This window comes from Castanea sativa, chromosome 7 (genome assembly GCF_040712315.1).
Source record: "Castanea sativa cultivar Marrone di Chiusa Pesio chromosome 7, ASM4071231v1".
Lineage (NCBI taxonomy): Eukaryota > Viridiplantae > Streptophyta > Magnoliopsida > Fagales > Fagaceae > Castanea > Castanea sativa.
This window is the reverse complement of record NC_134019.1, coordinates 7,139,693-7,263,768: the sequence shown is the minus strand read 5'-3', so window position 1 is coordinate 7,263,768 and position 124,076 is coordinate 7,139,693. Positions and strand designations below refer to the sequence as shown.

The 124,076-nt window shown below is 34.6% G+C and overlaps 4 protein-coding genes, 1 long non-coding RNA gene and 1 pseudogene across 7 annotated transcripts; all 6 read right to left on the bottom strand.

Annotated features, from left to right (window-relative positions):
- Positions 1-35,339: 35,339 nt before the first annotated feature.
- LOC142643529 (YTH domain-containing protein ECT4-like) lies at positions 35,340-43,764 on the bottom strand. 2 transcript variants are annotated; one of them, XM_075818194.1, is made up of 8 exons: positions 43,527-43,764; positions 41,652-41,689; positions 41,353-41,530; positions 40,467-40,543; positions 39,963-40,373; positions 38,406-38,942; positions 37,115-37,327; positions 35,340-36,278 (listed from the first exon to the last, which is right to left on the bottom strand). In XM_075818194.1, exons 1-8 carry the CDS (start codon positions 43,567-43,569, stop codon positions 35,862-35,864), a joined length of 1,914 nt encoding a protein of 637 aa, XP_075674309.1. In that variant the 5' UTR covers positions 43,570-43,764; the 3' UTR covers positions 35,340-35,861. The 2 variants fall into 2 exon arrangements, with proteins under 2 accessions (XP_075674309.1, XP_075674310.1); XM_075818195.1 differs by lacking the exon at positions 41,652-41,689 and having other exon boundaries at positions 41,353-41,475; positions 43,527-43,709.
- Positions 43,765-56,189: 12,425 nt separating this feature from the next.
- Positions 56,190-64,497, bottom strand: LOC142643200 (squamosa promoter-binding-like protein 2; annotated as a pseudogene).
- Positions 64,498-86,804: 22,307 nt separating this feature from the next.
- On the bottom strand, positions 86,805-98,851 carry LOC142643839 (protein DAY-LENGTH-DEPENDENT DELAYED-GREENING 1, chloroplastic). 2 transcript variants are annotated; one of them, XM_075818559.1, is made up of 8 exons: positions 98,633-98,851; positions 97,771-98,552; positions 95,390-95,475; positions 94,851-95,024; positions 93,758-93,872; positions 92,356-92,453; positions 91,779-91,914; positions 86,805-87,270 (listed from the first exon to the last, which is right to left on the bottom strand). In XM_075818559.1, exons 2-8 carry the CDS (start codon positions 98,368-98,370, stop codon positions 87,202-87,204), a joined length of 1,278 nt encoding a protein of 425 aa, XP_075674674.1. In that variant the 5' UTR covers positions 98,371-98,552; positions 98,633-98,851; the 3' UTR covers positions 86,805-87,201. The 2 variants fall into 2 exon arrangements, with proteins under 2 accessions (XP_075674674.1, XP_075674673.1); XM_075818558.1 differs by having other exon boundaries at positions 97,771-98,463; positions 98,633-98,816.
- Positions 98,852-101,579: 2,728 nt separating this feature from the next.
- On the bottom strand, positions 101,580-106,207 carry LOC142642398 (uncharacterized). The gene is made up of 3 exons (XM_075816746.1): positions 105,946-106,207; positions 105,714-105,849; positions 101,580-101,817 (listed from the first exon to the last, which is right to left on the bottom strand). The coding sequence occupies exons 1-2, from the start codon at positions 106,105-106,107 to the stop codon at positions 105,715-105,717; spliced, it is 297 nt and encodes a 98-aa protein (XP_075672861.1). The 5' UTR covers positions 106,108-106,207; the 3' UTR covers positions 101,580-101,817; position 105,714.
- Positions 106,208-108,955: 2,748 nt separating this feature from the next.
- On the bottom strand, positions 108,956-111,474 carry LOC142643777 (pentatricopeptide repeat-containing protein At4g31070, mitochondrial). The gene has a single exon (XM_075818493.1). It carries the CDS (start codon positions 111,465-111,467, stop codon positions 109,572-109,574), a length of 1,896 nt encoding a protein of 631 aa, XP_075674608.1. The 5' UTR covers positions 111,468-111,474; the 3' UTR covers positions 108,956-109,571.
- Positions 111,475-116,192: 4,718 nt separating this feature from the next.
- LOC142642264 (uncharacterized) lies at positions 116,193-117,620 on the bottom strand. Its single transcript, XR_012845624.1, has 2 exons — positions 117,371-117,620; positions 116,193-116,452 (listed from the first exon to the last, which is right to left on the bottom strand). It is a non-coding gene; the product is annotated as an uncharacterized LOC142642264 (long non-coding RNA).
- Between the last annotated feature and the right edge of the window lie 6,456 nt (positions 117,621-124,076).

The following is a 124,076-nucleotide window of genomic DNA, read 5'->3' as shown; positions in this document are numbered from 1 at the left end:
ACACTCCCAGAACCGTAAGCAATCTAGCACAAATTGGCCACTCCCAAGAAACCAAAACCACGTGTAACATCCCACCTTGTAGCACAATGAAAGAGTCATCACTTCTATTTCTATTTCTATTAACTGTATAAAAAGCGGCTATGCCGCTACAGTGTTTAGATACTGTTTATTCAACTTATTTCACTGTACAATACTGTAGCTGCAACATAATTTTGGTTTAGTGACTTTTTTTTTTGTTGCATTCAACGGACACTGTAGAGTTTTTTTTTTTTTTTTTCTGCAGGAATCAGTTTATGTTTTTTTTTCTTTTAAATATTGATGTAAGCTGACATTTATATTGTTATACTGCCATAACAAATTTCTATTAACTATATAAAAAGCGGCTATGCCGCTACAGTATTTTGACACTGTTCATTTAACTTATTTCACTGTGCAGCACTGTAGCTGCAACAGTGTTTTGGTTTAGTGAGTTTTTTTTTTTTTTTTTGCATTCAACTGGCACTGTAGAGTTTTTTTTTTTTTTGTTCAGTAATCAGATTATGTTTTTTTTTTCTTTTAAATATTGATGTAAGCTGACATTTATATTGTTATACTGACATAACAAATTTCTATTAACTATATAAAAAGCGGCTATGCCGCTACAGTATTTTGACACTGTTCATTCAACTTATTTCACTGTGCAGCACTGTAGCTGCAACAGTGTTTTGGTTTAGTAAGTTTTTTTTTTTTTTTTTTGCATTCAACTGGCACTGTAGAGTTTTTTTTTTTTTGTTCAGTAATCAGATTATGTTTTTTTTTTCTTTTAAATATTGATGTAAGCTGACATTTATATTGTTATACTGACATAACAAATTTCACAATATTTTCATAATTATTGACGTGTCAATTTTTTAGTCAAAATAAAATAATAAAATAAAATATGAGATTGGTTTTTTTTTTTTTGCAGTAATCAGTTTGTGTTTTTTTTTCTTTTAAATATTGATGTAAGCTGACATTTTATATTGTTATATTAACACAACAAATTTCACAATTATTGACGTGTCAATTTCTTACAAGTTGAAATAAATTAATAAAATATGAGACTGTAGCCAACTACAACTGAAAATAAATGTTTTAAAAAAATGTTACAACACTTATTGTTATCACAATACACTGTAGAACTGTAGCTACAACAGTACTTTGGTTTAGTTTTCACAATTATTAACGTGTCAATTTTTTACAAGTCGAAATAAAATAATAAAATAAAATATGAGTTTTTTTTTTTTTTTCAGTAATCGGTTTGTGTTTTTTTTTTTTTAAATAGTGATATAAGCTAACATTTATATTGTTATACTAACACAAGATATTTCACAATATTTTCATATTATTGACATGTCAATTTCTTACAAGTCGAAATAAAATAATAAAATATGAGACTGTAGCCAACCAAAACTGAAAATAAATGTTTTAAAAAAAATGTTACAACACTTATTATTATCACAATACATTGTAGCACTGTAGCTAGAACAGTGCTTTGGTTTAGTTAGTCTTTTTTTTTTCCAGTAATCGGTTTGTGTTTTTTTTTTCTTTTAAATATTGATGTAAGGTGACATTTATATTGTTATACTGACACAACAAATTTCACAATTATTGACGTGTCAATTTATTACAAGTCAATATAAAATAATAAAATATGAGACTGTAGTCAACTACAACTGAAAACAAATGTTTTAAAAACATGTTACAACACTTATTGTTATCTCAATACACTGTAGCACTGTAGCTACAACAATGCTTTGGTTTAGTTTTCACAATTATTGACGTGTCAATTTCTTACAAGTTGAAATGAAATAATAAAATAAAATATGAGATTGGTTTTTTTTTTTTCAGTAATTGGTTTGTGTTTTTTTTTTTTCCTTTTAAATATTGATGTAAGCTAACATTTATATTGTTATACTGACACAACAAATTTCACAATATTTTCACAATTATTGATGTGTCAATTTCTTACCAGTCGAAATAAAATAATAAAATATGAGACTATAGCCAACCAAAACTGAAAATAAATGTTTTAACACTTATTATTATCACACTATACTGTAGCACTGTAGCTACAACAGTGTTTTGGTTTAGTTAGTCTTTTTTTTTTTTCCAGTATTCGGTTTGTGTTTTTTTCTTCTTTTAAATATTGATGTAAGCTGACATTTATATTGTTATATTGACACAAAAAATTTCACAATATTTTCACAATTATTGACATGTCAATTTCTTACCAGTCGAAATAAAATAATAAAATATGAGACTGTAGCCAACCACAACTAAAAATAAATGTTTTAAAAACATGTTACAACACTTATTGTTATCTCAATACACTGTAGCACTGTAGCTACAACAGTGCTTTGGTTTAGTTTTCACAATTATTGACGTGTCAATTTCTTACAAGTCGAAATAAAATAATAAAATAAAATATGAGATTGGTTTTTTTTTTTTCAGTAATTGGTTTGTGTTTTTTTCTTCTTTTAAATATCGATGTAAGCTGACATTTATATTGTTATATTGACCCAAAAAATTTCACAATATTTTCACAATTATTGACATGTCAATTTCTTACCAGTCGAAATAAAATAATAAAATATGAGACTATAGTCAACCACAACTAAAAATAAATGTTTTAAAAAAATGTTACAATACTTATTGTTATCACAATATTTTCACAATTATTGAGATCTCAATTTCTTATAAATCAAATAAAAAAAATACTAAGTCCACAACATTTTTACATTAATTTCTACAATGCCTAAAGTTTTTTTTTCCCAGTAATCGGTTTGTGTTTTTTTTTTACTTTTAAATATTTATATAAACTGGCATATATATTGTTATACTGACATAACAAATTTCACAATATTTTCACAATTATTGAGGTATCAATTTCTTACAAATTGAAATAAAAAAATAAAATATGAGACTATGACCACAATTGAAAATAAATGTTTTGAGAAAATGTTACAACACTTACTGTTATCACAATATTTTCACAATGGTTGAGATCTCAGTTTCTTATATATCAAATAAAAAATGCAAAATCCACAACATTTTAACATTAATTTCATAACAAATCATAGGTAAGCTATTCTTGATGGATAGAATTGGAGCTACAATGCTTTTGGTTTATTCAACTGGCACTGTATCTATAGTGCTTAAAGTTTTTTTTTTTGTTTTTTGTTTTTTTTTTCAGTATTCGGTTTGTGTGTTTTTTTTCTTTGAAATATTTACGTAAGCTAGCATATATATTGTTATACTGACATAACAAATTTCATAATATTTTCACAATTATTGACGTGTCAATTTCTTACAAGTCAAAATAAAATAATAAAATATGAGACTGTGACTAACCATAACTGAAAATAAATATTTTGAGAAAATGTTACAACACTTATTATTATCATAATATTTTCACAATTGTTGAGATCTCAGTTTCTTATAGATCAAATAAAAAATGCTAAATCCACAACATTTTAACATTAATTTCTACTGTGCCTAAAGTTTTTTTTTCCGCAGTAATTGGTTTGTGTTTTTTTTTTCTTTTAAATATTTATGTAAGCTGGCATATATATTGTTATACCGATACAACAAATTTCACAATATTTTTACAAATATTAAAGTATTAATTTCTTACAAATCGAAATAAAATAATAAAATATGAGACAGTGACCAACTACAACTAAAAATAAATGTTTTGAGAATAACAATAACAATGTTATCAGTTTAAAACCAATAATAACTTGTCATTTAGAATTTGTTCTAAAAATGTTATGAATGTAGCATTTCTCTCAAATAAAATAAAATATATATATTCGAATCCTAAAAATGAAGATATTGTGAAAATATTGTTGTGAGGGGTAAAAGTTATTGAATAAACGTTTGGGCTTTGGGCCTGGTCGATTGGTACCAATCTGTTTTGATCAGGGCATCTAGGCCCACAAATCAATCTGCATTGTAGTAGTCCGAGGAGTTGTCCGAGGAGGAGTGTCTCCTCAGACATGTCCAGCAATGACCCTGGGACTTGCTAAGTGGGTTAGAGGCAGAACTTTGGAAGAACTGATGGGTAAGAGGGTGATCCAAGCACCCTTTAGAAGCAGAGACATGTGAGAAATATCTAAGGAAAAAGATGCTACCACCACATTAAAGGCCCTGCATCTACCTCCCTGACCGCATTAATGGGGAAATGATCTCTAAACAGTAGGATTCAGCCTCCCTGCTATTATTTGAAGACTTCAAGAAGGTGGTAGATGGGACAAGTATCCAAGGGAAAGATTTGTATAACACGTGGATGAACTAGTGAAGAAGAAGTATATAAGGAAACGAGAGAGGAAAGAGAAGGGGCATTTGCACTTTCTGCTGAGAGAAAACAGGAACTAAGAATTGTAAACTTTGGCATAGAAAGAGAATATATATACAAATCGTCCTCGGCTTACGTCCGAGGAGGTCACTTTGTCATATTCGTTTACCATTTACATAGATTGTGGCACTCTAGTCTGTTAGTCAAACTTCTAACTTCCCAAACCTAGATTTCAAATCCATACTCTACAAATTTTATTGTATAAGGCTTATTGGGCCCGAGCCCAACACTTGTTTTTGGGTCCGGATACAATTGTGCATTTACGATTGGCGCCGTCTGAGGGAAATCTAGCATTGAAGGAATTGGAACATCATGGCAGGCTTGGGTTCGCCTCATGTAGAATCTCAGGGATCACAGCCCGAAGAACTTTTTGAGCGTCTTGAGCACCGGAGGGATCGAGAGGGAAGTGTTCATACCGTATATCCTAGCACGAGTCATACGTGCGGCGGAGGCAGTGCCACCCATGAGGATGATGCTAAGGCCATGCAGAGGGAGATTGACCACCTCAAGAAAAAGCTGCACCGTGTCAGACGAAGGCGGGCTTCACCCCCATCCAATCCTTCTTTAGGGGAATCTCGGGGAAGCAATTACAGTGCAAGGTCCAAGACTCCCCCTAGTGAAACCTTCTCTCGCGAAGAGGATGACCTACCAGGTCGTAAGCATAGGAAGCTTCCCTCCAGGGGCTTGGGGAATGATGCTATGAGCCAAGCGTTACACCAACTCTCCAAATCGCCCTTCTCGCGCAGGATTGCGAATGGAAGGCTACCTAGGCGGTTCACCCAGCCCACCTTCACCATTTATAATGGCCGGACAGACCCTGTGGAACATGTGAGCCACTTTAATCAAAGGATGGCGGTGCATTCTCATAACGAGACCTTGATGTGCAAAGTCTTTACTTCTAGCCTGGGACCTGTTGCTATGAGATGGTTCAATGGGCTGAAGTCGGGGTCTGTCGATTCGTTCAGGGAACTTACTAGGGCATTTGCGTCTCGGTTCATTACATGCAGCAGAGTGCCTCAACCGTTGGACTTGCTATTATCTATGGCCATAAGGGAGGGTGAGACATTGAAAGCATACTCCGACAGGTATTGGGAGATGTTAAATAAGATAGATGGAGATTTTGACGAGGTGGCGATTAATACTATTAAAGTGGGCCTTCCCACTGATCATGATTTAAGGAAATCCTTGACCAAAAAGCCCGTATGGAGTGTACGTCGCCTCATGGACCGTATTGACGAGTACAAAAGGGTTGAGGAGGACCAACAACAAGGCAAGGGTAAGGCGAAGGTTATCCCGCCAAAGAGAAGGGATTTCAGGTCGGACAGGTACCACAACAATAAGCTGAGGAGAGATTACACTGGACAATCTGGTCCAGCCACTCCTCAAGTAGTTAATACTGTATTCCGAGAACCAGTACACCAACTGCTGGAAAAGGTCCGTAAGGAACCCTACTTCAAATGGCCCAGTAAGATGGCGGGGGACCCTACGAAGCGGAATCAAAACCTTTTTTGCCAGTACCATCAGGATGTGGGTCATACTACCGAGAATTGTCAGACCCTCTAGAACCATCTAGAGCAGCTTGTTAGCGAGGGGAAGTTGAAGCAGCACCTGTACCAACCTAACGGGCAAGGCAGTCAGTTAGGTTCAAATAATCAGAAGAACAACTCATCTCGGCCGCCCTTGGGAACGATTAACGTCATCTTCGCTGCACCTGGCAGGACCTGTTCCTGTCCAACCAGGGTGATGGCAGTGTCACACTCCTAGGCCGAGGAGTCAGGCTCGAAGCTGAAGAGGGTCAGAGGGAGTGTGCCTATCTTGGGATTCTCTGATGAGGATAAGGTTGGGACTATTCAACCCCATGATGACGCCCTGGTGGTCACGTTGAGGATAGGGAATTATGACGTCAGAAGGGTGATGATCGATTAGGGCAGCGATGCGGATATTATGTACCCCGTCTTATTCAAGGGGCTTAAGTCGAAGCTGGAGGATCTCACTCCTTATGACTCGCCATTAATAAGTTTTGAAGGGAAGGCTGTTATACCAAAGGGACAAATTTGATTGCCTGTACAATTTGGCTCGGAAACGGTCGAAGTAGATTTTATTATGGTTGACGCATATTCCCCATACATGGCCATCCTTGTCAGACCTTGGCTGCACGCTTTGGGTGCTGTCTCTTTGACTTTGCATGTTAAAGTAAAATTTCGCTCGGGGGGATTCATCGAAGAAATTCTTGGCAGCCAGCCAGTGGTTAGGCAATGCATATCGGCTGCAGTACTGCATCAAGCCAAATCAGAGTCCTCGGCCTCGGCTGGGAAGGACTTATAGCAATTAACAACTCTAGCTGCGCCCGATGCGATGACAGCGGAAGAGGCCATGTGTGAAGATCTGGAGAGGTTTCTCATAGCCGATGACCCCGAAAGGTTCTTTCAAGTTGGTATACGGTTACCACACCAGGAGAAGATAGAATTGGTGAAGTTTTTGAAAGACAATATCGATGTCTTTGCTTGGGATCCCTATGAGGCTCCGGGGGTTGACCCAAGCTTCATTTTCCATCATTTGAACGTCAACCCTGCTGTTGTTCCTAGGAGGCAGCCACCTCGGCGTTCCTCCAAAGAGCATTCCGAGGCTGTCAAAGAAGAAATGCTCAAGCTCAAAAGGGCTGGGGCTATTAAAGAAGTCTTCTACCCGGAGTGGTTGGCGCATACAGTTGTGGTGAAAAAGAAGAATGGAAAATGGAGAGTATGTGTGGACTTCACAGACCTGAACAAAGCCTGTCCAAAGGACTCGTTCCCGATGCCACACATCGATTAGCTTGTGGATGCTACGGTTGGGCATCCTCGGATGAGTTTTTTAGATGCTTTCCAAGGTTATCACCAAATACCATTGGCGTTTGGTGATCAGGAGAAGACTGCTTTCATCACTCCAACAGGGAACTATCACTATAAAGTGATGCCGTTCGGATTGAAAAATGCCGGGGCTACTTACCAAAGGATGATGACCAGAATGTTTGAATCGCAACTTGGAAAGACCATTGAGGTATATGTGGATGATATGGTAGTGAAGAGTAAGATAGTACCTACGCATGTGAAAGATCTGGATGACACCTTTCAAATACTTAGAAAGTATAAGTTGCACCTTAACGCCTCAAAGTATTCTTTTGGGGTGGGTTCCGAAAAGTTCCTAGGCTACATGGTGACTCATAAAGGAATAGAGGTGAATCTGGCACAAGTCAGAGCCATTCAGAGCTTGTAACCACCTCGGAATCCGAAGGAAGTTCAGAAGTTGACCAAGATGATCACTACTCTCAGTAGATTTATCTCTCGGTCAGCTGACAGGTGCAGGCCTTTTTTTCAACTGTTAAATAAATGGAAAGGATTCCAATGGTCCGAGGAATGTGCTTTAGCTTTCTAGCGACTTAAGGAATATCTTTCCCGGCCACCCATTATGTCTCGGCCGGAGGTTGATGAAATCTTGTTTGCATACCTAGCTGTGGCCGTCCATGCAGTCAGCCTAGTCCTTATAAGGGACGACGGCGGGGTGCAAAGACCGGTCTATTATGTCAGCAAATCCTTGAATGAAGCTGAGGTGCGTTACCTGCCTTTAGAGAAGGCACTTCTGGCTGTAGTTCATGCCACGTGGAAGCTTCCTCACTATTTCTAGTCCCACACCGTTTGATTTTGACCCAACTGCCTCTCAAGTCAGTGTTATGCAATGCTGACTACTCGGGAAGGGTAGCTAAGTGGAGAACTATTTTGGGAGCTTTTGATATCAAATACATGCCACGCACCTCTGTGAAGAGCCATGTTCTCGCGGATTTGGTGGCAAAGTTCGCTGAACCATTGTTGGAAGAAACTGCGAAGGAATCACACATGGATGAAAAATCAGTTGGCATGATTATGGACAAAGGACCTCCGATGTGGAAAGTGTCCGTTGATGGGGCAGCCAACCAGAAGGGGTCTGGTGTTGGACTTGTTTTGGTATCCCCTGAAGGAATCGTCTTCGAAAATCATTGAGATTAGCGTTCTCGGCAACTAATAACGAGGCCGAGTACGAAGCGGTCTTGGTTGGTATGAACATGGTACGTAGAATGGGGGGAAAGGAAGTTCATATGTTCTCAAATTCTCAGTTAGTTGTGGGCCAAGTCACGGGGACCATGGAGGTTAGGGATCCAAGAATGCAAGAGTACCTAACCCAAGTCAAATGTTTACAATCCAAGTTTGATTCTTTTATACCTTCTCACGTTTCTAGAAGTGGAAACACACATGCAGACTCATTGGCTACTTTGGCGACATCCTCAGCTCAGTGTTTGCCTAGGATTATCCTCATTGAAGACTTTCTAAAACCAACTCTGACCACTGAAAGTGTCGTCTGTATCCATCTGATAAGGCCTGGACCTAGTTGGATTGACCCTGTGATATCTTTTCTATAAAGCGATATTCTTCCTGAGGACAAGTCTAAAGCAGATAAGATTCGTCGAAAGGCGCCTCGTTTCTGGTTGTCCGAGGATCAGAAATTGTATAAACGCTCCTTCTCTGGACCATATTTGCTATGTGTACATCCTGAGGCAACAGAGGCACTTTTGAAAGAATTGCATGAGGGAATTTACGGAAGTCATACTGGGGGAAGGTCCTTAGCCCATAGAGCTCTGACTTAGGGATATTAGTGGCCCAATATGTAGAAGGAAGCTTAAGATTACACGAGAAAGTGTGACTAATGCCAAAGGTTCACTCCCAACATTCATCAACCTGTGGGGGTCCTTAATCTTTTGTCCAGTCATTGGCCATTTGCTCAATGGAGACTAGATATAGTTGGGCCTTTTCCGAGGGCTGTGGAAAACAAAAGGTGGCTACTCGTGAGAACCGACTACTTCACCAAATGGGTCGAAGCTGAGCCCTTAGCAAATATTAGGGATATCGACTCCAAGAAGTTTATCTTAAAGAATATTATCACTAGATTTGGGGTACCTCACACACTTATTTCAGATAATGGCATCCAATTTGATAGTAGAGCTTTCAGGAAATATTGTAGTGACATGGGCATCACAAACAAATACTCCACCCCAGCTTATCCTCAGGGAAACGGGCAGGCTGAGGCCGTTAACAAAGTCATAGTCAATGGACTTAAGAAGAGGCTCGATGATGCGAAGGGTAGATGGGTAGAGGAGTTACCACATGTTTTATAGACGTATCGGACTATGCCACGCAGATCCACTGGAGAAACACCCTTCTCCATGACCTATGGGGCCGAGGTGGTGATACCTTTAGAATCTGGTTTCCCCACGCTAAGGACAAGTTCTTTTAGCCCGGAAAATAAAGATGGCCTCCTTGAAAAAAGCCTGGATCTGGTTGAGGAGCGGCGAGAGGCCGCCATGGTCCAAATGACTTATTATCAGCAGAAGCTAAAACGAGGATATGATGCTCATGTGAGGCTAAGGCCACTAGCGCCTGGGGATTTGGTGTTAAGGAAAGTCGTGGGTACGGCCAAAAACCCAACATGGGAAAAGTTAGCACCAAATTGGGAAGGACCTTATCGGATCATCTCTGTAGCGGGCATAGGATCGTATTGATTAGCTGATCTAGATGAAAAAGTTGTACAACGTCCTTGGAATGTAAACAACCTACGAAGGTATTATTATTAATAAAGAGTAATTTTATCGTTCGTTGTTTGAATTATCAATATGTACTTGGGTTTATCTCTCGCAAATCTCTAAGTGTCAAACAGAAACTTGGTCATGTATGATCATCGGACCACATACCTTGTAGAAATTGATATCTTATCAAGTGTCAAACAGAAACTTGGTCATGTATGGTCCTCGGACCACATACCTTGTGAAAATTGATATCTTATCAAGTGTCAAACAGAAACTTGGTCATGTATGGTCCTCGGACCACATACCTTGTGGAAATTGATATCTTATCAAGTGTTAAACAGAAACTTGGTCATGCATGGTCCTTGGACCACATACCTTGTGGAAATTGATATCTTATCATTTGTTAAACAGAACCTTAGTTATGTCGGGTCTACAGACCTTCTACTTTGGGAAAATTAACATTTCAAGTTACTATCTCTAAGTGACAAACAGAAACTTGGTCATGTATGGTCCTCAGACCACATACCTTGTGAAAATTGATATCTTATCAAGTGTCAAACAGAAACTTGGTCATGTATGTCCCTCGGACCACATACCTTGTGGAAATTGATATCTTATCAAGTATCAAACAGAAACTTGGTCATGCATGGTCCTCGGACCACATACCTTGTGGAAATTAATATCTTATCATTTGTTAAACAGAACCTTAGTTATGTTGGGTCCACAGACCTTCTACTTTGGGGAAATTAACATTTCAAGTTACTATTTCTAAGTGTCAAACAGAAACTTGGTCATGCATGGTCCTCGGACTACATACCTTGTGAAAATTGATATCTTATCATTTGTTAAACAAAACCTTAGTTATGTCGGGTCCATAGACCTTTTACTTTGGGGAAATTAACATTTCAAGTTACTATCTCTAAGTGTCAAATAGAAACTTGGTCATTTATGGTCCTCGGACCACATACCTTGTGGAAATTGATATCTTATCAAGTGTCAAACAGAAACTTGGTCATGTATGGTCCTCGAACCACATACCTTGTGAAAATTGATATCTTATCAAGTGTCAAACAGAAACTTGGTCATGTATGGTCCTCGAACCACATACCTTGTGGAAATTGATATATTATCAAGTGTCAAAAAGAAACTTGGTCATGCATGGTCCTCGGACCACATACCTTGTGGAAATTGATATCTTATCATTTGTTAAACAGAACCTTAGTTATGTCAGGTCCACAGACCTTCTACTTTGGGGAAATTAACATTTCAAGTTACTATTTCTAATTGTCAAACAGAAATTTGGTCATACATGGTCCTCAGATCACATACCTTGTGAAAATTGATATCTTATTATTTGTTAAATAGAACCTTAGTTATGTCGGGTCCACAGACCTTCTACTTTGGGGAATTAATATTTCAAGTTACTGTTTCTAAGTGTTAACTAGAAACTTGGACATGTATAGTTCTCGGACCACATGCCTTGTAAAAAATTGACATCCTACTTGTTGTTGAAAGGAAGTTTGATTATGCTGGGTCCTTGAACCCTCTACTTTAAGAACATTGGCAAAAAACCATATCACATTAGTATTGAGGTGTTGATGAAACACTTGGATTGCTTTATGCCCCAAATTAAATTGTAAGTTAAGTTTTTGATTGTATATTGCTGTGTCACATATGTTATGCTCTTGAGGCATGATTTGCAAAGTATAAACTAAGTATGTGTACTTCTATTTAAAGTCATAACAAATTGAAATATTGCAAGTGGAGTTAGTTGCTCCATTCATTCATTTTTGGGCTGAGGGGTATTTTTATACTAAAAATTTCAAGTTAAATGAAAATTAAACCAGACAGTTTCTTATTAATTACTGTTAAAGTACATTCAAAGCAAAAAATTTAAAAATTTTGTTATATAACAAAAAGAGAAGTCCTAACTAGCCTAGACCTTAAGCCTTTGAAGGGGGTTCTGCTCAGACGTGCTGGCAGCCTCTGTGCGTTTCAGCTCTATTTCAAATGAGGACTGGGTTTGTTTTCCCTTGTCTGTTGCCACTGGTGGAGGGACATGGGGCTCGGCGTTTTGGCTCGTAGTCTTCTCGGCACCTTCACCTTGTTCCTTCTCTTTATTGGAACTCGTAGGTTCTGTAGGAGTAGGAATGGGCTCTGGGATCATAGGAGGGAGCATGGAAGATGTTGTCTCAGGGGCAGGGGTGACAGGAGGAAGTTCTTCTATCACCTGGATGTCTAGGGGGAGCCAAATGTTTTCGGGCTTCCTCAGCTCGGAAGTTGAGGGAAGCCCTGCCACATTTAAGGCTTCCTCCCACACCTGTTGGCAATACTCTCGGCACAGCCCGACGAACTCCTCAGTTAGCTGGTTTTCTGTCGCCACCACCCCTTCCTCGTAAGCAATCTTCTTCGCAGCCTCCATGGAGTCCTTGAAGGTATAAGCCACGTCCTTCATCCTAGCAAGCTCCTTCTTCAGGTCGGAGTTTTCCTGTTGAGTTTTGGACAAGTCTTCACCCTTTTGACGAAGAAGCTTGCGTTACCCCTCCACCTGGGTCCTCATTGTCTTCAAGCTGGCCTCAGCACCGTCTTTTTCCCTCTTCAGCTCTGCCAGCTATGTGGTTAGCTTCTCATTCTGGGCAAGAGCTTGGCCTAAGGACTTCTCGGTCTCCTACCTAAGCTCCAGTTCAAGCCTAGCCTTCTTCCAAGAATCTTCCACCCATTTCTCGGCAGCGAAGACTTCCTGGATGGCCTGTGGTGAAATATGAAAATGAATGCACTATTAGAAACGTAAGTATCAATTACATAAGAACGTTTCTTACGATAAGGTGTAATCAAAAAAATAATAATAATAAGATGAGGATAAGACTTAAATACTCACCAGGGCCAAGTTCCTTTTTAGCGAAAGGAACAGATGTGGCTGGTTCATTTTGTCCAGGGCATCCATGTCCTTGGGCAGAAGACGGGGACATTCCAAGGCGTCGGCCAGATGGAGAGCATGGCCTTGCTAGAACGCCCGGATACTAGACTGGTAAGAGATTGGTGCCCCGTCCAATTTAAGCTCGGGAGAACAGGAAGCCGGTGCACGGCGTACCTCGGTAAGGTCCCTGTTCTCCCCACTTTCTACTGAAGAGGTACGTCCCTTGCCTTTGCTAGGCTGTTGTTGTTGTTGTTGTTGTTACTTTAGCTTCTTCTGCCTCTCTGCATCTGCCTCGTCGGCCTCACTCTTCCTCTTCTTCTTGGGCTCTGGAACAAGAGGCTTAGGGTCAGAAGGAGGAGGGGGTGGTGGTAAGGACGGAGGGACCTGCGACCCACCCGTTCCCTTTTTGGAGACTCTCGCGCCCCTCTTCTGCATCAGCTGCCGTAAATCGTCCATGTCTTCTTCTTCTTCGGAGCTAGAGTCAGGCTGGGCAATCACCAGACCTTGTATCCCCGAAGTCTTGGCAGGCGCATGTTCCTCGTCCAAGAGAATGACAAGGGGATCTCCTCGAGGCCTTTCAACATCCTCGAGTTGAAATTGGTCTATCTCCTCGTCCAACGATTGTTGCGAGAACGATTGTTGCGAGAACGCTTACTCTTCTCGGACGGCGGTTGTCTGGTAGTGTGCCGAGAAAGGAATCGCGGCGATAGGGTGTGTATACAGAATGATGGAGGGGTCGTCGGGGGTTCGCGGTTGGAAAGGAAGCTGGGTCTTGCCACGTCTATCCTTCTGCGTCGCTTATCTCCCACAATGATCGCGTTGTCAATTTCTTGGAAGTCCACAGATATGGGGTCGTATCCCAGTATCAAGTGGGCAGCTCTCACTTGTAGGTCCTCACTGACGAATACTTCGGAGCGGAGGACACGGTTCAAGTCAGCAACGTTGCAAAGATTGAGGCGTGGGCGTACGTGTTGTTTATCTGTAAGAAAAAGCATCCGAGAAGACAAGCATGGTCCGAATAGTGATAAAAATCAAGACAAGAAGTAATAATGTGCAATAAAAATTAAAGGCGATAAAGGCAATGGGATTGAATCATGGGTTAAGAAATCTAACTCCTAAGGAATCACACCTAGCTCTCCCCATTTGACTGGGCAGTGAGGATCGTCATACCAGTTTCCTGAGGCGATGAGGTAGTCGTCCTTCATGCCTTTGTTGGATTTAGAAAGGCAGGAAATCAGCCTAACTATGCTAGACCGGGATTTAATATAATATCCTACATTTTTAAATTTATGGCACTCGTACATATAGACAACGTCGTGCCATGTGAGGTTCAGACCCATTTGCTCGTTCAGAGTATCGACACAACCTAAGACTCTAAACATGTTTGGTGTGCATTGGTCTGGGCATAACCTATGGTTACGAAGGTATTCACTTGTCACATTTTTCATAGGGAGAGTCATCCCACCTTCTATGAAGGCGATCATGGGAATGAGGACTTCTCCCTCTCTTCTAGCGTTACCTACGGCTTCTACAGGGCAATATCTTAGAGCTACATCACTGGGAATCCGGTATTTGGCCCTAAAACCCTCCATACCGGCGTCAGTATCTACCAAACACTTAAATCTACCCATTTAGGAGAAGCGAGAATGAGAGTTTAAAGAAGAAAAGAGGTTTAGATGGTGGCCGAGGACAGAAGCCGAGAAGGAATGAGTAAAGAAAGTAAGAACTTACGAGAGTTGGTTATGCGATTCTTCACAAACTTCTAGAGAGAAAAGGTAATGATTGACACTTAGACACGATTGATTTCTGAAGAAATGAATGAGGGCGCGGATTTCCAGGCGTTTTTGACGTGCGGGAGGCGGCCTCGAAATTAAAATTGTCCCGCTCAAATTTTTAGAGCTAATTTGGGCCGTTTGATGCATATCCCACCGTCGAACGTGGGGAACAGGATATAACTTGCGGTCATAAATGCGCGCGTTCCAGGTTTCAAAACGTCAGAGGGGTTTTCAGGGAACGAAAGGACTCATACACGTGTGGCGGTTTGCAAAGTGTGTGGAAGGTATGCTGGTCGGTTCAAAACTCTATTTCTATCCTCGGATGGGAGGGAAAAATAAAGTTTTGAGGGGCTATTGTGAGGGGTAAAAGCTATTGAATAAACGTTTGGGCTTTGGGCCTGGTCGGTTGGTACCAGTTTGTTTTGATCAGGGCTTCTAGGCCCACAAGTCAATCCGCATTGTAGTAGTCCGAGGAGTTGTCCGAGGAGGAGTGTCTCCTCGGACAGGTCCATCAATGACCCTGGAACTTGCTAAGTGGGTTAGAGGCAGAACTTTGGAAGAACTGGTGGGTAAAAGGGTGATCCAAGCACCCTTTAGAAGCAAAGACATGTGAGAAATATCTAAGAAAAAAGCTGCTACCACCACATTAAAGACCCTGCATCTACCTCCCTGGCCGCATTAATGGGGAAATGACCTCTGAACAGTAGGATTCAGCCTCCCTGCTATTATTTGAAGACTTCAAGAAGGTGGTGGATGGGACAAGTATCCAAGGGGAAGATTTGTATGACACGTGGATGAACCAGTGAAGAAGAAGTATATAAGGAAACAAGAGAGGAAAGAGAAGGGGCATCTGCACTTTCTGCTAAGAGAAAACAGGAACTAAGAATTGTAAACTTTGGCATAGAAAGAGAATATATATACAAATCGTCCTCGGCTTACGTCCGAGGAGGTCTCTTTGCCATATTCGTTTACCATTTGCATAGATTGTGGCACTCTAGTCTGTTAGTCAAACTTCCAACTTCCCGAACCTAGATTTCAAATCCATACTCTACAAATTTTATTGTATAAGGCTCATTGGGCCCGAGCCCAACACTTGTTTTTGGGTCCGGGTACAATTGTGCACTTACAATTGTGATATTTTGTTGTATTCTTAGACTTCTTTTTTAATATAGTCAAATTTTGAGAATAACAATAACAATGTTATCAGTTTAAAACCAATAATAACTTGTCATTTAGAATTTGTTCTAAAAATATTATGAATGTAGCATTTCTCTCAAATAAAATTAAAAAAATATCTATTCGGATCCTAAAATTGAAGATATTGTGAAAATATTATGATATTTTGTTGTATTCTTAAACTTCTTTTTTAATATAGTCAAATTGGGTGAGCCAAAATTCACGGTTTTACACACAAAATCTGTATTAATTTTCTCACTACTGGGGCAGCACATGCCTTGCACGTGCAACCAACACTAGTCTATAACTAAAATGAGAATTAAATGACTCCAAATCTCCCAAATCCACACTAATTTAACAAAATCCCCAATTCCATATACATATCTATATCTATATATTTCTAAAAGCCGAAGCGTAGTATTTATTGTTGCTACGCTTCAGTTGAGCCACATCAACGTCCATGTCATTATCTTCTTCTTCTTTTTTCCAATTTTCCTATAATTATTTTTAACATTTTAATATTTACACTTCTCCAACCTTTCTCCCTCCTTTACCTTTTCATCTCTCCACTACTTCTCCAATATTTCTCCCTTCCTTACCTTTTTATCTCCCCACTACCCTCTAAATTAATATCATTCTTCCTCTTTCCCCTCATCTTCTTTTATTTTTGTCTTTTTTTATTCACACCCTCTTACTATAAATTTATCATTAGCTCTCTCTCTCTCTCTCTCTCTCTCTCTCTCTCTCTCTCTCAAATTTTTGGTGGATTTTTTATTTTCTTGCATATCTACTTTAGGTTGAAATTTTTTTATATTTTTTAAAACTCTACTTTGAGTTAATGCGATTTAATTTTGTTTTTTTGTTTTTTTAGTCCTCTTTGATTGTTAAATGTTATCCTATTGCGTTATAAAAAATTTAATATAAAATATAAAAATTTAATATTATTCTATTACATAGATATTAAACTATGAAACTTTACTAGTTTTTGCTTTTCTTTAATCCTTTGTGGTGGACAAAGTACTCTTAATAGTTGTATCAGAAGTACACTATAATGCCATTTATTTAGAGAAAAGTAAAGGTTAACCAAATGAAAATAATCAGATGGGTAACAAACTTTAGCTTTTGCAATTTTATTTTATTTATTATTATTATTTTATAACAATGCATACATAGAAATTTAATTCTTAGATTTTGCTAATATTTTTTTATTTGATAATATGTTTTGGGTGGATGATATTACAACAAATAGTTTTCCTAATTGGTCCAATTAATCATTGTTAAGTTTTATTAATTTTCTTAGTTACGTTTTTTGGTGTTTTGGATTATAGGCAGAAAAAATAAGGTTTGAGAAAGTTTGTTTAAAACTAAAAGAATAATTTTCAAATTTTATATTCTTTTTAATTATTCACAAAATATTATAAATAACTTTTATTAAAAATGAATATTTTTGTTAACTTGCCTTTTGAATTTTTTAGAAAAATTGTATTGTTTTCATTTTGGTATGATAAAATTTATATTTATAATTTATGATTGTTCCTATAATAAATAAAAATATGATTACGAAATACTTTACTTTTTATTAAATTAGTTTAAATTGTAAAAAAAAAAAAATTAATAAAACCACCATAAAATTATTATCACACGCAACACGTGGGTTTGTGGCTAATTATTATGAATAAACAAACCCTATGTTCAAGGGCCTTTTTCGATTGCCCAGCCACGTGTGGTCCGTTGGAGGGATGACCTTACTAGGCCCAGGTTCTGTTCGGGGAGTTGCATTCGGAACTCAACATTGGGCCACGTGGTCCAATGGCTACCGGCGTATTTTTAAGCCTATAAAACCATTAAAGCCAAAGTCTAAAAATCACGATAATGGTCAAATAAATATATAGTATGCGTTTGATATGATAGCTTTGATTAGTAGTTGTAATAACAATTGAAACAAAGTAGTATTTATTTAGAGGTTAAGTAATCATGTACTCAATGATGTAAATTTAAAGATATGGAAGCAAAGTCACTTATCTTTGTATGGTTTATAGCTCTAGCTGTGTAGCATCAGTGAGCTAATAGAATCCAACAGAATGCCAGCGGTAGAGGCTAGTTAAGCTTGCCCTTCTTATCATGCATTTAAATGAGTTTAAGCCTTGGTTAATAGTTGTAATAGTAGTTGGAATAAAGTAATATGTATTTAAATGTGAAGTAATCATGTATTCAATGACGTAAATTTAAAGATAAAGAAGCAAAGTCACTTATCTTTGTATGATTTGTAGCCCCAGTTGTATAGCGTTAATGAGCTAATAGGATTCCAGCAGAGTGACCCCAATGGTAGAGAGGCAGTTTGCCATGATAGCTTCAACATTGAGGGGGGAAAATGGGTGCAACTGGAGGGAGAGAGAGTATGACCAGCTGTGTGAAGGGGCTGGTTAAGCTTGCCCTTCTTATCATGCACTTAAATGAGTTTTCCCCTTGACAATGCTCTTTTAGGTGTTGTGAAGTTATGAATAGTGTTGCCTTCCATGAGAATGGCTTTTGTATGGAGTATTGGTGCCTTCTAAACGAATGGCTTTATGTAAGATGGATTTGTGCCTTCCATGAGAAAAGCCTTGATATGAGATCTTGGTGCCTTCTAGGACAAGGGCTTTGGCATTAGAAGTTTATGCCTTCCATGAGAAGGGCTTTTAATATAAGTGTTTGATATCTCTTAAGAAATGTGGAGATGGTAAAATATATAGATATTTTGTGGGATGTAGTATTTGTAATATGCATGATATATGGAAGTATGAGTGATATTGAGGTTAAAGATAGTAAAAATATAAGATTATAACTGCTGGAGAAGTTGTAGAGATTGCTTTCCAAGAAGAAATATTTTGTAAAAGAAGAGTATAGAGATGTGTTTAGGTATTTGGAGATAGGAGTAGTAAGAAATGTGTATTTTCTGAATATGAAGAGTGAGGGAATGAGTATAAAAGGGTAATGGTGTTGTAGTGTGTTTAGCAATGTTGTTGGAATTTACTGGTGGACTTTTCTACTGGAGGATGTATGAAGGCTTAAGAAGGGCATTTATGAGCTAAGGGTTGAAGAGTTTAGTTCCTGATTTGGAAACCAAAAACTCAGAATTTCATTAAGAGCTTAAGAAAATAATTGGAGGGAGAAAGAATAGAGAAGTTTTTGAGAGAGTTGTTCTTCTCCCCTGGTGTCCCCCTTGAGGTGTTGATGGGAGGTTCTATTTAGCTGAGTTTAAAGGGGTATTTTAGCAAATAATCTTAACCAAAATCTGTCCCAACTAGCAATGAATTTTTAGAGAATCCATCCTAAGATTTGGCCAAAAAATGACATGTTTTGGTTTAAGGTGTTCTTGTTGTTTTGGGTAAAAGTTGCTGGGGAAAGAGCAGCAGAAAAGGAAAATATTTTGGCAAGAAAAAGATAGTTACTTAGTTGGTTTTGGTTTTAGCCAAATGTGGAAAATCAGTAATGCTAAGACTGTTGGGTCAGCTGTTACATCTGTTCTGAAAAAGCTGTCCTAACTGTGAGGAAAAGCTGTGATAGCTATCATGAGACAGCTGTCATAAGACAGCTGTTGCTTTGGGCAGAAGCAGATGAGGTCAACTGGGTGATTTCAGACTGCTAGAGAGGACATTCAACATTTATTTTATGGATTGGCTGAAAATGGTAAGATCTCTTTCAAGAGTATCTTGCTATTTTGGGGGTAGCAGTTGGCTGCTGGGATTTCAACATTAAATGGCTGGTGATATCAATTTCAGTCAGGTATCAAGTGCTGAATACATTGTTGGGGTTCTGCTGGAAATACTTCCTTTTTGGGTGTTTGTGTTTTTGGTACAAGGTTCCATTACAACACATTTCTAGTAAGTAATAGAAGGATTAGTTGAAAGTTAATGAAATTTTAGAGATTTAGTCAAGGTCTTATTGTGTTGTGACTTAATCTTGGTGAGCAAGAAGAGTATTTAATACTCTACTCTGGCAGCTAGCAGAGAAATATATGGTATGATTGTGGCAGACAACAGCTAAATATGAGAGATATCATGAATATTTTGTATATAGTTAGAGATTAAAGATAGCTAATTAGATTAGGTCATGTGTTTGAGTTCGATTTTAGCTGAAAGTAGTAATTTAGTTTATGTAGAATAATATAATGAAGTTTATAAATCTGTATAGCAACAGCTGGGGATTGAATGAATAGTTATTTTCTCAGCATTTAGATGGCTGGAGATATTGAGTATTTGTCATATGATGAATATTAAGTTTTAGGAAAAGAGCAATGGGGAATTTTATCATCTAAAGTGCTATGTGATAAGAGATGATTACCATATTTTACCCACTACACACGGACTCGTCAGAGTTCAAGGAGTTGGAGAAGACACGCCAAGTAACATGTCTCTTTTATCGACTTTAAACCGCTAGAACTTTACTGAACATACCTCTTGACTCTCCAAACCACGACTCCCAAAATTTCCCCAAAGAGAGTCATGAGCTTGGATCATAAGCCAAAGATGAGATGACGTACCTTGGGTTTTGTTGTCATTTTGTGTAAATATGGGCTTTTGTTGAAGAAGCCATTTGCCATGAGTGTAAGAGAGGTAATAAGGGCCATGAGTTTTGATTCATTGTTTAATCCCGATCCATATGTTGATGTTGATGATGTCATGAGGTTATGATCCCAATTGATGAAAAGGAAATGTGAACCATGAATCCGCCTCTTGAAGTAAGGATCTCGCGAGCCATGTGAGCCCAATCCATGTAGTTGAATGAGATATGAGCTTATTTTGGGCTTTAAAGAGATTTACCCAAAAAATCAATAATATGTTGATGTGGCATGGGTTTCCAATGAAGTAATGCCATATGGGCCGAAAAAAGAGTCATCAACACTCTACAAAGCCCATTTTCCATACAAACAATGAAACTATAAAACCTAGCTCATTTAGCACATTCAAATGCTTAAACAATAATTTTGGCATATAATTGTGGCACAAGAAATTAATCAAATTATGTCAAAAACCAATAACAATGACAGACGCCATGATGTCAATTTCATCCACTTGTTGCATTAAATCTTCCTTATTTTAACTCTATAAATGTCTTCTCAAATACAGTTTTTGGTTATTACCCATTGTTATCATTAAGGTGGACCCAGTTTTTGGTTATTAACCATTGTTATCATTAAGGTGGGGTCTAAAGAAAACCTTCAAGCACTATGAGATTTTCTGAGATGCAAGAAAAGCAAAAGAACAGAAGGAAAACGCGAAGAAAGAAAAGAGAGAGTGCGTGTGTGTTTGAGAGAGAGAGAGAGAATTGGAAAAGATCTTGCATAAATGATAATTTGTAATACATAGAGTTTATATAGGTCCAAACTAATAATCATATGGATCTCTAGCTCTAATAGATCCCAAATTATACGGGTAATTAACTCTGTTGTACTAACAGAATTCTAAAACATACTTTGGCGTCATTTTCTCTTAACAAATTATTGACAAAACGGTGTCACTTGGCTCTTAGTCTTGCGATTGTTTTTCTCTTTGGTCTTGAGGGAGAAACGTTGTCGTTTGAATAGGTGTTGTCACGTGTGAGAGCTTCCTCTTTTTCAGCCTCATGTGTACCATTCTCTTGACTAGAAACGACACCGTTTCTCTTGTCTTCTACAACCCCCCTCAAACAAATGGGGGGAAAAACAACCATGAGTTTGCGAACAATGGAGGAAAAAAAGGGAGCAGGAAGAGGTTTGGTGAAGATGTTCGCAAGATTGTCTTTGCCAGAGACGAAGTTCACTTGAATATCCCATCTGAGAACTTTTCCACAAACAAAGTGAAAGCCGACCTCTATGTGTTTGCTACGAGCATGGAAAACAAGATTGGATGCAAGAGCTAAGGCCGAGACATTATCACACTACAATTTAGGAACATAAGGAAGAACAAGCTGAAGCTCACGGAACAAGGAGCATAGCCAAGAGAGTTCAGCAGTGGTGGAGGCAAGAGCTCGATTTTCAGTCTTAGTTGAGGAGCGAAAAGTTGTGTATTGCTTCTTAGTAGCATAGGAAATAAGAGTAGAGCCAAGGAATACAAGATAACCCGTGGTGGACCTACGATCTGAGGGATCCCCTGCCCAGTCTACATCAGTAAAGGCAAAGAGAGACAATGGTCCTGGATTGAACTGGAGAGAGGTAGTAAGAGTACCCCTAACATATCGTAGGATCCTTTTTGCAGCAGCCAGATGTTGGTCAGTGGGGAATTGCATGAATTGACAAAGCTGGTGGACAGCATAGGACAAGTTAGGCCTAGTGAAAGTCAGGTATTGAAGGCCCCCAACCAAACTACAATAGGTGGAAGGATCCGGTAAGAGATGACCAGATGTGGAGATGAATTTGATTAAGGGATAGCAAGGAGTCTTGACGGGTTTAGCATTATCCATGTCAAACTTGTGGAGGAGATCCAAGGCATATTTGCTTTGATTCAATGAAATTCCAATGGAAGTAGGAGTAATTTTACTGCCAAGGAAGTAATTGAGAAGACCTAAGTCCTTGAGCTCAAATGCATGACCCAAAGCAGCAACTAGAGAAGCAATGTGATGAGGATTAGGGTCTGTGATAATGATATCATCAACATAAAGAAGTAGATAAAGTAGCACATGAGGAGTATGAATGACAAAGAGAGAAGGATCAATAGTAGAGGTAGTGAAACCAAGATGGAGAAGATGGCTAGTGAACCTCTCAAACTAAGCCCTTGGAGCCCGTTTCAAGCCATAGAGGGATTTTATGTAACCTAAAAACATAGTCTAGATTTGAAGCATCAATATAGTCAGGAGGTTGTTGCATATAGACCTCTTCTTGAAGAATGTCATGAAGGAAGGCATTGCTAATGTCAAGTTGCCTCAAAGACCAGTGACAACTAACTGCAAGAGCAATGATAAGCCTCACAATTGTAAGCTTGACCACAGGGCTAAATGTTTCTGAATAATCAAGGCCAGGTTGTTGGTGAAACCCCTTTGCCACAAGTCTAACTTTGTATCTAGAAATAGAATAAACAATATTGAATTTCAGTTTGTAGACCCACTTACAGCCAACTAGGTTCTTGTGAGAAGGATGAGGCACAAGAGACCATGTGCCTTGTTTTTGTAAGGCTTGAAACTCTAAGTCCATAGCTAAGAACCGCTAAGGATACTTGGGTTCAATTTTATATGAGGGAAGCTCAATGTAGGTATAGTCAAGAACAAATGCATAACAGAGTTTAGGCTTAGTAATCCCACTCTTGGACCTGGTTTGTGTTGAATATGTGTTGGATGTAGGGACAATAGGAAGAGAGGAAGGAACAGCTAGAACATGGGATATAGTGAACTTAGGAGGAAGGACAGGCTGTGCAGAAGAGAGAGAAGGATCAGAAGACAAGGGTGCAGTAGAGGATGGTGTTGGGGTATCAATGTGTGGAATTGGACCAATATGGAAGGAGTATTGGTGGAATGAGTATAGAGAAAATTGGATAACTAGTCATTGAGATGAGACAAAGTAGAAGATGAAGAATGAGAATTTTAGGAGAAGGGAACAAAAGTGGATGAAGATGATTTAAAAGGAAAAGAGTCTTCATTAAACAAGACATGCCTAAAGGTATAAAGGATTTTAGCACACTGATCATAGCACAGATATCCTTTATAGAAAATACATTCTCTAGTTTTAGGCTCCTGCAACCAAATGTTTTAAGTTGAGACAAGTCTGAGGTGTGACCATATAGAGAAAACCAAGGGGATTGAAAGTAAAGAGTGGAAGTAGGTAAAAGGTTAATAAGGTATGCAGCACTAGAAACTGCATAAGAGTAGAAAGAATATGAAAGCTTAGCATGAGAAAGAAGAGTAATAGTAGTTTCCACAATATGTCTATGTTTTCTTTCTACGAAGTCATTTTGTTGAGGTGTATATAGGCAGGAAATTTGATGAATAATACCATTTGAGGTGAGAATTCTTAAAAACATTAGAGGTGTATTCACCAACCCCATTAGATCTAAAGATTTGAATTTTAGAGGAGACTTGAGTCTCAACCATAGCCTAAATTGAGTAAAAGTAAAGAAAACATCAAATTTTTTTTTAAGCAAGTACAACCAAGTGAAACGAGTATAATGATCCACAAACACATAGTAACATAATCATAACAGATTGTGTAGGAGCAGGGCCCTATACATCAAAATGAACAAGTTCAAAAGGATGAGTAGTTACAAACTGAGATTTATAAAATGGAACTCTGTGCATTTTGCCATGAAGACAAGAAGTACAGTGAACCATATTATCATTAACTTTATTCCTAGACAAACCTAAGAAAGAAAGAAAATTTTGAGGGACGGATTGATGGGGATGACCTAATCTAGAATGCCACAATTTCCAATTGGACTGTGTTATTGCAAAGAAAGCAATAGTCTTGTGAGGAACCTTGAGGTGTGGAGCCAGAAGTGGATGGATAGGATAGACCCCTCTTTCACTCTTGCCCTAGTAGAGTACCTTCCCCATGAGGAAAGTCTGAATAGAAAGATGATTTTCATCAAAATAACACTAGCAGGTAATATCGTGGCAAAGTTTATTAATAGAAGCTAGATTAGATGCAATTTCAGGAACTCTAAGAACATTTCTAAGTTTAAGAAGAGAATGAGAATTAGGTAAATCTACATTACCGATGTGAGTGATAGGAAGACCTTGACCATTACTTACTATTATGTGTTCTTGACCACAATAGGGCTTAGGAAAAGACAAGTTATTCAAGCTGGAAGTAAGATGATCTGTAGTTACACTATCTGCTAATCAAGGTTCTAGATTATGATTAGCATTGGAACTAGCTGTCATTGCTGCCAATTTTGTCAATGGATGCTTGCCTGAAAAGCATAGTCCATTCTATGATCGCAATCTATGGCCAAATGACCCATTTTGCCACAGATTTAACATTGTGATCTTATGGAAGAGGATTGAGGGAGAAACTGAGAGTATTGGCCCTATGATTGATTTTAGGACTGATTGTATTGTCCTTGACCTTGAAAATGAGAAGGACTGTTGCCTCGACCTCTTCCACCTCGAGATTTGTTGCCTCTGCCTCTTCCTTTTGATTGATTAGAGTTGTTAAAATTAGCATTTGGAGGCCTATAATTGGCAGTAGCTAGAGCAAAGGCATCTTTGATCTCAACAGATTCAGTTAAAGATTCTTCTTTTGCGTTGAGTAGAGTGATAAGTTCATCAAAGGTCAATTGTGCACTTCTAGTGTGAATAGAAGACCTGAAGGAATTTAAATCCTTGGAAAGCCCTTTGAGAGCTATGTGAAGCAATTCTTCATCATCAATAAGAATGCCAACTACCCCAAGCTTGTCCCTCACGACTTTGATCCTTGCAAATACACATCAACGTTGTCAATATCTTTCTTTATATTATGATTCTCACCCTTTAGATTTATGATGTGAAATCTCAAAACTGAGGAGAAACAATTCTCCAACAATTTCCACACTACTTGAGCTACACCCCATAGTGAGTGCAAGAGTTGCTGGAGATAGAGTTGAAGAAATGAGGGTCAGAAGTGTCATCTCTTTCAATTTCCATATCTGAAATTCAGGATTCAGATTGCTTGTGATAGCATCAGAACTATCTTTGAGAAATTGATCTGGATAAGTTTGAGTACCATTGAGTAACTTCATCATTGAATAGATCTCAAGCACCATTGAGATTTGGTGTTTCCAAATGATGTAGTTAGAATTCACTAATTTGATAGTCATCATTTTTGACATATCAGAGAGAAGAAGCAATGGTTGGTTTGTGATATGAGCAAGATGAAGGAGTAGACGCCATTGTTGAAGCTGGAAGAGCTGTGGTTGAATCTAGAAGAGTGGTAGATTGAACCATAGGCTCTGATACCATGAAGAAAACCTTCAAGCAATGTGAGATTTTCTGAGATGCAAGAAAAGCTAAAGAACAAAAGGAAAACGTAGAGAAAGAAAAGAAAGAGAGAGATAATTGGAAAATATCTTTCATAAATGATAATGTGTAATATACATAGAGTTTATATACATCTAAACTAATACTCGTGTGGATCTTTGGCTCTAATAGATCCCAAATTATACAGGAAATTAACTCTGGTGCACTAACATAATTCTAAAACAAACTTAACAAATTTTGGCACCATTTTCTCTTAATAAACTATTGAGAAAATGGTGTCACTTGGCTCTCAGTCTTGTGATTGTTTTTATCTTTGGTCTTGAGGGAGAAATGTTGTCGCCTGAATAAGTGTTGTCACGCGTGAGAGCTTTCTCTTTTTCAGTCTTGCGTGTACGCATTCTCTTCACTAGAAATGACACTGTTTCTATTGTCTTCAACAAGGTCCTAGGAAGAGTGGCTTGGACATGAGTTCTATTACACATTTTAGAGCATTAGCATCAGGTGTTGCAAAACATAGGCAATGGTTTTTGCTTTGGGTTATGGTGTTTTGATGTGGTGGGTTTGATTTTGGATGTTTATGTGGTGTTCTGATGTAGTGGTTTTGGTGTCCATGACAGTGGGTTGTGGGGTGATGAACGATGGTGGGGTGGGATGTGGGGCGGTGATGGATGCTGGTAGTGGGGGTGGGCTGTAGGTTGTGGTGGGGTGGTGGGTTTTTTATTTTGTATTTTTATATATTTTTGGTTTTTTTAATGCTATTTTAATATTTATATATGTGTATATATATATATATATATATATATATATATATATATTATTTTAATGTATAGAATTGAAGAATAGAAGATGTGATGTATGGTAAATTGTAAAATAGTGTGTTAAAATATTAAAGTAGTTTTTTTTATGTGTTAAAATGACATATTTTTGGAACATCTTATGCTGACGCTCTTAGCACAGAGTAGCAAGTAACTTCTCTCGAGACATGAGCTGCTGTAGTTGCTCATTTTAGTCTGAGACTTCTACCATTGTAATGTGTGTAAAATCATTATTTTACACACAAGTGGACACCATAAGTAATGATTTTACATGTTGCATATATGAAAGCTGGGTGCTAAACAAGGGCTCTATCCTTTAGGATTTTTATCGAGGTCTTGTTGTCTTTCTTGTGAACTGAGGGTTTGGATTTGAAATTTTAAGTTACTAAAATTTTGTTCTCTTGTCAAGACTTAGTGGACTTCCAATATGTAGAAAAATTTAAACCTGTATTAGACTATAGAGAGTAGGAACTTCTAATAACTAAAATGACATTTCCTTCTTCTACAACAATGAGTGGAGGTTGAGTTGTGAATTCAAATCTTTTTAGTGTATGTGTAATTTACCAATCAATAGAGATCATAACAAAACATCTTATAAAAAATCCAAATCCTATAACTTTTTACAACTGGCATCATCTTCACATAGATAATTCACACTTTCATTCCATAATTGACACTTGCAACCATACTCATTGGCATTGATCTCGTTGAGCCAAACTGACCAGCAATAATGGTTTCCATTACTCAGGAGTTAGGAACATTTGTAGGGGATGAATCTCAATAGCCCAGAAAAAGGGTTGGCTTTAGCCCACAGAGAGCCCATTAACTCGAGCAGGTAGTAAATCCACTTACAAAAGACACGTCTAAAATAGCAAAGGTTGAACGAGCATACAACTTTCTAGGAAGCATATGAAAGAGGTGGATTTCGATTGGTGCAATAGGCTAGCTATTTCACCATGCAACTATCATTTCTATGTAGGATGTAAAAGTTAGTAAGGTAAAAAGTTTTTTAAAAATACTACCTTATCACTTTTTACATCTCACATGAGATGGTAGCTATTGTACCGAATCTCAATCCGAAAAAAGTTTCCAGTCTATCACATCAACATTAATTGCCCTCACTAGCCATACTTCCCCTCATTAGGTGCTAAGAGATGAACCACACTTCTATGGCATTGGAGTGCGTACCCTAAGAACATATCCACTCAACCAACTTTTTGAATAGTGGGTGTGGTCCTTGTATTCTTAGGATCTGGTTAACGAGTGACCAAATGCATTAGTTAATGTTGAGTTTTTTTATTGTAATCGATCAGCCTTTTAGGAATCCACAACATTTAGTTAAGGATATTCTTTTATTGAAATTAAATTCTATAAGGATGTGGTGTAAAACCCATATTTTACTCCTTCAATCCTAACATTCCACATCATCTTATCACATATTTGAAAATAAACACAACCAAAGCCAATGTTAGGATTGGAATTGGGGATTTATTAGGTAGCTGGTTTCGAGGTCAGCTAGGCCTCCAAAATAGAGAGAAAAAAGAGACAAGGAAAAGGAAAAGAAAGATTGCATTGAAAATACACTTGCTTGCTTAACCACTATAGAACTCATTGGTCTCTTATACAACACCAAGACAGCTGTCAATAACCATCAGTCCCTAACTAACTCTAACTGACTTACACAGTTACCAACTAACGCTAAAGTACCTCACATATGGACACTTAGTCACACATACAACTAGCACACTATCATAGCCAACTAGCTCACTGCTGCATCATAGCTCTGCATCACAACCTGCTGCACTGCATCACTGCACCCCCCCTTGCATCACAGCTTGAATTGCATCACAGCACCAACCCCCTCTTATTACACAACATACAACCCAGCACCCCTTCTTATTATACCACATACCACTATGCCTAACAATACCCCCCCCCCCACTAAAACACCTTACCCACAAGGTGTGGATATTGTTGCTGCAGCAAGTATAAAGTTTTCAAGTAGCATCCTCCACTTGTTCACCTTGCCATTGAACCAAAACCTGAGTGACAGACCTGTTCCTCAATTGATGAGTCCTCTCTTGTAAAACAGCAACAAGTTCAGGTTTGAGAATGCCCTCAGAATCCACAAGTGGTAAGGAAGGCAGAGGCACCACATGTTGACCCAACCGTTGCTTCAAACATGAAACATGGAAAGTGGAATGGAGTTTTGATTCAGGTGGTAAATCCAATTTGTAGGACACACTTCCAACCCTCTGCAATATTTGAAAAGGACCATAGAATCTAGGTGCTAACTTTCCCAACCTTTTCTACCTCAATGACATCTATTTGTAAGGCTGCAACTTGAGATACACCCAATCACCAACTGCAAATTCCCTCATGGTTCTATGCTTATCAGTAGCAACCTTCATTCTCTCTTGGGCTGCCACCAAATTTTGCTTCAATAAAGAAATAAGCTGCTGTCTGGTCCTCAAGTGCACCTCCACACTGTCCACCTTAGTTGTGCCAGGAATGTAGTCCAAGAGTCTTGGAGGAGCAAAACCATATAAGGCCTCAAAAGGTGTCATCTTAAGAGAGACATGAAAATTGGTATTGAACCAAAATTCAGCCAAGGGTAACCACTCCACCCAAGATTGTGGTCTATCTGCAGCAAAAGCCCTTAGGTAATGCTCTAAACTCTTGTTGACTACCTCTGTTTGCCCATCAGTCTGAGGGTGATAAGCTGTGGACATGGCAAGCTGTACACCTTGTAACCTCATCAATTCTTGCCAAAAATGTGATGTAAATATAGGGTCCCTGTCACTCACAATTGTGGCAGGCATCCCATGCAATTTAAAGACATAGTGCATAAACAATTGAGCTACTTTGGCTGCAGAATAAGGATGTGACAAGGGTACAAAATGAACAAATTTAGTAAATCTGTCTACCACCACTAACACTACATCCTTCAACTAAGATTTAGGGAGTCCTTCAATAAAATCCATACTCACATCCTTCCAAGGTTTTTCTGGTATTGGAAGAGGTTGCAGGAGGCCAGCTGGATTACAAGTTTCATACTTCAACCTTTGACAAGTGTCACACTCTCTGACCAACTTCCTCACATCAGCTCTTAACCCAGGCCAATAGAAATCCCTTTTAACCCTATGCAAGGTCTTAAGGAAACCTGAGTGACCTCCTAATGGGCTGTCATGAACCTGGTGCAGAACAGCAACCTTCAAAGCTTCACAAGTGCCTAGGTTGATCCTTCCTTTGTACAGTAGCAACCCATTTTGCAGAGAATAACCTTTAGGAGCAGCCTGCCCTGAACTCAAGGCTAGTAAGATACCCTGCACCTGCTGATCCGTGGCATAGCTTGTTTTGAGATCACTTAACCAAGATGGAAAAGGAAAGGAAATCATACACAAAACACCCCCATGAGAATCTAACTCATTCTCATAGGGAAGATGAGTAGTGTCAGCCAAACCAGAAGGTCTAGCAGCAGCCAAATCAGCCTCAGGGTCTACTTTTCTGGACAAAGCATCAGCAACAAGGTTATCCTTACCCTTTTTATATTGGACCACAAATGCATATCCCAATAATTTGGCAAACCACTTCTGTTGAATAGGGGTGCTAATTTTCTGCTCTAATATGTACTTAAGACTCTATTGATCAGTTCTAACAATGAAGGGTCTACCAACCAAATAAGTTCTCCATTTTTTAACAGCAGTAACCAGAGCTAACAATTCCCTCTCATAGGTAAATAGGGCCAAATTTCTACCTTTGAGAGCTTGGCTATGAAAGGCAATAGGCCTGCCTTACTGCATCAAAACTGCTCCCAACCCCTTGCCAAAAGCATCACACTCTATGACAAATGGCATATCAAAATTTGGAAGAGCTAACACAGGTGGTTGAACCATGGCAGCCTTCAATTGCTGGAAAGCTTGCTCAGCCTCCTCAGACCAAGAAAATGCATCTTTCTTTAGTAGTGCAGTTAAAGAAGCAGCAATATGTCCATATCCCTTAACAAATTTCCTATAATATCCTGTGAGCTCCAAAAACCCTCTTAAGGACTTAAGATCAGTAGGGGTAGACCGCTGTTGCATGGCAGCAGTCTTTTTAGGATCAGTGTGAACCCCAGCACCAATAATAACATGGCCTAAGTACTCCACTTCATTACAAGCAAATTTGCATTTGGACTTTTTTGCATACAGTTTATTTAAGGCCAAAACCTTTAAAACAGATCTCAAATGAACCACATGCTCAGATAAAGAAGTACTATAAACCAAGATATCATCAAAGAAAACTAGAACAAATTTTCTGAGATAAGGTTTAAAAACCTGGTTCATCAAGGATTGAAAGGTTGAGGGTGCATTGGTTAACCAAATGGCATTACCAAGAACTCATAATGCCCTTCATGTGTTCTGAAGGCTGTTTTGGGCACATCCTCTTCCTTCATCCTGATTTGATGGTATCCAGATCTTAAATCAAGCTTGGAAAAAACAATTGCTCCATTCAACTCATCTAACAGCTCATCAGTGATTGGAATTGGGAACTTGTCCTTCACAGTAATATTGTTCAATGCTCTGTAATCAATGCACATCCTCCAAGATCCATCTGCCTTCCTTACTAACAAGACAGGTGAAGCAAAAGGACTGGTGCTATTTCTAATTGACCCAACAGATAACAGTTCCCTCACAATCTTCTCAATTTCATTCTTTTGATAGAAAAGGTACCTATAGGGTCTTTGGCATACTGGTTGAGAGCCCTCCATTAGAGTGATTTCATGTTCATGACGCCTCACAGGAGGTAAACCAGTACGAGTATCGAAAACCTCTCCAAATTCCTGCAATAACAACTCTACTTCTGCAGGTATACTATCTTCCAACACCATATCAGCTGCAGGAGTGATTTGAAGCAGTAAGCCCTTCCTCACTAATCCTTTAAGTAGCTGATTACAATCCATGAAGGAAGTTTCTGAAGAGGGACTTAAACCCTGTAGCAAAACTGGTTGATCCTTGTAATGGAATTCCATAGTCAACAATTGGAAATTCCAGTGTATTACACCCAAGGTACCCAACCACTAGGTGCCCAACACAACATCACAACCTCCCAATGCCAACACATGAAATTGAACACAGAATTCCACTCCTTGCACACACACTGGTACACTACTACAAAAACCTTGAGTCCTCACCACAGTGCCATTAGCAACCTTAACTTCCAAAATTCTTGAAACATCAACCTTTAACTGTAAACTAGAGACTACTAAGGCATCCACAAAATTATGAGTACTACCTATGTCCACTAACAACACTAACCCACTGCCCTTAATCATGCCTTTAACCCTCATAGTACCTGGTGTAGGAGTTCCAGTCAAAGCATACAATGTAATCCCCACATCTTCCTCCTACTCCACGGCCTTACTAAGATCACTACCCAGTTTCTCATCCAGCTCAGTAATTTGTACTCCAGATTGTAACCTAGGTGTTATATCAATCCCTTCTAACAGAAACAACTTAACATTTTTACACTTATGCCTAGGCCCCCATTTCTCATCACAATTATAACACAAACCCTTCTTTCTCCTTTCATCCATTTGAGCAGGAGTGATTCTCTTAACTGGTATTTTTGGTTTAGTATCTAACACTGCATTGCTCCTAGGTAAACCAAGAATTGAAGTGTTACCTAATTCTTGATGACTCCTTATGCTTTTTCTGCTGCTCCACACGTACTCTTCTTGAATCTTGGCCAATCCAAAGGCTTCATTCAAAGATTGTGGATTGAGCATTCTCACAGGTAACCTTATTTCATCCCTTAAAACACTCAAGAAGTAGCTGAGCTTATGTAAAGGGGAAAGACCTTTGACTCTATTAGACATAGCTTCGAATTCTACCTTATACATAGCCACTGTTGAAGTTTGCCTCATCCTGGTCAGCACCTCCATAGGATCATCGTAAGCACTAGTTCCAAATCTCACATGCAAAGCTGGGACAAAGGATTCCCAATCCGAGAAAACCCTAGCTTCCTCTGCTTCTTAGAACCAGATTAATGCCTCCAAATCCATGTGGAAGGAAGCTATCAATAATTTTTCTGTGATTGGAGTTTGATAATACCCAAAATACTGGTTAGCCTTGTACACCCAATTAGCTGGATCAACACCTAAGAATCGTGGAAACTTTAACTTCACAGACTTGGCAAGTGACACGGTTGAAGAACTTGAAATTGAACCTGATTGCCCATTTCTCTGAGATGAATTCTGACTCATATCTATGGAATTTATCTTCTGTAAAATCGTGTTGATGTTCTGGTTCATCGCATTGATGTTCTGGTTCATCTCATTCAAGGTTCTAGTATGAATGCCTTGAATCTTTTGTATTTCTTGGATCTCTCTGTTATGGTGATCAGAGGTGGTACGGAGAGAAGCAATGGCTTCATTCACCATATTCATGGCAGCAGCTCGTGTCTCAGTCATGGCGGGAACGGTGCTCTGACACCACTTGTTAGGATTGGAATTGGGGATTTATTAGGTAGCTGGTTTCGAGGTCAGCTAGGCCTCCAGAATAGAGAGAAAAAGGAGACAAGGAAAAGGAAAAGAAAGATTGCATTGAAAATACACTTGCTTGCTTAACCACTATACAACTCATTGGTCTCTTATACAACACCAAGACAGCTGTCAATAACCATCAGTCCCTAACTAACTCTAACTGACTTACACAGTTACCAACTAACTCTAAAGTACCTCACATATGGACACTTAGTCATGCATACAACTGGCACACTATCACAGCCAACTAGCTCACTGCTGCATCATAGCTCTGCATCACAACCTGCTGCACTGCATCACTGCACCCCCCTCTGCATCACAGCTTGAATTGCATCACAGCACCAACCCCCTTTTATTACACAACATACAACCCAACACCCCTTCTTATTATACCACATACCACTATGCCTAACAGCCAATCAATTCTAATATCCATATATAAATCCAACCAAATTATGAGGTTATTGAGATTTTATTAGGTATAGTAAGATATATTGAATTTTAAGTAAAATGCTGATATAACAATGTCTTATTGGATGATGTAAAACATGGGTTTTACACCCCATCCCTACCAAATTCGGACTCTCTTTTATTAACTTTTGCTACTTCTCAATGTAATAGGACCCGCTCGATTCCTCCTTAACAAGTGCAATCCAACACTTGTTAACATATTCCATATACTTATATCACTTAAAAAGTAGTATACATTTTTGTCAAATCACTTGTTTGCTATCAACCCGTTCTTACAATTTCCTCTATTTGGTTATTAATTTTACTGCACATTAGTTATTGAAGCTTAATCAGTTAATTGATCGCAGCAACATGAATGGACAGAACAAATCCACTTGGAGTTCTGCTGAGAGCTGACAGTGAGTGTAGGTGAGTTGAAGCCCTAGTTCTATAATTTAGTACATGCTGGCATCCGCAAGGCACAGAACTCTTCCAAGTACTGTTCTAGCTAGTTCAACAAAAGTGGTTTTCAGTATAGCAAAATGTTGTTTCAGATCTCATGAGTCAACATTCTCACCTGACAACCTGTCTCTTCCTACATATGAATCAAGCCCACTTTTGTTTTTAGCTCTGCAGCCTTTCTTTTCAAAAACTAACTCTCAAAAATTCAAGAGTAACTGATGAAGATGTATGCCAAGAGCCATTAGCTCATTTAACACTTTATGGTATTTTCAACATAAACAACCAAGATTCAAATCCCCTCTCCCCCGTTGTGACTAAAACAAATATGAGTAAGATGTAAAAACTAGAAAGCATCAAAGCATGAGGGCAAGCAACATGTAGATGAAACCTGCTTCAGCGGTTAAAACCTTTGAAGAGCAATCATTACAATTGCCAAAGTTACTCATATGCAAGGTTGAAATCCATACAAAGAATCATGAAAGCAAGCACCAAACTGGCAAAGGACAAACTAGCCTCATCGCACGCGCAAAGGCTCCTTGTTTTTAGTGGTCCTATTTTGTAAGAAAAAAAAATTATGTTTTTATTTTATATATAAAATTTTATTTTGAAAATCTAATTTAGAAATAGATAAAACAATTTAAAAATCAACAGGAGAGTGAGCATATTTTCTTGGCAATATTTTAGTGAAAGTTAGAATTGTATTTTTACCGAATTATCTTTCAGTTTTATCTCTACTCAAACATAGGAATGTAGGGACATTTTTGAACAAAAAATCAAGATCTCAAACTGTAAAAGCCACTTAAATAATAGTATAGAAAATATATTGAACCATAATATATTTCATAGACAATTTTAAGAGAATCAGCAATTAGTTCTAAAGATATGGAGAAACGAGAAAGTGTTCTAAAACCAAAAGAATTTCAAACATATATAGTTTTTTCCGCCATTGTGGCTTAATGCGGTTCAATTTAAAAACACTTCCCTTTCCAAAAAAACACAGACAAATAAATAAATATAAAACTAACTGCAGAAGAAATGCTAAACAAAAAAACATTAAATAGACAACAACAAAAAATGCACAATTAACTATGCCACAAGAATTACAAACGTGAGCTCAACAATGTTCCTCAAAATGGATCCCAACTCACACGTCATTGCTAAGATTAAACCCATTTTCTTTCTGCAAAGTTGTAGATGTTGCTGCAGTGGTAACTTATCTGCATGAGTCTTAGCTGGTCATTGCCAAAATATAACAAATGGTATAGTAGCTTAATTTAGAAGAAACAGAGCACCTATCAAACAGATACACTCGCATTCACAAAAGAACAATCAAGGCAATTCCTTATCGTATTTCTATAAAATTTCATTTTGCTGAAATCCTTTATTAAATTGCCTCCCTAAAAGGGGGTTCACTGTCCTTCCAGTACCCACAGCAGCCCACAATTTACTAGTAAGAGAATGTAAAGTTACAGCCACAAGGCATCAGCCGTAGTATACAGAAGCTGCTCCAACAACATCAACCATTCAACTAATTCCACAACACCAATATCCATCTACCTTAAGAGGAAACAATTAAGAGAAAACTCAAAGGAAACCAAGGTGTCAGATATCAAACAGCCGTCCTCCCAACTGAGCATGCCTGGATTACCTCCTAACTTCTCTGAACAATTGACTCCAAAAAAACGAAAAAACAAAAAAAGGTCAGTTTGCAGCTTCACTGTTTGAGATACCTGAAATTTGATCTCAAATATTGTCAGTGTGCCAAAATTTCATAAAATCCCAAAGGTACAGGGAATGTAGGAAAAAGATTCTGGCCACACCAACTAAATGCTGCTAGCAGTCAAACCAACTGTTATCATCTTTTTGACTGACTCAATCTTTGTGTCCACCACCTTTCTCAGATGCTAATACCTCGTTGTTACTCTCTTCCAACCGCACGACTCGATTAAAGCTATCAGACAAGCTATCAGATGTTTGATTCACGGAATCATAGGAAAGTGAAAGTGGAGCATCTGATCTTGAGCTACCACCTTGTTCAGTTGCAGGAACTTCTTTATTGTTCCTCTCATCCAATTTGAGGGCTTGAGCAAAACTATCAGACATTTGATTAACAGACTCATCAGCAGGTGAATCAGAAACATCTGCAGTTGAAGAAGCTATCTGTCTGGCCTTCCTTTCCCTCAAGACTCTCTCCCGCTCATCATAATATTCAAAATCATCTAGGATGGATGTTCGTGTATCATAATCCTTGAAAATTTTCAACATCTCAATACCCTCTTTCAGTGCCACCTGCAAATATTTCAGAGTCAATAGAGAAAATATTAGGCAGATGTGACTTTATTATTTAACAACTGAGCCAAAGGTTTACTCCAGATGGAAAAATTCAATATTCAATTTGTTGGGAATATAGAGATTAAAGTTCGACACCAGTTGAATTACTATAAAAGAATAGTATTGGGAAGGAAAAGGGCCACTTGAAAAAAATTAATGTCATATAAAATAAGCATCAAAAGTAGTTAAGACCCATAATTAGGCCAAGTGAACACAAATATATATTCACTCTTTAGAGTGACTTGCAACTGAGGAATTAACAGTTAAACATGAGACCAACATTAACTTTGTGATTTGTGAGGACACATGTAAGTGGACAGCTAGGGCCTAGGGATACTATAGAAATGAATATATATATATATATATATATATATATATATATATATAAGAAAAAAAAAAGTATGCTTTTAGAATCTAGCACGATAACCGATTTAACTATCCTCCATCCCACAATATACTATAATGCCCTTTTTATTTTTGATAGGTAACAAAATGCTATAATGCCCTTCAATCTTAGATTTCTACATTTCCACAAAATAAATGTGAGAGCACTTAGGATCACAATTGGAATTGTGATTTGCCCTTTCCTCGGACCAGGGCTTGAGGTATCAAATCCATCAAAAGATGGAAAACTTGATATTTTATTCATGGAACAGAACTGCACTATAGTAAGCAACATCAACCAAGGCATGGTGTTCCTCAGGAGATGTGGCAATTGGCATTCAGTTAAACAATGTTTAGGCATGTCTGAACAAACACACACACACACACACACACATAAAATTAACTGCTACCTCCTGAGAATCTCGACTGTGAGTAACAGGCTTGTTATCATTGTTTTCAAGTAGAATGTGACGGAAACGAATATTGGGAACATCTTTGATGATGTGCCACCGAACTGAAAACTGTCCACTCCATCTATCTTGCTGCCAGTAATCTGCATCCTTTTCAAAATCTACAGGTCCAACCATTTCAGCTACCCCACAAAATTGTCCACTAGCATTAACCTGAGAAAATTTTAACCAAAAGAATCTAAGATGACTGATTAAATAAAGGCAAAGGACAAGTTCAGACATAGTGGCAGAAAATCTGCAGTGACTGAAATAATGGCTTAAATTAACTTGCTAATATTTATCAGTTCCAAAAAAACAAAAGTGAAATAAGTTATTTCCTTGATATGTTGCCATGAATTACTAATACTGCTTAAGCCAGGCATTATAGTAGAAAGAAATAGTAAAGCAGAACAAATTTCAAAAAAGAATTGCAAGTTTGAAATTAACTCAACACAGAGAGTCCGAACCCATAGATAGTAAATTTAAAGAAGAAACAAAGAAAGATAAACCCTCAACAAACACACCCTCAAAGCTTAATATAAGCCATTGCAATTTTATTAAATTCAATCTCCCTATCTATATTATAGACTACATAAAAGCCTTTAAAAAGGGTATTGCAATTGCGTAACCCTTTCCTAGAAAGACGAGGACTCCTAAATAACCTTTTTTTAAGAAAGAGTAGGACTCTTGATAGCCAAGAAGAGAGAGAGAGAAAGTACACAAAATAAGACTTTATGAGCCATATCATCAAATTTGTAGATAATGACAAAATCATATTTGGTATTTCTTCTTGCATTACCAAAATTATTTAGAACATGAATTGTGATGAAGTTCTCTTTCACAGAAATTTACTTTTGTTTCACATTTCAATATCCAACTTTCTAACCTATGAAGGTGCCAAGAAGATATTACAGCAAAACTAGACCACAATTCTTGACTTCGTATTTAATATTGCTTTTCCTCAAACTCTCTCCTGGCTACGTCATTGCAAAATCATGTTATAGACCAAATGAAGTCTCATTCAATAGGTTCATAAATGCAAAATGTCAAGTAAACATAGCTCTAAAAGGCAAAATATATGAACTTAGAAATTAAAATAAAAGAAGGGAGGGGGGGGGGGGGGGGTAGCAGAAATGAACAAGAGTTCCAACCTGGACATATCTATGCCAACAGATAAGAAGGTAGAAAAAGAGTTTTAAGTTTATTAAAGAAACACTTTTTTTGAATAGGTAAGATTGTTAAAGTAACATACTGAAAACAATAGGAATACTGGACAGTAGCCTTTAATCTCCTTTGCTTCATGATAAGCAGCATCTAGTTTCTTGTTTCCATGTGGTGTGCTGGCCCAAACATTGTATTTAATACTTTTATGAACATTGTCCTCACTGAAGGATTTGATGATGAAGAATTTTGCATTCTCATAATCTGTGACAAAATCCAGCCGGTTGTATGAATCAAGACGAATTCCAAGAGTAGATATAACATATTTGCTAACAGATGAAGAGCCCTGTTCAGTGCCACTCTTGCTCCTCAGCTTTGAAGCCCTTGGACCACGATTAGGGTCATTGAAGGTATCCTGTGGATCATTAAAAATGGAAATTGAATCCCGGCCCCTTTCCCTTCTTCTGCCCTTGTCAAGAGTGAGACGATTCCGGTCATTAACAACAGGATAAGAAATTGAAGCACCACCAAAGGTAGAGCTCTGATTAGAACTACCGTGTGGGTAGCGTCCACCAAAGGAACTTGACATCAACCCATATCCATGCATTGGTCTCTGTTGTTGGGAAATCTGGAAATATATAATAAATTAATGTCAGAGACATGAGATTTAACATGTCTACATTGATCGTCATAATCAGAGGAGCAAATACATGCCAAGGACAGTTTTTTGTGTTACTGAGCTAGAAGTCTAAGTAGCAGTACATGCCTACACAATTCCAGTAAGCCCAGGGAATATTACTTAAGAGATGTAAACAGACTAGTAGTACCCAAATGTTTAATTTCAAAAGCTCAAATTGCAGCCAAACTTTAGCCCCTTAGTATATTTGGCATCCAAAAATGTTCTGCATGTATAGTTGGGAGTTTGATGTCCATGAAGAAGCATGTAAATAGGTGCAGTCCATTTCTACATCCCACAAGGGGCACAATATTTTAAGTGGATTCCCTGCTACTTTGGATTCCAGTGGGTATTCTCATATGACCCTGAAAAGATAATACCCCCAGGAAACTCTCATTTAATTTTTTGAATGAAGACACCATTTTGGGTTTTTTTTTTTTTTTTAATAAGTCAAATATTTCTCTTCAAAAAGATGTAGCTTATCGAATAATCAACACAAGCAGCAAACTATTCCTTAATAATTATCATTTTGAGATTATTTTCAATTATCTTTAGATTCATCAATGATACGACAATATTAGTAAAACGAATGACAAACCTAAGTTGCTCGCTTAGGCTTCTAAAATAAGAGATACGGTTGCACCATTGAAATATAAATTTTTTAATAACCAAAGAAGGGGGATATCAAAGTCACAGGTTCAAACCTCTCATGGAGTGTGTGAGTTGAATTAAATTTTTCAAAAAAAAAAAAAAACAAGATAATCTAATGCCTTTTTTAAAAAAATGTTCATCAATATTTCTTAAGTTAATTATAACACCATTCATTGGTGCTATCTTCCCCATCTTGGAATGAGTCAGACCTCATTTTGGGAGCATAATGGCTGGGATATAAACCAGTGCAGCATGCCCTTTAGTGCCAAAGTTTTCATACTATCAAGGAATGACAATCTTCAAAATCAACTTAAAACAAACCTGTCCAGCATTGTGCTCATATGATCCAAGTATGCCCATTGGTTGATAAGTTACTGGAGATGTTAGAGAGCTAGAACCAAGATTTCCAGAAAGGTTTCCTCCACCAAATGACCCAAAACCTACATAACCTGATCCTGGCCCATAAAGCATAGTGTCCATGCTACTATTTTCTGGCAACATCAGGTCAGCTGGTGAAATTGGAATAGCTGAAGACATATGAGGCATATTTGGAGCAGGTGCCTGTGCATAATAAGATGGAGAAAATGGGACTTGCTGTGGAGAGTACAGTTGGCCATCCATCATTAAAGGATGCAGTTGTGTAGCAACTGGAGAATATTGTCCATATGCCATTTCAGGATTGAAGCCATAACCAGAATGAAATACAACAGATGGGTTATCATTGTACATGACCTAAAACAGGTTAAAATAAGAAGAAAAAAATGGTGAGCTTAGTTTGAAACATTAAAATCTGATAAAATGCATAAGTGTGGGTTTTATCCTCACCGGTGATACAACATGCATGGCCTCAGTATTAACATACTGAGAATAGCCATCCCAAATACCAGTGTTATTAGCATAACCTGAATCAAGAGATAAAACTTTAGAAGCATTAATTAATATTAAAAATGATATATAATATTAATAATAAATTGAGCGCAGCTAAAATGCAAATGTAAAGATGGATAAGTGACAATACAAGAAAACATAGGAGACAAAATGAAGAACTTTGTTTAAAGATAGGGTGGCTCCTATTAAAGAAAAGATGAAGGTGAGTTACTTGAGATGGTTTAATCATGTGCATAGCAAAGAAATTAATGCACCAATGAGGAAGAGTGATTTGATTCAAGTTGAGAGAACAAAAAGAGGAGAGGACTAAAATAACACTAGCAGAAGTAACAAAAAAAGACATGTTAATTAAGGAAATAAAAGAGAGTATTTTGGTTAGAATAGAATGGTGAACAAGACATATAGTCAACCCCAATTAGTCTGTTAGGTATCCATAACTAACCCCAAAGTTTCGAGACTAAGGGTTTCTCGTTGTTTGCTCTAGTTGTAAGATATATTATCAATGATTTATGTTAAGACATAGCACAACCTAGACCAATCACTGTATGACCACCACTATGGATGAAAAGGTTCACAAATTCAATTTTAAAATGAACCCTCCTATAGGTTTTAATACAATAACATTTTTATACTCTCCAAATACTGTTTATGAACTCCTTGAAACTTAGAAATTTTGTGTTAAAATGATCACAATTTCAAAATGGCTCAAAGTGCAAAAAAATGTCATAGGACTCAATTTTACAAGAGCAGGTCACAAGTCCACCACCACAAGTTAAAGCTTCATTCTAAATTGGTCAGAGCAGCATAAGAACTAGAAACTAACCACCATATGATACATTTTGCTCATGAGAAACATAGGCATTGAGTGGATGGACAGTGTTCAAATCTCCAACTGCTTCTGTAGATTCTTGTTGTTCGGTGACATCCCTTGATGGTCCTACGATGACTGCATTCGGAGAAGGATTCGCTGAAACAATCCTTTCATCTTTGGGCGAAATTGGCTGATAATAAATTACAAAATGAAGTGCTAAAGGAACATATTTACCTAACCTCACCAAAATATAAATAAAAAAACATAAAAAATATTTTAGGGGGTAAAAACTAAAAACTGCAAGCAAGTACCTGCTCTGCCAGCTTATCTGGCTTAACAGGTCTCTCTCCTGCATCCAAAATTGATGTGCCAAGTATCTCAGTACAATGCAATAAACACAGGCATTATTGAGAAGTAGTCAATGAAGCAACATATACCAAAGAGAAAATTGTATATACACAAAGGCAATTCATGTACACATACAGCATCAACACCTAGTGACGACACATAGACAAGCATGAAAACTATAATAGGGAAAGGAAAGTTGATAACACCCCAACAAAAAAAAAATCTCCAAAATATTGATAAAGGGAGAAAAATACATGCCAAGAGCAAAACAGAAACTTGTCTCATAAAACCCAACATATCCATGCAACTAAACCATTTACCTCTCAGAATTAGAGTAGGGCTTTATAAATAAATAAAGTATGAAATTTTCAAGAGGGTCCACCAAAGAAAGGAAATTTTTGAAAACCTGGGGCCAACCTCTTAATCAACTTGTGTAGTTGCATTTAATTACTTTATTTTGAACCTCAAACAAACTTGATCATACATAAGAGACAGAAACCTTCAACTTCTATAGAAACTCAATGATACAAACTCATCCGAAGCAAGGTTGATATGAACACCAAAACGCCACCCACAGACCCACCAAAACACCACCACTTTCACATGAAATTTTTACATATTTATGATTCCATTCCATCAAAGAAAATTATATTTATTTTATTGCATATAAACTGTAGCATCGTAAAAGAGGTACTTCCTAGAAAAACTCAATTCCTGATAGTCCTTTACCCATTAGCCCTTTCAATCTAAATTCGTAATCCATACAATAGAGGAGTATGAACCAAGAACTACTAAATCTAAGAGTTCTGATCCTCCTTAAATCTTTTCAAGTTTCATGGCAAGCTGTACCTACTGTCAGACAATCAATCCAATCTATAAAAAAAAAAAAAAGAAGGATGGAAAACTCAAATCAAAATGTTCTAGGTTTGCAACAGTCTCTAGCAGCTCCCATCTATTCTCTGCTCAATTGAATATATCATCTATTGCTGGCAAAGAGGTGTTGATACCATATATGTACAACTACAAACTTCAAGAAAGCTGTTTCATTACTTTAAATGGCCACCACCCAGCGACTGCCCCCACCAATGGGTCCTAAGAGAATAGATCTGGACACTCCCAGAACCATCACCAATCTTGCACAAATTAGCCACCCCCAAGAAACTAAACCCGCACTTCACATCCCGCACCGTAGCACAATGAAAGGGTCATCAGTTCTATAACTAAAATGAGAATTAAATGACTCCAATTTCCCAAATCCACACTAATTTAACAAAATCCCCAATTCCAAACCAATATTATTATAAATAAACAAATCCTATAAAACCCATTTGCCATACAAACAATGAAACTAGAATACCCAGCTCATAATATGCTTGAACACTAATTTTGGCATATACTTGTGGCATAAGAAATTAAAGCAAAAACCAATGACAATGACAAATAACCAAAAAAACCCAGTTCTAAATACATTTATTAATAATTAAAAAAAAAAAAACCCTAGAAAGACCCATTACCAATACAAACAAACAAATAGGAATAGCATAGCCTTGCTTCTTGATTCTTCACATTCACTATCACTGAGATACCAAAACGTACATTCCAAGTCACCAAAACACAAAAACCATATCCCAAAAACGCAAATTTCACATCAGAGATTCAAATTGCTCCACTAATCTCGAATTTTAACGTTACAAACATCAACAAAAAAAAAAAAAAAAGCACGTATAAAACAAATAAACATAAACAAAAATTCACATTCAAATTAGCAAAAACCAAACTATAAAATATACACAAATTTCACGTAAGAAAATACATAGATAACGTAGAAAAAAAAATACCAGTGGAGACGATTCGATCCCGTTCTTGTAGAGCGTTGTCCATGATTCAAAGATCTGAGAAAGAGAGAGAAAAAAGAACGAGAGAGAGAGAGAGAGAGAGAGAGAGAGAGAGAATGGAAAAGCAAATCACAAGGAATTCAATTTCCGCGAGAAAATAATTGAATTCTCTGAAAGAGAAAGAGAGAGAAAAAAAAGGGGTTTTGGATTTGGTTTTTCAAAACTCTGGAAAAATTAAAACAAAAACAAGGGTTTTAGGTTTTGTGTATTTATATATTTACATATATACTTTTATTTTATTTTTTTCTACTTTATGATATAGGATTTTTTTTTTTTTTTTTTTTTGGGTGTGTGTGTTTAATTATAGAAGGAAATTTTTACAGTAATAAACGGCGGTTTCCTTTTTTAAATTCACCAAAGCATGGTTTAAAGAGTACTCTCTATCTTATCCTTAATTATTAATGTATTAACATAAAAGGCAAGATTAGGCTCTTAATTATTAAAAAAAAAAGTTGCTTGTTTTGCTAATCTAGTTTTTTTTTTTTTTTTAATTAAGGGTCCCACATGTTTGAGGTCAATGCAGGTGGAATTCACTCGTGTAGACCAAGAAATTGAGCATGAAACTTCTATGTACTTTCACGATTTACCCATGTAAAAGCCTTCAATGTGAACATTTATATGATTTTGATATTATTAATTTATTTATTATTATAATCAATTATGATATTATCAATGACATTGCGATGATATATATATTTATTTTTTATTATTACTTTGACTTTGTGTTATAGGAAAGCACAAATACTTTGTTACAAATTTTGTTTTAAAGCAACCATATTAATAGTCCTTTTTAAGAACCATCTCAATTGATACACATTTGTTTAGTATTGCTTACTTTCTAAGATTTGCATATTTTTGCTAAGATGTCAAACGTTTAATCCTTTCCTTGATCTTTGTGACTAAGGTGGTAAATGAGTTGAGTTGAGTTGAGTCAAGCATTTAAAGTTCAATATTAGTTTACTTAATTTTATTTCAAATATAAGTCGAATCGGAATTCATTAGTTATTACCAAAGTTAGTTATATGTTCTTTCTCCACAAAAAAAAAAAAAAAAAAGAGAGAGAGAGTAAGTTATAGGTTTAAACATGGTGCATTTCGTGTTGAAAAAGTTCAAGCATGTTCACAATTTACTTGATTGACTTAATATATTCTTATACATAGTAAACATCATAGCTAAAATTTTTATTACATTCACAAATATATGCTAAAAATTAATAACTAAATTATAATTGAAATTATATTATTTGAGTTATTTACATAAATTGATTTCCTTTTGTGATTTTACAGACATATTAGATTCACCACCATGTATTGTTAGTTATGTTAAATTAGAAATTAGTTTTAAAAAATTGACTTGTGTTCAATTTCATTCCCAAATTTTTTTTTTTCATTTCAATCCCTTAACTTTAAATTTTTTTTAATCTAGTCTTTCAGTCTAGTTCCAGTGTTTCACCATTCAAGAACCCAAAAGTGATGTGGTCTAGTTATTAATTTTTTTTTTTCAAATATAGTGACACTATAAATAAACATTATGGAAGAAATTGAAAATAGGTCAAACTTAGATGGTGTAATATATAATTTAGCCTAATTTTTATTGATTAAATTGACTATTCATATTGCCAACAATTTACAAATAATAATTTTATATCATATAAACTTATTTATAAATGTTCTCAATCTAAATTATCTAATCTAAAGGCTATACTATTTTTTTTTTTTTTGCATGTATACATACATAAACAAATAATATATTATACATACACAAATTGATTTTTATACCCAAAAACTTCTCCTCAAACAATATATTTAGGATTAGCATAACTAATACTTGAGTATAAGTCCGGACTTGAACTTTGTAGCTTGCTAAATAAATGAACATATATTTTTTTTTTAAGTTCAAATTATTGATAAAAAACTTAATTCACTTATGGTTCTAATAGTGATGAATATTAATCGATATTTTATTTTTATCTATAAACATCAGTTAACCCTTTACAAGAGGAAATAAATGAATTATTTAGTAATACATACATTTTATTGTCCCAAAATTATACCAACACTCAATGGAGCCTACAATCCCATCACACATATATTTTAATGAATTTTTGAAAGGAGGGTGTGAATTTGAACTATGAAAAGCAAAAGGTTTGGTGTGAGCTTGAGCATGGTCAAAAAATAAATGCCTTTTAGTGGTAGTATCTTCATGCGATACACAAATTAATAAATAAAAATGATGTAATGTGAAAATTTTATTATATTAAATTAAAATAATTATAATAGGTGATTAAAATAATTAGATTTTAGCTAAAAAATTTTGAAATTTGGTAATAAAATTTTAGTTGAAGTAGAATTTTAAATTTGTTTATTGAACATAGATAAGAGAATTTTTTTTTTTTTTTTTTTTTTTGATAGGATAGATAAGAGAATTTTAGTTGGAGTATATTTTTCAATTTCTTAAAATTTAGGTAATAGATTTTAACTAAAACTTAGGTAATTGAGTTTTAGCCACTTGTTGTAGAGAGAACATAGCCACTTAGTGCAACCACCATTTCTAAAACTCAAATTTTATTATATAGTATATAATATTATTGAGTCAAGTAGTATGTTTAATACAAGTTAACATTTATTTATTCATCTAATCGTATAATAATCAAAGTATCGTATAGTTTTCCATAAAAAAAAAAGTATCATGAAGGTGTTTAACTAGCAGCTTAGTTGGTTAAAACAGCCACATCAGCTCAAAACATTAAAACAAGTATCCTAAATAAAGTTTCTTTATTATTTTTTTTCTTGACAACCATGATCTAAAACTAGAAATATATTTTACAGAATCCTTACATCATATCATGCCCCACAAGTTGTGGCACAAATAAGATAATAGTTTAAGGGATTTTTTTTTCCCCTCCCTTTTATTATTATTTTTTACCCTTCAAGTTTGTCCAAATTGTGTTTGGACTATTTACTGTGAGTAACTATTTTTGGTAATAGTTATTGTAAGTTGGATGGAAATAAATATAGACTCTTTTGGATATACATCATTGTCAGTTTCTTTAAAACCTTATCTCATTTTTTCATGTGTGTATTAAAAATAATTAGTCTTCTCAAAAACAAAAACAAAAATTCATGTTTAAATTCAACCCTTGCAATTGTGGCACCACCAAACTAACCAACTTGTGTTTAACGTACACACACTAAAGAGAGGAACAAGGAAAGTATGGCTTAAACCTATACATTTATATGGGTAACACTTGTTTTACACACACATATCTTATTTTTAAACTAAAATTGTATATTTTTTTAAAAAAGAACAAAAATTGTAACTTAATGTCCCGATTTGTATTAATTTGTGTGCAATAAATACAACCCTACATTTATTATGCCCCATAAACAAGAACTTCTATGTCAAGCCCAAGCCAAGACCCCATCACGACCGTCACTCACCCATGACCAAGTGCAAGTTGGAACCATGTTATCCTTGTCTCTTTGACTTTTTCTTTCTTTTTTCTTTTTTTTTCTTTTTTTTAAGCACAAATTTTCATAACTCTCATATATGGGTTGAACCTAATAATTTTTATTTTTTATTTTTTATTTTTATTAAGTAATTGAGGAAAATAGAGGAGTGCCTCATAGCTTGTGTGTGTCCTAATAATTCAATGTTATATCATAGATGAATGCTTTACAAGTATAAGTCAAGAGTCCACTCCAATTAAGAGAACTCAATCAAAGAGAAGGAAAGTACAGCTTTGTTACAATATTACTGACCAATAATCTGTGTGTTTAAAAATTACTTCTATCTTACTCCTAGCTTATATTACTTTCTTCGCTTGTTTTCCTCCCTTATGGCCTCAGTTTCTTTGTGCAAGTGAATATTGCATGCTAATAAAAACCAAATAAAATATAATTTTGCACCAAATGTTCATCTTTGATTACTGCTGGTACGCATGAAAGTAATGTGTGTGGTTACAACAACAAAAAAAATTGAGAGACAGAGAGAGAGAATATTACAACAAATAAGGAACTCAAGTTTACATAGAGGATAGTTGAAATGATTGTGTTGTACACTTTATGTTACATCATTGGACAGCTACAAACATGTGGAATTGAAAAGTTTCCATCTTGTTTTTCTAGATGACAACTTTGATTGATTACGACCCTTTTGCAAATGATTTGAAGAAGAAATTGCTCATCTATACATGATAGAAAGTATTTCTCTTTAAAACAATTTATTTATCATTATAATTATATCATATATTATATAATAAAAGTCATATTATAAAAATTGTAGGTCTTACAATATACTCGTTCGCTAATTATTAAGAAGTCTACCATAAACTAATCTCTATTACCAAAATTTAAAGAAATTTGAATGTTACTTTCATATAAAATTCTATTACTAATAAATATTGTATTTTATATATTGTGGTTTTACAAAATGATTAAACATAAATTGTTCACTTTGTACAATATGCTTCTGTCAATGGCTCACTATTTAAAAATAGTTTACTTTGTGAGAAAGTTTAATGCCAAAGTTTTTAAAAAATAAAAATAAAAACTACGCTAATTAAAATTCTATTATTAAAAGTTTCAAAAAAAAAATTGAGAATCAAGTTTCAAAAAATTTAAATGAAGTTTCATGATTTATCATGTACCATAATTTCTAGTTTAATAAAAACCTAGTACCAGTGCACCACAAAACATGCATGCTTCCATCATGTAACATAAGATAATTTTTATCATGTTAACAAAACCAAAAGGCCAAAATCAAGGCCTAAAGACACCAAAACTGGACTTTGATAGTCAATCTTACCCTGTATGTGTGTGATAGTCAAGGCCCAAATCAACCAAGCCTAGCCTAGAAAAGTAAAGCTTGCTGGGCATATAGTGTATGTGCGATAAGCTCTGCTTGTTGCTCAAGTTTAGCTCCATAACACAAGCCTAAAAGCCAAGAACACATGATAAAGGAGGCAGTTTTTGCGTATACAGTGTATGCAGCAATAGGTCTGGACATCATGTTTACTTCCCAAACTGGTATTCACTATTTAGCAAACTGTCATAGGCACAGTGCCTGTACCAAAAATTCAAAAAACACATAAAAAATAACAACTTTTTCCATAATTGTCATAGTGATAGACTGTGAGTGATAGAGAAAAAGTAATAGGTCCATGTAAAAGTGACAGATAATCAATTAGTCTGTTACATAAGATAATTGTAACAAAAGTTACGACTTTTTATAGGATAGTAGAATTACTCATACTTGAACAGATTTTCGCAAATACACTACATTTGAGACTACCAAAAATTGGGCCAAAACATGAATTTCCAAAGAATTGGCCAATCTTTAATTAAAAGGAGAGCTAACCGAACATAAAGTGTAAGGACAACTAGCAATGTCGATTTCCACTATAAATAGCCCCCAAGCTTCACTGATGACTAAGTAAACACAAAGATAACATAGGGTAGACAAGACAACCACATAGCAGACATGCATAAAGAAAGAAACTTTAGGGTTAAGATCTTTGAGCTTCTTAAGAAACCATACAGAGCAAGTTCCATAGAGCTCGGCCCAAAGATCCCAAGGGAGACTTCTTGGAAGCAATCTAATGGCATGTAACCCAAAGTGAAAGTGGCAAGTTTTAGGGTCCATTTAGTTGAAGTGAAATAGAGATGATAGAAAATAAAAGAAAGAAAAGTAGAGAGAAAACTGATTTTATGGATATTTAGTTGGAGAGGAAGGAAGGATGGAAAATTTGTGAGGTTATGTTTTTTCCTCTGGCCCACCAAAATTCTATTTCCCCAACTTGGAGAGAAAATAAAGAAGAGAGAAATAGTTGCAATCAATTACTGAACTTATCCCCTGCTCCTCCTCTCATCTTACATGCTGGTGCTATTTGCTGGTTTTTTTTTTTTTTTTGGGCCATGTTTTCCAGACATGGTTGTGGTAATGATACAAGCAACAAGTTCTTTTGTTTTCTTCTTTTGTTCTTTTTTTTTTTTTTAACTAGACGTGATTTATATTTTTTTTTTTCTTTTTCTAGGCATAAGTTTTTTTTTTAATGACTTTGGGTGACTACTTTTTTTTAGTTGATTGTTTGTTACTTTTTTGTTTTAATTGGACATCATTTTTTAATAATGGTGTATGAGTAAATTTATATAGACTTATTTTTTTTCATCTCTTTACTTTTCCATGGCCCAACCAAATACAAATGAGGGAAACTAAAATCTCTTCTATTCTTCCACTTTTCCATCCCTTCTTCATTTTCTATCATCCTACTTTTATATCTTCCCAACCGGACAAACCCTTAAGAAGTAAGTCATTAATAGATCCTCACCTTAAAGTGTTGTATTAAAAACCTCCTCCTCCTTTTTTTACTTTCTTTTTTTTCTCATTTTTAAAGCAAAAGCATTACACAACGGTAAGCTTTACACTTTTATCCAAATACAATACACCAAACATAATATAAGAATGACGTTGCCTATGTAGCTGATCCTATCACCTTTTTTTTAATGTACTAGAAACCCAGAATTTTTTTTTTTAAAGCACTAGAATAAATAGAAGTGATAGCCATAGGGTAACCTTTGTTCCTATACATTGATGAATCCTTGGACCTATATCGTTGGTTTGTATACATTTTATTGCTTGACTTAGGATTAAAGGCCTCACATCCTCTTAACCTTTGGATGGTAATAATATAAATTAGTCGCTAATTCGTGCTATGCACAGGAACTTGCTTATTTGTGAGGTAAATTAAAATAATTTTATAAAATCTTAAATTGATTAAAAAATTGCATCATTGTATGATTTACTCTTGTATGACTTCAATTTGTATTACAATTTGATGAAGAAGCCATTGTTTGAATGTACAATGGCTTACAAAAAATTTGTCAAACAATTTCAGATATTATAAAAAAATAACTCAAAAATTCAGTTATTAAAACTTTTGAAAGACCAAAAAATATTAAAGAATCAAATGATTTACTGCTTAGAAATTATTGAAACAAAACAATATATATATATATATATATATATATATATATATATATATATATATATATATATGACTAAACAATAGATAAATTTAAAAGAAAGATGGGTTACATTCAAAATAATAATTTCAATTATTGCAAGCTTTTTTATCTTATAGAAAATGGCTAAAGAGAGTTTGATGGTTTATGTACGAAAATTACTTTTTATAAAATACATGAAAAACCATAAAATAAATATTATTTTAACAAAGTAGAGAATAAGAAAATAACATAAAAAAAAGCTCATACCTCTACTTGGTTTTTTTTTTAAAATATTGGGGTTTGCATTGCTTTTATAGTGTTCACTATTAACCTTGCAAAGTTTGAGTTTAAGTTGGACTTGTTAGAGAGATAAAGTTTTACTCCTTATTAAGTTTGAACTAAACAAAAATAATTGTATTTTAAAAAAATGATAATGATGCCTACTAAGCATCTTAATTACTACGTTGTTATATAAGAAGTTGCAGTAGAATTCTTCTATTATCCAAAGAAGTTGAACTTTATCAATAGATGATGGCTTTTATATTTATCCTAAAGCCACGTTTATGATAATCTTAATATAAGATTTATTCATTTTTTTTATCGACGTTTGAGTTTAAGTTAGATTTCTCACTTCTTATTAAGTTTGGACTTAACAAAAATAATTTTGTTTAAAAAAATGATAATGATGAGTTTGAGTTTAAGTTGGATATGTTAAAAAGATAGAGTTTCACTTTTTGTTAAGTTTAGACTAAACAAAAATAATTTTATTTTAAAAAAAATGATGAATTTGAGTTTAAGTTGGACTTATTAGATAGATAGAGTTTCACTCCTTCTTAAGTTTGGACTAAACAAAAATAATTTTATTTAAATATTGTGCTGACGTGAAAAATTGTGAGAGTTTTGGAGGCTTAAAACTAGTCGTTAACCTGTGCTATGCACAGGAACTTGCCTATTTGTGAGGTAGACTAAAATTAATTTTATAAAATTTTAAATTAATTAAAAAACTACACTATTACATGATTTGCTCTTATATGACATCAATTTGTGTTACAATTTGATGAAGAAGCCACTGATTGAACGTACAATGGCTTACAAAAAATTTGTAAACCATTGCCTTTGATTAGCAATGTTTAATATAAGCAAAATGCCTTTTATTTATCAAACTTTTATCATATTGACTAATGGAATGAAGACAAAAATTCACCCAATCGATGAATTTCAAAATTGTCTGGTTGATACTATCCACCATGACCTCTTCCAAAGATTTTTTTTTTCTTTGGCTTATTCATACTCAAACTGTGAATAAATGCTGAATTCAATATAATTTTTCCTAATTGGATGTTGGATTTATCAATTTTGTGCATCAAAGTTTAAAATAACTAAAATACCTTTTATTTATCAAAATTTATCATGTTGAGTCGTTGACTAATGGCATGAAGACAAAAATTCACCCAATTTATGAATTTCAAATCTATCTAAGCAATATTATTCATCATGACCTCTTCCAATGGATTTCTTTCGCTTATTAATGTTTACTCGGATGTTGATTGGTCTAATGCTCATCAACATTTGAGTCTGAGTTTAATATGAACTTATTAAAGAGATAGAGTTTCACTTTTTATTAAAAATAATGAGTTTGAGTTTAAGTTGGACTTGTTAGAGAGATAGAGTTTCACTCCTTATTAAGTTTGAACTAAACAAAAATAATTTATTTAAATAAAATGATAATGTTATTTAAATATTGTATTGAAGTGAAAAATTGTGGGAGTTTCAGAGGTTATAGTGTGTGTGTGTGTGTATATATATATATATATATATATGATAATGATGAGTTTGAGTTTAAGTTGAACTTGTTAGAGAGATAAAGTTTCACTCTTTGTTAAGTTTGAACTAAACAAAAATAATTTTATTTAAAAAAAATGATGAGTTTAAGTTGGAATTGTTAGATAGATAAAGTTTCACTTCTTGTTAAATTTGAACTAAACAAAAATAATTTTATTTAAATAAAATGATAATTTTATTTATAATTTGTGTTGATGTGAAAAATTGTAAGAGTTCCAGAGGTTTCAGTTATATATATATATATATATATATATATATATATATATATATATATATATATATATATATATATATATATATATATATTTGTTAGGTTCTAAGACATTAGGGACTAATGTATTAAAACTTCAATATGTAATGTGTTGGCAAACCATGATCAAAATGTAGAATCTAGGTTAGGCTTGCTCAAAGTATGTTTAATTGTAAAATTAGAATTGAGTGATTGCAGAAATTATTGGACAAATTTTGCAAGGCTCAATAGATCGAAAATTAGATTCGATCGATCGAGAATCGTGCAAAATTAATTTTTTGTAAAATTTCCAATTCAGCCCAAGCCCGTTTGACGTGTAGGTTTTATTTCACATATAAAAAGAAAAACCCTAACTATGTTTCAGAAGTTTGATATGTTGTGTGTTGAATCTCTTGTGAGATCTAGAAGTGTTTACCTTCATACACACTTAGGATTATCAAGATCAAATTTCATGTCAAGAACTTAATAATCGCTGCAATTGCTGCATAAAGAACTTAAAGAAGATTTGAAATCTTTGAATGGAGTCTCAAAGTCACCAGTAGGAGAACTTGTGGTTGCAGTGGATCAAAAAAAGTAGTCTATGGACTCGGAGCTGTTACGTGGTCGTGGTAGTAAGTATTTTACTCGAGGTAGCAATAGGATGTTAGTGGTCTAAGTTCTATTGTACAAATTTTAATTCTTTTATGGTGGATCTATTTTACTTTGAGGATAATTAGGTCAAATCATTCCCAGGTTTTTTACCTGTTTGGTTTTCCTGAGTCATCAGATCTTTGTGTTATTTACTTTATGCATTATATTTGTTTTACACATATTTGTTTAACTTAGTTTTAATTAACAAACTTGTTAATCAACTTGGCTTAATATTAGGTTAAACTTATTGTGTTAAGGGGTCTAAAACTTTACAATATTGATTAGAAGTTAGATGGCCAACAAACCTATAAAATCTTATAATTGGTGGTGATTCCACATACCCATCCCAGCATATAAAAAACCTCATCAAGATTCGAACCAAATTCGGTATTGACAGTTTGACAACTCCAACTTGGGATCCAGGGGATTCAAACCCAAATATTACTATTACTTTGAATGTTCTAATGTATAGATTAATGTAGAATAGTATATGAATTATGTTTGGTTATAGAGGGTTGAGAGTTTTGAAAATTCCTAGTTTCAAAACCTATCAAATTTGGGTTACATTAATAGAATTGTGTCGAGATTGAGTCTTAGTCAGAAATTGCCCAAAGACGACAAAGTTTCAATCTACACAAAAATGATGGGGAGATGATATTTTGATCATAACTTGTATACCATAGCTAAATTCTAAATTAACCTAGTTTCATTGGAAAGTAAACATCTAAGATTTCAAAATGGATACAAATTTAAACCAATTTGGATTTGAAATAAATGAGTATGACTGTTTGAAGTTAGCACAATTTTGTTGTCTTTAAGAGTTTCACTAGACCAAAAATAATATCACTCAAGAGAAATCATCAAGTTAAGAATTTTGAATTCTACTAGAAAACATGCTTGTGCTTACCATAAAGCCACAAAAAGAAGGTCTTGAAGCCTTTATCCTAAAGCTTTAATCTGAAAAACTCATCTTTGTGCTTTGTTCTAAAAACCAAAAAACAAATCTGTAAGTGTTCATGATAATACCTTGAACCATATACATTTCTTTGAAATCATATAGGTTCTATCATGTGAATTCACTGCAATAAATCTTTGAGGAGTTCTTGGAGTGTTAGAGGTTCTGCTTCATGTAGGTGATGTCTGCTTATGGGAGAAATTACTATAGAAAGATTCCAAATGTTCTGGAACTACTACAGTAGGAGGGCAAGAAGGGTGTCGGTAGAAGTCACATAAAGTAAAGGTTTTGTAAGTATAGACTATCATAATTAATCCTTTATAGTGGATATTCAAACAGGACTAGATCCTCAGAGTTTTTCCATTGAAGAGTTTCTTCATTGTTTTTCAACTTTGCTGTCAAATCTTTGTGATAAATGTTTATTGCTTTAAATCTAATATTTGATAATTGTGATTGATATATATCCATAGCACCCTTGTGCAATAAATCCATTAATTCCACCACATAAATTATTTAAAGGTCAAAAAAGAATTTTTCTAGTGGTGACAAGCATTTGGAATACATAGGGATCTAAAAATGTAGATAATATGTCATCAGAATAGAATGTAAAATACTTTTTTTTTTGTTGAAGTAGTAATACAAGCAAGACTTGAACTAGCAAAGTCAAGAAAAGTCAAGATATGAGATTAAAGTTTGTCATTGCCCCCATTTTCCCCACAAAGCGTTTCTTCGATTGTTTATAATAATCAAGAAAAATCATATTTGAGCCATAAAGTCAATTGGGCACAACAAGGAAAATTATTCCAAGGTTTGACCAAGGTTGATAAGAAACTTAGAGCATCTGATCAAGTCGAATGTTGGACCGATGCATAGATTTTCCAATTTCCTTTCAAAACAAGTGGCAATTCAAGAAGAATATATGTATATTATACAAGGTTCCATGAAAATACAAAAATAATTCCATAACTTGCAGTTTACCTTTTGCTTAAGTGTTGGAAAGTTGGACTTTGGTATAACTTTTGTCACATGATGTCAAATTCGTAAGAGTTGTCTTTGGAAATGATTGGGTGACAAGCTTCATTCATTTTGAGAGGTTGTGGGAGAGAAAAATCCAAGAATTGAGTCAAAATCATGAGTAAAAAACTTTAAAACATTAGCGAGTAGTCAAGTTCTTGCGCACAACATTTTTGGTTAAATCAAACACCAACAAAAAAAATTGGTGTTGTGTGAGTTTTTTAACCACATCTCATTTGTGTAAACCTAAGCTCAGGAAGGCCTCGAAGTAAATGTATGAATGAGAAAGTTTAAAGTTGTCAAATTGAGTCAATTAGCGTTGCAATGGTTTGACAAGTCCCTACTTTCATAAAGTATGTCACTTCTTCAAAATGGTACCTTCACCTAAGAAGTGATCTGCATTGAGAGGAATCATGCACACAAGGTCACACCATGATAAGCTTCAAATGTTGAAAGAAAAAAAAAATTGTTTGTGAAGTATCTAACTTCCTGAGACTAATTACTTTTGAACTACAAGTTTGATTAATGGAAACTTGGTACCGTTCGAAAGAAAACTTCATAACATTTCCAATAACACATAAATTGCACAAAATGGAGGACCACTGAGGCAACCAAAGAGGTGCCCAAAATCAAGGAAAACATCAAAAAGTACCAAAAATTTACCAGGAAATTGAAAGAAGAAAAAAAAAAAGGGAATTTTTGCTCATGTTGATCATGCCGGCCGGCATGTAAGCATGACGATAGATTGCCTAAGTATTTTATTAGGAGAGACACCCAAGTACATTCAGTAATCGACTCATATCTTCTAAGAAAAATTATTCTAACCACAGCCATAACTACTCAAGAATATTTAACAGGAAAGAGAACACAAGGAACTTTAATAAAGGTTAAAAGTTCTCACACTTAGGATAAAACTTACAAAGGTCTATTCATCATGCTTAAAATTAGGAACTCATCCAATCTGGGAGAGCAAAATTAGTAATAAGATCTTAAAAAGATGCAGTAAGCTGTCCAAAAGTTATATATAAACTACCAGACAATCTTTTTAGCACTGGATAATAATAATATTCAAGTGCTTACCAAATTAAAGCCTGGTAGGCAGTCCTCTTGGACAAATTAGCGGACCATTAACATTATTTCAACAATATGGAGATCAGATCAACATTATTTAAAAAAAAAGGAGATCAGATCATTCAAAAAAAACAAAAAGGAGATCGGATCGGTCAAGTAACCAATGAATGTTGCAGAAAACTTGCTACTAGCAAACAATCCAATTTCAAAACACGTCGCTTCTGTGCTCTGCTTGGATGTCTTGCCAGCATGACCAAAAATGCAACAAAATCCTGAAAGTAAGAAATAACTTTTAGAAAAATGCAAGTGGATGTTGGTCTTTAAAACAGTGAGTTAATGTCGTCTCTTGTCTTTCCACATTAATATTCCCACAAATGAGCATGAAAACCAGGCCACAACATTCAGTTGGAAATGTAAGGTATAAATCAATATGGATCAGGTCTGCATACAAAAATATATGCTTCAACATTATACATTATTTCATTTGTTCAATAGTGAGTTATATTGCATCAACTATTTATATCAGATGACAATATGAAGAAACCACCAATTCTATGGATTTCATGGGTTAATCAGAATAATTCCTGGGTCTCATATAACTGATTTGGTCACTGTTCCAGAAATGCTTGGTGAAATTCAGTCACATAAAACTTTAAGTCTTCCAATGGGTACCTGAAGGATTCTCTATCTCAGTGTGCATGTGACTGAAATTTGCCCAAGGTAAGGATGAAGGGGGAATTCAAACAAGTGACTTTGACTTCATGAGGCTGGTTCCAACCGATTGTGCTACCCGTAAAGATTAAAATTCTAGACGAGTGAGTTTGACCCAAAGGGATGGGGAAGAGGAGGCTAAGATTCTACAAGAGACATTGTCCCCAACTAATTGTGCTACCCCTTGGAGAATTGAGGAAGAAATTTAACTGCTTTTAGGGATTCGAGGGTGCATGTTTTACCATCACATTGTATAGAAATAATGATAAAACTTAAATTAAACACTATTCTGACAACCTAAAATAACATGAAATTTATACAGAAGGTGATGGATCCACTGACCTTGCAGTGGTTTCATAGGAAGTGCTAATTTCCAATAATCAGTTGATTTGATTGGAATAAAAGCAGCCAGATTCATAAGATGATTTGAACAACTGGAATTCCTGGTAATGGCCACTGCCATTATTATGGAAATTTAATGAACGCGCACGGGATTCAGGAGGTGGTTGTTCCACCTGCTCGTGTCCTGATGAGGAAAAATCCCAATTTTGCAGTTCTGCATGCACTGCAGGCTGGGCTTCACTGCTTTGGTTAACATGCATGAGCTGGTCCAGTGCATTGCCTTCAGAGTCATTCAAACCCCATGACCTGGTTGACAGAAGAGAGAGAGCACGCCGAAGATCTGGCGCTACATTAACATTAGATGCAAACGAAGATGCCTCTAAACCTGTATAGAGAATTGTAATGTAAGAAATAGAGACTTTATTTACAGAAAGAAAATCCACAAATGAACTTGGTACACAACTTTGAATAAACACACTGGAGTCTATGGGACGTGCTATATATGTGCTTGCTTCCTCACCTTATTATTATTATTATTTTACAAGTTAGTTATTATCAGTTTTATCACTCCATAAAAATTTAAAATTAAAAGGAATGGAGAACTAAGGGGAAGGAGGGAATAACTTTTTTTTAAGAGAAGTTTAACCTATAACGTCCGCTCCTGATGATAACTCATTATCATCAGAACAAGACATCAATCGGTTTTTGGTGTAAATGAAGACTGAATCCCATATCTCTTATTCAACTATAAGAGAGATCACCAATTGAGTTAATTGGAACCCACTAAAGATGGGAATAACTTAATTGCTAGATTGATGTCTATCTTCTGGATAGTCAAACCATTACTCACAAAGTCACAATATTATATAGGGGCACATACATCATTAAAATGTAAATATTTATAGACAATATTCTATCCGCATTACGAAAATAAAAAGTGGCAGCTTAGCACTACCATATCCAAGCAATTTAAGTACCACATCACCTGCAAAAATATAAATATTAACTACTTGAATAAATTTAAATCACAAAATTTCAAATTGTGAAGCGAGATTTATACCTTAGTCAGACAAAATCTAAATGCTGCAGGCATGAGGCCAAAATTGCAATAAAACTACTTGAAAGAGTACTTGAGGAAAATTATTCTTAAAAATTAAATAAATAAAAAATTGAGGAAGAAGAAGAATGCTTGAGGAAAATGGGGGGTTTTATGGGCTAATGTTAGTATTCTGCTGTAGGTTTGGGCTAATTCTATCGTTGGCTTGGTTGGCGCATAATTGGGGCTTGGGTTGGTTAGTGGGTAGTTTGGGTCTCTCATTTGGATCTGGTCTTGGGTTTGATTAAGGACTTTGGGAGCCATTTTGGTTCAGGTAATGGGTTTTACGGACTATTCAGGCTCTAGACTTTGGTTATTGAGCTAGAAGCCATGGGAAAATAAAAAATGAGCTTGAACTATTTGGGTTTGGGTATGGTTAAGTTTCAACTTGGGCAAGTGTTTGGGCTTAAGGGGATTTTTTTGGGCTTGAGATTCACTTGGACCAAGGCTTGGGTTTTTGCATTTATGCAGGGCTCAGGTTTGGGCTTGAAATGAAACTAAGCCCAATTCCTGAGCTCATCTCTTTTTTTTATTTTTTTTTCCTTAGACTAATCTGCTCTTCTCTTTCCACCTACCTCCTCTCTCACTTTGTCAATATCTTTTGTCCTTGAGTGTGGTCATGAATCAGAGACATAAACGGTGGGCATGGGTTCTGTTGGTTTGAGGCAGTATGGATTGGGACTTTCATGGTTTTAGGTGGCTTCCTGATTAATGGTAGTTTGTGGTATGATTTTTGCCAACAGTGATGGGTTGTGGTTGTCGGCATGGATGGAGGTTGGCCGATGGTGCTTAGATGTTTTGGATTAGATGGGTCTTTGATAGTGTGCATTGGATCGATGGATAGGTGATTGGCTGGCAACAGATTTCGATAGTAGAGGTGTAACAACAATTAAAATATTTACAAACATATCTATAATTAATTTATAAGTAATAATAGATATAAAAATAGTACATTAATACCCATAAAATGATGTTAAAATGGTACATTTTCAAGGAGAAAGGTACTCACTCAATAAAATTAAAAAATGATTCTCAATGAAATTAGGTAATGTTTTCCAGAGAAAATTAGATATGCTTCCTACGGGAGAATTGACATGTTTTCCAATAAAAGATAAGGCGCTATTTTCAAGAAAATTGAACATTTTACAAATAAGATTAAGGCACACATTGCAAGAAAATGTTGTGCACATCTTTCCATAAAAGATACAGTATGCTTTCCAAGGGAAAATAGATACATCTTCCAATAAAATTTAGGGCATGATTTCTAATGAGAATTAGAACATGTTTTGCAATAAAGATTGTGAATACCTTTCAAGAAAAACTTATGGGGTCAAAATTGTGTATCAACACTACTTGAGTGTGGTATGCCTTATTTTCATCTGTTTATATTGCTTCAAAAAATAAGCTGGGTAAAATTACAACTATACCTAGAAACAGTGAGTGTTTGAAATGTTGTACCTTGGCCAGCCAAAAAAATAAGCTATGACAAATAGAAGCAAGTGTTCGTTTGGTATAATTTTTTTTTTTTTGGCATACATTGCCTTGAAAATAAGCTAGGTAAAAGTCCAAATGTGCCTAGAAATAAGTGAAACTTTGAAATGTTGTACATAAGCCAAATAAGCTAAGCCTGTTTGATTCACCATATTTCAAAGTATAACTCAGCAAAGAAATTAAAATTTATATGGAACACTTCTACCAATACAAAAAAGTTCTGTATAAAAGCAAGGAGAAATACCTTGACTAAGGACTTGAGGTGTACTGTTTTCAAAAGACAACATCTTGCTTGAATATGTTTGTAGCATGGAAGGAACCTCTGGCGTATCTGTGAGCAATTTCAGCTGCCTATCAATGCCCCCAGTTTTTGTAGGCCTAGTTAGAGAATGTCCAGTTGGTGTGACCTTGTTATAGTTGCATGCACTTTGCCATGTTGGATTTGCAGCTGACAATGGACCCCTATTCAATACAAGATTCATCTGCTGTCTCCCATCTGTAGAGATTAAAACCAATGATACATAACCTTACTTCAAAGATTGGCTATGAATCTCAGAAAAATCACCATGAGGAAAATGAAACAATCATGTATCATTTGCTTATAGAATCAAATGATGAAAGGCTAAAACAATGTTCCCAAAACAAACAAAAAACTTACAGAATAAGATGTTCACTTTTCTAATTGAGAATGTAACAAAAATGATGACTTAAATGCAGATAGACAGACGGATTTAGTTAAATTGTATAACTACTGGCACAACAGAAAAGTACAGAAATTTTCAGTGACAAAATTACCACCATATATTGATGAAGACAGCCCAGGAGAATGGAACTGGATTGCCTCTGGCTGTGGCCTACGTCGCCGCGCATTGTGGTCAGAGAGACGCCTCCGACAGCTTCGCTTCTTATCATCAAACTCCAACAATTCATGGAACCTTAACATTCACAACCAAGTTATTGTCACATCAACAAATTCACTTAATAATAAGACAACCCCACAAAATCTTCTTGTACAAACTAAATCTTACAATCAAGAAGTGTTGAAAATGCAAAAAAGACATCTAGTAATACAAATTACTAAGAAAATAGAGATCCATACTTATAATATTCCTTAAATTAGATCCAAAGAAAACTTGCCTGCTGCACTGTTGGCAAAACCGACGCTCCATACCAGCAACGATGACCTTTGGGCTTTTCGAGTGGCTTTCACAAATTCTATGCCTCCGATGGTAGTCTTTCGATGACTTTAAGTCAATATTGCATCCTTCAACTTGGCAACGTGGGGTTTGTGTACTCTGATAAGATGCCCTAGACCTTTTTCCAGGAACAGCTGAGGATGTCGGAGTCACAGGTGTTGGTAATGTCTTAGTGGTATTTGCCACGCACAAGTCTTCAAAATAAGTTCGTTTACCAAGCTTCAAACCAATTATTGGTTCACCAGAGCTGATAGATGCCCCAAAAGATGGAAATTTCCCAGTATTGTCCGCCCTGGTCCACTCGTTCTTCTCAGTAAAATCTTTAGGAAAGTCATCGACAGTTCCACTTCTCTTAATTCCTTCCTTGGAAGAGGAATCAGCTGAAGCAGAGATGGAGCTCCTAGATGAAGAACCATGGCCCAAATCAGACCCTGAGAAACCACCACCACCTGCAGATGAATAAACAGATGTGTTGTCAACCCCTCCTTCAAGCTCATGATTTGATGGTTGTACCAATTCTGGAATATCAATTGTCTTTGAGCTGAACCCTGCCAATTTCTCCCAGTCCCACTCCGAGGTGGCTTTTGAGTTCCAGTCCATCATAAAAAATTTATTAAGAAAACACCTATAAGAAAGAAAATTGGTTTTAGATGCAATGTGCATGAATAATTTTCCCAGCCAAGCACTGGTCAGCATGCAATGACTGCAACCAACATAATGCCAAAAGTACAGCAAACAGTCACACTCTCGATAAGATGTGCTAACTGATGGAAAAGAGCAAGGACTAGAAACTCAAACAAGACAAGAGCCACATGTTACACAAGTAGTTGATAAATGTGTGACATATTTATCATGCTTTGACATTTACAGCTCAAGTAAAGTCACAGTTACCTTCAACTCAAATCTCGGAATTGCAGTGTTTGTCCATTCCCTCTACTTGAGCATCAACATGTAAGGGTGGGTAGCAAATTTCTCTGTTTTTTCCTTTAAGAGAACAGATTAGAACCAGACTGCTCCCCAAGCCTAGAAGAGAACCAAGATTAATGCAAAGACCATATAATGGAGTAATGGAACAATAACGGTTGGCATCCCTTCAAATACATCACTTTCAGCCAATTTGTCCCATTAGATTCCTAATCTCCCACCCTACCAAACAAACAAGTGAACTTAAAACTGTCAGAGACCTCCATGTGGATTTTTTTCCGTCCCATTTCGGCCAAGACAAAATTGTCAAGTATGTGTCATCAGCGTCTTCCTACCAGCTCATTACCCGCAAATTCACCACTCATACACAGCCCCCCTGACCCCTCCGAGTGACATAATAGAATCCAACTCACACAACATTGAAAAAATTAGAACCAAGACAGTAAAGGGTAGCATTTTCTAATATCTAAAGTAAAACTGTAACTGCCTTTCCTATGAATCAATAATAGCAATGGTCTCAGCAGTCCTACTCAATTAGACCCAAGATTTAAACCCCACAATAAAAAGTAGCATTTTTTTTTTCCCCAAACTTCACTTGGTGCAATTGACATCCATTGTCTCAGAAAACCTCTTTACCACAGACATTCTTAAGAAAGCAGGAGTTACAGTTAGCCAGGAAATAACTTTTTTGTTTATACAAGGTTGATAATTTACAGCATCAGAAGATTGAGGGACTTTTTTCATATATTTGGCAATTGACAACCCCCCCCCCCCCCCCCCCCCCCCGGTGGGCCCGGGAAAAAATAGAGGGAAGAAAAATGCCTCCAATTTCTGGCAAGAGAATAATGCAATACTGTAAAAAATATCACTTTCTTCAACAATAACTACACTTAAAGCAGCAGTTGAGCAAGCATTCATGTTGAAAATGTTCATCTACTGACATCAACATTCATTAGTCGCGTCACTTTGTCAACAACAATTTTTGCACATAATTAATCGCGCTTTCATCTCAAATAAGTTTGACAGGTAGTTGTCAACAAGATACCCCATTTTTTTTTATTGGGTTTACACAGTCCGATAAAAATTACATTTGTTTCAATAATCCCTATGTAGAAAACCTAGTCCAAACAAACATACTATTAGTCTTGTTAGTGTATCCCAAGCTAAAGCATCTTTAACTGACCCCATTTATTTAAATCTGAATACATCCATAATTCAAGCACTTCTGCATGAAATCCACAAATCTCAATCTCCCAACATGAGATAACAAAAATTGTGTACCAGTTACATGTGCATAAGAAATTCCTAAACTTTTGTACCACCACAAAAAAATGAGTAAAAAAAATCCCAAACTATGGGTCTAAACTCTAAATTCTAACTCCCACCAAAGACAAAAACTCTAAAACTCTTAAGACTTAAAAATTTTCTGCCCCCACCAATAAAAATCATAGGCTTCCAAACATTCAATATTATGCACTTAAAACATAATTTTTTTTTCCCATAAAAACTTTCTTTAAATGAATTATTAACCAATACCTAAGGGTGTGTGTATGTGCACATGCACACGCTAACGAGGGTGTTCACAACTCTTTCAGCACCCCAACTATTCCACCTGGTGTGTAGTTTCCCATCTCACACGCTAGGTAATTTCAGGGAGGAACCTAGGGGTGGCCCCAAGATGCTGGCTAAAAGTCTTGAATTTGAAAACCTCATGGATCTCATGAGCCCTTGGAACCACTAGACTAACAACTTGAGGTTTATATATGTGTACATGCATACCAACATACATTCATACATCACATAAAGATGACATATATGGTGAACAATTCTGAAGCTTGGTATCAATATAGTGTACAACTGAGCAACTCTGTTATATCCATTTATTGATTCACCTACACAAAAGTCAATATCTAAGTCTCTTTTTACAGCAGTAGCACTCATCTGAGCTCTCCAAGGTATATACTACATACTTTTTCACTTTTTCACCCATAAACCAAAAAAAATCATTCAAAACCCAAAAATATAAAAGCTTTCCTTTTTTTTTTTTTACCCAGTTCCCAATAAACCCAGTTTCAAAAAAACAAAAAATTTCCAAAATCTCAGTACCAAAAAAAAAAAAAAAGGACAGAAGAATCTTATTCTCACAATCAAAGCAAAACCCATTTCTAGAGAGAGAAAGTAAAGGCAGAAAAAACAGGAAAGAAATAAAATTGATGACTTACAGTACAGGTTCTGCTGGGAGAGAATAGTTCAGGCCATGTGGAGTGGACTGAGTCAAGGAGCGAGTGGAGTGAGAGTCTGAGTGAGAGACCGAGTTGTTAAGGGCTTGGAAGAGGGATATGTACCAAAAGTAGAAAGTGTAGAGAGATGGGGGGGCATTAAAGAAGGGAAAGACATGGCCACTGATTTTTTTTACTATTTATAGTATTATTATTATATTCTTTATTTTTATTTTTTGGGGTATTTCAGTATTTGCCTTAGGCTCACCCACTAAGTAATTAAGTTTTGTTCTGGTCCATAAATTATGTCTGGACACGTGTCCCTCTCTTTTATGTCCCTAAAGTGAGGCTCTTTGTCTCTCTCCCAGCAGCTACCTTTCTCCATGGACGGTGGGTGACTTTCTGTTTTGGTGTGCTCTCCATTCTCTAAAGACGTGCCAGGTTGTAGAAAGTGACTTCACGGGAGAGTTATGTCTCATGCCTTTTGTGTTTGTGTTTGTGTTTGTGTTTGTATTTGTGTTTGTGTGTGTGTGTGTGTTTTTTTTTTAAGATGGATATGATAAAATTTTAACTTCACATTGCTTGATACATTTGGGTGCTTGATACATTTAGGAGATTAAAGATGAAAATTGAAATCAAGGCATTTTATATATATATATATATATATGACTTTAAAAAAAATTAAATATTATTTAAACTATATTACTTTGTTTTAGATGTAAAATTATTACTGATTAACATAAATTACGTAGAATTTCTTCTATAGAAAGTTTAAAGCATTAGTACCCATAGATGTAAAAAAGTATCTATTATACATTCTCAACACCTATTTTATTTATTTTATCATCTTATTTTACAATTTACTTAATATTTCAATTTCTATTTTTACATACAAGTCATTAAAATAATATAAATTATACCAACATATAATATAAACAAATCAATTCTATTTCTTGTCTCCCATCTCTTTCTCCCCACTTTTCCTCTCTCTCCATTAAAATATTAATTTTTATTTTTACAACCCATGAATAGTCGGGTTGTATATATACAACCTTACTATTCACATATGGTATAATTTTTAGATACCCACCCCCAGATGTAGCATGTTTTTAAAGATCTAAGATGTAAAATAGCGACTGAGGAGTTTTTACACTTCCCAATTCTAGTGCTTATAGACACAAAAAATTTGACAAAAATTTTCACACCTGTTAATGTGGTAGAATGATAGTGGTAAGTAAAAAAGTGATGTTAGTGGTGGACCCAAATGAGAATTAGGTAAAGTTTGCCAACACAACTATTGTGAAAAAATGTTGTAAATTTTTTTGTGTATTGCCCTTTGAGAAGTGCTTCATTCACAATATTTTTACAACAAATCCTAGGTGTTATGTTGTTATTGGTTCTAATTTGAACACTATAACAATATGCTACTTAGAATTTGTTGTAAAAAATGTTGTTAATGTAGCATTTCTATCTCTTTTTTTTCTTGTTTTTTCATTTGAAAAGAAAATTCTTATTTTATTTATTGGTTAATATTTTGGCTTAATTAAATTAAAATTTGGGGTCTTTTTTATACTTAGGGCCTTAGGCAACTGCATCAATAGTTTATACTATTAAGCTGACACTGATCATTGTTCTTATACTAAAATATTAATTGATTTTTGGAGCTTGATTCTCAAATCTCTTTTTTTATGGCATGAAATTTTACCAATTGAGTTAACTGAAATTTACAAGTTATATGCATATTTGCATTTTTAAATTTAGATATTTTCTAAGGTAAACACAACGTTCACTTCTTTTATTTTTTCTTCCGAACAATGAGATGGGAGATGAATAGTGCAATATCACGTTTTTTGGAATACCTATCATCATTTTTATCATAGCTAATGATATAGTATTTGTTGGGGTTTTTTTTAAAAAAAAAAAAATCAATAATTACTAGAGCAAATATTTGAATTATGAATGTCTCATTTGAAATCAAACACCATAAAGTATTAACTGAGTTATAAGACTCTTGACACTTTACATATATTGTAACATTCATTTTAGTTTCCTTTATGACATTTCTTTATATATCTTTTATATAGTTAAAAATCATGATTAAACATGCTAACAACATTATCTTTTTATAATATATGTCTTAATTATTAATTCTCATCATACACTTTACAATAACAAAGTATTTGAACTAGGTTTCTCAAAAAAAAAAAAAAAAGTATTTGAACTAGTCATCACATTAAACATGCTAACTTATATTTATATAAGATATTTTCTTCCAAATAATTATGCAACATTTAGATATTCATTAAGTCCATTTGAATTACATGATTTATTAAGTCTTTTTAAATTTAAAAAAAAAAAAAAAAAAGAGATTTATTAAGTCATTTGAACAAAACATCCAACTATTATTATTATTATTATTATTATGAACAAAACACCCCAACTATTAGATTAGGTGAATCGTCCCACATGCATGATGTTTTTAAGAAAGTAATACTTTAAATTTTGACCAACATTTTATCTTATATGGTGTTATTAATGCTGCCAATGAAGCAAGCTTGCTCTAAGGTCTCTATACTATCTTTTAGCCCTCATGTATTCTTAACAACCACTTAGTTTCCTTTATGAAATTTCTTTATATATCATTTATATGGTTAAAAATCATGATTAAACATGCTAACAACATTATCTTTTTATAATATGTCTTAATTATTAATTCTCATCATACACTTTACTATAACAAAGTATTTGAACTAGTCATCACATTAAACATGTTAACTTATATTTATATAAGATATTTTCGTCCAAATCATTATGCAACATTTAGATATTCATTAAGTCCATTTGAATTACTTGATTTATTAAGTCTTTTTTTTTAAAGAAGAGATTTATTAAGTCATTTGAACAAAACATCCAACTATTATTATTATTATTATTATTATTATTATTATGAACAAAACACCCCAACTATTAGATTAGGTGAATCGTCCCGTATGAATGATGTTTTTAAGAAAGTGATACTTTAAATTTTGACCAACATTTTGTCTTATATGGTGTTATTAATGCTGCCAATGAAGCAAGCTTGCTCTAAGGTCTCTATACTATATCTTTTAGCCCTCACGTATTCTTAACAACCATTTAGATACTGACATGCATGTAATATATAGCTTGCTAGTTGTAGGAATAGACATTAGACATGGGCAACCCCAAAGGACTAAAGTTGTTTAAAAAGCGTATGCTTATTAGTGTAATATAGGGCAGAAAGACAAGACAACTAAAACATGTTCAGCAGAAACATCCTATTCAGTACAAGGTAGTTCATTAGGACAAATCAGGTTTTCATTTCATACCTCAACTTCAAGCGGACATTATTAAGATTAAGGTCATCTTATTGTCTATCAACACACCTATCTTTTTCACTTGGTCCCCCAAAAATTTCCACGTGTCAATGTGTGAACGGCAATAATAGATCATATATATTATCAGGGCCACCAATATTATTATTTATTTATTTAAAGTCTCACAATCTACTTATTTTCATTTTCAACTACTATTACAACAATCTTCAAAAAAAAAAACTACTATTACAACAAACAAGATCAGGTTTGGAAACTAAAATTTTCATTGATGTTGTCACGGCTAGAATTTTAGTCATCTTATAACCATATTACTACTATTATGTCAATTCTTGAATCTAAATAAAAGTATATGCATCTAAGAAAAAAAAAAGGTATTATCAAAATTTCAATAAAAATTCATTAAAACATATTTAATTCATTCTAATTCCTCTTTTTTTCAATTTAAAAAAAAAAATCCCAAATGAGAGAATGAAAAAAATAATTTCAAAAATTCTATTATTTTCATTCAATTCCCCATATTCTCCTCTCCCAAACAAGTTGTAGATTATCCCTTTCAATTTTTATTCTACAAAATTATAAAATATACTTTATTGACTTTATTTATTCTTCTTGTTCTATTTTAGTAGGAGATTTCAATGTTGGTGAAAAAAATATATAGTAGATAAAAACTTATATCTTTTATCTTCCATCTTTGTATTCTAATTATTATTGTATTTCCCTTTCCATGGTTTTAGATAAAAGAGCAAAATTAAGATATAGTTCATTTGATAGAGTACAATTATTAAACATATGCTTGCACTGATCGATAAAAAGACAAACGATTATACCTAAAATATATTTGTACTGCGTTGTACCTAAATTTTATCCTTATATAAATGGTTGGGTGGGGAGGAGGAGAGGGTGGGGTTGGTGTTGGTGTTGGGGGGTGTTAAGAAAGGTGAATGACATTAGTGTCATTGTCATGAAAGTCATCTTCTCCAACTTAAAGGTCTTGTAGTTTAGCTTACAGTACTTATGATCTTTCAAATCAAAGACATTTAGGGGTTAGATCTCCTCTCTCTCTCCAATAATAACTATCGAATTTATAAATAAATAAAATCTTATTCAAATTCCAACATAAGTCCATATAGTCTCTTAAATGGTGTGGTCTGGTAGAGCTAAACTAGGAGAAATTATACAATCCTCATGGTGGACCACGCCACTTGTCCACCATGAGGATCTCATAATTTCTCCTAAACTAGGCTATCTAAACTTGCAATAATAGACCCTATTATCCTAAATGAGTGAAGGTCATTAATCTTTCATTTAAAGAAGTCACAATCACTTATAGTTAATTTCACTTGTAAGTAATAACAGACAAGTTTAAGATTAGAAACTAAAAATCTAGTTGATGATGTTGGTTTAAAAAGAGTTTAAGGTTGCGTTTGGGATAGCTTATTTTAGGCAACTTCTTTACTATTTAGTTTATTTTTGTTATTATTTATGGGTCTTATTGCACTTTTTAATACTATTCATGAGTCTCATTCTACTATTTCAACTAACTTTTAGCTTTATTTACAATACTTTTAGTTTTATCTACAATACTTTCAGTAAAAAAAATTTCAGTTTCAGTTAAATAAGATGTTCCCAAACAAACCCTAAAAGTGTTTTTGTCAGATTTTAAAGCTCTATATATACCTTATGGTTTTCGTTTTATTTTTTATTTTTTATTTTTTTTAGACTTACAAAAAGGAAGGGATATAAGATTTGAATTCTGATCAAGAAAAGTTAAATATACCATTAAAACCACAAAACCTTTAATATATATAAATTATTTTTAATTATTGAAAAACAATGTAAACACATCATCGTTGAAATAATATCACAAATATTTATTTTATCAGGTGGTATATATAGAGCAAAAGGCCATTTTTTGACCATTTCTTTATTAATTGGTTTTTGTTCTTTTATTGATAATTTCCTTGCTATGCTTTTTTTTTTTTTTTACCCCCAAAAATATTAGAAAAAAAAAAAAAGGCAGAGAAACCTAATTTACCTAACTGCTAGCATTGAAAAGTAGTTCCCCTATTGAGGCAGTAATAGCATTTGAATAGCAGCCCTACTTCTCACTTTGGGACCTCGTTTTGCAATTCAAACGCGTGCACAAATTGATTTTCATTTTTGGTAGAGCGAGTCCAATATTTATTAAGAGGATGACATGCTACAAATTTCAGTGTAACCTATTATTAGAGACTTTAATTCTAAAAGAATCTTGCAAAACAAGGCAATCTGGGTAGGAGCTATTGTTTAGCGTATGCTAACTAATAAAGTGAGCGAATTGATATGTGATATGTAAATTACTCTTTCAATCAGTTTGTGTTTTTTAATTTAAAATTATTTAACTAAAAGATAGAGGCATTTTAGAGAGCTTAAGAATTTGTGTGAGAGTATTTTCATACACAAAATGTTGAAATCCAAATAGAGAATCTTGTTATTAGTAGTATTAGACTCATCACAAGTGTTTTGCGCGTACAATAATACTCTTTTATTATTTATTTGTTTTTTTTGGTTTTGTGTTATAATATTTAAAAGTGATATATAAATAACCGCTTGTATTTTTTTTAAGAAAGAAGTACGGTAACGTGAATTAATGTTTAAAAATGAGATAAAGATATATAGTAGCCTAAGTTTTAAACTGAATGGAGAAGATAAAGGGAAATTTTTTTTTTTTTTTTTTTGAGAAACACACACACACATATATAGGGGAAGAAGGATGAGATAAAGGAAAAACTTAAAACTTAGGAATAGTAAATTATTCTTTTAACCAGTTTGTGCTTTTTATTTAAAATTATTTAACTAAAAGATAGGGGTATTTTAGATACTTTAAGAATTTGTCTGAGGGTATTTTAGTACGCAAAATGTTGAAACTCAAATAGAAAATCATATTTATATATATAATAATAGGTAAAGCTAAGAGAAAATCCAATTAGATTTCAATTTGGAATTCAATTAGAGTCTAAGTTTGTACCACATGTCCCATCAAATCTAAGTTTTTTAAATTTTTGTACTAAGTAAGTTAATTCAATGTAAAAATTAGATTTCAATTAGAATTTAATTTTGCGACATATGTCCCATCTAATCTAAGTTTTTAAATTTTTGTACCAAATAAATTAATTTTGTGTAAAAAATGAGGAGTCCAATATAAGTAAATCATAGAAAACATAATTTTTGAATGATTTTATATTTATGAGTTTTTTTTTTTTTGTAGAACTAATTCAAGTTTATAAGTCATATATATATATATATATTAATAAATAAAGTTGAGAGAAACCCCAATTAGATTTTAAATTAGAATTCAATTAGATTTTAATTTTGCGCCACGTGTTCCATTTAATCAAAATTTTTAAATTTTGAACCAAGTTAGTTAGTTCAGTGTAAAAATTAGATTTCAATTAAAGTTTAATTTTACAGCACGTGTTCCATCTAATCAAAATTTTTAAATTTTTGTGCCAAATAAGTTAATTTAGAGTAGAAAACGACAAGTCAAATATAAATAAATCATAAAAAATATAATCATATATCTAACGCTATATATAAAATTAGAGGAAGAGAGAGTTTGAATGATTTTATATTTATGAGCATTTTTTTATAACTAAAAACAATTCATTTGGCGCAAAAATTATATATATATAGATTAATAGGTAAAACTTAGAGAAAATCCAATTAGATTATAATTGAAGTCTAATTTTGCACCATGTGTCATAAATTATTTATTTTTAGAGAGAGTTTTATTTTTTAATTTTGGAATCAAATGTGAAACCATATCATAAATATCCATTCAAGTGAGTTATTGTGTACAAAAATCAAAGAGTCTAGAATTAATGAACATAAAAATATTTAAAAAATTAACAATTTACATTTTCTATCTAATAACATTCTTACAAGACTTTTTAAAGAGTTTTTTTTAAAAAAGGAATGACTACCAATAATATTTAAATTATATATGTAAGATTATTATACTATGCATTTTATTGTATATCTTTAATTTTAAGTATATCCATGCATATGCATAGGATTACAAGCTAGTTATTAATAGTGTATATGTGTGTGTACACACACAATAGACTCATCACACGTGCTTTATGCATGCGATAATGCTCTTTTTTTATTTATTTACTTTTTTGGTTTAGTGTTATAATGTTTAAAAGTGATATATAAATAACTGTGTATTTTTTTTTTTTAAGAAAGAGGTAGGTAAGTTTGAGATTTGAACAAAAGAAAGATGATATAGTTAGTGCGGATGGATAAAGATTTGTGATAACGGTATAGAATTTGGATAATAGAATTTTTGGAATGTTTTAAAGATTTTTTTTTATTATAAAAAAACATAGAAATTTCGGGATAAAAATGAGTAATTTTTACGTGAGGTAGTGGGTTTTTTTTTGAATAAGTAATTTTGTATTTTTTTTTATTAAGATAATTGAGGTATTTGAATACAAATAGATAACAAATACAGATAGGAACCATACATTTGAATACAAATGGGTGGTGAGAATAAATGTTTTTTTCCCCTTTTGTACGTGAGATTGTATTACTCTTTTAACATTTTTTGGAAAAATTAATTTCGTATTTTTTTTATAAAGATAATTGAAGTATTTGAATTCAAATAGATAACAAATGCAGATAGGAATAAGATATTTGAATACAAATAGGTGGTAAGAATAATGGTTTTTTTTTTTTTTTCCCTTTTGTATGTGAAATAGTATTACTATTTTAACTTTTTTTTGTAGGTAAAAAAATAAAACTAAAGGGTATGTTATTTCAAATTTGTATGAGGGTATTTTGGTATACCAAAAATTATATATATATATATATATATATAATATTGTTTGTTTGTTTAGACACTTAAAACAAATTGTTTAACCTAATGAATTAGCCAAATGCTTAGGTTAATTATGAGATCTAGGTTAAACAGCAAAATATTGTGGGGAGTAAAAGAACCCAAGTGAGCATATGGGCTATTGGGCTGCAACATAGAGGGCCGATCTGCTCCAGGATTAAGCTCTATGATTTGGCCCATACGCCGAGGGTCCGGGGATACAGCCGAGGACGAGTCTTCTCCTCGGAAATGCCCTAGAGAATTCAAAGTTTCATTATGAAGGTCAAAGCACAACTCTGGAAAGACCAGTGGTTAAAAGGGGATATCCTGAATCTTCTAGATGCACCAGCATTAAAGAAAATATCAAGAGTAAAGGCTGCCACCTCCGCATTAAAGGCTCTGCACCTACCTCCCTGGCCGCATTTATGGGGAGGTGACCCCTGAACAGTGAGGGGGAAACTTCTAGTCACTGTTCAAAAAGTATCAGGGAAGGAAGTATAAAAGGGGGGTAAAGGCCAAAGAAAGGGGGGCGGTAGCTAAGAAAGAAATTGAGAAAGTGTAATCTTTAAGGAAGAAGTAGAAATAATAAAGAAGTAGTCCTCGGCTCGAGTCCGAGGAGATCCATTTGCCTTTATCGTTCGTTATTTACTTGTGTTTATTTATAAAAGTTTGTTATCAAGCTCCCAGTACTTCTAACCTAGGTTTTAAGCCCACACTCTACAAATTTTTATTGTTTAAGGCTCATTGGGCCTGAGCCCGTGATTGTCTTTGGGTCCAGGTGCAATTGTGTACTTACAAATATCATATCATGCACAGTGGAAAAGAAAAAAAATACATAGATATGATCACCTAGAAAAACCAATTAAACGAATCATCTTAAGGTAAAAACATGGGGAGAATTTGATCTAACTACCCTCAAGGAAAACAAATCCATTAGAAAGAATTGAAGTTTACAAAAGATTTAACCATAAATCTATTGCTACCTCTAGTAGAACTTACTGATATGACCACGTGCAAGGTCTGACTCCACGGACTCTTCTGTTTTGGATTTGCAGCACACAAGCTCCCATGCTTATGATTTTGAGATCTCACTCAAAGGTTTAGATTATCAGTTGTTGATCTTGTAACAGCAACTAGATTCTATCAGCACTTGATTATAGATCTTGTTCTGATAGACACTTGTAGAGTTAGAAGGTTACAGAACCTCTTAGATTTCACAGGAGTAGCTCACAAGTATTCCAAGAAACATCAAAACTTAGTTAGGGTTTTTCTTTTATACTTAGGAGTGTTGGACTGAAACCCTAAACGTTTCCACGTGCTTTGGCTTGATTCAAAATCTACAGAATTTGATTTACTGTAATTTTCAATCGATCGAGCTTCACTAAACTTTAACTCTCATTTCTGCAGCTTAAATGTTCTTGAAACTTGATTTGTACAATCTTGAATAATGTCTAACACCTAATCTAGACATGTTTTAGTCCTCAATTTGCCAACATAAACAAAATAAGAATCTAAACATTTAATCCTAAATCTTTAGAACCTAAAATATATATATATATATGTATGTATGTATATATGCATGTATATATGTATTTATTTATTTATAATAACTAAAGCACTAATTATATTAGTTGTTTCTTCTCTTAGAACAAGTTTACTAACATAATTCTATCCCTCATCATTTTAACCTCAGCAGCTTCATTTTTAAGACTTTCACCTATTATTATTTCTACGCCATTTATATTTTTATCTTATTCTGTATACTATAATTTATATCTTGTATGTCTAATTTTTCTAGATTTCTCACCTACCCAGTTAGTTTCATGATGATATATTATATTTATTAAACAACATATTTATTATAAAAAGTATCATATCATTTATATAACCACTACATATTATAAAATAAAAATTAATTAACATATCTTCGTACCTAATCTGGTTTCTATTTTGCAAAAACACAATGGAATATGCGGTATAATACTACCTTAGGTAATTGCACCTATAAGTGCAAAAACTTCTGCCTACTTTATAAAAAGAACCTAATTTTTTTACTTTACACAACTACTCTTACAAAGCACTAATTATCTATTATACATTTTATTTTATTTAAATAGTCATTTTATATATATATATTGTTTTCATTTATTGATTCTCTCTCCTTTCTCATCAGATTTGAAAAGGCTCTTTCTCTCTATGCCACTGTTTCTGCTTCTTCTTCGCGGATTTTTCTTCTTCTTTCCTTCTGCTTTTTCTATCAATAACATGAAAATGTCCCCCAAAAAAAGAAGAAAAGAAGAGCAAAGAAATAGACCAAAACGCATTCCCTTCTCCAATATTTTCGACCTAAAATCTCTGCTCCACACAGCTCTCCATCAAAAATGGTGCAGGAACCACCGGCCACACTAGCAAATGGGTCCTACGAGACGTGACGTGGCGTGGCGTGATCTGAAACGTTGATTCCCTGATTGTAGAGAGAACCCAGTAACCTCGAACGATTTGAGAGCACTTGGTCTTGATCCAACAAACCCATTTCTGAATGATGCTTTGACCTTAATTCCCTTCTTCTTCACTTCATCTTTTTCTTATTCTGCCTCCTTCGTCTTCTTCACTTTTTCTTCTTTGTAATATGAGTTTTTGATGATTCTTTATGGATTTTGTATATGAGTAATTTGATGAGATTGGGTTTTAGATTTAGGATGAGTTTGACAAAGGAAGGTAGAGAATTGGTTGGGAGAGATGAAGATTAGGGCCGTAAACAAGCCGGGTTTTGTCGAGTAGCATTTGTCAGGAAAAATCAAAAGCTTGAACTTGGCTTGAGCTTGTAACAAACTTAAAAATAGTGTTTGAGTTTGAATTTGTGGGAAAATTAAAAAGTTTGAGCTTGGTTTAGCTTGACTTGATTAATTAGTCAAGCCCAACTCAGGCTTAATATTAAGCTTAAACTCAAGCTTATGATCAACAATTATTCAAATTAATAATTTACATAATTAAATTCATTCGTTCATCATTTATTGTCTACAACTTCACCAATTGTTCAAATTACAATTTTTACATTCACATTAGACGGTAAAGAACTAGAAAAATACATGTTTATAACAATTATAAATGAGAAAATACTAACATGTTTCAAAATTTTACTTTAAATGATTGATAGGAAAGAATTATATGTGACCTACTTATTTATTTATTTATTTTAAAATGTAATTATAGTCTAAAGTGGTTATTGATCAATTTAAAGGAAGAAAAAAAATTAAAGTAATATATGTAGTGGTCTCATGTTAGCAATGCCATTATTTAGATATTTGTAATGAGTATATTTAACTAATACATATAAACTTATAAGTGAATCTATACTTAAATTGTTGTGTATCAAGCCTAATAACTTATTAGTTTGTTCGCGAGCAAATTTTTTTGCTTGGGCTCAGTTTGTTTATTAAACGAGACTAAAAAAAAGGTTCAAACTTGGCTTATTTATAAACAAACAAACAAACATGAACAAACTTTTATCGAGCCAAGTTCGAGTTGTTCATGATCGGCTTGGTTCATTTACCGCCCTAATGAAAATAGAGAATCTTATGAGAGAGATGAAGAGAGAGAAATATTAAAAAAATAAAATGCAAAGCTACAGTAACCGTGCAAATATGCACAGTCAGAGCAATCGTATCAGTCCGGCTAAAATTTTCCGTCTATTTTACACCAACAACCTACTTTTTCTATTTTACAATACCACTTTTACAAAACACCCACATCAGAATATCTATTATATACTCTAATTTATTTCAATAATATGTTATTATTATTATTATTATTTTATTAATAAATTTCATTAATATCTCTCTCTCTCTCTCTCACAATTCTTCTTAGCCTCTATTTCTCCCTAAACTTTCTTCCTCATTCATATCTCAAACCCATAATTCACACATGCAAAAGATCTGGCGACGGCAGCAAAGGCAGCAAGTCCAACTGATTTCCGTTGGGTTTTTCATGTGGGTTTTTTGTTGGATTTTTCATATGGGTTTTCCATTGGGTTAGATTCAGTTTTTATTGATTTTGGTTTGGGTTTGGGATGACTTTTTCTCTGGGTTTGGGTTGATTATGAGTTGGGTTTTCCGGTGGGTTTAGCTTAATTTTTATTTAGCTTACTTTGATTTGGGTTACAGTGGTGATGGTTGGGTGGAGTTGAGTTGGTGGTTGGATGTTTGTCATCTTCTTCTTCTTTGCTGGGTTGCTGTGGCCATTAGGAAAGAGAGGAAGAACCTGAGAGCTAAGAGAAAAAATAATAAACTATTCATATACATAGCTACAGTTACTGTGCATATATGCACAGTTACTGTAGCAATTTTGGATATATACAAACTTATGTAAGCACTAATATGAGCGTTTTTTTGGTTAAAATGTGTAAAACTAACCTCTTTTTCTATTTTGCAAACTTATGCAAGCATTGATGCAAATGCTCTATAGCAAAAATGAATATATATATATATATATATATATATATATATATATATATATATATATATGTATGTATGTATGTAGTGATATACAAAGGTTGATTGGGTAGTTTTTAAACAAAATTGTGAAAAACTTACCACCAGGGGCGGCTTGATACATTTGGGGGCTTAAGGCGAAAATTGATTATCTTGTTTTTTAGATGCAAAATTACTACTAATTAACATGAACTACGTAGAATTTTTTTTTATAGAAATTTTATAGACAGAAAAAATTTGACAAAATTTTTTATACTTGTTGATGTGGTAGATTGATAGTGGTAAAGTAATTGATAGCAGTAAGTAAAAGAGTGGTATTAGTGGTAGACTTAGATGATAACTAGTAAAAGTTTGCTAACCCAACTCTTATTATTATTCTTTTTTTTAGAAGTGCAACATTCACAATATTTTTAACAACAAATCCTAGGTTTTTTTTTTTTTTTTTAGAGAGTTTTAACTTATGGCAGCCGCTTCTAATAATAATTCTTTATTATCAGATTAAGACACTAATTGGTTTTTGGTATAGATAAGAATTGAACCCCAGATCTCTTATATAAACATTAGAAAGTTTATCAGTTAAATTAATTGGAATCCACCTAAAAGTGGGTTAAATTATATTTATACTTTTAAAAAAAAATTTGGGGATAAAGTATACTTAAAAAAAAAAAATTTGTGGTTTTAAAAGCTTAGAGCAATCATATCAGTTCCTCTATTTTACACATCCATTTTTACACTAAAAACCTACTTTTTCTATTTTACACATCCATTTTTACAAAACACTCACATCAATTCATCTATTCTATCACATCTTTTAATTAAATAATCAATTTTCTCAAATTTTTTATTATTTCTCTCAACTATTGGTATACATACGCGCGCTCTCTCTCTCGCTCCTCATTTTTTCTAATTTATTGCTCTCTCTCTATACCCATCTCTACCCACGAGCTCCGATCAACTCTCCCTCTCAATCAACTCTCCCTTTCAAATCAACTCTCCCTCTCGATCAACTCTCAACTCTCCCTCTTGATCAACTCTCCCTAGCTCCGATCTACAAGCACCGAGCTTCGATCCACGAGCTCCGAGCTCCCTAGCTTCGATCCACAAGCACCGAGCTTTGATCCACGAGCTTGAATCCACAAGCACTGAGCTTCGATCCACGAGCTCCGATCCACGAGCAAGACCCACGAGCTTCGAGCACCGATCCACAGGCAAGACCCACGAGCTCCGATCCAGTCAAGCACCGATCGTTCCACAAGCACCAATCGTTCCGATCAAGCACCGATCTGTGTTTGTGTATCTCTGGTTTTTTTTTTTTTTTGAGCAAGTGTATCTTTGTGTTGATTTGTCTGTGTGGATGTGTTTGTGTGTGGGTGTGTTTGTGTGCATCTGAGGAAAAATAAGAAGATGAGGAGAGAAGTTACTGAGGTTGTTGAACATGGAGAAGAGAGAAAAAAAAAAAACGAGCGAATGGGAAATCAATAAAATAATAAATGGACGAGCTACAGTAGCTCGTGGATGGATTTGCACAATTTTACACCCTTTTAGAAGCACTGATGTGGAGCATTTTTGAGACAAAATGTGTAAAGTGGTTTGTTTTTCTATTTTACATGATTTTGCATCCACTGATGTGGATGCTCTTAAAGCAAGAAAAAAAGTTAAAAGTTAAAAGTAAAAAATGTGCACAAATAGATACAGGTGCACTGAATGTAAGCTTTGGTCTTTTTAAACCACAGCTATTAATCGAGGCCAAGTAATAAAAAAATACATCACGACTTATGAGTAAAATATGCGGTGTGATTTTGTGTTAAAACTTAGAATTTTATTATCTCTTTTTTGTGTGTATTTTTTTTCTCAAAAAAAATAAAAAGTAATAATAATATACAAAACACGTTTATAATGTTTTCTTTTGTCATTTATCTTTAAACAGTAGCTATCAATTGAGGTCAAAGTAATAAGAAAATACAAAACAAGTTCATCATTCTTTCTTTCGCTTCTTGCGGCTAAGAAGCTGATTGGCTCTGTGCTCGCTGACAATTGACTCAAGAATACGAGATAGCCTTAATTCTTTAATTAGCTTGATTACAAGATTAATTAGAGAGCTAAGAGTAAGAGCAAATCCCCATCCAATTTTTCATTTTCAATTATGAGAGAGAGATTTCACATACTCAAAATAAAAATTATCAGAGAGAGAGAGAAGTTGAGGAGAAATGGAGATAATTTCGGTGGACAAAATGATATGAGCTACCATTTAATAAATGTTGTTATATTTAAAAATAATTATTGGCTTAAAAAACGTGTAACTTTTATGAAGTTGAAGTTATATTTGAGGGATAAGATGCAACTCGACCTCTCACTCTCTTCAAACACTAAGTAAATTTGTGCCTTTTTTTTTTTCCACTCAACTATTCTTTATAACTCTCTGATTAATTGGGTAAATTTCTTCTTGTCAGTAAATTGAAATTCTAAAATGTAATGTTATTTTGTTTAATCTTTTGTTACAAGATTAATATTAGATTTGTGTAATTATGAGTTTTGTAAATATATTTTTTCAAAAAATTAGATAAACATTTTTCGTTTTTTAATTGTTATTTTGCTTGTGCACTTTGATGAGATTGAAATTAGATATGTGTGAATTTAAGATTTATAACTTTAAAATTTTTTATCCTCAATAATTAGATTTGTATTTTTGGAGTAAATTTTTTATGATCATCCACCCAAGACCTGATCATCCACCCCATGGTTAAAAATAAATGGTTTTTTCCAATCTATTGGGTGGTAGCGGGTGGGAGAGTTTTCCATCCAATGGCATCGTATCAAGTGACGAGTTGACCTTAAATCCAATTTGATTTAATTGTGAGCTTCCCTAACATTATCATTATAGTTCGCCAACTGCTCTAAAGGTAAAGGTTAAAGCTCTTTTTAGTTACTCTTTATCACAATCTACAACTATTTTTTGTTGTTGTTGAGAATACTAAGTATTTTAGTACACACACCCGACTGCTCTAAATGTTAAAGCTCTTTTTAGTTACTCTTTATCACACTCTACAACTATTTTTTGTTGTTGTTGAGAATACTAAGTATTTTAGTACACACACTCTACGACTAAAACTTTACAATTAACACCACCGCGCACCCTTGGTGCGGTGGTCACTCCATAAGTATAAATGCTTGTGTGGTGTGAGAAGTAAGGGCTAGGATTCAAGTCTCCAAAAGGGAGCTTTATACATATATACACTTAGATTAGGCAAGAGTATAAATTTTATCTTGTAAAAAAAAAAAAAAAACTTTACAATTATCACTCTACTTTCTAAAACAATAGCTAATAGACTTAAAAGTGACTCAATGAAACCACCTTATTTTTAATTAGAAAAACATAAATGTGCTAATTTATGAACATTGCTAGATAATAAATAATGTACAAATACACAGGATGGAGGATGTGCAATGCTACATTATCAATTTGGAATCCCTTTCCATATATACATAAATCCCTTGAGATTAAATATCTTTCTCCCTTTTTATTTTTCCGGAAAAATGACCTTAGATCAAACCCTGGCTCCTATGTGCATATATAATGACACAAGAAGTAAAAGTACCCAAAAAAAGGAAAAAAAGAAGAAAAAGAAGTGAAGTAAGGAGAGCACAACTCAACACATGTTAGTTTAATTATTTATTTTCAGCAAGAAAATTAAAGACTTTGATTTATGGCAATTGTAAATAGTGTCATAAAGAATTAACAACTTACAGTTGGGTCTTTTATGCTTTCTTACTTAACCCTAGCTAGCCAAGATGATCTGCTCTGCTGTAAACATTCCCCACTTAAGATCCCTAAAGTATCTACTTTTTGGGAAACTATTCCTCTTTTGTGTGTAACTATAGTATTAACATGATTTCAGTATAGGAACTAGAAAGAAAATTCTTTTTGAACAGTCCTTTTTTATAGTACAAAACTTTGTATTCATATAAGGATGTATCAGATCTGTTAGACAATTAGGACATTGGGGGTTGTCAGGCATGGAAACAAATCAAACTTGCACTTACCAAAATTATAAGCTTCAAATCAAGCCACCATGGTAGAAAGTAGAAACTCATTGAAGTCATATTGTTGATTTCTCTTTATTGCTAACTTAATTGAAAGCCTTTAGTGGGTTAAACTATAATTCTTTTTTTTTTTTCCTAGGGTAAAATACAAATATCACCATTGTGGTGCTGGTATATTTTTAATACATGGAGTTATCATGTGGTTTATTTTATGATACCTATTCCACTTGTACTTTTTTTTATGAGGCATTTCTGCTAACTTTAATGGAAATTGCTGATGTGCAACAATGCAAGTACAAACATCACATTTTAATAATTAAAGAAAAATATAGCTTCACCCTCACTTAAATATATATATTTTTAAAAATTTCTCTAACTTTCGCATTCAATCCTCTTTTGGGTTTGTCTTTATTCACAAGGTGTATGCTTTAAAGTAGAACACTACTTTTATTTAATTCTTTCCCAATTGCTGTTATTGACACTTACAACATCATCAAATTTTGTTAAAGGTTTTTTTTTAAGTCCCTCATAAAGCAAATTACAGGGGAGGTAAGTGTCACAAAAGCATCTATAATACACCCTTTTTTTTACATGTCATTTTTCCGCCTTTAGAACCTTTTTTCTTTTTCTTTTTCTTTTTACCTAACTCGAAAGCTTGAAAATTTTGTGAACAGAGGGGGGTTATTCGAGTCTATTTTGTGAGATATGACTCAACCTTAAATTCTTTTGAGTCATGAAACATAGCTTTTTACTCTTGCTGATGGTCCCTAAATCTTCCATGACTATTAATTACTTTGCAGCTGTATATAAGCTATTTGGTGTGTGCATTTCCGAGGACAACACAAAGCATTATTTTCCTTGAGGCAAGATACTGCTTTGACACTTTTTTTTTTTTGGGTAAGTGCTTTTGGCACAAATGGTAGACTTGAATTTGAAAGTGCTTAACACAAGGTACGGACCAAGTGCGTTTTAGTGATGCAAAAATTGGAGCATATCTTAACAATCAATCAAAATATGGGAATAAATGATCTCCCCCACCCAGCCAAATTATTGTGGTAATGGAAAAGGAAAAGGAAAAGGAAAAGGACAAAAAGAAAAGAAAAGAGAGAATAAAAAAAAAGCTCAATATCGTAAAACATACCATGTCTAAAGTACTATGCTTTAAAAATTATATGGCATTTTATACGATTGTGTGCAGTATAACTTATTTTACAATCTCTTAAAGTTACCACAATTTTTTAGTAGAGTTTGTGATTTGTTTTTATGTTAAAATCTTATTCTCTCTTTTTTGTGTGTTCATGTCTGTTTCTAAAACAAAAAAGATCTGACGAGGTTTCCATATCTATGAAATATCTGAAAATAAACATTGTCTTTACCACACGATTTCAAGCCAAAATAGTGTATTTGTCGAGAGAAATCGTAAGTTGAAGACAAGATTCCAAGGTATAAATGATGTGTCCTAAGTGGGAAACTTATTCGCATGCATTTCAGCTGGGTGTCCTAAACTCACAGCAAGTCTATCTATTTCCTCAAATACGATTAAAGCTCTTTGTTTTTTTGACAGTGTCTACTAAAGCTTGGGGCAGTGGTATGCCAATTATTTCATCAAAGACTTTGTAATGAGGTGTCCTCAGCGATTGTCTGAACTCTTGAAGCATCTGTTTCAATTCAAGTATACTTGTACTTTTTGAAAAAGTGAGAAAAGCTTGTTTAACTTTTTGCTGAAAATTTTTTATTTTTAAAGTGTACTAAAGTATACTTATACTTTAAGAAATTGAGAAAAAAATAAGAAAAAATAAAATTTTAAAAAGGTATACATAAAATCTAAAAAGTAAAAAAATTGTACATAAAAGCTAAAAAGTAAAAAGTTAGAGTAGTTACTTATAATCTATTCCCAAAAATACTTTTTTAGGAAAAAAAAACTTTCCTCCCCCTTTTTTGAAGGCCATGAGGGAGAGCCTTAAATCAAATCTTTATTCATTTAAATATATATAAATGTCTCCCACCTATCAACCTATATAAATGTTTCTAACAAGATCATTTCTAAGATTCTAATTAATCGTTTGTCGATGGAGCCTAATTACCCACTTTTTTTTTTTTTTTTTTTTTACAAAATAGAAATTCTACTTTATCCTAATTTAAATGTATATGCGTGTGAAACTCCCTTCTAAAAACTTGAATTCCGGTCCTTATGGAATGATTATCGCACACTCTTGTGGAGTGATTAGCGCACCAAGAGTGTGCGATAGTCTAATTACCCCTTTTTAGAATACTTTTATTCAAGATGAAATGATAACTAATAATGTTATTCTTGCTCATGAGCTATTAAAGTTCTTGACAAAGGAAAAAAAAGAAAAGAAAAGATAAATGGGGCTTTGGACTCTCAAATTAGATATGAGAAAAATCCTATGATAGAGTTAACTAGAATTTCCTCAAGGCAATGTTGCTTTAAATGAGCAGTAATAGTGTAAACTATGTAAATGACTTAGAGATCAAAAAATCCGTATCTCATCTCATTACCTACACCAGTTATATAAAAAGTTCACGTACAGCCTTTTCATTTGATACCTAATATCAAAATAAATTTTAGAACTTAATTACATGAGCTGTAAGAAGATAGAAGCGATTATAGTAGTATTTTTTTTTTCTTAAAAAAAGAAGAAGAAATTTTAGTTAACTCATGGTGGTAGTGCAAAAGACCACCTTGTATCCGATGCTAAAACTAACACTCAATGTTGAAAGGAACTTTGAATATAGACAATAGAGTTTATGGCAAAGTGTAGTGCTTCATGTTGGCCACAAAGATTTAATTTTGTAATAGAAAATTAATAGGGTTGGTAAACCAAAAAAAAAAAAAAATAGTGAATATGGCTTAACAACTGTAGTAGCAATACTATATATATGGTGTTTTGTTGTTTTGTGCGGTTGTCATTTACAAATGTGGTTCAAAGCAAAAGACTTCGTTGTTGTGGACCTTGATTTGCTGACGCCTTCTCTTTCTGTCTGATGTTTTTGGCCCATCAATATTTTAGTCATTAATGCTATGGGGCTACTCTGTCACTGCTTGTGTTGTCAGATTGCCATCCTCCAGTTCTTACTTCTTACTACTAATTAGATCAAAGCAATGCGATGGAGGTAGAAAAAGGGTTTGGAAGAGGTCTAGCGTTTTCAGTGTACTGGGTCTGATCAGATTGTGATATGTGTCTTAAAAATAGACATGTGTCACTATTTCAACGGGTGCAGTGCCATTGCAGGCTGGACCCAAACTGCTTCTGTTGAAAAATATCAATCCCAACCCCTACACTCTCTCACACAATAAATGGCTACAAACAAAAAGAAAATACAATCTGGCTTTAGAAACCAAAACCTCCTGGACAGGAAACTTATGTGCATGCTCACTTGTTAACATTTAATTACCAAAAAATTAAAAAAAGTAAAGGAAGAAAAAGACCTTCATAATATGGCATATGCTTCGAACAAGAGAAGGAGTGACACATATATAAGAATCTTGGAATAATATATGTGTGACTTTGGTTGAAAAGAGCTTCTCAACTTCATAGCTTGCATTAAAGAGCTCCTCCAATAGATATATTCTTGAATTTTTTTTGAGGTTCAAAGCTCCTGTCAAAGCTGATCCTTTATGTTGAGGTACATAGACAGTAATCTTTAGATCTTTTTTCGATTTTTAAGATGATTACTATGGGGAGTTTATACATGAGATAATTTGTCAAAATGAAGACTGCTTCTCCCTTGATTCATGATGTAATTTGTGGCTACAGAAGATGCAGACTTCCACTAAAAATATTTGGAATTTTCAAATTAGCAACTCTCATATATATATATATATATAGAGAGAGAGAGAGAGAGATGCGTTTAAGTTTCAAAAGAGTTACATATTTTTGTAGCTATTGATTTTTATAAGATCTAGTGGTGAGAAAAGAGTACTTTCTCTTATCATTAATATTCTAAAAATTATTGATAGCTGCCTCCACAATAAATGTATATTATTTTATTCTTTATTTTCTCAAATTCCCTTGTCATTTTGGCGTCACCTCTACCACAGCTCCATCCTCTTTGCCATAAAACCAGCTAGGTTTACGATGAGGTTAAAGAACTAAATGTATTAAACCAGTTGGGTTTTAGATAGAGACCTTCCCTCACAAATACTAGCTACAAGTATTGATTGTCTCTTCATGGTTAAAGATTGAAAAGGAAGTATTGACTTTGTTTGCCCTTTAGAAGCAGATGGTACACACAAAGAAAACTGGATCAATAATTTATAGTCTCCTTTGTAAAAATCTCACCAATATCTTTATGTATATGAACACAAACCAAACCTGAAACGGTGAAATCATCAAGTTTTATCTCTAACAATTACTTATTTGTTGTATACTTTGGACACCAAGTTTGCCACACGGTGACAGTCCTCACACATTTTAAGGTTCTTTACTATTCTAATTGGTAGCTGCATATGTATTACAAAGTGATAATGGGTTTAGACCAAAACTATCATTATTAACTAAGGACCAAGCCTTTCCTGCCACCGTCGAGTTTGACTGAGACCCACCCTTTTTGAAAAACCCAACTCATTTTAGTATGCCCTGTTCCTTTGCTGGTTTTGTGGCCCACGCAATATGGTGGAGCTGTGAAAGAGATGAATTAGAGAGAGAAGGTGCATAATATTTATATATAAAAAAAGGACTTCGTTTGGGTCCACTGCATCCAGTGTATTAGACCCGGTCAGAGGGTGATACGTGTCCAAAAGTGGACACATGTCATCATCTCAACGGGTCCAGTAATACTGAACATTGGACCTAAGCTGTTTTTTATTTTATTTTATTATTTTATAAAAGATAGAATTTTTATTTTAACTTAATTTAAGTGTATATGTGTGTGAAACTCTCTCTGGAGACTTGAACCCCAGCTCTTACCTCTACACCTTACAAGTATTTATATTTGTAGAGTGGAAGAGGTGATCACACTGAACCTAAGCCTAACTCTAAAAAAATGAATAATAAAGTGATGTACATTAATTGCTGGGGCAGTAATGTAATTAAATTTTAACATATTAATGACATGAAAAATAGTATCTTTCTTACCATTAGATCTTATAAGAATCAAATGCTTTAAAAATGTGTTAACTCTTTTGAAATTACATCAGACGTTTAGATTACAAACTATACTCCTTAAGTTAGGCGTGTTTAGATTTTATACCTTGAAGTTTCAAAATATGGATTTTACCCCTGAAATTTAGGAGTGTTTGAATTTTACACCCTAATGTTTAAGAATTTGAATTTTACCCTTTAAAGTTTGAGGGTGTTTGAATTTTATACCCCAAATTTTGAAACTTCATAGTGTAAAATTCAAACACCTTCAAACTTTAGAGAGTAAAATCTAAGCACTTTCAAACTTAGTGTGTAAAATCTAAACACCCCTAAACTTTAGAAGTGTATTTTGCAATATATATATATATATATATATATATATATATATATGAGACTCAGAGTAATGAAACCCCTAGCGACTACTACAGCATCTTAACTCTTCAGTTGGTGTGGAAAGATCAATAGGTCTAGTGGTGAACCTATAATATCGTGACTCTTGAAAAGATACGAAAATTATGGATATTCAATATGCCTCTTTCAAAAAAGTCAAATCCCGGAAATAAAAAGTACAATACAAAGCTAACAAAACAATATTTAAAATAAAAAATAAATAGATTACAAGCAACTGAGCAAGGCACCTGATATAGAATTATGAAGTATAGTTGATAAACAAAATTTTGACCTCTTTTTTTTCCCACAAAATGTGTAACAACTTATTGTGAATTTCAAGAGAATCATAATCTTTAACTGTATTACAACCATCCACGTTAATCACTGGTGCTTGATTCGAATGACAACAAGCTCCTATCTTCACATAAAATATTGAACTACATACGAGCAAGCCTGAGACCTCATTCTAATGTTTTATATACTAACAAAACCAAATACACCTCTCTATAAAAGGAAGATTGAGGAAGAAAATCTCAAGAGGGGAAAAAAAAATTTAATGTTGGTGATACACTCTACCTTTCGCTTGGGAATTTCCCAGATTGTGAGAGAAAATTCCCAAATAAAAAATTTTCACTAGTGACGCTTCATTTCCTGGAATAAATTGGCCACCTTAGGGGATAATCTTGGAAGGTATTTAAACAACTGTGTCACAAACACAAGAAGATAAGAAACAGAACTGATCACAAATAAAAAGAAAGCTACATTATATGAGAGAGCATGGTTATCAATAAACAGACTGTTAAAATGTATGAAGCAGGAACAAACTTCCCTAATAGGTTTTTCTTATAATGAATTTCCCTTACAGGTTAAAAATAAGGAAAGAATCAATTTCACGAGATGCTTCCCATGATTTTTTCTTTTTAAATGATCCAGAAAATGCAAAATCACATGGCAATGTTATTATTAATTTGTTGCTTTATTTTATTTTTCTACCAAATATGACAAGCACATGTAGAAATGCAACAGGAATTAAGCCCACCAGTTATATATTCATTGAGAAAGGAACCTCAGATTGTTTAATGAAGCTTTATTGGATCAATGGTTGTGGCGGTTTGGAATGGAGAGGGGGGCACTATGGAGGCAGGTAGTAGAACTGAAGTACAACTCCATAGGTGGAGGATGGTGCACCAAGGCTGTTACTGGGCAACATAAGATCAGCCTTTGGATAGATATATAGAAGGGTGGTTAAAGTTTTCTCGCTTTATAAAATTTGAGGTAGGTGATGGTGCTTGAATAAAATTGGTTTAATGCGTGGTGTGGTGATGTTATCTTAAAGGAGTCATTCTCCGAGTTGTATCATAGTGCACAAGATAATAAGGAAGCTTCAGTTGCAGATCATATACAACTCTACAACGAGTCTGTTCACTAGGAGTTACATGAGCAGTACCAAACTGGGAACTGATGTCACTCTCGTTGTTCTTCAATCTATTTTATTCTACAGAGGTGTGAGGTCGTGGAGAGGATAAATTGTGTTGGAGGCTGTATATTTAGAAGGGTTTCAAGGTTAGATCCTATTACAGAGCATTAGCCCCTACGGCAGTGGATAACTTCCTTGGAAATTGCTTCTTTGGATAAAATCCAAACAATGGATAATCTGATAGACCAAAACATTGCTTTCATGAGCTAGAATTGTATGTGCAAGGGGGATGGGGAACTAGAAGGGTTTCAAGCTTAGATCCTATTATAGAGCATTAGCCCCTACGGCATTTGATAATTTCCTTGGAAAAGCATTTGGAAGCCTAAGATCCCAACAAAAGTAGCATTTTTTCTCTGGTTGCTTCTTCGAATAAAATCCAAACAGCGGATAATCTGATAGACTGAAACATTGTTTTCATGAGCTAGAATTGTATGTGCAAGGGGGATGGGGAGATAGTGGACCACTTGTTGCAACATTGTCCCATTGCCAGGTAGTTGTAGGATATAGTCTTTACCCTTTTGGGGTTCAGTGGGTGATGCTTGGAAGGGTTGTGGACTTACTAGCTTGTTAACAAGGCTGTTGCAGGTGACATCAGAACAGTGAGAATTGGAAGGTCACCCCCCATTGCTTGATGTAGAGCATCTGAAGGGAAAGAGATGCAAGTAATTTTGAAGGATGTAAAAGGAAAACTCTAGATTTAGAGTTACATCTCCTAAGAACTTTATTCAAATGGTTGCGGCATCAATAAATTTCTCCTTCTCAAACTTATTAAGAGTTTATTGATCATTGTACTTTTAGAGCTTATCTGTGAAGTCCATCTAATATACATTCAGTGTACTTGGTGCTATCTAGTTTTTTCTAATAAAACTTATTACTTATAAAAAAAGATTATTTACTGGATGGGCTTATGTAGATGTGTTAAGAGCTTGGGAGAAGGTCAACTACAATTTTTAAGGCACCAATGTACAACAAAATCAAGGAGCACTGATGTGTGTACATTTGTTCCCCTTTAGATCCATCTCTTCAGCTGCTTGTCTCTTTTTGCATTGAAATAGACTAAACTGACATAATCAACAAACATGCTTCAAAAGGAAAGCCTTTTCAATCAAGAGTGAATGACTGGAGGTAGCCAAAGATACACAGAAATTTCTTGCTAAATGGGAACAATCATAATTTCTCCAACAAGAAACCAAGAATATACTGTTAGGGTTCACAGACGTGTTGGCGAATCCTAGTGCCAAAACAGATCAAATTAGGGTTGTATAATTAGAATTGTGTTAGGGTAGAGGCTGGTTTAGAAGTTGCTCAAAGATGATGAGGTTATGATTTGTTCAAAGAGGATGGGTAGTTGATCCTAAGCTCATATCTTTTACACTATAGCAAATTTTTGAGTGAAACTTATTTCATTTAAAGGTAGATATCTGAAGCTTCAAAACTGGTTAGATTGACATCAAAGTTCTTTAAATTATCAACTTGAATAGGAATTAATATTGAAATTTTAGCACCTCTGTTGTGTCCCAAGGACATGTGGCAGACAGCAATTCAAATAATAGCCGAAGATTGCCTTGCAATAGTCAGATGTTTCATTTGAATTCAAGTAGTAGTAGTTGTTAGATTAATTTGAATTCAAGTAGTTGAGTTTAATTTGAATTGTTATCAATAATATCGTCCTACTATCTAGGAGATAAGATTAGGAGATTAGGATGTATTTATATATTAAGAGTTATCTTTTTTCTCATTTGTATGTGTAATTTGAATTGGTTGCAGTTGGCAACTAAGTTCTGTATTTAAATTGAGTAATACATGAATAAGAGGCAAGCAGAAAATCCCTCTTATGTTCAGGAGACTAGTCACCTCAAATCGACTAAACTATCATTTTATTTTTCCAGTTCATAACAACCTCAGAACTTACTTTTTGGCCTTTGACCCTCTCAAACAGTCTATAGCATCAAGACAGGCCAAGAAGTATTATTTCAATAGCAAGACACAAAATATTTTACTCCGATATTCTACTTGATAAAAGTATCAAGTATTCTAAAGGCCAAGCACCACGGCCACAGTCAAATGTGTCCATGAAAGGAATGCAAATTTGTTGGGGAGATAACACCTTGGGAAGACTCCGATTAAATAGTTAATATAACATATAAGGACGCCACTTAACCCAAAAGGCTTAATCCCTATGAGTTTGGGTCTAACTATGTTATATTAACCACTCCCTGTTGCTATTTTTATTCAATGTGGGACTTCACTCAACACCATGATAACTTTGAAACCTAAAGGATAAATGTTAGCCATCCTTGTCAATGACTACCCTCAGCAGAATGAATCACTAAAAATTCTCTCCATGAATTGCAAAACCTTCTATAAAGTATAAACAAAGTCTTAGCCTCTTAGAAGATTGTATCGAGAGCTTGACCACAGGTGGTGCGGACACCACATGATAGCACATCTGTGGAGATTATCTTTATCATTTATGTTATCTTTATTTGGGTTTATCTTAAGTATTGGATTAGTATTTGAGATTGTTAGGATTATCGTATTAGTATTTGAGATTGTTTAGGATTGTTTAGGAGTGTTTATCTTTATCATTATGATTCTTGGAAGCTGTATATAAAGCTCCAGATGGTTCCTTTTGTATTTTTACAGACTATTATTATATTATTGAGATTATTTGCGTTGATTTGTTTGGTGGTGATTCCAAACACCTTAGGTGGGAAGCCTAAGGTTCTTCGGTAGGACTAATCTAGGTGGGAAGCCTAGGTTGTCCTGCATCAATGGGCCTTCTCAATCAAAGTTTTATCGAACAAATTTGTATGATATTTAAATACTAATTTTAAATTGGTTCCCAGGAAAAAATAAGCCCCCCTTAAAAGCAAGGTTTCTTTAAGATCTCTTCAAAAACCCCGCATAGTAGTATAGCATCTTTCAAGAACATTCCAACAATTCTGACTAGTTTTATTACATGCAAGCAATGAGAAGGGCATTTTAAAAACTTCACCATGGTGGAAATTGAATTTATTTGGTTCTTCAGAAAGCTTCAGTTAGGTGTGCTTCCTGAAGCTGTTCTTGGGTCTAAGGCTATGCACACCTACCACTTTAGCTATGAATTCAAGCATAGCCTTTTCCTCCTAGAATCTGGTCATCTCATTAAATATTCTCTCTCCATAATGGGCAATGATGCTCTTGTCTCATAATAGAGTTTTCTGGGCAGTATACATTTCCACTGATAAGATTTTATGCAAAGCGAATTTCATAATTTGGTTAGTACATTGAGACATTTTTGAGAATGGACATATCCATATTAAAATTATTGGGTTGGATGTGAAACTTAGGTAGAAATTATGGTTGATGATTAGAGGTCATATAATAAACTCACTTCTAGAGTAGCTCGGAGCTTTTAGAACATAAGCTTCCCATATTATGTGCGCGTGCACACACACACACGCGCACATGTTTTGTTCAGAACGTTTAAAATATCATGAGATTGTCATGTTAAACGCACATGTGCAGACACACAGACAGATGCACTAAGAGAAAGGAAATGTATTAACTGTTTTGATTGAATGAGAGCTCAGTCCCTTTATAATGCTGTGGAGCATGATAACAAGGAATTAACTATATGATGGGAAGCTAAAGTAACACTTTTGCATGACCAGAATCCTACTCATATATTGAATAATGAAAGGACACGAAAACATAAAGTTGTGTTGAAATCATCAAGTCTAGAACGTACCCAAAGTTTCACACAAGCATCAATGATAACTGGAACTAGGCAGATAAATATGGTTATAGCAGACTGATCAACCTGAAAGCCATAGTGCTCAACTATTATCTCTAACAAAGTCTGCCATCCAGATTCAGAATGATACCTGGAAGTACATAATGCCATATGTTATCGAAAAGTTGAGAAGTAGAGTATCAGTGATACAACATGGGCTAAGTTATAATGAAAAATTGACAACCAGAATTAAGGAATTCTGCAAAATTACAGGGAAAACCACAATAAAATAAAAAGAAGAAGATTACAATGAATGCTCACAAGGAAAAGGTTTTAATCTGACTCAGCTAAAACATTTTGACAAACTTAAAACTTTATGCATTGTACAGCATAAACATATAATTAAAGTCAAATTTTTCAATGGAAATGAATGTCAAGGGAAAGAAGTAGCATTATGAACCCCATATACAACATTGTAGATGGCTACCACATTTAATATCATCCCTATAAGTTTTCATTGTACTAATTAAATTTAATTCAATGGAAAAAAAACATACTAATGATTACAATTTATAAAGAGCAGATATATTACCCTAAAAAAATATCTGTGATAAGTATAATTAAGAGTGCCTTCCCAGTATCTGAAATATTATTTAATAGTTTGTAACCTGTGAATTTCAGCAAAGCTACCTGCAAAAGTAAGGGATGAAATTAAAGAACTTACGATAGTGACAACTTCATGAACTTTAAATGCAGTTTAAGATATCGTCTCTCAGCTAGACATTTTTAAGCAGAAAAGAGAGAGAAAACATATAGGCGTATTGCAATAGCAAAGGGCGATGTCCACTCAACACCCACATTAAGATCGAATCCCATGATGAATGAAGCTAGTTTGAGATAATTACAAATTTTTTATAGGTAAAAAATACTTTTATTGGAAAGAAAAGATGACTGAAAACACAATAAGTGTGCATGGAACTACTTCTAAAGAATTACAATCTAGCATTCAAAACATCTAAGAAATCTAAAAAATATGAGGAACGGATGCTACCCAAGGTAGTCATCCAATCATACAAAGACCTTAACAAAGGCTGTTTAATAACATGCTGAGGGCATTCAAAACCATCAAAAGTTTTACGGTTCCTCTCTTACCAAATTGTCCACAAAACACACAAAGGAACAGCTATTCATATATTTGATCTCCTATATATTCGTGACGGGATTTTATGTTTATAGGAATATGGTGATATAATGTGATGGTCTTAGAAAAAAAGGGCATTGTGGTTAAGTACACAAATATCATTAAAGATATCTATGAGGGAGTAGTAACTAGTTAAAGAGCTATAGGAAGAATGTCAAGTGAGGGGTTAATTTTAAGTTAGAACAATGGGGATCTATTTTAGAATATAATGGGTTAGGTTAAGCAGCAAGTCTAAGATTGTGATGCAGCCATGGAAGATTGATTTGCTATTACTTTGCAGATTCACCTATTCAAGATTTATTTTATTAGGTCCACGTGTGAAATCCAATTGAAGTAGAAGTCACATGGTTTTAATGGTCTAGGTATGAGTCTTTTAGGGTTAAAACAGTTTCTTATTTGGGTTTTTCTTTTATTAGATATGGTCAATTTTATATTCAGGGGCACATCTGTAATTTCTACAATTCCAGTGAATTAAGGGGATTTTGGTACTTTAGTTGAGTTTAGAATCTTCTAGGAGACCCTAAGTATCTTAGGTTTTATTTTCTTTAGGTCAAAGTTAGTTTTTTATTAGTTTTTAAGAGTCAAACTAGCTAGGACAACAAAAAGTCTTAGCCAGTACATTTTAGAAGCCTACCAACTGCTACTCCCAAACCCCGCAAAATTGGGAGCCTTGTTTTTGTTTTATAGCCAGTAGACAGAAGGTTAAATCAATGAATAGTGTTGTCTGCAGTAATTCATGGACAAAGATACATGCAAGGGAGTGCAATAGGCAAATAGAGTAATGGTAACTTACTTTAGTCTGATTGAAGTATAAAAGAATGAACAATGAGATCCCAAATACCATATCTGACCATATGTTGGCAAATGCTCTACGATTCTCTAACCTCCACTCATCTCTCAACTCTAATCTGTTCAAGCAACAAATAGGAAGCCAATAAGAATAGCATTCACTAAAGAAATTAAAGTTTATAAATCTATTTTCATATGAACAGAACATAAGGGAAAGTTTTCTGGAGGCAACAATTGTTTAGAATAACATTTCCAGCAGTAAATTGTCTTATAATAATTAAATACGCAATTTGTAATTGTTTATGAAGTTTTTATGTGAGAGGGGATAAAGTCATTATTCACAAATTCCTCTAATGATATGTTTCTCAAAGACATGTTTCCATTAGCATTGGCATCATGAGCAAGAAGAATTCTGAATTTGAGTTATTCTGAGCTTCCTATTTCCAGATGCTGCTAATTCTGGACATTCTGAAGCCTATGTAGGAAATTAGATATACCATCTAGGTAGGTGATAGAATCTGATGTTTTCTTATGAATCAGTTGTTCCTGTAATCTAACCTTACTCAACTTGATACATGATGTGTGGCTTGAATTGCCACAAATGCTGGTCAAGTCATTGACCGAATTTGAGTGGCAAAAGGACTCCTATACTACTTGATATAGGCCCACAGCTCTAATGCCAGCTTTTGTATAGTATCTATATGTACCCAGCTTATTGAATACCTAGTGCGTGAGAATTCCAAGATGCAGCAGCCAAGGTTTTCTTGCCATCTACTTTTGTGAGAGAAAACCCAGGTTGTATTTGGGTTTTGTCTGATTTTTTTTAGAGATCTCGAGTGCCATTATTGTAATCTACCTATTTTCTTACATGAAATTTATCCTCTTCGTCACCTGTCGATGTAGGTAATTTGCCGAACCAAGTAAATTTCTACCTTCTTTGTGTGTGTGTGCTTGTTGATTCATTTTTGTCTTTACTGTATTTTATTTGAATCTTGGGAGTGCTATTGCACAACACAAGACAACAAAAATAAATGAAAAATAAGATAGTATCACAAATGTGATGTTGCCAAAGGAACACAAAAGTGTGCTAAACTTACGCTTTATGCCGTAACTCCCACCAAACTTCCTCATCAGAAAGAGATGGAGATTTTCCGATCTCTACCTCAAGCCGGTATCTAGCTTTGTCCATCTTTAATTCTTTTACCATTTCAAGCTTTTGATTTCTTCTCACATCAAAAATTTGTGCTGCAAGTGGGACAGTCTTCACATATCTGTTCAAAACATAGGAGTTACTTGATTCATTATTAAGAAATTAAGTTCAAGTCAAATGGTAGAAAAAGAAAATACACGATTCAATGTGATATACTTACAAATCTTTGACTTAAACTAAAAATTTAAACATCCATTACCCTATACAAAATCTAGAATCAGCTGTCACTATAGTTAGTACAAAGGGAAAAAAATAGACAACCTTCCACCACAACCGGTAAATCTTTCACGACTGCATCAATATCCTTTTGTATGTGAGAGTGTTTGTATTCAAGAAAAGAAGAATTAACCAAAACAAAATCAATGTTGAAACGCAGAGATTAGGAAAAAGAATATTACTTATCATATTTTGTTTCAAAAAATTTACCTGTCCAAAAAAGGCATGAGAACATAATCATGTACCAAAAAATCTAGGGCCCAGGGTATAATTATCAACACCGCCAGGAATTTAGCCTGTAGCAAGGAAAAATATGGTTTAGGACATCAAGTTATGATTAACAAAAGATTTCAGCAGATTATCCAAATTGTTATGAATGAATTATATATCCTTTATAATAAGTAGATAACTAAACTAAATTGTTTTTCATATTGAATTCTTTTTTTAAAATTATTTCTCGTATTTTGCATATTGTAATAAATAAAAAATCTAATGCCATATAATTGTCAATAATCAGTTATTCAAATTATTGAACTCTCTCTTTCTCTCTCTCTCTCATATGCACTCTGCACACCATGCCATACATACGCAACAACAAGTTGCTTAATTAAAGCTTTGGAACAGAGATTCTTCCACAATCAGCCAACAACAACAATAATCTTGAATGATCAGTGTTTCATATTTTTGAATTCTTAAATTATTGGATATTCCAACACCTGAAATCAACAAAGAGTACTGGGTTCTTATAAATGTTTGCCCCTTTTGAAGTTGATTGCGTGCACATGCCAAGAATTTTACATCCATTACTGGAACATCCAAAGCATCAGCTACCCAACAGGCATTTGAAATCCTAAACTGCGGATCTTGAGTACACTGAAACCTTAATTGAGCAAGTCAAGATTTTATCTCTAAAAAGAAAATTCAAGTTCCCCTTAATTAAATGGCCCGTCCATGAGAACATAGGTCAACTACAGAAAGAATGTACGGAGTACTATAATCAAGATAGAAACAGAAAAAGAAAGATCATGATAGCTATTCAGTACTTCATACCGCTTTGTTTCTATTCTCCAAGGGGAACTTACCAAGGTTATGAAAATCACTCAATTTTAAGTTTGGAGGGAGGTAAGGTGAGAGAAGTTTATGGTATGATTACTGAAATTATCTGTCCCCTTGGACATGACATGTCCCAAGAATGAAAAAGGTTGTTATTTCCATTAAATTCATTACTGCTTTCATTTTTTAGATCAAAGGGATCAGTCTCACATTGGGCCCATGACTTGCCCTACTGCCTCAGAGGCTCAGACAAAAGGAGACTGGTGGAAAATGAAAATGAGTAGCAACCACATATTGTTTGGTAGGAAGCCTTTCGAATTTTAAATTTAAGTTGCTGCAAACAACAAAAACCTACAGGGAGACCCTCTTGAATTTTTTTTTTTAGCAAGTATCCTCTCAGAAACCAAGACCAATGTCTTGACATCAAATTTCAAAGTCACAAAGGAGGGTGTTGAGATTGAAGAAGCTTTGATACCATTTTTTGTGAGTGTACTTAATTATGGTAAGTTTATGTGATATAGGAATAGAAAAATGTAACAAAGTCACACAGAAAATGCAAAGATTACGGGGCATAGTATTAGGCCTACATCCTCAAGTGACACAGAGAAGAAAGTTCCACTAAAAAAATAAGGAGACTCAATGGTGACACACGGGGTTCTCATACAACCCAAATCCCAAATTCACCTAAAAGATCCCTATCCCACAAAATCTCACAACAAGAATTGACTTTATGTTGCTGCTTGAACTCTATATTGTGGAACTAATAGGTGATTATATATGAGCACAGAGTCGGCTAACCGCTTAAACCAAGCAAGAAAAGGAGTCAGGCTTGTAAACCAACATTCAAGACACGTTTTAACAGATGGCAAGAAGTTGTGCTACAAATAAAATTCATACAAAAATCTATATTAAGATATAATTCTAGATTTGTATCATGCTCCATTTGGATTGCAACATATAGTCTTCTCCAGTAAAAGCGACTTTAATGAGAAAAAGAATTTAGCAAATTAGTGCCAAGATTAAGTGGTAAACTGCATTCCTCCTACCAGGTGACAAATGAAATTTCAATTATTAGTTTTTCTGGAGATCCTATCACTTTATATTGGTACAAATTATAGAACTAGGATTGATTACCTTTTCTTAAATCCACTATTTTGCATCATGGTCATTTGATGTATAATAGGCTTTCTTAAAATGTATTATTAGAGTCCAGCCTTTTGACTAAAATCATAATGAGAGAAAAAGAAAAAAAAAATTATCATCAAATTGTTAAAAGGCCACTCAAGTGCTTTTATCCTCAGAAATAGTTACCACTACACCAGGACCACATTGCCTTAGTGGGATGTTGTCAATTTGCATCTCAACTACATTTGATATGTGATAATTATCAGCAAGGATGGATTTACTTGAATAGCACTAGAAACCCATAAACAACCCATGCAATGCAAGTTCACAGGGATTAGCACTGCAGACAAACATATTATATAGATTAAACAATCATAAGTAACTACCTAAACAAGTTGCATAGATGAACTTACCGAATTCAGTGATGCAAACCGGAAAACTCGGTCTTCATACAACATATCATCATCTTCCTCCCCAAGAACCAAATCCCTGACAGACTCAATAAAACCCTTCTCATCAATCATCTCACTAGGATCAGCCCGCACATCTTCCCTTGAATTCCCAACTCCACTATCCCAATCTTGACTCCATGAAGAATCACTAACATGGTTATTCCCATCCACAAGCCAATCCTCCCACCTCCGGCTCTCCTCATTCATCATATCCTCTTGTGCTTCCCTCAACTCTACAATCGCCTCGGCCCTCCTCTTCCACTCCTCAAACTTGTCTCCTTGTGACAACTCTTCATCACTAGAGACCTCCAATTGGCCCTCAACCATGTCATCATCCTTCAAACCAAACCAATTGCCATCTTCATCGAAAAAGAACTTCTGCCACCAACTCCTTTTCCTCGTATGACGGCTATTATTCTTAGCATTCGGAACAAACCCACTAACCCACCTCCGTTTCCCACCCAATTGAGCAGAAAAACTCGACGAATTGCGGCGCAATACTTCTTGGTTAGTAAAGATTAAGTTTTGGCATAACACAATTGAGTTGCTCATTAAGAACATGAATAAAACCCCACATTTTCCAGTTTTCCACAAAGCAATAAAGCAATCCAAGTTGTGTTCAAAGCAGTCAAAAGACCAGCATAACCCTCATTCCTAGCCACACACACAATCAAAAACAACATGTTTCGTTGGTTTCTTGGAGCACTGATACTATGTTGTCATTCATAGTTCAACAAAAGCAACTGAACAACAACAACAACAACAAAAAGATTGTCTTTTTATGTAATTCACAAGAAAAAGAACAAAACTTTAAATCACATACCAACTCAGCTGAGCAAATGCATGAATACCCAGAAACCCAAAAAAGCAGAAAATGTTGTCTCTTTGAGTTTTCCTTTGGTTGTGAAAGTGAGGATTGAGGAAATGAGAAAAAAAAAAAAAGGGTCAGTCTCAAATGGTGTGTTTTTGGTGTCTTTGGAGTTTGGAGTGTGGAACCCCAAAGAACTGTTGTAAAACGTGGCCTGTGCTGCAGACTTTGATTAAGAAGAGGGAAGTGGATAACGGGTTTGGGCTAATTGTAATTTAATGGTAGATTTTAAGCTAGCAGGTTGCCCACGCTATTTTCTTGTTAAATTACCTGGTTGCCCTTCAAAGTTTGAGGACTTCTTTTCTCTTTTCTCTTTTCGCTTTTTCGTTTCCTTTTTTTTTTTTTCAACCAATAACTAATATCTCGTAAAAAAAACATTGTAGCTCAACAGGTATTTTTTTTATAAAATATTTTCAATAGAAAAATTTATGATTCAAATTCTTTTATTGTGACTATAAAAGGTTTATGATATTTTCAAGCTTGAGACTTTTTTTTTTCTTTTTTCAAATGAGCCAAAGCAGTAAATATCTTATTAGCATGCTGCAAACCATCCCCAAATTAGGGCCCCTACACCTATGGGACTACAATTTGTAGTGGGCTACTAAATGGAGCAAGCTTATTAGATATCACCTCGAGTTAAAAACCCCATTAATTTAAAGATTTATTTTATTAGTAAGTTATACATGCATCTAATAATTCAGTAATAAAGTCTCAATTTCAATTTCTACTTATCTATTCTCCAAGAGGAAAAAAAAAAAAAAAAAAAAAACCTTTTAACTTTTAGGTTGAGGATTGTTGGGTTTTAACTTTTAAGTAGCGTTTTTGTAAGTATATGAAGTTTTTTGATAAGCTAAGTATATGAAGTTTTTTTATAAGCTGTAAGTATATGAAGTTGATAACACCATAACTATTTACAATACAGTAATATAGTATATGACTTTTGGTGAAATGGGTGTGATCCTTGATGAATAGGTACTATGTGAAAAGGGTTACAACCATTGCCAAAGGCTGCTAATGGTAGAAATGACACAACTTTTCATAAGAGTTTATGCTCATCTATAAATAAAAGGGAACGTGGGATTATTATATTCTCAAACAATCTCTCCATATGTAATTATCACTCTCATGGGATTGTCATACCAGCATGTCAAAGTTTTGTACTTTCTTCCAAAAAAAATTCAAGTTGACTTTGAGTGTTTGAACTTTGAACATGAATAAGACTGCATGACTGACTGTGTGATAGGGAGTTGAGTGAGTGTTGCTCTAAGTTGGCTAAGCTCACAAGGGATTAGGAGATGATCAATTTGATGTAGTCTAGGTACACTATTCTATTTAGGGACTAAAGGTGGTGGTGTCACTTGTTGATCATATGAACCATTTCCTATTGCATGTGTAAATTGACTGAATGGCGTAAATGATTGATGCATTTGAGATAGCATCCTCACTATGGACAAGTAAAGAAGATGTTGACTTTGCGTTATATGGTAGAGCCCAAGCCTAATATTCCCCCATATTTAAGCATACTAGACTAACAAGTTGTATCAAAAAAAGAAAAAAAGAAAAAAGACTGGACTAACAAGTGTGCTCTCTAGACTCTAGTTAGTCTAGACTCTAGAGTTCCCATCAATTATACGGTAGAGCCCTGGCCAGTTTGCGTCTTTCTTTTTTTCTTTTCATTTTTTTTCCTTTTGATTTTTGTCCCTCTGACTCTGTTATACTATCTGTCTCATTCTTCTTCTTCTTCTTCTTCTTCTTCTTCCTTTTGTCTCTCTGGCTATTTGTGTTCAGTTTTTTTTTTCTTTATTTTTTTTATCTTCTTTGTTTTTTTTTTTTTGTCTTTTCTTATACTTCTCTTTTTTTTTTCGTCTTCCTTTGGCTTGTTCTCTTTATAAAAAAATAAAATAAAAATAAAATTTTGTATCCATAAACAATTTTTTTAATAAAAAAATGTGTTGCTTTTTGCTTTATTTAATAGAGATATAATTGTAAATTTAAACCAACTTCATTTCCCACCAAATAAATGAGTTTTCCATCTCTCCACTTTTCTATCCTCTCAACCAAATACAAATAAGAGAAAATTAAATCTCTTCTATCCTCTCACTTTTTTTATTCATTTGTCATTTTCTATTCTCTTACTTTTCCACCCCTCTAATCAAACAGACCCTTAATTCTCAAGTTTATATTCAATTAAGATCTTTCGGTCAACTTCCATTATTTTTTTTTTATAAAAAAATCTGAAAAATATTTTTCAACCATTAATTGAATTTTTTAATTAAAAAAATTGGAAAAAAAAATAAAAATTTGGATAATTAACCCCAACATTTAACAAAAGATGGAGAAACCTTAATTAAATAATAAACTTGAAACTTAAAAGACTGAAACGAATAAAAGCAAAATTAGAGGACTTCAATAAATTCTAGTGATACATTGAAGGCAAATTTGCATTTTAACCAAATATTTATTAATTTAGATTGATGTTGCATAAGTACATGGTGAATTAGTTGATCATTTGCATCCATGTTAGTAAACACATCTTTACAGGTGCAGACAAAGGTAGTTAGTCAGTCAGGAGACTCAGGACAGTCAGTAGGCCATCTAATCAAAATTAGGACACAAATCTTCATTGAAAGGGACACTAATCTTACGTTTACAAAGATTTTGAAGACTGAAGACACTAGGGGAAAGACTAAAGGAAATCTTAACAAGTAGAAACTATTTTGTCCAGGTATATGGATTGGAAGTTCACATAATCTCCCCAATTTCCCATTCTGAGGGAAGGTAGAGGTGTTGTCTTGCCCAGACACAAAGAATTGAGACTTTACATATGGTGAAAGGAACCATTACTCCTTCAAATCCAAAAACTTAAATGATGAATGAAACAAGATCTAAGGATGTTAGTATGGATATCCTAATAATAAACAACAATGCATTAAAAAAAAAAATCATCCAAAGAGAATCTGGTGAGAGAATTCAGTGCACACTTTAGGCTATAAGTCCCCCTTAATCATGCTTCAGTCTATATGGTTGAAACACTCGATTACAAAAAAATAATTTTTTTTAAAAGCAAAAATCTTGATTTTCCACCAGCTTTTGTGCAGATGCTGCTAAGCAATTCTTGAAACCTGCTGTCTAGAATTCACCTGAGAAGAATTAAAAATAAATAAAAAATCAGGAATAAAGCTAAAAAAGGGCTCCAATTCCGTCTCATCGGACTGAAGCAGTAGAGCTATGCCAATTCTTTTTTCTTTTTTTTTGATAGGTAATAAGAAAAATATTAATCAAGATGAAAAAAATGAAGAAAGCAAATTCTGGAAGAGCTATGCCAATTCTATTAGATAGTGACCAAAAACCGCATCAGAGAACATTGTTAAAGCTTACATTTTCTTGCATTGGGTTGCAACTTACAAGAACTGCAAACCGCAAAAGTTTGAAGACTTAAAAAGGCAAAGATGTGAAGCATTGCGCGGTGACATAGATGTACTGCATTGTTTGAATCTTTTTATTTTTTGAGAGGAAAGATCATTTGAATCTAGAATTGATTTACCCTGGTGTTCAACTCTTAGGAAGTATAATCTCAATTTTGGAATTGTTCATCATTTCATTTTATCAAACAAGTAGTCAAATTAGTTAATATATCAACCGTGATTTGATAAGAAAAAGTCAACGGTCATAATTAATAAGAAAATTCCATATTTTAACTGGAGATGTATGGGTTTATTTTGTTAAAGCAATGACAAGTATCATAGGAAGAACTCGCTCATCTTCTTAAGGAATCATGGCTATGACAAAAATATTTGATTAAATAATTCTTGCTACGAACAAAACTATGAGCTAAGGGCACATAAACACAGAAAAAGCTACAGAAAGATCACAACAAATACCTAATTACTGCCAAAGCAACAAACAAGCACTACCCATTTTCCAGCTCAAGCATTTACTAAGTCCTAACTACAAATATCTAGTTAGTGCCAAGGCTTCTGATATGCATGCTCCAAGCATTTCTAAACATAAAATTGGTAAAACCAAATTAGAGTACTCAATAATTTAAAACTTCCGAAGGCTTAGATTTAAGAATAGTCCTAATACCTCAAAGGAATATATAATAAAAATACAATTTTTTCTACATTTTGGTCACAAACTAACATGACTTCTGATTCATCATACAAGGTATATTGCACATCATCACTTCCCCTGAATTTGGAGACAAAGTACACAACCACTTGATACCACACTTGCCATCACTCTAAACAGCCACAACAGTCTGGGACAAAATTTTTGTGAAATTTGTAGTAGATACAGCATTACTCCAACTTGGAACTTCATCTAGACTTTTCCATCAATTAATCATCTTCAAGAAGTTCAAATTTCATTCATGGACAGAAGAAGCAATTTTTAACCTCAAGTCACATCTATGAAGAAAATAAAAAGGAGCCCACCAATGTGGACGCTAACAATTATAGCAAAACATAGTTTCAACTGTGGTAGATAGTAGCAAGCAAATCTCTTCTCCTTAATTATCCACATATAACAAGAGTCCAAGAATTTCAAGTTCCAAAACTCCTCTAGTAGAATGAAAGGACACAGGAACATGAGCATCTACTGGTTGAGGAAGGCATCATCCTAAGCTCTAGGAAACAAGCTCTTAAGAAACAAATATATGTTCTTTTCCATTTCCAACAAAAAATAGAAAATCAACCTTTTTCTTTTACCTTTTCTTCTATTTCTTATTAAGTAAAAGTGCTGACACCTATCATCTGTGTTCATACTATGACACTCATCATCTGTAATATTTAATGAATGATTTTCATAATATTAAGTAGAATATTTCATGCTTCAAAAGTGCTATGGTCATTTCTGGAAGCATGTCACCCTTCACTTCACTGGAACATAATGTGAATCTACCTAAGCACAGATTATATCCCCTAGGTCAAAAATTGCTCTTACAATTTGAATATAACACCTGTTCTACTATATTTTTGTTTTATGCTTAACAACTTGTTTGTTGCATATTTCAACTCCCATTTAGTAGAACATAATTTTCATTGTTTCTTCCATGAAGACCTGACGCAAAACTACTAAATGCTTAAGTGAATAAGGTCATATTGAAAGTAGATCAAAATCCATGCATCTCCAAGCATCTACATTGGTTCTTGTACAAGTGTAATCATATATTTTCTGGAATACACACCTCTCCTAAGCATAAAAAACATTTGACAGCCTTCAGCAACAAAAATGAAAAAGCGTCTGTGTGTGTACATTGGAGAGAGAGAGAGGTGGGTGGGGGGGGGGGTTGGTTAGTAAGGAAAGGACTTATGCCATCATTTACAAATATGTTGGCCAAGATGACTATTGAAATCTAGCTTATATCTATCAGAAAGAAGATGGTTAAAGATGTAGCACCACATCTGGAAGACCCAAGTGAAGATTATGGGCACTATGCTGATTTAGAGGTTAAAGTACAACAAGAATTCCCTTTGGTTGAGGAAAATGCGCTCGAGGTAGTGGTATAGGTTTCTTTGTTTATTATAACTAAAAGGTATTGGTTTAAGTCTTAGCAGTAGTCAATTTGCATCCTCTAATTGTTAAATTTTCAAGCTGGCGTTTTAGTAGGTTTTCACAAGGATCTTTTCATAATTTGAAGGATTTTTAGTCCATACACCAGCTTCTAAAGTATCAATACGAATTGTGCCTGCTCAGAATACAACTAAGCTAGCACTGACTGAGGCTCAAGTAGTAAACCTGAACAACTGACAACTTTGGCATTCTAGGCTCACCAAAAAAAACTCAGGCTAAGAGGTGTACAACCTTCTCAGTGATTATAAGAATATTTCAAGATTAACCCAGACGTTATACAGGTATGCATTGCTTTAAGGGAGAATCATTGAAACATAAATCTTAAAATAAAGATCTTTGCAGAACAAACTTGTTGAGCAATAAAATCATATTAATCATGTTCAAAAGCAGATTGTCAACTCTAAGAAAGCTCAACGATTAAAATACCAATGCATTGTTTAGTTGGTATAACCAACATCAAATGGAAAAGACAACCTTAAACTAGGAAAAATAAGTACCAACAGTTGCTAGACTCAGAGGAATTTATGACAGTAATGACATATTCCCAGGGGTTCAAGGGATAGCCTAGTGGTAATGGCATCCTTTGTGGTACCTTATATCTGTGGTTTGAACCCCGCCCTCTCCCTCTCCCTCTCCCTCTCCCTCTCCCACTATCAACCAATATATATGTGTGTATATATATATAAAAGTAATGCCATATTTCCAACCTAAACTGTTAGAGAGATCAGTAAGCGATTGAATTCACCATTTCATATTAGCTTAATCTTTTGTGACCAATGTTTCAAATACCAATTTGAATTGGTCACTAGAATAAAATATTTTAGCATTGGTGTCGTTTTGAGATTACTATATATAGTCCTCATCAAATAAATATAAGAACTACAAAATTCATGACATCTCATCATACCCAATATAAAAGGTTTATAACATCAAAAACTCATGACCAATAACCAAATCAGTTCATACACCCATCTCAAAATTGCTCACAAAAGAATAAAAAGTCAAATTTTGACAGCAGTATCCCTAACCACATGCTTATTTCTCAATGTCAGTCTGATAGAAAATGACATTACAGGAAATCCCTAAAGCCTCAAAACTTTTGGCCACCTCTAGCTACTCATTAAACAGAAAAACTCCAATGTATAAACAATTCATATACACCCATCTCAAAATCATGCTCAAAAGACAATCCCTAATCACATGTTAATCACTCAATGAAAGTCATAATGCTATATAATTACTTCGCAATAATAATGAAAAAAAAAAAATTCAAGAAATGGGAATAAGCCCACCTTCTAATTACCTCTCCCAAACCCCACTTTTGCACGAGTTTTGTACACTGGCTACGACCTTTTTTTTCGTATTTTTTTTATTATAATGAAAATAAGCAACTAATTAAACAATGCATAACTAATAAAGACAAAAACAGAAACAATAAAACAGATAAATACATTGATCAAACCTTAGGTGGAAGAGGGTGTTTCAGTGGCGGTTTTGGAAGGCAGCGAAGGCGGTTGATAAATTCGAGCTTTCTTGAGGATTTCAGCAACAACCCAACGCTTATTCTTGCTCAGTGGCCTTGATGGGTCCAATCGAACCTGAAAATTTTGCTCTTAATCTTATCAATCAATCAATAATAATTACTACTAATCAATCAAAAAGTGTTTTTGAGTTTTGGTTAAGGAAAAGCTTACGCGGTCGCCGATGTTGCACTGGTCGTGCTCGTCGTGGGCCATGAACTTTGAGGTTCGCTTGACGTATCGATTGTAGAGCTTGTGGTGGAAAAGTCTGTCCACTGCCACCACTACTGACTTCTGCATCTTGTTCGATACCACCATTCCCACCACTTGCTTCATCTTTCTCTAATTCTCTAGCTTTTGTTTGTTTGGTTGCCGAGAAAAGAATATGTGAAATGAAATGAACTAATAAGTTCTTTTTGTGAGTTTTGATTGTCACAACTTAAAAATGAGGGTTTTGGGTTTTGACTGAGAACGAAGACGGAGTTTTTTTTTTTTTTTTTTTGGCTCAATATTACTATAAGGTGTCTTCGGTAAATTTCTCACTTTTTCAATGGGTAAAATTTCTATTTTTTTAAAAAGGAAATAGTAAAATTTTTAGTAGTTATATAAGGGATTTGTAATTTTTTTTTTATTTTTTTTAACGAGTTATGGAGATTTGCCAATATAAATGTTTTGGTAATTGATAAATTTTTCATTTTTATTATAAATTTATCAATTCTATTTTTACTGACTATGGTTAAACTTTTATAAAGAGAATTTAAAAAAAAAAATTAGAATATTTTGTTATTAATATAAACAAGAGGGGGGTAAACCTCAAGAGGGGGAAGCTTTTAATTTTTAATTTTTTTTTTCTCTGGTGGAGTATCATTTTTCAAATTTCAAGAGAGGAGAGTATTATTATTCCATATTATTATTAAGGAAAAAAAAATAATTTCCACCTTATAACTTTGATCAATTTTCATTTTAGTCCAAGTTTAAAAATTATCATTTTAGTTTATTAACTTTGATCAATTGTCATTTTTTGGTTTCTAAGTTTAAAAAATATAAGATTTTTTGTTTAAATAAATTAATAATATAATATAAAAAATTATTATTTTTAAGTTAAATAATGTGAAATGGCGTCATTTTAAGGGAATTATCAAAAACTTTTTAGCGACAGTAAATGAAAAAGCTAAAAATGATTGTATTATCAAAGTTAATGGACTAAAAAAAAACAAATTTTAAACTTTGTAGATTAAACTTTGTGTATTTTTGCCTATTATTAGTAATTATTTAATTGGATAACATTTTGAAATATAACATTTTTTTTTCTAAGGTAATCAGGCTTTGAAAACATGATTTTAAGTGCTGCATTCCCAAATAACTTCAAAATAAAACTAATTTAAATCATTAATATTAAAACGAGATTATTTAGCATATTTTACCTAGTTTTTGTACAATCCAACACGAGCAGATCCAACTCAACATGGTCTTATACCATGATAATAAATAATTGATACAACATAAGTCATATATTAGGTTGGGCATTGATTCCAACATACTCCTTATTATACATCCTTTGTGCACAATTAGCAATCATACTTTGCCATCCAAACCAAGATAATAATTTGAGCATACCTTCTTGGTAACTCAATGACAAAATTATCTTACGTCCCCAAACAAAACCTGTAAGCACCTGATTTGGACCTTCAACCTACTAACAACTGATGATGACTTAATAAGCCCAGCATAATATATTTGTTAGAGAGTAGGTTTTACAAGAAAGAGCGTTTCAGTAAATCGAATATGGGCCTTAATTGAGAGGGAACAAACTAGTTAGAAAACACAATTTGAGAATGACACTTCTCGGTCAAGTCCGAGTATGAGTTGTTTTTATATTTACTCAAGTTTTGTCTCAGGACAAGGTATTCTTTCTTTTTTCTTTCCAAGATTTCATGCCCCTTTTTTATGGAGGCTTTTTCCTTAAATAGTTCTTCCATCCTTCATCCCAACCTTCCACTTGTTGATCCTATAAGTGATCTCATAGATGCTTGTCCCATCAAAAACCTCCTAGAAGTTTTGTGAGTAGTTGTAAACTAAAATATCATTGTTCTGGTGTCATTTTCATATAAATGCGACTAGTTGATTAGGTGCACAACATTTAATGTTGTGGAAGCAGCTTTCTTCTCAGATATTTCTTCATTTACTGTTGGTTTCTTTTCCTAAAACTTATCCTCAAAAGAATGATGACCTCTTACATAGCAGTCTCTAGTTGGCTGGGTTCCAATCTTCCACAATACTTTTCCAAGGAAGCTCGGCTCCTTGAGAGATACCACCAGCTCGTTATTATTTTTCCTTCTTCTTGGCTCATTTACCTCAATACTTATTAAACTTTTGACCATCCTCGGCCTCGTATGTGTCCTCAGGCATGGCCCACGGCCTAACACTCCTGCTTGGCTCATATACCCTCACAAAACCAATCGCATTCTATTTATAAAAATACCAACATTCATTACTTTGGACTATTCATACCAATTAGTCAATTTGTAAGAATCTCCCCTTATTCCATCTTGATCTAATAGTGTGTTTGAATTGAGGGAAGTAGATGGAGGTAGTTGAATTCACTTTGTTTGGATGCTTTTTTTAAAAGGAGGGGGAAAAATGTTGGGGAGATTTGGAAGAGGTAAGATAATCCTCCAAACCCCTCATTTTTATTTTTTTCAAAATAGGAGAATCCAGAAATAAGCGAGTTTCAATTATATGTATATTTTTAAAAAAATGTCATTTTTACTCTTATGATGTCAATTTATATTTATTTCATTAGATCAAACAAATGAGGGGTATACTTGTCAATTTATGTGAAGTCTTGTCATTTCCTCTTCACACTTTTAATATGACTAAATTACACTTTTCACCCATAAAGTGAGGGGTCCTTTTCATTTTGGTCCATTAAGTTTGGAATTTTTCATTTTAGTCCTCCATGGTTTTTTTTTTTCCTTCAAAATAATCCTTTTGTCCATATTTGTAATTGATCTGGCCATTAAGTGCCAACCAAATGACAACATCATTTCTTAACTCTCTCTCTCTCTCTCTCAAGTCTTAACAGTCACTGAACACTATTTTAATTGCATTTCCGTTAATTCCCAAAACTTATAAATATCTATATATAGTTCATAATTGTGCGAGCCAAATAATCCATATAAAATTCATAATATGTACAGAATATCATGCATTGCCAGCAGTAGTTTGGATTCATTACAACAACAACAACAAACCAGGCCTTAGTCCCAAAACATTTGAGTCAGCAAATCTATTCTTTTCATCATTCTATCCTATCCAAAGTTACTCTATCTTCACCTCCTTAATTGATATGTCATTTTTTACTACTATGCTATCCTAAATGAATAAAAAATGCATTTGTTACACTTAATAATTTTCTCAAATACTTTAGACAACCATTACTTGTTTGCAGAAGTTCTGGCTTATTGACACTGCTAGAATTAGAAGAAGGGCAGCTGTAGGTTAAACAGGTAGTACGGCGGAAGCTTTATCAGTGAATCGAGCATTTTGAGCCATATATCTTTCTAATGTTGTTGCTCTTGTCATTGAGGCCATGGCTTGTATCACGGAACAAGTACTTCATCCATGTCTTTTTTTCTGGGGACATTATACAATCTTTTTTCTGCCTTAACAAAACTGTATTGCACCTCAGTGCAAAATTTGGTGAAACCAAAATTGTATTTTACACAAATTTCTATGTAAAAATTTGATTGTGGATGGATATGCTTGGCCTTCATTCTTCAGCCCAAATGCTTGATAAATTACAGTTGCTGATTGTTTCTACTAGTTGAGAAGCTCTTATATTCCAGCTCAATTCGGCTGAATGCATAACATTTCTTCAAGCCTTGTACCCTTGTGAGTCTCCTCACCTCTTCCACCCCAAGCCAATTACCAGCTTCAGCATAAACCATACTCAGCATGGTATAATTGGCAGTGTTATCAGGTTCTGATTCGATAAGCCAAAGTGCTAACTTTTCAGCAATTTCCAATCTTCCATGAACCTTACAAGCAGATACCAAAGAGCTCCAAATTTTTGTACTAGGTTTCATGGGCATTGCTCTTACAACCTCACAAGCATCGTCAAGCTTCCCCGACCTTCCAAGAAGGTCGATAAAGCATGCATAATGTTCTACAGTTAAGGGAATTTTATCATCTTTCATTACACAATCAAAGATCTTTCGTCCCTCTTCAACAAGGCCAGTATGGTTGCAAGTGGATAATAGAGCGAGGAAAGTCATTGAATCTGGCTTCATCCCTTTGTCTTGCATCTCATGGAAGAGTTGCAAAGCTTCTTCACCACAACCATGAAGACCATAACCACTGATTAATGTGCTCCATGAAGTGCAATCTCTGGTTGGCATTTCTTTAAAAATTTGATGGGAAGCCATGAGACAGCCACACTTTGCATACATATTTATAAGAGCATTCCCAATGAAAATGTCAAAGTTCAAGCCAGATTTCAGGATATAGCCATGGACTCCACATCCATGTTTTAGTGAAGATAAACTGGTGCAGACAGAAAGTATGGCCAATAGAGTTACAGAGTTAGGCTCAATTCCCTGCATCTGCATTTGGCTAAAAAGATTCATTGCTTTGCCGCTATTCCTACTTTGAGCATAGCTCCCAATAATCAAACTCCACATCACAACATCTTTAATAATTGACTTCTCAAAAATGATTTCAGCAGAATGCAAAGTTTCCTGGCATTTGCAATACATATGCATGAGAGCTGCTGAAAAATGGTGATCTGCATCAAATCCATGACGAAAAGCATAGCCATGAATCTCTTTGCCATGCTCAATATAGGCCAACTCTGCAAAAGCTGGTAACACCGTAAGTAACGTTACTCGATTGGGTTTAACCCCAGAAACCTGCATTGCTTGAAAGCAATTGATTGCCATATCATAGTTTTGATTAGCCGTGCAGCCAGAAATCATAGCAGTCCATGAAACTTCATTTTTATTTTCCATTCCTTCAAAGACACGTAAAGCTACCAATGAGTCATGACATCTCAAGTACAAATCAACCAAAGCTGTCGACAAAAACACCGACTCCTTGATCATTCCATCAACAATAACAAGCCCATGAATTTGTCTCCCTAGTCTAAACTCTCCTTTCCTTGCACAAGCTGACACTATGGCCGCAGTCAACTCAGGCTTTGGTGCAAAACCACACAAATACATCTCCTTAAACATTTCTAAAGCGGTTACGCAATACCCATTTTGTAAATAGCAATTTATCATGGAATTCCATGAGATGGTGTCTCTATGAGGCATTGTATCAAACACTTGACGTGCAGCTTCGGTAATGGAAAATTTAGCATACATAGAAACGAGAGAATTGGATATAATTGCCTCTGAATCAGAGCCCGTCTTGAGGGCCATGCAGTGAAGCTGGAGTCCAAAATGGTAGGACTGAGCATGAGAGCATGCCTTGATGATTGAAGGAATAAAAATGGAGGTGGTTGCATGGAGACCCAATGGATGAAGCTCTTCTTTGTATAGTTCAAGTGTTTCGTTATAAAGTCCTTCGGAAACGTAGTCTCTAATTTTACAGTGAATGGCTGGAATTGATAGTGTGGGGTCTACAGTTGAAGAGAATCGTCTAATCAAAGGATGCATTATAGATGATCCAAATCTTGGCCATGTTGAAATCATGGGTATTGAAAGTAGGCAGGTCCCAAAGAGCACAACTGAAAAACTTTGCAACCTGTCTGTTCATTTTAAAATAGAGGGGAAATTTCATTAAAAAAAAAAAAAAAAAAAAACAAACCCAAGAGTATATACCTATTTCATAGCAAATTTTAAAATTTGTAAATTAAAGTCCTAAACTTATGATTTAGTGTAAATTTATACTTAGTGTGCGTTTGAAATGAGCTGAAAAAATTCAACTCATCTTCACATTTAACTTATTTTTGGTAGTATTTATAGGTCCCATTATACTATTCATCTAACTTTTATCTTTATTTACAGTACTTTTAACAAAAAGATTTTAGTTACAATTAAATAAACTGTTTTTGTATTTAGTTAGTGTGCCACTTAAGCAAAAATCATGTGCAAGTCATGGGTTATTAATTTTTGTCTAACTTAACGATGTAAAGTGTAACAAATGTCATAGTTTAAGGTGCAAAACATGCATTTGAATAGTTTAAAGTATAAAGTGTAATCTGACGTATAATTTAGAGTAGTTAAGTGTAATTTCTCCAAACTTATAAAACGGTTTCAATTTAAAGCTTTTATTCATCTCTGTTATTTATACTTATTTTGGATAGGAACAAAGTAGAGAAGATGAAAAAAGTATTGAAAAACATTATATTTCACCTAATTAGAAAATTTTAATTTTTTGGTAATCAATTTCTCACTCAAAACAAATCTTTGTCTGTCTGCCTTTTCACTTCATTGGTAGTCAAATTGATTTATGAGAAACTTTAAGTTAATGTAGAGTTTGGGATGAAGATAAACAAAAGCCTTATATTGAAATGATTTGATAAGTTTGGGATTTTAATTCGCAAAATTTAAAGCATGAGACTTCATTTGAAACATGGTAGAAAACTTTGGATTTTTTTTTTCAATTATGCAATTTCACCTAAAATAAAAATCTTAATGTGTAATGTAGTTCATGAGCTTTAGGCAGTCTTGTGTGGTCATCCATTTTGGCCTCAAATGAATATAGCATGCATTCACCTTTTTCGTTTAAAATTATTTGGTGCTTTTATTTTATTTTAAAGTGCAAATAAGATGATTTTACACTTCGAAAATCTAACAAGAAGAGCTAAAAGCCTTATAACTCAATTAACACCTCTTGGAATTTTAACGGGGTTCAAATATATCCTCACTTAATTATCGAATTATCAAAATTAAAAGTTACACTAGAAGGGGTTGATATTACTAGATTATAAAAATTAAAAGTTACACTAGTAGTTTCACATAAAATATTAAAAATATATATACCACAAAACTAGTAGTTTCACAAGTACTAAATAGTTCAACTAATAAAATCTCTTAAGAGTTTTGATTTCAAATCAACGACACACCCAAACGAATTGATATCTTGACTTAATGATAAAAAGAAATAATTATAAAGCAGAGTCATAGACTCAAATCCTATCAAATCTACTGGAGGGGGGGGGGGGGACTAGTAGACATGGCAAAACGGGCGGGTTGGGTTGGGTCAATCGGGTTTGCGGGTCAAACGGGTCATTTTTAAACAGGTCAATCGGGTTGCGGGTCGGGTCGGATTGACCCATATTTTTCAAACAAGTTTTTTTTTTTTTTTTTTTTTTCAATTACAAAAACAAATCAATAACAATCTGTTTAAAGAGAATGAATAAAATCAATTAAGCAAATGAATTGCACTTAATGCCACTTATTAATATCCTTCCAATTCTGATAGTTTTAAGCATAACAAAAATTATTTATAGTCATAAATTCATGATGGAAAAAAGTTTTCAATGTTAATAGTTCATTGTTAAAATGCATATAATTACAAGTTTACATCTTCAAAAAGAGATGGATCTTAAAACAAACAAAACAAGTAAGCCAGCAAAGTAGCAAGTTATCGGTCTTCTTAAGTGCACATGTTCCTGTTGCATTTAAAATAATAGTAAAGTTAGATTACTTAGAAAAATAAACTAAAGAAAAAAAGATTTAAAAATTATTTTGCTAATGTGTGCCCTAAGGGCACACAATAATTATTCATTTTTGGAAAAAAAAATCTCGAGAATTGAAAAAGTATTGACAGCTTTTTCCAATCCCGAGAAAATTTTACTATAAATAGATGGCTTAATATGTGCCCTAAGTAAAGAAGAATAAGTAAATATTTTATAAACATAACATATTAAGTAAAGAAGAATAAATAAATATTTTATAAAAATTACACCTCAATCTCAATCTACTCAACGTTGGTAGCAGATTCAGTACTGCAAATATTCATACTTGCAAATTGTAACTCAAGTTGGCCAATTTCGTCAGCATCTTCATTTACAATACAATATTTTAATATAACTTAATGTACCATGAAAGCAAATCAATAAAGAATTAAAATTGTATAATTATGACTATAAAAAAAATGAGAACTGAAAGACAGAGAGTAAAGCTGAAGAAGTACTGAACTGAGGAAGAGGAATTTCAAGTTTTTAAACTTGTATTGTGATTTGTGAATTTTGTTATTTGTTTAATTGTTTGGCTTTGGAAAATCCAGACTACAGCTAGGTAGCAAGCATTGACCAATGGCCATTAAATGAGCTTTTTTTTTTTTTTTGAATGGTTGTGATTCATACGGCCAAAGCCTTGTCAATGTTGTCATTGACTCATTGTGTAATGTGTTGTGTTGGACGGATGGACCTCTTGGTGTAAGGCAAAGGTGCTGTGCAGCCTGTGCTTGTGAGTTGTCAATTGTCATGACATGACAATTAATTCAATATTTTATTAGTTTATAATTATATTTATATGAAGTATTTTGGTGCTTTCTTTTATGCATCTAGTATCAGTATAATTTAAATATTTTTTTAGTGAATTTTTTTAACGGGTCGGGTCACAAGTTATCCGGGTCGGGTCAAGTTGACCTGCAAAAAAATTGGTCGGGTCGGGTCACGGGTCAACCCGTTTTTGCTGCGGGTCAAAAAAATCAGGTTCGGGTCATGTATTTTTCGGGTCGGATCAGAAAATTCTGACCCGTATTGCCATGTCTAGGGACTAGTAGTTTACTAATTTTTCAACTTTTACAAATTACAAGCATTTAGAGAATGACATATAATATTAAGGGATAATTACACTTTACCCACCGGTGGTTTGCCTCTAATTTGATGTGCCTACCCGTAGTTTAAATTTTGACACTTTACCCACTTGTAATTCCCACCATTACTCTGTCATAACCCACCTCTCCCTTAGCTGTTACTCTAACACAGAATATGTAAAAAACCAAAGCCCAAATAGATCAAAACACACTCACTCCCAAATGTTGTGTGGAGTTTGATTTGATTGATTCACTCAATAAATATGCTTTTTCTTTTTCAATTGATGTCTTGTGTGTTTAAACACACAAACCCAGCAGATCCACCACAACATACCCAACGCCGGTAACAACGAGATCTAAATCCAGCCAAAAACTTAAATCCAAACACACAAACCACCGTGAAAAATGAGATTTGAGGGAGCAATTCTAGATAGTTCCTACATTAACACACACCACCAACTTTCAAATACAACATCAACAAGAATTAAAAAAAAAAAATTTGATACAAATTACTTAGAGCACAAAAAAAAAAAAAAGACCACATAGAGCACTTTGAGGTTGTGCGAAGGTAGATCTGAGTGGGTTTGATTGTGAAGTGGAGTACACGTGAGGTTTGATTGTGCAGGGCCTCCACACCACTGTTTGGAGCTCCACGTGCTGCTTATGTCCCTCCTAGGTGGTAGATCGAAGAGTGAGTTTGAGAATTAGGTTCGGAAAGATCGGGTAGAGAAGTGGAGAGATAGTGGTGGCTGAGGTCGGGTTAAGATAGAGATTTCGGTGAGAGGGAGGTTCAAGCTTGAGAACCACCATCTGAGGTGGTGTTGGAGTGGCGGAGATGTGCTGTGAGTTGTCGGCCATGGCTGGATTTGGGGTTTGGAGAGAGATTGTTGAAGAAGAACAGGTGTGAGTGGTCGGCGATTGATTTTTTTCTTCTTTGAACAAATTAGTAACCATTATGGTGAAAGAGAGACAGCAAGACAAATATATATTTGTGGAGGTTGATTTGAGTTTGATTTTTCTGGGTCTATGTTCTTCATGTTCAAGATTTGTGTGAATTGAGGGAGAGGTCAATACCACTTTTTGATTTTGTTTCTTTTGTGTTTATATTTGTATTTTGATAGATCTGTGGTTTGTACTTTGATGGTATTGCTTGATTTAATTTGTATTATTTTTCTAGGTTTATGTTCTTCATGTTGTGTATGTTCTTCATGTTTGTGAATTGTGAGAAAATAATACCATATTTTGATCTTTTTTTTTGTTTGTTTTTGTTTTTGTTTTTCTTGTTTTGGGAAGAGAGAGACATAAAATGGGCGTAAAAAGACTTATTTACCCATTTTTTTAACAGAGATGAGTAATAGAGACTACACGGAAGTAACCTTAGGTGGGTAAAGTGTCAAAATTTAAACCACGGGTAGGCATATCAAATTAGAGGCAAACTAAAGGTAGGTAAAGTGTAATTATCCCTAATATTAATTTGGATAAGAGCCTTATAGTTTAACTGATATCCTTGGTATTTTCAACAAAGACATTCAAGATTCAAATTCTCCTCCCTTATTATTTAATTATTGAATTATTTTTTTAAAAAAATGGTCATATTTTAGCAGGAAAATCAGATTTTGCAGAAATTATTCTTGACATTATACTCCACATAGATTCATGTTTTTGGTTTCTTCTAATTCAAGACAATAGAAGCATTACAATAATTTGAAGTTTCAGAAACCCCATCTAGGGATATTAATGCACCCAAAACGTCCAGCCAGTCTAGGCTTCTCTTGGCGACACGATGATGATGGCCACAACTCTGCTCTTCTTCCAGTCCTCCGCACGGCTTTTACAACTACTTTGCGATCAATGTAGCCCAACACTGTGATCTTGCTCATTACTACATCAATTTCCACACACGTTACCCCTGTAATAATAGATAAAATAATTAATTAACTTGCATGCATGCAAAAAATGTTCTTGTCTTGGCTGAATCCACATTTTTTGGGAGGGTTTATCATGATATATAGATGGAAACCACAATTAAATCTTGGGATTGTGCCTAATTTAGAATGATAAAACTGTAAATAAGCAGCATTTTATCTTTGTGGCTTTTTAGAAGTACGAACACTTTCAAACACTAAAAAAATGTCTATTTGGCTTTGTGAGTTGTCACCCCTAATTTAAGGCAAAGGAAAATTGTTTTATACATTGGTTGCATGCCATGGATCGATATTTCATGGTTAATGGGAACCACACGCTTGTAGGCCCTATGTGTTGTAAGACATCCATTACATAGAATCAATAATTTACAAGATACAACATTTCTCAAAAAAAAAAAAAAAAAAAAAAACAAAATACAACCTTATGGATTAGGGCCATAGCACTGTCCCATTTGTGTCACTGCAAGCAATTAACGTTTGGGAGGTGAAAGTCAGGGTTCTTCTTTCATTTATAATGTCGTGGATTGTCTCACGTTTGAATGTTTTATTTAAAAAAATAAAAAATAAAACTAAATTATTCTTTTAACTCTTTAAAGTTTTGAGATTTTTCATGTTGGTCTATCATGTTTGATTTTAAATGGTCTATTTCTGTCCGTATCCATGACTGATCTGGTAAGAAAGATAAAAAGAAAAAAGAAACGATATTGTCTTGTATGTACTTAATGGTTAAATCAATCACAGAGATAAAGGATCATTGAAAACGGCATGAAACTTGATAAACAAAAATGAAAATTTAAAGCCCAAAGGAACCAAAATGAAAACAATTTTGAAACTTATAGGGTTAAAAGTGTAATTTAGTAAAAAAAAAAAAATTTATCTGCCTTTTTTTTCTTGTTACATACCTTTGATCCTGCACAAAGCTTTGCGAACTGATTTCTCACATGCCTTGCAGTGTAAGCGTACCTTTAACTCAACAACCTGTAACATGATGTTAAAGTTTCATAACATTTTGTTTGAATAGCTACGTGAAGCAGAGAAAATGACAATCAATGAAGAGACTTAAAAAGAAAATATAGACAGCTCCATGGCTTTGAAAGAAATATTGGGCTGGGAGGAAGACAAGCTAAAATTGTTAATGGAAGCATTGGAAGCAAGGTGGGTTGGATCATTCATGAGTTTTATATAGGTCAGTTGCAGTTGTTGATGATTAACAAATTAAAAATTTATAGGAAGGTGAGTGAAATAATGATGAATTTCATCATGACTGATTATGCAAAGTAACATGCAGCGTGTGGCCGGCCATCCCTTACATTAAAGTACACGTTTTCTCACATAATTGTAATTTAGCATTTTTATTTTGAATGGTCATATAATAACTTATCCATACGTGGTTTGATCGAAAATTTTAGTTGCCTATTTGTAGTTTGAAATTTGAGATTTTACCCATCCAAGGTTTAATAAACGATCGATATTTAAGTTGTTTACTTGTGATTTGAAATCCTGCAAGTCTTTCACTGGATTTGTTTTTATCTTATTTGATCTTGTATTATTATTATTATTATTATTATTATTATTATTATTATTATTTGTGTTTTGGAGGAGAGAAACATAAAAGTGGAGCAAAATTACATATTTATCCATGTTTTTAACAGAGGTGGGTTATGGAATTCTAACTGAGCTAACCTCAGATGGGTAAAGTATTAAATTTCAAATCATAGGTAGACAACTTAAATTTCAGTTAAACCACAGATAGGAAAGTTGTAATTTTCCCATTTTGAATAAAAAAGTTCTGACTAAATGCAGTGGCGACTCTCGAATTTTTTTCTAGAAGGGTCAATAAGAAACTGTATCTTGGGTAGGAGATAAATCTTGCGATCTACGTGGTTTCTTTATTCAAATTTGTACATAGTATTAGTAAGAGAATAAAAAATAAACCATAAGTTGTTTAGGCATATTGTTTCTTAATACAATGAACGTTAACATACTAATTATTGCTTCTAAGATTAAATATTGGAAATCATCTATTGTTTCTAAATACAATAAACATGTTAAGCATTATTGTTAAGTGAATTTTAATTATTAAAGCTTATAATATTTTTATTTATTAGTTTATGTCTATACTCTTACAATTATTTTATTTAACAATTCAACTTCACTTTGATAACAATTGGACATTGTAATTATATTAAGAAAATTTTTGTTGTGTTAACATTTGCTTTTATCTTCACCTAATAAATCTCCTATCCCACACCCCTGGTCTAATTTTTTTTATATATTTTTTTTAAGAATCACCATCTATTTAATTGTTTGATTCTCTTTTAGTGTTAATATTTCTTACCCACTAACTGATTGACCCACACCCCCAGTCCCCACTCAAGAAATAACAAATTAAAAGTACATTCAAATTCAGCTACTCTAGTCGCATATTTGGTCATAGGTATAAATTATTTGAGAATTGTTATGTCCACAACATTTTCACAATAAATCATAGATACTAAATTGTTACCGATTCTAATTTGAAACCACCACTGGAATTATTTTTTTATCCAATAGTAATAACCAATTACAATTTGCCACTTAATTATTTTGTAAGAATGTTATAAAAATGTTGTGAATATAAAATTTCTCAAATTAATTATAACGTTATTTGCAAGAAGAGATTGTTAATAGGGTCATGTTCAAGTTTATATTAGTTGAGCCTAAAAAAAAATTAAAGTCAGGCTGTTCAAAATTTTATTTTAGAAAGTCAGAAGTCACACAAAACAAAATTAAAAAAGAATATATTATATAAAAAAAATTTGGCCATCTTAGGGGGTTCATTTGAACCCCCTGAAGTGAAGGTGGCGCCACCCCTGACTAAATGTTGCATTTGAATGCTTATTTTCTCTGCCCTCCAATATGAAAAATGGAGGCCTAATTTTTTAGGAAGTGGTTTCTCCCCAGTTCCTACACTTTTTTTCCCCCTTAAAACAATAAGACTTTGTTATTCAGAAAAAAAATGTCATTTTTATCTATATGTTATTGTTTAAGAATTTATCAAGCAATAGCATACGAAAATGCGCTTATGTGTGTTCAATATCTTATTTTCTCTGGTTTTTATCTAATTTAATTAATTTTTAGTTTATCAAGCAATGGGAAATCGTTGTTTTCTTCCTATTTTTTTTCCTTAAAAATGCAATGCCATGGATGTCAGGCCAAATAATCCGAGTTAACATTTACACACAGAAAAAAAAGATCAATATGACCTTCCCACCTATACAAAACATAAGAGGATAAAATTTAAACTCATGTAAGAAAAAACATCTTTAGATAAATTAGAACTACTGAATTTTCTATTATATGGTTCTCATGGTGGATTGTATCACTTATCTATCATTCACTTTTACTTGTTTAAAATTGTCGAGTCAGTTTAACAAATTTTTTATTTTTTATTATAAGCTGTGTGGGGAGTAAAGGGATCTGAGCAAGTATTTGGGTTTTGGGCTTCATTGACGGGTTCCAAATCTTTTTTTGCTAAAGGCCTTTAAGATTGTAAGTCGGCCCACAGGGCGAAGGTTCGAGGATTCGTCCGAGGACTAATCTTCCCTTGGAAAGACCCGCGATGACCCTGGGATTTGCCAAGAAGATTGTAGGCAGTGTTCTGGACGAACTGTTGGTTAAGAGGTGGATCTAAATACCTTCTAGACGCCACGGAGTGAAGGAAATATCTCAGAAAAAGGCTGCTACCTTCACATTAAAGACCCTGCACCTACCTCCCTGGCCGCATTAATGGGGAAGTGACCCTTGAACAGTAGGATGGACCTTCTGACCATTGTTTAAAGACTTTAGGAAGGTAGTGGAAAGTAGGAGGGAGGATCTAAGGGTAAGATTTGTGTGACACGTGGATAAAAAGAGAAGAAGAAGAAGTATTTAAGGAGGGAAGAGAGTAAAGAAAATGGGGGTTTTTTGGTAGCTAGACAAGGACTAAGAACTGTAATCTTTGAAAGAAAAAGAGAAATAATATATAAATTGTCCTCGGCTTACATCCGAGGAGGTTCATTTGCCCTACTTATCTATTGTTTGCAAACACTATAACATTCTAGCCTGTTCATCAAGCTTCGAACACCATCAAACTGGATTGCGAATCCACACTCTACAAATTTTATTGTTTAAGGCTCGTTGGGCCTGAGCCTACGTTTGTTTTTGGGTCCAGGCGCAATTGTGCACTTACAATTGGCGCCGTCTGTGGGAATCTAGTGTTGAAGGAACTCGAACACCATGGTAGGCTTAGGCTCGTACCATGCAGAATCTCAGGGATCGCAACCTGAGGATCCTTTCGAACGTCTTGAACGCCGGGAGGATCGAGAGGGTAGCGTTCACACTGAATATCCTAGAGCAAGTCATACTTACGGTGGAGGCAGGGCCACCCACGAAGATGATGCCAAGGCCATGCAGAAGGAGATTGATCACCTTAAGAAGAAGCTGCGTCGCGTCAGGCGGAAGCATGCTTCACCCTCATCTAATACCTCTGCGGGGGAATCCCAGGGAAGTAGTTACAGTTCGAGGTCGTGGTCGCCCCCCAGCAAAATATCCTCTTGCGAAGAGGATGACCCACCAGGTCGTAGGGACAGGAAGCTCCCCTCCAGAGGCTTAGGGAACGATGCCATGAGCCAGGCGTTGCACCAACTCTCCAAATCGCCATTCTCACGCAGGATTGAGAATGGGAGGCTCCCTAGGAGGTTCACCCAGCCCACCTTCACCATTTATAACGGCCAGACTGACCCGGTGGAATATGTGAGCCACTTTAACCAGAGAATGGCGGTGCATTCTCACAATGAAACCCTGATGTGTAAAGTCTTCCCCTCTAGCTTGGGACCTATTGCTATGAGGTGGTTTAACGGTCTTAAATCGGGGTCTGTAGGTTCGTTCGGGGAACTGACTAGAGCATTCGCATCACGGTTTATTACATACAGCAGAGTTCCTCGACCGTTGGACTCACTATTGTCTATGGCTATGAAGGAGGGCGAGACGTTGAAAGCATACTCCGACAGGTATTGGGAGATGTTTAATGAGATAGATGGTGATTTTGATGAGGTGGCGATCAATACCTTTAAAGTAGGCCTTCCAACTGATCATGACTTGAGGAAGTCCTTGACCAAAAAACCCGTACGGAGTGTACGTCGCCTCATGGACCGTATTGACGAATACAAAAGGGTTGAGGAAGACCAACAGCAGGGAAAGGGTAAGGCGAAGGTTATCCCGCAAGAGAGAAGAGATTTCAGGTCGGACAGATATTACAACAACAAGCCGAGAAGAGATTACTCCGAGCAGTCTGGCTCGGCAACACCTCAGACTGTTAATACTATATTCCGAGAACCGGTGCACCAGCTACTGGAGAAGGTCCATAAGGAACCCTACTTCAGGTGGCCTAGTAAGATGGCGGGGGATCCTGCCAAGAGGAATCAGAATCTCTTTTGTCAGTACCATCAAGACGTGGGTCATACTACCGAGAACTGTCGAACCCTCTGGAACCACTTGGAGCAGCTTGTCAGCGAAGGAAAATTAAAGCAGCACCTGTACCAACCTAACGGGTAGGGCAGTCAGTCTGGTTTGAATAATCAGAGAAATAATTCATCTCGGCCTCCCTTGGGAACGATCAACGTTATCTTCACTGCGCCTGGCAGGACCGGCTCATGTCCCACCAGGGTGATGGCAGTTTCGCACTCCCAAGCCGAGGAAGCAGGCTCCAAGCCGAAGAGATTGAAGCTGAATGTGCCCGTCTTGGGATTTTCAGAGGAGGATAAGGTTGGGACCATCCAACCCCATGACGACGCCCTAGTGGTTACTCTGAGGATAGGGAATTACGATGTAAAAAGGGTGATGATTGATCAAGGCAGCAGCGCGAATATCATGTATCCTGATTTATTCAAGGGGCTGAGGTTGAAATTAGAAGATCTCACTCCTTATGACTCGCCACTCATAAGCTTTGAAGGTAAAGCCGTCGTACCAAAGGGACAGATTCGGTTGCCCGTGCAATCTAGCTCGGAAACGGTTGAGGTGGATTTTATTGTAGTAGACGCATATTCCCCATACACAGCCATCCTTGCTCGGCCTTGGCTGCACGCTCTGGGGGCTGTCTCCTCCACCTTGCATGTTAAGGTTAAGTTCCCTTCGGGGGAGTACATTGAAGAAATTCTCGGCAGCCAATTGGTGGCCAGGCAATGCATATCGGCCGCGGTGCTGCATCAGACCAAAGCACAGTCCTCGACCTCAGCTGTGAAAGACTTATAGCAATTAACGACTCTGGATGCGCCCGACGTGGTGACAGCAGAGGAGGCCATATGCGAAGACCTGGAGAAGTTTCTGATATCGGATGATCCTGAAAGGTTCTTTCAAGTTGGCATACCTTTACCAGGTCAAGAAAAGAGGGAGTTGCTGGAGTTTTTGAAGGATAACATCGATGTCTTTGCGTGGGATCCCTATGAGGCTCCGGGCGTAGACCCCAACTTCGTTTGTCATCATTTGAACGTCAATCCTACTATTCCTCCTAGAAGGCAGCCCCCTCGGCGTTCCTTCAAGGAGCACTCTGAAGCCGTTAAAGAAGAGGTGCTCAAGCTCAAGAGGGCTGGAGCTATTAAGGAAGTTTTCTACCCGGAGTGGTTGGCGCACACAGTTGTGGTCAAAAAGAAAAATGGAAAATAGCGGGTATGTGTGGACTTCACGAATTTAAACAAAGCCTGCCCAAAGGACTCGTTCTCGATGCCGCGCATCGACCAGCTAGTGGACGCCACGGTCAGACATCCTCGAATGAGCTTTTTGGATGCCTTCCAAGGTTATCACCAAATTCCACTGGCGGCAGAGGATCAGGAGAAAACTGCCTTTATTACTCCAACAGGGAATTATCACTATAAAGTGATGCCGTTCGGATTGAAGAATGCTGGGGCTACTTACCAAAGGATGATGACCAGAATGTTTGAATTGCAGCTTGGAAAGACCATTGAGATATACGTGGATGACATGGTAGTGAAGAGTAAGACGATATCTGCGCACATGAAAGATTTGGACGACACTTTTCAGGTACTTAGAAAGTACAAGTTGCGTCTTAATGCCTCGAAGTGTTCTTTTGGTGTGGGTTCTGGGAAGTTCTTGGGTTATATGGTTACTTATAGAGGGATAGAGGTGAATCCGGCATAGGTCAGAGCTATTCAAACTTTACAGCCACCTCAGAATCCAAAGGAAGTTCATAAATTGACTAGAATGATCACTGCTCTCAGCAGGTTTATCTCTCGGTCAACTGACCGATGCAGACCTTTCTTCCAACTGTTGAATAAGTGAGGGGGTTCCAATGGTCCGACGAGTGCGTTGTAGCCTTCTAACAACTTAAGGAATATCTTTCCCGGCCACCCATTATGTCTCGGCCTGAAGTAGATGAGGTCCTGTTTGCGTATCTGGCAGTGGCCGTCCATGCGGTCAGCTTGGTCCTCATAAGGGACGACGGTGGGGTGCAAAGACAGGTCTACTATGTTAGTAAATCTCTGAATGAAGCCGAGGTGTGTTACCTACTTTTGGAGAAAGCGCTTTTAGCCGTAGTTCATGCCACGCGGAAGCTTCCTCATTATTTCCAGTCTC

Coding starts and splice junctions, on each gene's coding strand:
- LOC142643529 (XM_075818194.1), bottom strand. CDS start 43,569: ATGGACAACGCTCTACAAGAACGGGATCGAATCGTCTCCACTG. Junction 41,531..41,651: donor CAGATAAGCTGGCAGAGCAG/GTACTTGCTTGC, acceptor ATTTATTATCAG/CCAATTTCGCCCAAAGATGA. Junction 40,374..40,466: donor CCATGCATGTTGTATCACCG/GTGAGGATAAAA, acceptor AACCTGTTTTAG/GTCATGTACAATGATAACCC.
- LOC142643839 (XM_075818559.1), bottom strand. CDS start 98,370: ATGTTCTTAATGAGCAACTCAATTGTGTTATGCCAAAACTTAATCTTT. Junction 91,915..92,355: donor ATCACAGATATTTTTTTAGG/GTAATATATCTG, acceptor ATGTACTTCCAG/GTATCATTCTGAATCTGGAT. Junction 87,271..91,778: donor ATGCTTGTGTGAAACTTTGG/GTACGTTCTAGA, acceptor TTTGTGACACAG/TTGTTTAAATACCTTCCAAG.
- LOC142642398 (XM_075816746.1), bottom strand. CDS start 106,107: ATGAAGCAAGTGGTGGGAATGGTGGTATCGAACAAGATGCAGAAGTCA. Junction 105,850..105,945: donor AGTGCAACATCGGCGACCGC/GTAAGCTTTTCC, acceptor CAAAATTTTCAG/GTTCGATTGGACCCATCAAG.
- LOC142643777 (XM_075818493.1), bottom strand. CDS start 111,467: ATGATTTCAACATGGCCAAGATTTGGATCATCTATAATGCATCCTTTG.